Consider the following 142,919-nt stretch of genomic DNA (forward strand, 5'->3'; position numbering starts at 1 on the left):
TCCTGTCTGTGGCCTCGGGACTCCGGCCCCATCTGGCCAGTGTTGCCTCTTGTCCCCCTTTCCTCCTGTAAAAGAAAGAAGCATCCTTCCTCTGCAGAGTGTTGTCCTGAGCCCAGCCCTGGAATGCTGGAAACATTCACTTCATGCTGAGTACACCGAACCACTTTCTGGGTTTAAGAAAATATAGTATTGTTTACCTAACCGTTCCTTGGTGAGAAATGGGTGTCTGTTGCTTTAAACAGAGGCAGGGTGTGCACACAGAAAGACTCCAGACTTGTTTGCAGCCGAGAGGAGGGAGAAAGAGGACATCCTGTTGTCAACCAAGAAGAATGGGCAGACAGACAGACAGACAGATAGGGAACAGGTCAGCAGAGACCTGAACAGAGAAACATAATTCATTCTCCCTCTCCACAGAGAATTATCTTTTTTTCAAAAATAATTCCTTCCTCTTTCTTCTCTGACATGTGTTTTGCCAGTCTCACCCCAAATACTATTAATTTGCTTCAGAAAAAAGCACAATTTCTCCACTTAGGCTCTGAGGGACTGACTGGCATTTCTACCAGACTATATCAGTCCTGAAAATTCAGGCAGCAGTTTTATGAGCGGCTCCTGAACTCAGAACTTGGAGAGCAAGAATGTGAAAAGCCCTCATTATTAGCTGAATGGCCCGATGGCCATGCCTCTCCCACCGTGTCTGCCAGCGCCTGCCTGTTCACAGGTACAGAAGCAGAAAAAGGGGGCTTAGGAGGGCTGAGGGTGGGCCAGGCAGGCAGACAAGACTTCACCACATAGCTTTAGGTCCCTTCTCCCAGCATCCCACACTCATAGACCCAGCAGTAGGTATGAGGGCAGCAAACGGGGGAAATGAGTAATTGGATGAGTTTCCAGCCATGTGGCTTGCCAGCTTCTGCATGCCTCTGGTTGTCTCTGGCAACGCTTCAGGTCTTTAAGGTGCTCCAGCATCAAGATACACGCCCAGGATTGTACTATCCCAAGGGTGCATCTAATTCAACAACTGTCATTCTCGAGGAAGTTACTGAGTGTTTAAGAAGCATCTATCAACTGCCAGTTCAATGCAGTTCTCCCAAACCTCCCTACAGGAGCTGATCTCTCCCTACTCCTCCCATCCATCCATCTCCTCTTTAATCCTGCTGGGCATGTTTAGCCATGCCTTCAAGAGTCTCTCAGCTCCTCTACCTGGGCGCTAACCTATGTGTAAATCTGAGACTCCTGGCAGCTGCTCCAGCATCGCCAGGAAGCTGATGGGCACCTCCAGACTGTCGCCCCACTCCAGAACTGCTAAGTGAGAATCTGCCTGCTACTAAGATCTGGGGGTGCACAGTAAAGTGTGAGAAGCACCGTGACTACACATTCACCCGCTCCTACCTTGGGACCTTTGTACAGGTAGCAACCTTTATCCAGAGCATGCCTCTTTCATCTGAACCAGCCTTCATCCTACTCATCCTTAACTTAATATGTCATTTCCACTGAGAGGGGTCACTTGATCCTCCAACAAAAACGTCCAATTCTTTCTTTTTATAATATAGTTTGCAGTATGTAATTACACACCAGCTCACATCTGTCTCCACAAAAACGCAGGCCATGTTTTACTGGCTTACTGGTAGTATAGTCGGAGCTTCACAAATGCATGTTGACTAAATAAACATATTGCCACCTGGAGAGAGAGGTGCACAGACAAACTGTGTGGGACATTTAGTCTCTCTGGGCATCATCACGCCATCTAAAAATATTTGCTGAGTATTCCTATACATCCCAAGCTGGGTCCTATGTATAAAAGGATCACTTGTTACAAGATGGAGTTCAAAACTTGAATAGTCTACTGTCTTGTTCAATGGACATGGTCAGGGGCTGAATGAAACTACTCAGGTTATTCTTGCTGGTAGCAGCAAGGAACCCTCAGAATGAGGGAAAAGAAATTAATATATCCCACCTCGTGCTTCTGGACTAGGTACCTACATAGCCAGCAAGTATAGAGGAGCGATTTCAAGCACATGAGAGTAGCATACGGATTATTTCTCTAAAAGCCATGTCTTGTGCCTTGTTTTCAAGTAAAAGTAGCAAGGCATACCATTTGGGACTGGAGCGATGGCTCAGCAGTGAAGAGCATGCACTGCTCCTGTAGAGGACCTGAGTTCAGTTCCCAGCAGACACATCAAGCAGTTCACAACCAACTATAACTCCAGCTCCAGGGGATCCGACCGCACTTCAGGTCTCCATGAGCACAGCATGCAGATGCACACACCCACACAAAGACACATGAATATATACATAACTAAAGATAAAACTTAGAGCCAGACAAGGTGATGCACACCTTTAATCCCAGCACTCAAGAAGCAGAGGAAGGCAGATCTCTGTGAGTTTGAGGCCAGCCTGGTCTACAAAGTGAGTTCCAGGACAGCTAGGGCTACACAGAGAAACCCTGTCATGAAAAACTAAAACTAAAACTAAATATAAATAAATAAATAAACCTTAAATCAATGCACATAATTTAAAAATAAAATAGCACAGAAGTTTCTCATCCCTCCCTATCTTTATTTCAATTCTTCAAAATTAACTATATTTTTCACTCATACCCATTTTTTTCCTAGAAAACTATTTCAGTTCTCTAAATATATAATGGCTTCTTGACTTATTAATGTTCTATACTTCTTATTTGATTCTTTCCAAAAATTTTACTACATTTACTTGTATGTATGTGTGCACACATGTGTGTGAGCCTGTGTGACATGTTCGTGTGTGTAGAGGTCAGAGGGCAACTATCCTTTTCTTTTCTCTTTAGTGGAGGAGGGGCCCATTACACAAACATGTGTATGGTGATCAGAAGAGACCATTATGGAGTCATTGGTCTCCTCCCACTTCTACATGGGTTCCAGGAATCCAACACGGGTCATCAGGCTTGTGTCGTTGGCCGCAAGCCCCTTTACCCAGTGAGCCACCATGCCAACCCTAACGCTTTCTTAGGACGTCAAGAAGCAAATTTACTCACTTGTCAGGTCTAGCCTGATGAGTGTCATCTTCATACTTCATCAGGGAAATTTCTTGTTGCCATAGATGGAGACCACTCTGGAAAACCACAAACAATCAATAGGAAGAGCTAAGAGACCAGGCCCGGTGGATAACCCTACAAAACCCTTCCACACCTAAGGCCCAGGCTTGAGGAAGGGAGGATGGGAAGAAAGTAAGAGCCAGAGGATCAAGGACTTTGCTGGGAGACTGTGTCTCCCAGGAGTATCAGAAGCTACACCCAACATGACTGCCTAAGCATGAACCGGGTAAGGATGACTAAGGTGAACATGCCAAACCACGTAAGAAAAAGCCCTCAAGGCCTCAACCCTAAGACTTCAGGCAGCTGAGTGAAGCTGAGAACAGGAGAGGCGGCCTTCCCCAGGGAAGAGCACACCAATTGGTTGTCCAGTGCCAAACAGTCAGCCCTGAAAACACACATACAAGGAAAATTGTATGGACTCAGCCGGTTATGTTTGGGAATATGAATATACATACAAATACGTATATGCATGTAATAACAACTGATGAAAAAAAGAAGCCATGGATTTGAAGGAGGGCGGGGAGGAGTATATGGGAGGACTTGGAGGGAGGAAGGGAAAAGGAGAAATAGTATACCTAAAAGTACAATCTCAAAAATAAACAAAAAAGAGAAGTGAATTTAGCTGTTCTGGACCTTCCTGTCTCCTGTAGCTATTTGACCTGAATAAATTATATAACTGCTAATTATCTTTATAAATTCAAGCAATGCGGTAAAAATGCATTATTCATTCAGCTATCACTGGCCCTTTTATTTTGTTTTTCCCCCAAGACAGAGTTTCTCTGTATAACCCTGGCTGTCCTGAACTCCCTCTGTAGACCAGGCTAGCCTCAAACTCACAGAGATATCCCTGCCTCTCTGCCTCCTAAGTGCTGGGATTAAAGGTGCCACCACCACCCAGCATCACTGGCCCTTCTTAAACTTCTAACTTATAAAAGTTCTAAGTTCCTTTCTTAGCTCACCTCCCCACACCCACCTAGCAACTTCAGACATCTCTGTAGTGCCAATGGTAATAACATTCACATTCTGTTTTTTAGCCAAAATAATTGTCTTCAATTCCCTATCTATCTAAAATCTGAAAATACATAGCATTTGTATTATCGGTCTAATAATACTCAGAAATAATGCATAACAATACCTCCTTTGTCATAAGCGTTATTATTTTCTTTGAGTTTCCAATTGCTTATTTCCTTGTGATATTTACCTGTGTTATAACTCCTTCCCTGTCTACTGTAAACTTTCCATTATACAAAGTGTTCCACCGGGACTCCGTTTTTCTCCGGGTCTTCCTGCTCCTTACCTAACTAATGTCCACAGCATCTTCTAGCATGGTTGCTTTCAAGTGCCCCCAAAACTCTCTTAATGGGTTCTCTTCAGTTAGAGCCACAGTATTTTAAAATGGTGTCTTAGGGGTTAGAGAGATGGCTCAGAGGTTAAGAGCACTGGTTGTTCTTCCAGAGGTCCTGAGTTCAATTCCCAGGAACCACATGATGGTTTACAACCATCTGTAATGAAATCTGGTGCCCTCTTCTGGTCTGCAGGGATGCAGGCAGAACACTGTATGCATAATAAATAAATAAATTTTTTTTTTTTAAAAAGGTGTCTTAGTTAGGGTTTCTATTTGCTGTAATAAATACCATAACCAAGAGCAACTTGGGAAGCAAAGAGTTTATTTCATCTTACAGCTTCTAGTCCACCACACAGGGAAGTCAGGGCAGGAACTCAAGGCAAGAACCTGGAGACAGGAGTTGATGCAGAAGCCATGGAGGAGTGGTGCTTACTGGCTTGCTCCCCATGACTTACTTGCTTAGCTAGGATCACCTGCCCAGGAGTGGCACTATTCACAATGAACCTGGCCTTCTCATATCTATCTTCAATTAAGAATATGCACCACACGACTTGCCAACAGACCAGTCTTGTGGGGGGTGCTTTCTCAACTGAGGCTCTCTCTCCCAAAAAGGCTCTAGCTTGTGTCGAGGTGACATAAAACTGGCCAGCGCAGGCTGTTACTTTTTTTTCTCGGCTTCCTCCCTCATGGTTTCGTGTGTGTGTGTGTGTGTGTGTGTGTGTGTGTGTGTGTGTGTGTGTGTGTACGGGAGTACAGGTATGGATGCATGTGTGTATGCACATGTATATGGTGTCCATAAGTCACCCTCGGGCGTCAGTTCTTAGCCATCCACCTTGTTCTGTGCTTTGGGGGGATTGTTTGTTTGAGACGGGGTCTCTCGGGGACCTGGAGCTTACTGGTAAGGCTAGGCTAGCTGGCCAGTGAGCCCCAGGGAGCTACCTGTCCCACCTCCCCAGTGCTGAGATTACAAAGACAACCACACCCAGTTTTTCCCACGGGTGCTGGGGATTAAACTCAGGTCCACATGCCTGCCTGGCAAGCACTTTGCCGACAGACCTGTCTTCCCGGTTCCTTCTCCAGCATTTTTACTGGAATATAGTCTTAACTTCTTAACTTCCAGACAAATAAACGAAGAGTTTGTGGTACACGCCTTTTATAAATCCTTGTAGTTTTTTAGTACACCTCTCAGTTCTAATTGGTCAATTTTCTAAATGGAGAAGTTGATTGAGAACCATTTTTCCTCAGAACTCTGGAGTCGCCTGCTTTGTTTCCTGTCTTAGCATCCGGTGCCGCCAATACGGACTCTGACTTCCAGTCCATCATCGACGATGACGTTTTCTTTCCCTCTCTTCCTCTCTTTCTGTCTTCCTTTCATCCTAGGCTTCCTTTCTTTGGGATTTTTTTTCACTTAGAAAAAGTTCACAGTAATTCATCTTTCTGGTCACAAATTTAGGTCCTTCAGCTCTGGGACTCTTTAAACATTATTTTGTTTATAAATCCTTGCTTTCTGTTTTCTTTATCACCTCTCTGAAGCTCTGCCTCCTGGGTGACTCCTTTGTGTTTCTTGTTTCCTTTCCTCGTCACTTCTGTCTCTTGGCCTATGTTCTAGGATACTTCCTTGTCCTTATGGTCCAAATAGAAAAAAAAAATATTATTTTTTCATATTATTTTTATTTTTTAAATTAATTCCTTTCTCTCTTTTTAAAAGAAAGATTTGTCTTTATTTTATATGTTTGTGTGTTTGCAGAGTAAGTTCAAAGGCAGCCTGGGCAACTTAATGAGACCTTGTCTCAAAGTCTAAGAAGGCTGTGAGTACAGCTCAGTGGCAAGAACACTTGCCTAGCATGCGAAAGATCTTGGGTTCAATCCCCAGAGGCACAGAAAAGAAAGAAAGAAAGAAAGAAAGAAAGAAAGAAAGAAAGAAAGAAAGAAAGAAAGAAAGAAAGAAAGAAAAGGAGTGGTCTCTTCAGTCTCTAGCACAGGAGATAGGATCTTCCTGGGCCCACACAGGATGATCTTGAACTACATCAAGGCAGGCTGAAGGGGGTGAACAGAGGCTGAAATCAGGCCACCTCTGCTTTCCAGCACATGTGTCCTGGCCCAGGGCTTGTGAAACCCAGCTTGTGCTCTATTTCAGCTTCTGGTTGCCCTCTCACCTGGGCTGCAATGTACAACCTGCACACACATTCACAGAAGCCCGTTTCTCCAGAATAAGACTTGACTATGCTAGACCCCATTGTCATAGAGCAAGATGCGAAGAAGCTGAGCCCTACACCCTCCTTAGATTGAGCACATACTCCAAATCACCACACTCTCTGCCCAGCCTGCTTTATTTATTTATATTACCCATGTGACCCCCCCTCAAAGGAATTTGAGTTTATGCCCGTTATCTTAAACAATAATTTTTTTATGTTGGTTTATCCAAGTATATTAGTTTCACGGTCTATTTCTGAATGGCATTTTCCCTTCCCACCCAACCCCCTTTCCCAGCACTCTTGGTTAATCTATTTATGTTCACTCTACCCTCTTCTAAAAATACATACAATACAACAAGATTTTTTTAAGGTAATCTCTGGAATGTGCGAGAAGTATTCTGACCACCAAGTTATATTGAGGTGTTTAATTATCAGAAAATTGCTGTATAATAAACCTATCAAACAGTAAGTGTGTGCCCTGCATATATGCACTGGGAATTCCTGAGCAACCTCAGTCTGTAAACCTATTCACCTCACCCAAGCACTCAACTGACTCTTTATGCCTTGGCTTTAACCAGCCTGGGAGACTTGGAGGTTCAGTTGCTTCTGAGCAGCTTCAGGATCCACCAGTTCTGGGGAGTCCTCCAAGCAGTTAGAACTTCCCCTAGCTTCCGTAGAGACTACGTTCATTCTCCCCGCCTATTACTACCAGCCCACTCTCAAGGAATCTATTTGCTCATTTTCTACATTTTAGGAAGTCACGGGGGCTCCAGGTCACAGGACTATCATGGGTTGTCTCCGTCAGCTAGTACTATATAACAAGCAAACACAAGCATCACAGTAGCCTGGAACAAGAAACATTGCTGAGGGTCTCATGGGGTGGGTGGGTGCCTTGATTTCAGGATACATGGCTCTGGGTCACCCTGGGCAGCACAGTTCTGCACCGCTCCCATCCCACAGAGCCCATGCCCTGGTTATTTCACAGCAATGACACACGTGTAAGGAGGAAGTTCAACAGCACCAACCACTTCACTTCTGTTCATAAACCTATCCAGCAGTAAGTGTTTACCCTGCATATATGTTAGGTATATTAGCATCAAGTGAAATAGAGGAGCTGGGGGTCAAGGGCAGGAGAATGTGCTTGTCTCTGGAGCTGGGTGGGAAGGGAGAAGAGGAGGAGCTACAGACTTTCCTCATTTGTCTGCCCTTTTGTCGAAAATATCGGCTCCTTTCCCACATGCAAAACACACTCACTAGATCCCTGAGTCACACCACCAAACCCGGCATGGATCCGAAATTCCAGAGTCTTATAATCTACACCCGTGCCAGCTGAGGCTCTTCTTCATTTGATGAGTGAATGAAGATAAGAAATAAAATAAAAAAGGAAAGACATGTCTGCTCCTAGGTATGGTGGAGAGAGGATTTATTGTAAATAAAAAGGAGAGCATAGTCAGAGGCAGGGGCAGCTGGGAGAATCCAGAGAGAACATGACCCTGAGCTGGGATATGTGAGGAGAAGGAGGAGGGAAGAGGGAAGAGAAGCAGCCTGGACCAAGAGGCTGGCAAAGTCAAAATGGCTGAATTATATAGGGGCCAGAAGAGTTGGGGGAAGAGAAGCCCAGCCCACCCAGTACCTGGGATGGAGAGTTCTAGGTAGGGGGCAGGTTATGCCAGCCAGGAGGACCCTGTAACAGGTAGAGACTGAGGGATGCTGGGAGAACCTGATGGCTAGCGTTCATTTTGTATGTTAATGTGCACCTTGGTTAGACATTTGTCCCATGTTTGAGACCTAAAAGTAAAGACCTGAGAATCAACAAGACATATTGTTTTTCCTCAGACACCTAACATACAATGGAGCCACTGCAGAAGCACTCCCATTCAGGGTGGGAAAGAATGGAAGGCATGTAGCCCTCATTCATCCCCACAGTCTCAACATCAAGCTGGGAATGCTCTCACAGCATCTTCCAATGATGGATTAGAGAATGTTCTTTGAAGTAGTCCCTGCTCTTCACTCTCTGTCTACCTGGTCCTTTCTTTCACTGGAGGTCTCAGCTCTTCCTTCTGCAGCGTCTTCCCTGCCTGTCTGGCTCTGCCACTTTGGAAGAGCATGTCTGAGGGCAGGCAGATCACAACCCGCTGTCTGCTTTCCAGCCAGACATATGTTTGCATCTCCAACCACACCGTTTCTCTTTTGAATCATCTGGTAGAAGTTCTTTCTGATATTTTGTTAGCATTCTGTGAGGTTCATTCCACTCGACTCCAAGCACAAAAGCCATGTCCACAATTCTTTTTGAAAACAAACCGTTTTCTTTCCCTGCAGAATCACACCCTTCATTTTGTCCAGGAGGCTTTGTGTCCAGCTGAAAGGGTAACCGTAGTATGGTTGGCCTCCGGGAGCCACCACTTAGTGAAGATCTGAGCCAAAAGACTTAACTAAGGAAAATCAATACAAAAGGTTGCTGTGAGTTTCCTGGTGGCTGATGCAGTGAGCAATGAAAAGATTCGTGCTAGTTTGTTAGACAAAATAATTCCTTTTTCCTAGAGATCTTCAAATACAGTAAGCAGGGTAAAATTCAGATGGGGGAGCTTCTTGCAGTGAAGACAACTTCTCACAGACCTGGAAACTTAATAATGACGTTAGGGTTAAACAGGAGGGTCTGTCAGCTCACGTAAACCTCAAACAAGAAGATGTGCTATTCTAAAGGCAGCTTCCTGTTACCTGGGAGAGAGAGGAAATTGGGGTGAAGAAAAAGAAAAGGTGTAAAGCCACATCCAAGGATAAGAAACTCAAGAGTTAGCCAGCTGTATTTCACTTTGTTTTCCAAGTTGCAAAATGCTGAGGAGAGCATAAGTAAGCCTTGGGGCTCACTTCAGAGGCGAAAAGGAAGGAGCTCTGTTCAGTCCACCACTTGCTAGATTGGCTCTCTATGCTCTGGAGATGCTGGGCTGGCGTTCCTTCTGATCGCTGAGGGCTGGTGTGGTTCTTCTCGTCTGAATGCAGTGGGGAGCTCCCACAGAGGCTTAGGAAGAAGGGTGGTTCACTTCTGAGCAAGAGGCTGACTTGGTCCCTTTGAAAGGGTACTGCGTGTGTGAGGTTAATAATAGATAGTGGGGGCCAGAGAGATGGTTCATCAGGAAAAGGCACCTGCTGCCAAGCCTGATGACCTGAGTTTGATCCCCAGAAGCCATATGATGGAAAGAGAAAACTGGTTCCTGTAAGATGTCCTCTGGCAACCACACATAGGCTGTCCCATGTGCACATATACATACACACACAACATATGATCAATAACTAAAAGACAATGTGTGTCTGTGTCTGTGTGTGTCTGAATGTCTGTGTGTTTGTGTGTGTCCCTCTTCAGGAATTCTAAGAAAGTGGGCTGTCCTCTCCCGTCAGAGATAGGTGACCAAAGCCCTTCTGACTTCTGCCCAGCTCTGCTGGGTTGACATGGAAGTGAGAGTTCAGAGGAAGGAAGATGGAAGGCTGGAGTTGGAAAAGCACCCCTGAGCTGATGTCACGGATACAAGAGGCACTTGTGTCTCCTCACTAGCATCCTGTCTGGTTCATGGCTATGGCCCAGTGCTAAAGCCAAAATTAGGCCAAACTCTTTCCAGATTCCCAGCTGGGTCTCTCTGTCCCCAAGTTGTAAGGGTACACGGCGGAGCTCGTGGCTGGCCGCGGCTACCACATGGAAAGGTCACAGTCACAACAGGACCCAGTGATACCTTTTAGAGCTTTACTAAGAGAAGGAGAGAGACAGACCAGAGACAGAGACAGAGACAGAGAGAGACCGCGTGGAGGAAGAGTGCAGAGAGCGTGGGAGTGTACGTCCGCTTTTAGGCTGGGCCGCAATCGCCTGCTGATGACGTACAGAATGCTTACACAAGTAACTAGCATTTTCCCCACTTACTAGGTGTGCATTGTGATCTCAGTTAGTGGGAGACAGAAAACTCACTGCTAAACCCAAAATGCCAGCGTGGCTGGGCCAGTCCTGGGGGATGCTCTTGCTCTCCAATTCAATCACATGTCTCCCCATTACCTGTCTCCTGCAGCAAAGGGTCTCTCAGGAGGTAATGATCCACTCATAGTGGTGGGCACAGAGGTCAGAATAAGGAAAAGTGCCTTCTGTCTGCCATGACACCATTCCTTAGAAGAAGGCAGGGTCTCTAATTTGAGACTCCTTTCTAGCAGAGGCATGTCGAAGGGTGGCATTAAGAATGTTGCACAGCCAGCCCACCAGTAAAGCAATTTCAGAACAAAATTAGGCTGGTGCTCAGCAGCAGCTTGAAGAGGGTTACGGTTTAGGATATAGCACAACAAGCCTTCCCTCAAAACGTGCCCTAACCTAAGAGCCCATCCCTAGGACTCTGTGGCCCCTCAGGCGGCCTCCCTGCTGTGGACAGAGCATCCTTAGCAAGCAAGGAAATCATCAAAGGCTTGGCAGCAGGGATGCTCAGTCATTAGACAAGGAAGACAGATTCCCTCTAAAACCAGCCTTTAAAGGCAGCTCATTTACCTTCAAGGGCCTCAGGAAAGCCCCAGATAGGTGCCATCCAGGAAACAGGGATACTTTGAGATCAGCAGGGTATAATGCAGCATAAGAGAGGCAGGTCAGACCCAGAAACAACTTCCTGACTCGGAGGGCTTATTGGACCATGAAAGAGGACTCCTAGGGAGACTGCGAAATCACCATCTTTCTGGGCCTTTAGATGCTTGTTTATGTGAGGCAGTGGCTTCCCAGCCAGCCCAGAGGCAGGTTGGGGGATATGAGGACTTCTCAAGTCCCCTCCTGTCACCCCAGGAAGCTATTTCAGCCTAAGAACCCAGGTTTCCCCTTTCTGAATGGAAAATTGAGTCCAGAAAATGGCATTATCTTTACTGTTTTAACACAGCACAGAACTATCCATTTACCTACTCATTCATTCATTCATTTATTCATTCATTTAACATACACAGTAAACATTCATTGCATTAATTGTTCAGTTCTGCCTACTTGAGAGTAATGGGAGTGCTTTGATGTTTTGTGATTTTATTTTATTATTCAAAGAGGGATGGGGTAAGTAGAGAGTGGCAGATCTGCTTCAGAAATAGTCTCAGCCTGGAAACCATTTCAGTGTCTTAACTCTGTGGGGCTTCTCTAACTCTGTGGGGCAGCTGTGGGATATGAAATCGAATCCATAGTTCTAAAGTATCAAGTGGTGACTCTGGGTGGTGGAGACAGGGGCTGGAAGCTGTGGAGGGGAGCAGGTAGATGAGAGTGGATTGAATAGTAGTTTTCTTTATGTTGACTCCCATATCCATACTACACACACACACACACACACACACACACACACGATGTCAGGAATGGAGAGACAGCTCAGCAGTTAAGAGCAGGTACAGGTACAGCTCCATAAAGGGTTGGAGTTCAGTTTCCAGCACCCACATGGAATGGTTCCCAACTGCCTGTAACTCTAGCTACAGGGTATCAGACACCCTCTCCTGGCCTCCTTGGTAACTGCATTCCCATGTACAAACCCACGCTCAAACACACACATATGCACATAATTGAAATTTTTGAATAACTTTAAAAAATAAGTACCAAATTTGAACTCTCAGCGTCCCCCAGGAAATGTAGATTTTTATAGCAGCAGAATGCCTGCAAGATTTGTTTAGACATTCTCCTAAAATTTGAATGCAAACTCCTTGGGTGACCTGGTCCTGTACAGACAGGCTATGACTCCCAGCAGCTGGACATGAACATTCCTTGTGGGGAGGGTGAGTGTGGGGATAGGAATGAGCCTTTCATCTCAGCTCTTTGGAGTGGGTGGTCTTTCTCTAGAATCATTCTTGGGCTCACAAGTACAGAGATTGCCACTCCAGGCCTCTTCCACTGTCTGCAGAGTTAGGAGCTTGTGTATTTGAAGTACATTTATTGGGCATTTACGTTGCTCCTGGAAGTGAGCTGCAAGGTTAGGCTGGGCTCTGACAATGGCCTCTGACTTCTCCTGAGCCTCCCTGTCTTAATGCCACAGAGAAGACAAATTTATTAACTCACTCCTTCTATTCATCCATCTGTTCACTCAATTGTTCATTGAGTTACTTGTTCAACACATTCAGTAAATGCTCTTTTTTATTTTTATTACATTTTTTTATTTAGGGGAAGGGGCACACGGGTACTGTACCATGTGTGAAGATCAGCATGGGTCCTCGGGATCAAACTCAGGTCATCTGACTTGGCAGCAAGCCCCTTTATCCACTGGACCATCTCACCAGCCCAGAAAATAGTCTTAAAACCTTGTCAAGAGCTGAAATTGCAGCAATAAACAAAACAACCTCCATTCCAGTTGTGCTTAGGCCTAATTTCTAGTGAGGAGGAGGCCCATAAACAAGTACAATGAGGTGTAATGGAGACGATAGATAGATGATTAATGGATTGATTGATAGATAAATATAGGATTTTCGTGTTAATTCTATGTATTTTTATACACATGTATACAATTTCAAAACCAGGGCCAAGTAATAGAGAGAGACTAGGTGGGGCACAGCATTGTCTCAGATGAGTGGAAAAGCTCCTTGGTACTGCATCAGCAGGAGCCAGCCCAGTCCCTACCACCATGGGATGGTCCTCCAGACAAGGACCTGGCAAGTGCTAAAACTCTGAAACAGGAAGCATCTTGGTGCAAGAAAGGCAAAAGAGCCAGGACACAGGAAAACAGATCTGTAAAGGGCCGTGCAGCTCAAGATATGACTGAACCCAGCACTAATGCCAGGTGGAAATGTACAGATCCTGGATGTGGTGATTTAAAAGAAAATGGCCCCCAAAAGCAGTGGCACTATTAGGAAGTGTGGCCTTGCTGGAGTAGGTGTGGTCTTGTTGGAGGAAGTATGTCTCTGTGGGGGAGGGCTTTGAGGTCTCTTTTTCTCAAGCTTCCCTCAATGTGATAGTCAGTCAACTTCCTGTTGCCTGCAAGATGTAGCACTCTCAGCTCCAGCATCATGTCTGCCTGCAGGCCGCCATGCTCCCTGCCATGATGATAATGGGCTGGCCCTCTGAAACTTTAAGTGAACCACCTCCATTAAGTGTTTTCTTTATAAGAGTTGCTGTGGTCATGGTGTCTCTTCACAGCCATAAAAAGCCCTAATTAGGACACTAGGGTTCCATTCCCAGCTTGAATCAGAGGCCAACAAAGAATTCCCAGCTTGTTCATGATGACCCAGCAATGGTGAAAAGAGCCGAAACAACCCCGGAGCCTGCTAAGCTTCTTGCCCAGTATTTGAGCCACTGTGTCGCAACCCTACGGCAGGTGCTTGCACCACAGAGCCTCCAGAGGCTGCTGTGGTCTTGAGAGGAAGGATCCAGGTTGGTGAAAGCGGGAGCAACAGGAAGGGAGGAAAGAGCACCATGAAAAGCCCGGACTTTGAACTGACCAGAACTGACTTCAAGCTCAGACGACCTATTCTCAGATCTACGACCTTGGGAGGGCATATCATCTCTCTGAGCTTTCTGTCTTGCCCCATGCAATATAAGACAACACAGACCCACCCCCAGAGAGGTACAGAGATGTACTGTGGGTACATTCACAGGGCTGAGCACAGGGCTGGCACATGTGAGGAGCCCTTCAAATAAGTTTATCGTGACAGCATTATTGACTAGTCCTGAGTCTGAAAAGGCTTTTTCCATCATGCTGGAGAGAATGGCTATACACACCAACAGCCCCAACACCTTATGCTTGCCCATACACTCACCAGATACTATCAGGCACCTGTCCTGTGACAAGCCCCTTCGAGTCACTAGGAATACGATATAAAGTAGACACAAATGTGATCATGCTAAGACAGGAGGGAGGCAACAAGCAGCCACATAAAGACTGGCGAAGTGCTTCAAGAAGTACTAGGCCAGGGTCCTGGAGTGGTGGCGCACGACTTTAATTCCAGCACTTTGGAGGCCAAAGCAGGTGGAGCTCTGTGGGTTCAAGGCTAGCTTGGTCTATAATAATAAGTTCCAGGACAGCCAGAGCTACATAGTAAGACCCTGTCTCAAAAAAAAAGAAAAAAAGGGGGGGGTGCTAGGCTAGGGATGAGGGTGAGCAATTTTTGGGCTCTCCAGTGAGACATCTCCATAGACAATCTAATAAATTCTGGGGAAAGTGCACTTGAGGTTTTTGCTGATCTGAAGACACTGGGGAATGAATAGAAATCCTACCAGGTGCCCATGTTTGTTATTTTGGAGGTCTTGGCTTGCAGTCTGGCAAATGGCCGAGAGGAGTTGTGGAGGGACATTACACTCACCAGATCGCAGAGACTTGCCACAGTAGGGAGTGATGATGAGATCACACTACAGAGGGCCGTGCCAAGGAGAGGGTCCCATAGTGGTAGCGTGAACACTGGGAAGAGTCGGGTAATTGGGGGAAAAAACAACAAAATGATGAGAAGCTGTGGAGCGTAGGACGCCACCTGCACCTCTGTGCTCCAGCACTACAGCGAGATCTCCAACTTCAGCTACCACCCTGGGATGCATCACCTAAAAGCATCACAGATTTCAGAAGGAAACCTGGTCCTGGCTCCTTCCCCCTTGACCCCTTGAGCAGGCTATTTGTAAGAGAACAAGACACCCTCCCCACCCCATCCCCCCCCACACACACACACAGGCAACACCTTGTTTTGAATCGGGAAATTGTATTTTGCCTGAACTTTGTGTTCGGATTCAATATTAATGTCAGAAGCCACAAAATGGGAGTGGTTTCTAAAGTAGGGGAGGGGAGGCATGTTCCCCAATCTCGCCCCTAAAGCATTCCTTCAGCAACTGACTTTGGAGGCAACTGCTCTGCATCATGTGACTTTCCTTTATTTGCTGGAAATGACACACTGAGCCACGCAAACACCAGGGAGTGCTGACTCAGCAAATCAGTACTCTGGACCCTACTCCTCAGCTCCGGGGACTCCCAGCAGTGGGGACCCAGGAGACAGGCAGTTCCTTTCTCCAGAAAACTGGAGACCAGAGTCTTGTTTCCAGGCAACACATCTGCCCTGGCTTAAACTTTGACTCTGTACCAGTATCCCTTCTGAGCTATTTGCTCTGTGAGCGTAGCACCTAAAAAGATTTATTTAAAAAAAAAAATTAAAAAGAAGTGACTGTCATTTTTAGAAAGGCGAGACACCCAACACATCCTCCTCTGAGTAGATTTCTTTGACAGAGTCTGATGTTGCCTGGATGGTAAATATACCCTCAGACTGCAAGTAAACAGTCCATGGCATGGAGCTGGGGTATAAAAGAGGACATTTTACACAACGTGGCCACACACACACCTTATTATTTCCCAGAAATTAGAGGGTCTCCCAGTAACCCCGTAAATTCATCACACAAGTATTATTCCACGGCTTCAACAGCAGACTCATTTTGATAGAGATTTCTAGTCCCCATAGATAAGATGCAAGACTGGGAATGGGGGGTTTCACGGAAAAACAGAAACCAAATTCTTGGCCTCTGGGCTTCTGAAAGAAAAGCTCCGTTAGCAATGAGTATCTGTTGTCTGGGGAATGGGATCAACAAGATGAGGGCTAATTCCTCTCTTGGGGTGGCCTTTTTACTAAAGTGGTAACAGTTTATAGGACTGGCTGAAAGAGAGGCTCACACATACTGCAAGGGCTGAATCAGGCCGGTGACAGGGGGTCCTGGATAGCATCCTTGTACCTACAGAATGGATCAGAGAGGTTTGAAACTAAAGGAAGATTTCACAGCCACACTTAGCAACTCCCCCCCACACCCCAGGACAGCCCCAAGGTTGAACCTAAGCCTTCATGCCAGCTAGAGAAGTGCTCTCCCACTGAGCTGCATACACTCCCCGCTCCTGTTCCAGGCTTTCGCTCAGCAGCAGTGGAGAAATACAAATCACCATCTTCTCAGTAGTTGCCAGTGGTTCCCTTTAAACCAGGTCTTTCTAGCCCTGATGGTGACTGGCAGAGTCCCAGGAGCCCAACCCTGAGCACTTGATGCATTAAAGAAAATACATCACTCACTCTTCACCATCTGGAATGCCAACGGTGGGAAGTGAGGCTCCACATGAAGAGCCCAGAGCCTCACCCCGAGTCTGCTGCTGGGAAGGGCCGAGTGGGGAGCCGCGGCAAGCAGGGGGCTGGTGTGAGTCACTTGAGCTCTGGTCGGTAAACCGGTAAACCGGCAGCCTTGTGGGTTGGTTTGTTTGAGGGCTTGTTGCTTTGTTTTGTTTGGGCCTGGGTCTGCCCGTTTTACAGCAGCATTTCCAACTCCCGTCGTTTATTTACCCATCCACCAAGTGTTACTGAACCTTTGCTGTTTATATCTCTGCTGTGGATGTCTTACATAAGACAAGTTTCTTGTAGCCCAAGATGGCCTTGAACTTCCGACCTTCTTTACGGGCACAATCCACTATCCACCTTTTATGCCATGCTGCAGGTTGAACCCAGGGCCTCATAGGTGGGGGGCAGCACTATACCAACTGGGCAACATTCCAGCCCCATCTAGATATTTTCTATAATAGCGTATTGTATTTCTCTCTCTCTCTCTCTCTCTCTCTCTCTCTCTCTCTCTCTCTGTGTGTGTGTGTGTGTGTGTGTGTGTGTGTGTGTGTGTGTGTGTGTGTGTGTGTACCATGTGCATACAGTGCCCAGAAAGGGGCATAGGATCCTCCCCTGGAACTGGAGTAACTGACAGCTGTAGGCTACTGTGTGAGTACTAGGAATCAAACCCAGACTCTCTGGAAGAGTAGCCAGTGCTCTTAACCACTGAGCCACCTCTCCATCCCCCCTCCCCTGCATCTAGACTTTTAATTAAGACCTTTTCAATGGTCAGCTGTTGTCTTTCCATGGTGGACCTCACACTTCATTTTCGTGCCTTGAGCCAGCCTCCCACCCTGTGTGCTTACAGAAGCTGGTGAGTCTGTCTGGAAGCTGGTGGTCCACAGAGTTCTTGGATACAAACTTATGTGTGGTTGTTATGACACCCCAGCAGAAAAAAGAAAAGCAGTCTCACAAATGCGATATCAATTCTAATGGTGGTGACGATGTGCCCGTGGTCACACCTGTCAGAGGTGAGGCCCGTGCATTTTGAATGGAGGCTGGAGCTGGAATTCAACCTCAGATCCTGAGACGCCTCTCTCTGAACCCTTCCCAGTGTTGCACACGAACCCGGGTGGACAGCACCCTCTGGAGAAGATGCCTCACAGGTAGTGTGGCTAGATGCACTCGGCACACAGAGAGAAGGGCCAGAAGGCTCCTGAGCCAGACAGCTTGGGTTACAAGTCTGACCTGTGACAGTAGACGGATGGCCTTGGGCAAGTGACTTAACTCCTTGATCCCTCAGTTCCGCAAGGATCAAAACCAAATAATGATAGCACCCACTATTATAAAGACCAGAGATTAATACACACAAAGCCCCAGGACCATGTCTTGACTTAATAAATGCTGCTCAACTGTCAGTTGTCCAGGCACTCTAGCATCATTCTGGATACCCTGAAAGCAATGGAGGCTGTGAAAGCAGAACAGAAGAGTACACAGATCCCCAGCTGGGGGTCCAGGGGGGAAGATGAACTCTACCGCTTTCTCCGCACACCCTTGAATAGATCCACAGCCTTCCCGATCGCTGGCTTCCCCGTCAGTCGGGTAAAGGAGTTCAGTCCTATTAGTCACCGCTACTTGGCAGAGACCGCTGACTCCCTCGTACGTCCCAGTGGCCCCTAGAGACTCAGAAGCATACCCAGCTGGACTGCTTGGTCTAAGAACAGCTGGTGAAGACGACCGGTCAGTTTCACTGAGGTCCAGACTGACCAATTCATCCCAGATGCCGGGGCTTTCCCAGTTCTCACTGGAAGCTCTACATTCCAGGAATACAAATGGAGGGAAATCAAGATGGCAGGCTACCCTGGTGGTCAGCTCCTTTTTTAAGATTCTATAATCATTTTTCCAGACTTTGCCATTCATTACCACCTCTGCAGATTTTTGCCATAGTTAGTACAGAACTCTTTACTCAAATACCTGTTTCCAAAGACTTGTCACATCTTCATGTCAGCAGTCAGCATAAGCCAAGTCAGCTGAGGAAATAAATATTCCCATAAAACAAAGCTAGAGAGGCTGGGGAGACGGCTCAGTTAATAAACTGCTTGCTGTGCAAGCATAAAGGCCTGAGTTCCAGACCACCCCCTCCCCCCGTCCCCGCCCCAAGTCTATGTTAAGAAGTTGAGCACAGAGGAGTTTATTGTAATCCCAGCATCAGGAAAGTGGGGACAAGATGATACAAGATGGATGTGGCTGGCCAGCTAGTCTATCACAGCTGACCAGCTCCAAGTTCTGTTGGAGATCCAGTCTCAAAAACATAAGGTGGAGGAGAGAGTGAAGCCCCCCACTGATGCGAAGCTGGGCCAAGCCCACCAGGGAGACTTCTAGGAGCAAGACCGCATGCCTGACTGAAGAGATTTATGGGCAAGAAGTCACTGTAGCGAAATGGTGGCAGAGTGTAAGGAACGCTGCCAGGCTTGGAGCCCTCTACGGACCTTGTGACTGACGAGGGTGTGGGAATAGTAACCAGTGGACAGCCCGGTGACACCGGAATGGTACCAAACAAGGAAACAACTCATCGTTTTAGCAGCCTGGGGACAAGCTTAAACAACGGCAGTTTGGCGAAGCAGCCATAACCCTCCCCAAAGGGCCTTTTTTGCTACGACATAAAATTGGGTCCTACGCACTTTCATATGACACTTTTTGCTAAATAAACTTTTATAATACTCAAGAGAAGAGAGAGAGAGAGAGAGAGAGAGAGAGAGAGAGAGAGAGAGAGAGAGAGAGAGAGAGCCCACTATAGTGGCTTTGCATCTAATCCCAGCACTCAAGAAACAGAAGCAAGCAGGTCTCTTGAGTTACAGACCGGCCTGGTCTACATGGAGAGTTCCGGGTAAGCTAGAGCTACATAGTGAGACCCTGTCTCCCCGCCACCCCACCCCCAAAAAATGGTGGAGAACAGTCAAGACACTTGATACTAACCTCTGGCCTCCATTCACACACGTATGCATACACACCCACACATGTGCTTACACATATTTGCACAAAAAGGAGGGAAACTGTGCTGGACCAAGTAAGGCAAGCCTGGAACAAGCTGCTTCCTCTTTGCCTAGCTAGCTCCTGTCCATCCCTCACCATTCAGCTTAGACAACACTCCTCTGGGATGCTAAGATAGAGCCCTTCGGCCCCATGTGAACCTCACTGCACCCTGAGACCCTGGTGTTCCCCATCCCAACCTTCAGTATAACGAAGCCTCTCTCTCTTCATTAGGTGGGCTCAATCAGGCTGCAACCTCCATGGAGACAAATGCCCACCATCATCCACACACCCACTGCGCTGCCTAAGGGTCTACAGGTGGCTCGTGAATATTGGGAGACCAAGCAATAGCCATGAAAGCCACTCTCAAGCAGTCACCAACCCTGAGATCCCTGTCACCCCCCTCACCCCAAGCATCTCCTTCCCATTCCCAAGCTCAAGGCCTCCTCCCTACCCGCTTTCTCAAGGAAGGCAAAGGCATGCACTCTGGCCACAGAGACCGTGGTATCTGGTGACACTCCTGGGAACGCTGACAAAAATGTGGCTGTAGTGGGTTCACCCTGCTCTCAGGAAGGACTCGGTATCAGTCAAACTGCCTCACACACACAGGAAGAACACGAGCTGGTGCCGCCGCCGCCGGCGCAGGACAGCCCGAGCCTTTGGTCTTGGCTTTCCCCTCCTGGAGTATTTATATCCATCCGGAGAGGCTGGCCTGCCTCGTCAATGTGAATGTATGTGTCCACCCAAAGTAGCTACGCCCCGAATGTGGCCAGTACCAGGCCTTCGATGGGCCTTCTCTGCCCATTTGAAGGTTTTAATAAGACACATGCGGTGAAGGGCTCAGGGGGTGTGTCTGATGCCATCTCTGTCCCCTCAGAGGAGTGAGAGGCTTGGAGTATTGTTTGGGTTTGGTTTCGTTTGCAGTCTTGAGGTTTGAGCTTAGAGCCTCATACACGCTAGGCAAGCGCTGTACCAGTGATCCCCAGCCCTTTTCTTAATTTTTTTATTCTTGAGTCAAGGTCTTGCTAAGTTGCCCAGCCTGGCCTTGAACTTGGGATTCTCGTGCCTCAGCCTCCTGAGTAGCTAGAATTACAGGCCTGCACCAACAGGCCTGGTTTGCATTGTTTGCTTTTATAGAAACAACTACTTTACAAATGAAAAAGAGGGAGGTGTAAGGCCCTCGATTCGTTGTCGGATGAATGTAAAAGGTCAAGCCATTCAAGAATAGAAGCAAAGACTGCAGATTCCACGTCCCATGTCTCTGAAGACTCAGCCCCTGGGGCCATTTTTTCAGGTCAGACCTAGAGCCTGTTTCCTGGAGACCTGGTTCCCTCCTCTGATTTATCCTTTCTCTCCAGAGAGCTACAGAAAAAGCTGCAGCTGCCACCCTGGCCTTAGGAGTTTAATCTTCGTAGGGGAGCAAGGAAGGGCATACATGATTTCCAGGCACAGAAGTCAGCTCGTGGTCTATGCAGTACAAGAAATGCAGGTGCAGCCGAGCTGGTTGTCCCAAAAGGGAGAGACCTGGCGCATGACGAATGACGAATGACCAGAGGCCAGGTCCGAAGCCCTGTCTTGCGCTTGCCAGATCCTAGAACTGGGGGTGCTTCAGTTACTCCCACCCAGGCTCCATTTCCCCATCTATAAAGTGAGCATGATGGTGATGATGGAATCCTTGGCTGGATCTCCTGGTATCAGTATGAAATAAGAGAAAGTGGGGAGAGTCCTTCTGACAAGGAGGAATTCATTCAGTATCCATTGGCCGCTATTTCCAGTACAGGAGTTAAGGCTATTGTCCTTTATTTACTATATAATTATTATTTATTTATATATAAATTTATATATTTATATTATATTATATTATATTATATTATATTATATTATATTATATTATATTATATTATATTATATTATATTATATTATTTAGTACTTACTAACAGTGTATCAGGCACACTGTACCTGAGGTACAAGAAGAATATGGTAGCTGGGTCAGGCTTCAGAGTGCTCACTGTACTGACTCAAGTTCAGAGAAAGACCGGGCAGGTGGAAGTGGGATCCTTGTAGAAGGAACTAGAAAAGGCCGGGTGGAGAAGGTTACGGAGGATGCTAGATAAGATAAGGCAAGGAGACCACTTATGCCTGTCCCACCTGCCCAGTGGTTGGACTTGGGAATGAAAATCAGCACAGATCAGATTTGGTCTAGGTTTCAAGCAGGTAGCTCCGTCCCTGAAGTCTTATTTCCAGAGTTCACTCTCAACAAAGGAATAACTAAACGCTGAAGTGACATCAGATCAAAGTGGATTGTTTTCTTTTTATGGCCAGTCATTTGGCTAGTTAGCCAGACTGGGGATAAAACGGAGTCTGTCATTGTACAGAGGCACCAGAAAGTGAAAGGAGAGAGAAGCGATTATGCAGCACTTCTTATCCGCCCCGCCACCCTTTCCAAGAGTCTCCGGGTGGAATCCTGCAGTCCGTCTCCTGGGAGCGGTTCGCTCTCCAGAAAATATGACACTATTTCCTGCCCTTGTTTGTTAGCACACCCTGCCACCATCCGCCTCGGTTTCAAGTAACTGCCAACCGGCATTAACACCCTCCTCCTCGCCGAGGCAGAAAATAGAAAAGGAAGAATTCAGCAGACCACCCCACCCCGGTGCCATCCTTGGTGGCACCAAGATAACCAAGGCAGAAACCACAATTGGACCCGTGCTCCCTTCGCCAAGGAATGGAAAGACAGGACAATTTGACTACCTTCTGCATTTTCCTGCAAAGAGAAAGCGTGTTATTCAGGCTGCCCAGGACCTCTACACCCCAGTACAAGGCAAGAGGTGTTGAATACAGCCGGGCGGTAACTGTCAGCTGGTGTCTGCAGCGATGAGGAGAGCCGCCCGCCGGCGCCTGCAGCGGAGACACACTGACCCCTAGTGGCCGGCCGAGCCCTTGAAGCCCTGTGCCCATCCTAGCTCTCTAAACTATCCCTTGTCACAGTGCAATCACGGGTGGGTGTGCCTGAGTGGGTGTGGCCCCTGCTGCGCCTCCACCGCCTGCCCCAGCACACTCACGCACGCAGGCACACACATACCTCTCTTCCCTTCCAAACCATAGAAACAATTTCTCCTCCTTTAGTCCGTTCCAGAGAACAATTTCCTAGGAACCTTAAGAAGGGTTGGGTTCCTGGGCTCAGCTAAGGCAGGTTTCTAAATTTGGGGGGAGTTAGTAGGAAAAAGAGATAGTGGCCCCATGTAACATGGGGCTAGGGAGATGGTTCAGTGAGTAGCAGCACTTGCTACTCAGGCATGAGGATTAGCGTTCCAATCTCTTAGCATCCACCTAAAGAGCAGGAGGCTGGGACGGTGCTGGAGAAATGACCCCATGTTTAAAGCACTGGCTGTGCAATCATGAGGACTTGAGTTTTGATGCCTAGAACCGACATAAATGCCAAGTGGGTGCCTGCCTGTGATCTCCAGAGCAGACTGGCTAGGCAGGCTAACCTGTGAGTGAGCGCTGAGTTCAAGTGAGAAACCCTGCCTCAAGTAATATGGTGGAGAGCAACCAAGGAAGTTTCCCAACACCAGCCTCAGGCCTCCACACATGCACCCAACACCCATGTACACACACATATATGCATTTAAAAAGATTTAAAAAAAAAAAAAGAAGAAGAAGAAGATACAGGTGCACCTGTAAACCCAGCATTGGGGAGTGGGATAGGTACAGATGGATACACACACACACACACACACACACACACACACACACACACACACTTTTTAATTCAATTTGTTACATGTGTATTAGTGTTTTGCCTGCATGCATGTACGTATATCATGTGCATGCCTGAAGAGGGCATCAGATCCTCAAGGGTTGGAGTTAAAGACAGTTGTGAGCTGCCATGTGGGTGCTGAGAATTGAACCTGGGTCCTCTGGAAGAGCAGCCAGTGCTCTCAACCACTGAGCCACCTCTCCAGCCCCCCCACACACTTTTTTTAATTATCCATGTGCAATCAATCTGCAGTTAGAACTCTACCACCACTTCACAGACAAACAAACTGAGACCTAGAAAGGCTTAATAGTTAGTTAGGGAGGATGAATCCAACAGGAACCCATGCAGCCTGTCTCTCAGCCACAGCACTGGGCTCTATCATTTGTGGGCACCAGCAAGGAGGGGACCGGGATGATGGCGGAGTGTAGCAGGCTCTAGACCCCAAGCTTTCCTCTGTGTGACACCCTTACTCCTAAGGCTTAAGGGACATTACAATGCAAGACGAAGCCAAAGAAAGTGGTGTGCAGGAGGCAGCGCTGTGAGCTCCTTGCTTCCACAGAACATCACTCATTTTTGGAGCCTCGTGCATGGCATGCAGGGTGTTCAATCAAACCTGAGCTGGACAGTTTGAGGGACGGTTCTAGGACAATGGGAGAGCAGGAGGAGGGGCAAGAACTCTGTGAACCATGATGCTGAGGTGGAAACGTACCTCACGCTCTCTGGGACCACCCCAAGAAGAGGGGTCTTCAGGGACAGCCTCATTGCTCCTTCATTCCGGAACCAGTACGAGGGGATGAGGCAGACCTCAAGTGAGCCCTGTGATTCACATCTTCTGAAAACGGAAGCCCCTCTCCTTAGTTCAGTTCATGTGTGCTTCATAGAAGTCTTACTTACATAGGAGGAAATATAACCATGTTTTTAAATGTTTTCATCACTTACTGTGTGTCCCTGTGGAATAGGGGGAGGCATGTGTGTGCCACGGCCCACATCTGGAGGTCAGAAGACAGCTTACCGGAGTCTGTTCTCCCGTCTACCATGTGGGCCCCAGGGATTGAATTCGGGTCATACGCCTTGCCAAAAAGTACCCTGACCCACTGAGCCAACTCACAAGCCCACCAGCCTGTGTTTGACATGAGAAAATGGAGGTCTCTGCTAAACGGGATCAATCACTATCTCAAGTTTCCTAGGTATTCAAGCAGAGACCCTGCACACCCTGTCCTCCTGAGTCAAAGCAGCTGTCTTCCCACCTTGTGACTGTCCCCAGGACCCTCACGGGCTGAAACCCCACCTGTGCGCTATCTCCCCTCTAGCAGCTCTGTAAGGCTCGTCCCTGTCTGCAGACCTTTACCCCAGCCGTTCCTTCAGCCGGGAGTGCCCTTCCTGTACATGGCTCTTCGTGAGATTGGCTCCTTCCTGTCATTCCGGTATCAGCTCAAGTGTCGCCTCCTCCGAAAAGCCTTCCCTGTGCACCCAACCGAAAATAGCCTTCCAGTTACTCTCGGTTGCATCACCGTGGTATCTGCTTCCCAGCAGTTATTAATCTCTGCAGTGCGGTGTCCAGTCACCCTTGGGAGTTTCAGCTCGTGTGTAATAAGAGCATCTGTTACACAGCAAAAGCCAGCCGTGGGCCACGCAAGGGTCCTAAGGCTTCACCCGCTGGAAGACCATGCCGGTAGGTTCTATCATTACCCCCATTGAAGAGAAAAGGAGATCAAGACAGAGAATATTCTGCAGCTTGTCCAAAATTCTACCCTTAGTAAGCCTTGCTCTTAGCCTGAACATCAGGCTGCCAACAGCAAAAGATAACTGAAATTTTAAACAAGCATCCACTTGGAGATTCCTCCCCTCAAAAGATACAGAATTGGCCAATAAGCAAATGAAAAGATGCTCGGAATTACTATGAGGCATTAGAGAAGTGCAAATCAAAAACCCCCAATGAACTCCCTTTCACACCCATTAGGAGCGTTTAGCTGTTTTAAGTAGAAAGTAGTAAGTTATTGGCACCGACATCGAGAAGTCTTGGTGCTCGTGTGTTTCTGGTGGGAGTGAGAAACAAGGCAGCTGGCTGCTGCAGAGATTAGGAGGGCTGGGAAGATGGCTCAGTCAGTAAGGTGTCTGCCCTGCAAGCCTGGGGACCTGAGTTCGATTCCCAAAACCCATAAAAAGGTTTTGTTATGTCTTAAGTTGGTCGCAGTACAGCGGCACACTCCCTTGTAATCACAGAGGCAGGCAGGTGGAAACAGGTGGGTCCTTGGGGCTCACTAGCCAGCCAGTCTAGCCTAAATGAGAGACCCTGACTCAAAATAAGGTGGGTGGTGTTCCTAAAGAATTACACCCCAAAGAGTCCTATGACCTCTACCCATTGTGAACACACACTCACACAAATGTGCATACTCACAATAATAACAAAACTCAATGGAAATCACATATGGCCCAGCAATTCCCACTCTAGGTAGAGACCAAAAGGAATTGAAAAAAAGTTACCCAAGGGGAAAAAAAAAGCATGTACCTGAATGTTTACACCACTCAGAGGGAAGGGACTCAACTGTCCACAAACTAATAAAAAGGTGATGGAATATATATATATATATATATATATATATATATATATATATATATACACACACACTCAGTGGAATATTAGTTGGCCCTAAAAAATAGGAATGTTGATGCATTCTACAGTGATGATATCCTTGAAATCATATGCTACGTGTAAGAAATCAGAGACAAAAACATTACAGGAGTCAATGCATGTGAAATATCCAGAATAGGCCAGTTCACACATAACAAGCAGATAGGCATGGCTGAAGACTAGAAAGAAGGAAAAACAGAGTGACAGCTTAAGGGACATAGGGTCTCGTTCAGGGTGATGAAATGGGGGGAACCAGACAGTGGTGCTGGCCGTGCAGCATGTGATGGTATGAAACACCACTGGGCTCTGTGTCTAAAGCGGTTCCAAGAGACCGAGACAGACGCCTCAGCAGAGAACAGCTCTCGACCACCTGAGTTCAATCTGTGGAACCCACGTGGTGGAAAGAGAGACCAGCTCCTGCAGGCCGTCCTGACTTCCAGGCTTACAGTGTGGCATGTATGCCAAATAAATAAATAGATCATAAATAATAAATAAATAGATTGGCCTTAGGATGCAGGGAAGACGGCTCAGTGGTCAATCCCTTGTTACAGAAACATGAGGACTGAGTTCAGATCCCCAGCAGCCATGCAAAAATAAGCCAGCCATGGCAGCTTGCACCTGCAATCCCAGCTCTAGAAAGCAGAGATTTACAGACTCGATGGTCCAGCCAGACTAGTCCATCGATGAGCTGCAGGTTCACTGAGAGATCCTACCTCAAAAAAGAGAGTGGAAAACAACTGAAGATGTGACTTCTGATCCCCACATGCACACATGTGTGCACATGCGTACACACACACACACACACACACACACACACACAAGCATAACATCTGCTTTGCATATTTTGTGTCTCACACCCCTGAACCTAAGGCCACTAGTATCAGGTATATGATAAGATCATAAATAATTCCCTGAAGTTGTGAGAGACCGGACAAGCATCCGTGTCTCCCAGCACACTCAGGCCCTTTCACGGCATCATAAAGCTCCAGGAAAGTTGTGGATCCATGAGTCCCAAACTCCAAATGCTCCCGAGAATCCCACCGGTTCAGAGGGCTGGTGAGGCCTGGGACTTTGCATGTGTAACTCAATGCCTGTCTTCCGAGGGTCACACTTTAAGAACATGGCTGCATGACTGCATGCCTTCCATTCATCCACAAAAGAAGAGGTTCTCAGAGGAAGGGCAGGGCCCACATACTGAGAGAAACAGACCCTCAGCAGGGAGGGGGAATACAGTAGGGAGGGGGGATACAGTAGGGAGGGGGGATACAGCAGGGAGGGGGGATACAGGAGGGAGGGGGGATACAGGAGGGAGGGGGGATGGACACTGAACTATACTGAGTCAATTTCATAGTGAGAGATCTCAAGCAGGGTCTCAAATTCTGTGTGTGGAAAGGAGAGTTATAGGCTCAGGGAAGGGCAAGATAACGAGATGCAGACTCCAAGGACCCATCCCCCACTCCCCCCCAAGCCGCCCGCCCCCCCCCCCCCCCCCCCCCCCCCCCCCCCCCCCCCCGTAACCTGCTTCCTCCAGATAGGCACTGCCTCCTAAAATATCCAGAAACTAAAACCGTGGCCACTAGTTAGGAATCAAGCCTAACATGGTAGTGGTGGTGTTCTGGGAGAGGGTCTCATGTGACTCAAGTTAAGCCTCAAGCTTTCTGTGTAGCTGAGGATGTGACCTTGAACGTCTGTCTGGTCGTCCCTCCGTGACCTCCTGAATGCTAGGTGGTATTATGGAATGCTAGTAGTCAAACCCAGGGCTTTGTGCTTACTATCTAGGCAAGCACTAGTCAACTCTACTAGTCTCCTCTGAGTCACTTCTCCAACCCAGTACGGAATTCTTTTGGGAGCATCTCATATCCAATAATAGCAAGCTTCTGTGTTACCAGGGTAAAGGTTTGCAATTTAAGGCTAGCTGGGATGGGACAGGACAGGGAGGAAATTCACAAATTTGAACCAACAGATATTTACTATGTGCCTCCACTCACTGCGCCAGAGATTTGGGGCCCTTTCCAGAAATGCCTGCCAACTCCTAACCTATAGTGCTGCCCTCTGAATACATATGTGTCTCTCCCATTGTGTCTTAAGTCCATCTGAACGGGGACCATATTTATCTATGAGCATCTAAAAGAACTCACTCACTTGCTGGCTAAATGAAATATGAAATGCAATTTCTCACAGAAATCCCAATGCCCATCCATTTTCATTTTTTCTTATATCTTAGTGTGAGCATGCATTGTGTGCGTGCATATGCTTATGCGCACACTGTGAGCATACCACAGTGCATGTGTGGAGGCCAGAGGACAACTTATGGGAGTCAGTTCTCTCCTTCCACCATGGGGGTCCCAGGGATGGAGCTCAAGTTTTCAATTTTGACGTCAAGTTCCTTGACCCTCCGAGACATCTTACAGCCCCATGTGCATTCTTTCTGGCCACAAACCCAAGCCATCTGAGCCAAGAGTCTCTGCCTGTTTCAGGAAGTACATACCATGTTGATCAGCAAGTCAGGGACTGAAACCATTCTCATTCAAGACGCTCAGAGGCTACATGCTCCCTTCCATGGTATATACCCTCAGTGCTACTGATCCTCTCTACCCCACCTACGCCTATAGACCCTTCCTAGGAGGGATGCCTCTCACATAAGAAATACGGAAAAGGTCAATGTTACTCATATAGATGGGGCAAGGGTCTTGCCATATAGTCCAGGCTGGCCTCAAATTCTCTATGTAGATGGGGCTATCCTTGAACTTGCTCTGCTCCTGCTCCAACCTCCCACATACCAGGATTATAAGCATATGTCACTTCATTTGACCTACTTCTGGTTGTAAGAGTCCCATCGGGCATACAGAATTAATGCCCTCCCCTGTGCGGAGACACCTGCCTGACCTTTTTTGAAAGATTTTCCCTGGAACCACTCAGGACATCTCCCTCGCCCTCCCAGTGTCTGCTCCTGTTGGCTTTTTATTTCATCTCTGAAAGTTGGTATGATGGCCATCAATCTGCATACCAAACAGAGATGCCCTAAAATATAGCAATACTTATGTGGAACCAACTTCATAATGGGAATACAGATGCCATCGTAAGCCTTAGGAATACTCAAAGAGGAAGAAACAAACAGAACTTTCAAGACAAAAAGGAGATCACATTTAGACGTATTGAAACAATGGCTCTCGGTTACAATGATCAGTAGCAAGAGGAGCGTCGGCCCCAAGCTAAGCAGAGTGAGGCTGGTGTCCTTACAGTACTTTCTGTGTAAGGCTTCAGCGGCCTTTGTCTGAGGTCTACAGTGATAGCTGTTACCAGGCAATTGTGTGTGTAAGAAACCTGCCTCACAACCAAAAAAAAAAAAAAAAAAGGCCGGGCGGTGGTGGCGCACGCCTTTAATCCCAGCACTCGGGAGGCAGAGGCAGGCAGATCTCTGTGAGTTCGAGGCCAGCCTGGTCTACAGCGCGAGATCCAGGAAAGGCGTAAAGCTACACAGAGAAGCCCTGTCTCGAAAAACCAAAAAAAAAAAGAACCCTGCCTCACAAGCTACAGCTTTATTTACTGTTTTGTCTTTGTAGAGTTGACACAAGGGACTCCATATTTCTCCTGCCAGCTTGCTTTCCCACTGCTATGCAGAGGTTCAGTAACTTTCTCCCTAAAGAAGCCCAGCCCAACCTCCCTACAGGCAGGTCCACCCCTGACACCACTCACAGTGACGCCCCTGCCCTGCTTGACCTTTGACTGTCTAATCTCTAATTCTGGGACTGAGGTACAGGTAAGGGCTAAGGGGTACAGGGAAGCACCCTGTTTTCCATAAGAAATCTCTCCTTAAAAAAAAAAGAGCCGGGCGGTGGTGGCGCACGCCTTTAATCCCAGCACTTGGGAGGCAGAGGCAGGCGGATCTTTGTGAGTTCAAGGCCAGCATGGTCTAGATGAGCGAGATCCAGGAAAGGCGCAAAGCTGCACAGAGAAACCCTGTCTCGAAAAACCTAAAAAAAAAAAAAAAGAAAAGAAAAGAAAAAGAAAGAAATTTCTCCTTTGCTAAAAGACTAGCTATGTATTCGGTGCTGAGTTATGGTCTTGTTGGGCTGATCTTGAGAAAGTATCTTCTTTGGAAAAAAAAAATCAGCCCTTGTGAAAAATTGTTGTGTTCATGTTTCATTCATTTCTAAGTCTGTATAACATTTTTATTTATTTCATGTACATATCCATTCTGTCTATTCATCTGAGTGGGTGTGTGCATGCCACAGCATGCTTGTGGAAGTTAGGGGATAGCTTAGAGGAATCAGTTCTCTTTTTCCCTCGTGTAGGTCCTGGAGACCAAACTCAAGTCGTCAGACTGGGCAGCAGGCACACTTACCCACCCATCCATCTCACCAGGCCCCATTCATATATTTAACGAACAGTATGGGGCGGGAGAGATGGCTCAGTAATTAAGAGCACTTCCTGCTCTTGCAAAGGACCCAGGTTCAGTTCTCAACCCCCCCCCCCCACACACACACACACACAGTGGCTCATAACTCTCTATTAACTCCAGGTCCAGGATTATCAATGTCTTCTTTCTGCTCTCCCCTAGCATGTGGTGTACATACATACATTCCGCCAAACACTCCTACATATAAACTAAAATTAAATAAGTCTTTAAAAAATAAAGAGCAGCACATTATCTGGAACTGGGTTTACAAAGTGAATAAGGGAAGGAAATCCCCAGTACTCTCCCCGTAGGAAAAGAGACACACAGAAAGATTAAACGTCAGCCTTTATAAGTGCAGCAGAGAAATAAAAAAGCAGATGACTCAAAACTCAGCAGCTCCAAGTGATGCACTTCCCCCTTCTGAGCAAGATATCCCCAAGGTCCCCAGTGCAGACACTCCACCCCATGCCTGTTCTGCGGCCCCAGCTCCATCCCTCAAAGGGGGGACTTGGGCTCTGCCTCTTCTCACAAACTGGTAGGAAGGCCTTCAGGAGCCCTGTGACTCAAGCTGTTAGTTTTCATGATGTGGGCATGTTAGTAAAACGGAGCAGAATATATATTTGTCATTTCCCTTGAAGGCAACTTCTGGCCTGCCCACAAGGGACCGCAAGTTCCTGAGATCAGAAGATCTCATTTCTGCAGCTTCAGAGCAAATAGAAGATGAGCTTCTCTCTGTCCCAGCAGTCTCTGGATCACTGCCTGTCAACCTGCTGGAAAAGAAAAAAAAATAATTTTAGAATCGTGGCGGTGGTGGTGGTGGTGCTGGTGCTGGTGCTGGTAGAGGTGGTGGTGGTGGTGGTGGGGTGCTGGTGCTGGTGCTGGTAGAGGTGGTGGTGGTGGTGGTGGTGGTGCTGGTGCTGGTGCTGGTAGAGGTGGTGGTGGTGGTGGTGCTGGTAGAGGTGGTACTGGTGGAGGTGGTGGTGGTGGAGGTGGGGTGCTGGTGGGGGTGATGATGATGGTGGTGGGGATAAGAGGAAAAGGACAGACCTGTCGGCTGTTGTTTCCTGAAAATTCCCTCTATGTGCATCGTTTTGAAAGATTTATTTTATTTATTTAAGTATCTGTGTATCTGTGTGTGCATAGATGTGTATGGATACAGGTATGCCAGGAAGCCAGAAGAGGGTGTCAGATTTCCCTGGAGCTGGATTTACATAGGTGGTTGTGAGCTGCCGGACATGAGGGCTGGGGATTGAATTCAAGCACTCTTTTTTAGTTTTTTGAGACAGGGTTTCACTGTGTAGCCCTGACTGTCCTGGAATGCACGCACGCTGTAGACCAGGCTGGCCTCGAACTCACAGAGATCTGCCTGCTTCCGCCTCTTGAGTGCTGGGGTTAAAGGTGAAGGCCACCACCGCCCCGCACAGCAAGCCCTCTTGACCGCTGAGCCATCTCCAGCTTTTTGGAGCCTCAGGACAATAAAAGAAGAGGCCAGTCAGGCCAGCTTTTTCCATTCAGCCAATGACTAGCAGACTCAGGGCCTGCAAGATGTTTGGACTCCAAATTCCAGGCTGAGCTGCCGCTCCCCTGTCTCCATGTATGTGGGAGCTGTCTGGAATGAGACCTTGGTGGAGTCCCGTGATTCTGCTTAGAAAGCCCTTCATTGAGTACCAGGCCCAGGGACCACATCACCCCAATATACAGATGCAGAAACAGGAACTGAGAAGGGAGGAGTAGCTTGTCACAGAGCTGAGACACAGAGCCCACTCCGGCCATAGTCTGAGCCCCTAACCACTCCACAATTCTGTTTCCTTTCAATTTTAGCGTGTGTGTGTGTGTGTGTGTGTGTGTGTGTGTGTGTGTGTGTGTGTGTCACAGGGTGGGTGCAGAAATCAGAGCACAAGAGTACAACTTGTGGGAATTGGTTCTCTCCTTCCATCATGTGGGTCCCAGGACTCAGACTCCAATCATCAAGCTCAGTGGCAAGAGTTTTTGCCAGCTGAGCCATCTCACCTGCCCCCACCATTCTGTTTTCTAGAAGAAACCAAAGGAGAGCTTTCTGTGATGGAAGACAAGGCCCTTGGTACGGGAGGAGATGGCAGCCTGGAAGTCAGGAGCATGTCCGAATGTAACCATCCTGAGAGAAATAAAGATATTCTCAGGAGACACTCGTGGGGCTGAAGATGCAGCTCAGATGTCAGAGCACTGACGAGCATGCATGAAGGCCTGTATGGCCCCAGCACTGCATAAAACCAACTGTGGCCGCACACTCCCATAGTCCCAATACTTGGGAGCTGTGGGAAGAAGGATCAGAAGTTCAAGGTTGCCCTAGTCTACATAGTTTTTTAAGACTGGGGAGGGCTGTCTTTGGCTATCAGACTATTAACACAAAGCCTTAGAAATCAGAATTTCTCTAGGAGTCTCACACTGGGAGAAGGAAGTCTAACTGTCTGCTAGAAAGAGATTTCACAAGGTTCTGTCAATGTACCCCCCCTGTGGCAGAGACAATGATGATTGGCACGACACACTTTGACCAGGGCCACGTAGTAATGCATGCCTCTGGTCCTCTGCTTAACTCTAAATAAACCTCATGTCAGGACCCTGAAAGTGGACCGAGGGTTCACTGGGCCTCTGTTCCTCTTCCCTGTGTGGCCCCGTGGAATAAATTTGTTCTCTGATTTTCTCCAGTAATCGTGTCTTTGATTGGCCTGTTGAAAACAAGCAGCTGAAACTAGCTTGTGGGGGCGGCCAGACTCTGAACATAACTCAGTAACATCAAGCACACCGAAAGAGCTGACCCAGAACCCGGCTCGGGGGTCAGAAAAAGCAGAAGAGAAAATCAACCCAAGCCTTACTTCTCTTCTACTCCAAGAGCATCCTCTTGCCCTCTGTGAAGCTGCCTCCCAGGGATGGCTTGGACAGGACCAAGCAACAGACTGTGCAATCCTTGCAGGATTGGGAGTTAGCAGAAGATGTCCAGGCCAGCCCTTCTGTGTCTCAGTGAGGAGCTCCATTAACGCCCAATCAGCTCCTCCATAAAATGAGGTCGAAGTGCATGCCATCAGTGACACCAGGGTAATAAGACAGTCAGTGACAGAACTTCTGGGAGAGCACTCTACAACTACCGGGTAACATTCTGAAGGGAGCATCCCTGTGCCGTTACGGTAGCACAAAATACACAAGGGCAAAGAGGAGAAGATTGCTCATGACCACACATAATAAACCATCCAGTTATGCTCTGTCCTGCTTGCTCTGTAAAAACCTCAGAGAGGGCCAGGCATGGTGGCGCATGCCTTTAGTTTAAGCACTCGGGAGACAAAGGCTAGAGGACCTCTTTGAGTTCAGGGTTAGCCTAATCAACACAACAAGCTTCAAGCTCTCCAAGCTAAAAAAAAAAAAAAAAAAAAAAAACCTGCAGAGAGTGATAACTCGGTGGTTAAGAGCTGCTCTTCTAGAGAACTCAGGTTCAATTCCTAGCACCTTCATGGTGGGTCACAACTCCAGTCCCAGAGGATCTGATGCCCTCTTCTGGCCTCTGTAGGAAATGCAAGCATGTGGTATACAGGTCTTTCCTGGATGACAAGGTACCATCCCCTCCCCATGTGGGATCTCTGGGTAACCAGTAGGCTCCCCTGATTTCCTTCTTGCCTGGCTGGCTCCCTTGCCACCCCTTAAACAACAAGCAGGTGACACTCTGGCCCCTGAGCACACTGCCCCAGAAAGTCTCCCCACCATGAACATACTTCACATAGTTACCCGCTCCAACAGAAGAAGGTCTGGGACATACCAAGCCGGCCCAGAGCCCTTTACACGGGGTGAACCAGGTTCCTGTCGCAGTGAGGCTTGCAGTGGGGATTCAGCCAGTGTTCCAGAAACTGCTCCTCAGCACGGTGCTCCAGGGCCAGCAGGTGATGCACATACTCCTGTAAAGACAAAACCAGAGCAATGGGAGGTGCCTAGAACTCCCAGGCTAGCCTTGCGCTCACAGAGGTCAGCCTGCCTCTGCCTTCTGAGGGCTGGGATCAAAGTTGTGTGCCACACACCCGGCGTGTTCCTTCTTCTTAGTCTCAGTCTTTCACACAGCCCAGTGGGAAGCAAGCCAGCAAGGGAGCCAGATGGTACAGCCTGCAGGGTCAGCCTCGCTCCGAAAGAACCCTGGGCTCTCCGTCTATGAGATGGGAATCACTGCAAAGTGTGTGTGAAATGGAACCACATAAATATTTTTATATAACTCTAAAACAGGGGGGCTATTGACCAGAAAAAGTGGCATTTCATCATGAGAGAAAATGGACATATTCAGTCATATAGTATTTGTGACAAGATTAAATTCTTTTGATATGTATCTATATCAAATTATGCACATATATCAAAATTCTTATGTGTTATATATAATAAATATATATAATCACAATATATATAAATATATATATTTTTTAAGACAGGGTTTCTCTGTATAACAGCTCTGGCTGTCCTGATACTCAATTTGTAGACCCAGCTGGCCTCGAACTCACAGAGTTCCACCTGCCTCTGCCTCCTGAGTGCTGAGATTAAAGGCATGCACCACCACCGCCCAGCTGAAAAATATCTTAAAGCACATAAACCTTCCTACAGCATTGAAATGCTTTTAACAGAGGGCCTGGTTTGAACTTTAAGTTTTTATGTTTTGAGAATGTCCTCTAGGAACTCTATAGCCAGGACTAAATACAGTCATTAAAAATAAAAAAGGAAGTGGAGCTGGGAAATAGTTCAGTTAAATAAAGGATTTGTCATACAAGATTAGGACCTGAGTTCGGATCCCCAGCACCCGCATTAAACAAAAATGGGTGTAGTGACGTATGCTGATAATTCCGGCACTCATGAGACAGAGACAGAAGGATCCCAGGGCTCTCTGGGCAGCCTGGGCAGTCTCTCGGAAGAAGTGGAGAGCAACTGAGGACCTCTGGCCTCCACCTGCAAGTACACACAGCTGTAGCTGCATGCCTGCACAGGAAAACATGCATCCACATACACCACACATGTGCACACACACCCACAGCAAAGCCAGACGTGGTGGTTATGTAGCTGTAATCCCGGCACGTGGCAGGCTGAGGCAGGAAGGCAGCCCATACATTCAAGGCCAGCCCAGGCAACATAACAAATTTCAGGCCAGCCTGGGCTTAGCGTGAGACCTTGTCTCCAAAGAAAAGAAGTGTTCTATGGAGAGAGGGAAGGGTTAACATTCCCCTTGACAAGGGCCTTACACACACATACAGGTAACGCACGGCCACCTACTTAGTGGCATCTACTGCTCTTTGGAACTGGAAAAAATTACACTGAGTGAGGTAACTCAGGCTCAGAAAGACAAACACCACATGTTCTCTTTCATATGCAGATCCAAATTCTGGCCTCTAGGGGCACGGCCCTCACATGGTGCACATTCGTCCATGCAAGTCAAACACTCCTACACGTAAAATAAAAATAAGCCTATAAAATAAATTTTTAAGTAGAGAGAGGGCTACATAGAGAGACAGTGTCTCAAAAACAAACAAATCGTGCGCTCAAGAGATTCTCTCTTAGCCACCTAAATAGCTAGGACTATGGTACACGCGACCCAACCCAGGTAAGTTTTATTCATTGGTTTATTTTTTATGGCAACAGCCACAGTCCACTGAGTATGTGACTTAGTGCCTGGTGCAGAGTAGGGCCTCAGGACAGCTCACTGAAGGAACACGTAAATGAATATATGAAAAGGTTGCCTTCTAGCCTACTAAATCCTCCTTGGAAGGTCCCTCGCCATCTCTGTCAACCGTCTTGCTAGAAGCGCCAAATGTACATAAAAGCAAAAGTCAGTATCTATTTCACAGCAGCTGAAGTCATCACTGAAGAGAAGCCATCAAAATAGACACACACTGAGAACAAGGAAGAAGCCAGCACCGGTTTCCATGACACTTCAGTATTTATTTTAAATGTTAGGGAAATGAATATGCCACAAAGGCCTGCAGGCAGTCATTAGTCAAAGACGAAAAGCCAAAGCACAAATCTGCTAAAAACCACAAATTCAACAATTGCATCGGCCGAGTCCGGAATGACCCAGCATTAATGAGCATCTCAAATGTTCCTGGACGGGGAGAGGAGAGGGAGATGGAAAACAGGTTTTCATTTCTTTAGATTTTCTTCTCCAGGGAGGGAAGAAATTAAACAAAAACAAAAACCAGTATTTGTGTTCCGTGTCAAGTGTTCATTGTAATGATTTAAGTGAATCATTTCCTAGTAATTGGAATGGAAACTACACATAGACCCTCACTGGAGGGGTGTGATCATGAATTGAAATGTCCAGCAGAGCCTGACCTGAACCCAAGAGTGACATAGCAAAAGCCTATCAAGGCAGGAACTTCTTCCAACATGTCACCATCCTTTCCGATGACATTCGGGCAGGATTACAGATCCATTGACATTTGGGAGAATTATTTTACTCATTAGTCAAAGCAAGGTGATCACACAGGCTAGAGGCTGGCTCAGAAGTGACATGCCCTGGATCCCCAAAAGCTCTGTGCCCCAGGAAAGCCAATATGCACTGAGCTGGATTCACACCTCAGTAATTCTGAACCGTCTTTGAGACCATGGGAACAAAAGGATAATGGAGTTCCTAGGACATTTGTCGCAGGGCTGACCATGAAAGCATAAAAGCTAGCATGATTTATCTGCACCCACTAAGAACATGCCTGAAAAGAACAGAAGCCAAAATGGCCTCGCTTCCTAGAAAGGCAAATTCCCAGGGTGCGGGAGTGCTTATGAGCACGATCATAAAAGACATCACCGAAGCCTGAATGTCATCTTTCTTCAAGAGTTTGTATCATTCTCCCTGGCAATTGGCAAACGAATTCTTCCCTAAAATTTGGAAAGATGAAGAGAGGCTTAACGAGTTTACATGAGGCAATAGTAGATATTTCCTTGAAATAAGCTCCAGCCTCCACGGCAGAGTTCTCTCCTGCTGGGTCCACACACCCATCCCATCCATCCCAGGAAGCACGGAGACATAACTAGCATTTAGTAAACGCCAATCATTGGTTTGGTGCTGGAGACCCAGGAGTCAAACAAACTGTCCATCTCCTAAAGCCATTTAGAACAGTCTAATGGGAGAGCCATAAAAATATCAAAATTGGGGGCTGGAGAGATGGCTCAAAAAGTAAGAACACACACGGTCCTTGCAAAAGGCCCAAGTTCAGTCCCCCGAGCTCATATTGGGCAGCTCACAACTGCCTGTAACTACTACTCCAAGGAATCCAGAACTCCCTCTTCTGGACTCCATAGGCCCCTGCACACACATGTCTACATACATACCCACACAGAGACAAACACACCGATGCATAATTAAAAGTAAAAAAGAATCTTTTTAAATAAATAAAAAGTTAAGTATTAAACATAGAGGTCACCAAAGCACCACCTTCAATCCTCAGTGAGATGGTAGGGCTGAGAGTCAACCCATTATCTCGGCCTTTTTCTAGAAACCCACATTCAGACGGTGTGTTTACGCAACGCACAACATTGTTTTGTAGATGAGGAGGACAGTCTCTCTATCCACAGGAGATACCTTCTCAGCCCCCCCTAGTGGATGTCTGCAAAAGCAACTGGTGAACTGAACTTCCATGTATTACGGTTTTTCCTACACACATAGACCTATGATGAAGTTTAATTTGCACACTAGGCCAAGTAAGAAACCAATGATAATAATTAATTATAAAACAGAATAATCTAAATGTTATGCTACAGAGCTGGAAGGATAACTCCATCAGTAAAGTGCTTGCCCCCACACACGGCAGGGCCTGCCTCAGGGCAGGCTGGGTGGGTCTGTCTAGGGAGAAAGGTGCTGAGTTTATCCAGAATAATGGAAAGGAAAGGCGACAGACCAGATAGCTCCATTAGTAAAACACTTGCCTTGCAAGCGTGAGATCTTGAGTTCAATCCCCAGAACCCACGTTAAAACCCCCAGGCATAATGGTGTGCACGTGTAATCCCAGTGCCAGGGACACCAAAACAGACAGATCTCTGTGCTCACTGGCCAGCCTGTCTATCCTGCTTGAGGCGTTCCAGGCCCATGAGAGACCCTGTCTCAAAATACAAGGTAGATAGCTCCTGAAAAACGATACTCAAGGTTAACCTCTGGCCTCCACACACATAAGTGCACACGTAAAAGCACAACTGTACACACACACACACACACACACACACACACACACACACAAGGCTCTCAATATAGCTTATTGCACTGCACTTTCCCTTCTTCCTGTGAGGACGTGAGATGATGTAATGCCTATCAGGTAGGATGGAGTGAGAGGGAGGGCAGAGGCTGTGCATGAGACTTGCTGACAGGGAAACACAACAATTCTGCAGTGGACCCAGTGATGGAGACTGTTGTCAATGAGCAAGGAAACCCTTATCAAAGAAAGCACTTAACTGGGGGCCTGCTTACAGTTTCAGAAGGTCAGTCCATGATCATCACAGTGGGAGGCAGACAGACAGAGTGCAGGAGCAGTAGCTGAGAGCTTTATATCCTGATTCACCTCCTCCAACAAGGACACACTTAATCCAACGAGGCCACACCTCCTAATCCTTCCAAGCAGTTCACCCGCTGGGAACTAAGCATGCAAACATATGAGCCTACATGAGGCATTCCCATCCAAACCACCATAGAGACTAAGTGGCGGACAGGTGACTTGCAGAGACTGTGGCCACACTAGACATCCCCACCCCTCATCACCCTCCCCGGAATGCTGCACCATTTTAATTGCATGCGTTGTTCCTTGCCAGAATTTCCCATTTAATATCTGTAGACTCAGGGTGACCACGAACCTCAGAAACTTAAGAAAGAAAATGTGCAAATAAGGAAGGGGGAGGAGCGTCCTGGGAGGGCAGAGAGGAAGGAGAGAAACACTGTGACATTCAGAAAGAAGGGGAGGGTGCTGGGGAGAGTCAAAGGAGAGGGGCCTTGCAGGCAGATGGAGACACTTGCGAGAATGTGCCGAGGCTCCATTTGAAAAGCAATGAGACATTCTGGGTGATTGAATATCAGTTGCCTTGGAAGGATAGCAGGGAACCCAGGGATGGCTTGGGGCTAGCATGTCCCCAGGCCAGAGCACACTGGCTTTTTTCTATAAGCAGAAAGGAGAGAGAAGGCTGTCTTAGTTAGGGTGACTACTGCTGTGATGGAACACAGTGGCCAAAAGCAACTTGGGAGGAAAGGGTTTATTTCACTCACAGTTCCATAGAACAGTTCATCATCGAAAGCAGCCAGGGCAGGAACTCTAGCAGGGCAGGAACCTGCAGGCAGGAGCTGATGCAGAGGCCATGGAGAGGGGCTACTTACTGGTTTGCTTCTCATGGCTTTGCTCAGTCTGCTTACTTAGAGAACCCAGGACCACCAGCCCAGGGATGGCACCACCCACAATAGGCTGGGCCCTCCCCCACCAATCATTAAGATGACTGTTGTTTATGTCAAACTGCATAAAACTAGCCAGCACAAAGGCTCTAAGGATTATTTACTGGGCTGTTTTGTGTATTTTTTTCAATAATCACCCATAGATAACATGCTCTCTCATTTTATCCTCACAATGAGCCTAATAGGCAGTTACCACTTCCTCTTTTTCTAGCTGTGAAAACTGAGACTCGGGGAGTTTAAATGACTTGGCTAAGATATGACAGCTGGTCAGTAGGGAGTGGAGATACAGACAAGCTAACTGCTGCCCAATATGAATTACATGATCTTGTGGAAATCATACATTGGGTCATTCATTTTTTTAATGGTTGTTTAAATAGTATGCCCTCTAAATTCATGTCTACTTATAACACATGAGGGTGAGCCTTTGTTTTGGAAATTGGATCTTTATCAACGTTACCAATTAAAGATGACATCATCCTGGGTTCAGGTGGGTCCTATCTGATGGCTGGTGTCCTTTGAAGAGGGAAATGTGAGAGACTAGGGTGATTGCTCAGTGGCCAGGCACTTTCTTAGCACATATGGAATCACCATGTGATGTACTGTTTCCGGTTCCTGCTACCTTCATGTCTCCATAGTCACAGGCTGCAACCCGGAACTGGGAGCTAAGATAAATCCTTTCTCCCCTAAGCTTCATTTTTCAGGGTATTTCAGCACATCAGCCAGAAACAGAACTAGAACATTCCAACAATGAAAAGGGGGGTAATGCAGACACTATACCACACAAGGAAGGCGGCCATGTGACAGCCGGCAAGTTGGAGTAAGGCAGTCATGGGTTAAGAAGCAGTAAGGACCACCAGCCACCACTAGGAGGCACTGGAGGGACAGGCAACAGTTCTCCAGTGCTTCCAGGAGCAACTAACTCCACCAAGGCTTGACTCAAACTCCAGGCTCCTGAGTTGTAAGATAATAAAGTCCTACTGTTCTAAACACTACAGCCCATTACAGGACCCTAAGAAATGAAAACACATAAACCACATAGAGGACGGAGGGCACAGTAAAATTTTGCCCCAAATCTTATCACTCAGGAACATCATCACTTTGGCGCCTTACACACATGTACACATGGTACCCATGTAAATATGGATAGGCCGAGTTCGCCTTCAAAACTTCCCCTCCATTTTGAAAGTTGTACATGCAAAATCTTATTTAAAGTTTTGTCAAGAGTATAGGAAACTGGACTACCAGGGCGCCTCAGAGGGGAAAGGTGCTTGCTGTATAAGCTTGGTGACCAGAGTCCAATCCCTGGAACCCACAGAAAGGTGGAAGAAGAAAGCCAAATCCACAGAGTTGTCCTCTAACCTACTCATGGATGCTATGGTATGTGCACCTACGGACACTCATCATGCACATGTATAAAAAATAATAATTTTTAAAGGAATATAGGATGCTGGGCATGGTGGTGCACACCTTTAATCCCAGGACTCAGAAGGCAAAGGCATGTGTGTTTCTGAGTTTGAGACCAACCTGATCTACTTAGCAAGTTCCAAGCCAGCCAGAGTTACATAGTGAAACCCTATCAGAGCGAGAGAGAGAGTCAGAAGCAGAGAGAGACAGAGCTAGAGGCAGAGAAGCAGAGAGAGACAGAGGCAAGACAGAAACAGAGAGAAATAAGACCAGATATTCTGGTGGTGGTGGTGGTGGTGGTGGTGGTGGTGGTGGTGGTGGTGGTGGTGTTTGGTGTTTTGTTTTTTTTTTGTTTGTTTGTTTTTCCAGACAGAGTTTCTCTGTGTCAGAGCCCTGGCTATCCTGGAACTCTAACCTCGAACTCACAGAGATCCACCTGCCTCTGCCTCTTGAGTGCTGGAATTAAAAGTGTGCACCACCACTGCCCTGCTATATAATCTTTTTTAAAAAGACCCAGGAAAGATTTGTTTGGGTTCATAATTTTAGAGAGCCGATTTAGTCCATCGTGGTAGGGAAGACATGGCAGGGATCTCAGTTCAAGGTAGCCAGTGTGTGACTGTCCACATCATGGTGAACCAAGGAACAGAGAGAGCAGGGTAAGATCCAGGGGCCAGGCACAACTTTCAAAGGCGTACTCCTACCGACCCACTGCCACCAGCCAGGCCCCAGTGCCAGCTGAGGAACAAATATCAAAACACGAGCCTGTGGGGACATCTCAGCTTCAAACGTCTTTCCATTCTGCCCTCTCTTCCTCCAGGCCCAGCTTCATGCAGTTGTCTCCAAACAAGTTGGGTTATTTGGCTGGTCTTGGCCTCTGCGAGCTTGCTGAGGTTTCATTAGACCTCCAAAATCCTCCGACAACTCAGTAAAATCTACCTGTCTCCACAAGGCATGTCCCTAAATGAATGCCAAACTTTGGGGAGCTCCCATCCCATTTCCATGAAGTCCAGACCCTACTCTCCAAAATCTCTGACCATCTGGGGCCGAGTTAATTATAAATGACAGTCACAGCCCATTTCTCTGCCACAGCAGCTTCTAGATTCTAGGGGTGACTTTCCCCTCCTGACAGCCATGATCACCCCACTGTGTGCCACCTGCCAGCCATTATTCCTTCCAGAAACCCACTAACACAGATGGCAGTGTGTGGCTGGGGGTTGCAGAGGATAAAACAGCATACAGCAAAACCAACTGCACACCCAGTGTCAATTGTTCAGATACGTGTATCAGCCGTTTCCTAGAGCAGGGAATTCCAATGACATGCTTCCTTGGTCATCAGCCAGGCTCCTTTCTCTGGTTCCTCTTTCTATCTCCCACACACATTAGGCCTCACCCACTTGCTTCCTGGCTGCCTCCTACATTTAAAGTCCCTCCCGCTTCTTACCCAGAGTCATCTGTCTCCCTCTTAGTATCTCTTCTTTTTCCCTCCAGGTCCCAACTTCCTCCATCAATAGTCCTGTTTCCCCCTGCTCCCCCAGGACAGGTGCCAGCCTGCTCATCATGAACATGTTGTCAGATGCAGGAAATACACAGGAACTGTTTCAAACAGTCAAGCTCCCCCTCGCGCCCCCGCCCCAAGCATGGGCAGAGCTTGTTTCCAACAAGCCAGTAATTCTGCAGATGCCAGTCTCTGAGCTGGTTAAGCCAAGTGTCAAGATGACAAACACCATAAAACAGATCTTCATGAGGAGAGACTGCAAGTCTCCGTGTGTGTTTTCATTTCGAATTAACACTTCCCCAAAGCACTACCTGTAACCCTCTTCCATGGCTTCTCCATCCTCTGAACCAGTTTTCTTTCCTCCAGTCACTTAGTGAGAAACAAAGCCATCCCACTAGTCAACATCTCAGTTAGTTACGTTGGCAGTAAACACGTGGGTCTCCAGGCTTAGCTCCCAGGGGCACATGCCTTCCCCCAAAGGCTGTCAACTGTCCAAAGTCCACCTGTCCATCTCCCGGGTACCATGAGATAAAGATGGAGAACATGTCCAACAATGTCATCGCCTGTTTCCCATGTACAGCAAGGTCTGAAGGCCAGCGTCTGAGAGACTTTGTACCCTGAACCTCTAAATGGTTCCCGAGGAGCAGGCCTAATTATATCAGTGTCCTGCTTAAAATCCCTAGATGCTTCCACGGTGTACACAGCACAAAACTCAATCATGTTGCAATGATGTCCAAGGGATGTCCTACCTGACCCTGAGACAGCCTTCCAATGGCATCATTCCAAGTAGCCCAGGGGCTCAAGTCAAGGCCCAAAGAGGAATATGGAGGAATAGTCTGACACGTAATATTTTGCAAAGTCTTTTTCAAAACACACACATGTAGGCCAGACATGGTAGCACACACCTTTAATCCCAGCACTCAGGAGACAGAGGTAGGTGGATCTCTGTGAGTTCAAGACCAGCCTGATCTACATAGTAAATTCCAGGATAGCCAAGGCTATATTGAAATACTCTGACTCAAAAAAAAAAGAAAAGAAGGGGGGGAGGAAGGGAAAGGGAGAAGGAAGCATGGCTCTTCAGAAGCCAAGGGCCCTTGGATGATGTCCACCCTCTGTGAAGCTCCTGACCCTGCCTGGCCAAAGGTGGGACCTGACTGACATCCCAAGACAGGCTGGCAAGCACAGGGCCACCATGCTTTGCATTCAGATCCAGCTATGCGTGTTCTCAGGGGTGACAACGGCCCCAAGCCAGGAATAGGCACAATGTCAACAAAGCAGTACACTCAGAAGTTCCTAAGCTGGGAGAGGACCACACAATGCAGAGTTCAGAGCCAAGTGCAGCACAGTCGCAGGAGGCAGGAAATGGAGCTTCAACGGTCCAAACACCTGCAGATGGAGGAGGCCTACAGAGTCTTCAGTAAGGGCCAAGGCCGTTGCCCCACAGAGCTCAAGATGGCCAGGTGCAGGCGCTGTCAGAGGAAACCTCAAAGGCCAGGATGAACTGAATGACAGAATGTTTGCCCTGCATACTCAAGGCCCTAGATTCAACCTCCGTGCCGGGAAGAAAGCCTAGAGCAATGATGTAGAGTAATGTAACGTCCCCCATACACAGTTAGAAAGTAAGTAGAGATTCAGGCGAGCTGGAGGGCTCGGTGGGCAAAGGTGCTTGCTGCCAACCCTGACAACCTGAGTTCAGTCCCTGGGCCCCACAAGATGCAAGGAGAGAACCAACTTCCCCAAGTGGTCCCCTGGCCTCCGCATACATGTGCACACCACTAAATAAGTAACTGGAAAACAAAGAAAGAATGAGAGAAGAAACGAAGTCAACCGGAAGGTTCAACTCTAGTCCGACCTGAGTCAGCAGCACTTACCATCAATTGTTTTTCTCTGTGCTGGGGACCAAATCTAGGGCCTTGTGCATTCCAGGTGAGCACTGTACCACTGAGCCACATTCCCAGACCAATGCAAGTCTTTTAAATATCAAATTATGCACATTGAGAGAGAGAGAGAGAGAGAGAGAGAGAGAGAGAGAGAGAGAGAGAGAGAAGGCAAACGTGGTTCCAGGTCCCTGTGGACCTCACTTAAGAATCTGACAGAGAGGCCGAACTGATATCCAGTTGAGGGGGTTCAGGAAAGAGACCAACCTGGACCAGAGAGATTCCACCAGACAATAATCTCCAGACAGCCCAAGCTTGCTGGTACAATGTGATGAACCTTCACCTGGATGAGGCAGAAATACCATGAATGTCAGAACAGCCAAGCTGGGCCACAAAACAGGAGCTAGACAGCCTGCCAGGGTCTCACAGAATGTACTAAACACCCAAAATAAAGGCAGGAAAAGGACTGTAGAATTACGTTCCTTGTTGTTGTGATAAAAGGTACAACTTGAGCCAGGCAGTGGTGGTGCATGTCTTTAATATTAGCACTTGGGAGGCAGAGGCAGGAGAATATCTGTGCGTTCAAGACCAGCCTGGTCTACAAGGCGAGTTCCAGGACAGCCAGAGTTGTTACATGGAGAAACCCAGTCTCAAAAAAAAAAAAGCAAAGGAAGGAAAGAAGGAAGGAAGGAAGGAGAAATGGCCCAGTCCCAACTCATATCTCTTCAGCACAATTGCTGCACCTAAGGGTCAAGGATCATTACACAAGAGGGACCTGGAAGACTGTAAGAGGCAGAGGAACAGAAAGTGTGCTGTGAAACTGTGTCTCCTCAAAATGTCAGCGAGACTGCATCCATGAAGTCTAGTCAACACGGCTGCCTAAACAAGACTTGAACAGGGGTAACCAATGGACATGCTAACATGAAGGAAGGAACGTGTGTGAGGCTTCAACCCTAGGCAAAGAACTATGGGCCACTGGGGAATTCCGAGAGGGAGAAACACAGTCTTTCCTAGGGAAAAGTCTCCCAGTTAGTCCTCTAATGCCAAGCTGTCAACCCTGAAAACATGTACATGCAGGTAACATTATACAGCCTGGGCAGGTTGTATTCATGTATTTAGGAGTGTGTGTGTGTGTGTGTGTGTGTGTGTGTGTGTGTGTGTGTGTGTGTGTGTGTGTAAATCAATAATTAAAAGGAGGCAATGAATTTGAGAGAAAAGGGGTTACATGAGAGGGGTTGGTGAGAGGAAAAGGAAGTGGGGAATGATGTAATTATAACATCAAGAAAATGATTATTTAAAAAAAAAATGAAAGCTGCCGGGCGGTGGTGGCGCATGCCTTTAATCCCAGCACACAGAAGGCAGAGGCAGGTGGATCTATGAGTTCGAGGCCAGCCTGGTCTACAGAGCGAGTTCCAGGACAGGCACCAAAGCTACACAGAGAAACCCTGTCTGGGGGGGGGGGGGGGGGGGATGAAAGCTAATGCCCAGCTTGCTTTCCCTTTTTGAATGCAGTCTAGGACCCAACCCATAGAACGGCACTGCCTGCATTTAGGCTAGGTCTTCCCTACCTCGATTAGCTCAGTCTTGAAACCCTCAGACATACCCAGAGGCTTGTCTTGGAACTGATTCTAAGTCCTGTCAAGCTGACAATTAATATTAGCTGTTCCAGGTGCCTCAGTTCAGAAAGACTAGGCAAGTGGAAACCATAACCCACAGAGCAGAACTGAGGACCAAGGCCATCATCAGAGGTAGCTGGTACCAAGATTCTACCCAAGGTGGCCGTTGCTGGCTGAGGATGCTGGTGTAGTCTGCAGGGGTCAGAGAGGCAGACACTGGGTTGGCATCAGCCAAAAGGAGCAGCTGCTGAGCAAGCAAAGCAGAGGAGGGAGATGCTGAGCAGCCCCCTCAGGATGCAGGGACACACACACCACACCCCCAGAGACCCTACTATTTCTGCTTTAAGTACCCTGTCCACAGGAGATGAGTAGAGCCGGCATCCCCAGGAGTGAAGACCACTCATTTCTTACTCCTGTGTCTGTAATCGAACCCCCATCTCACAGCCCACCCAGAGACCAGCACTCAGTTAATTTCAGAATAAACAGCCCACTCAGAAGATAGTGTGTGCTATGCAATTGCCAAGGCCAAGCACTCACCCGAATGGGCTCATCCGGGAATCCAGGTTTGCTGGGTCTGTCCTGTCGCCGGGACCTCAGGAGCTGTTTGGCTTGCTTTTCTGTCAGAATTGGGGAGGCTTCTGTAAAGAATCAGGAAAAGCCTTGAGAGGTTCCCAGGCCCGGGAGTCCACACTTCATCTCAGCACTCCAGAGAGGATTTGTAAATTCAATCTTGGTTAAAACACAAAGAGGAATCTGTCCTAAAGGATGTGGCATGTCTGAGGACTTGGGGATTTTAAATTGTTTCTACTATGGTTAACTCAGAGCAAATACTTCAGAATTTAAATCTACTTACTTCTTGCAATGGCCCATTCATTTATAGTGGACATTTATGTAATGTATAGAGGTTATTGTTTGTTTGTTTTTATTTGTTTTGAGACAAGGTCTCTTCGCTGGCTGGCCTTGAACTCCACGTCTAGTTGGGATGACCTTGAACTTCTGATCCTCACGAGTGCTGGAATTACAGTTGTTTGCCGCCATGCCCTGTTAACACGGTCCTGGGACTAAACACAGGGCTTCTTCACACATGCTCAGCAAGCACTCTGCCAACTGAGCTGCAACTCCAGCCCTGAATATGGTTTTTAAAAAATATAATCTTTCCCATTCTATCATCTGTGGCAATTAAGACAGTGTTAAATCCGGTCTTCACACACTCCACTCAGAAAATATGGTCACAAAACTGTTCGTGGTGGCGGGGAGGGTAATCACATTCAAACATTAAAATACATTAGCATAATATCCATGATCACATATGCTCTTTTAAAGATGATGTCACTGAAGGCTCATCAGCATTTTTTGAAAATAGTACTCAAACACATCTTAAGACTTTTCAAAGAAAGTAACCCACCTCCATTTTAAAGAGTAGGAATTCTAGAAGCTCACTCTTACAAGAAGAAAGAGTATCAAAATATCAATATATACTATATATGATCACGTCAATACAAAAATAGGCCATATCCTTAGAGAGAGAACCTACCTGAGGAGAAGACCAGCAGAGTGAGGACAAGGACCAACACAAACAGCTTCTCCATGGTGCCAGGCCCCGAGCCCATGACTGAACTCTCCGGACCCGTCCTACCTACTTGAAAGAGGCCCTGTCAGTCCCAATGCCCTGTAGACTTTCACTAACACGGCTTGCCACGTGATGCTAAGTGTATCTGACTCTGAGTTTGTAATAATGACTGTTAAAATATTCCCCCCGCCCCTGAATTCCTGTGACTTTTCATCCTGAGACGGGAAATGATCCCTCTGTAATGTGACCTCCTGAATGTGGTTTTGAGAATATCCATTTCGTGTAAACAGGTCTATCGAGCACATTCTGTGACGTTTCTGAGTATTTCTCTAAAGCTTTGGCTTATAGTCTGTTTCACTGGGTAGCACTCATATCTCTCTCTCTCTCTCTCTCTCTCTCTCTCTCTCTCTCTCTCTCTCCTCCTTTAGGTGGGTCGGTAAGTCATTTAACTCCTTTCTTCTCTTCTTGGAGGACCCAACAAAACCCACCTTTGGGTGTGGTGAAGCAGTGAGGAGAAGCCTGAACTCACAGTAGCTGTGACCCCTCACCATCAGCCATCTCTTTCTTAAAACAGGAAAGTGAGATCCAGAGATGGGAGGCCGAGCCCATGTTCACACACATACACTGGGGAGAATCGAAACCCGTCTCCACACTTCCACTGTGTGTTCTCACTGCACTCCATGCCATAGCTTAGATGCCGACTGCTTATCCATAAAGGCCCCCGTGTTAAAGGCTTGACCCCCAAAATGCCAGTACTGGGGGGAACAACCTTTAAGATGTGGCGCCTCACCCAGATCTAGTGATGTATATGACTTTAATCCCAGCAGTCTGGAAGTAGAGGCAGGCAGATCTCTGTGAGTTTGAAGCTGGTCTGATCTACATAGAGAGTCTTAAGACAGCCAGGGCCATGCAGATAGACTCTGTCTCAAAAAAAAAAAAAAAAGGTCAGGCAGTAGTGGTGCACGCCTTTAATCCCAGAATGCAGGGACCAGAGGCAGGTGGATCTCTTGAGTTTGAGGCCAGCCTGGTCTACAGAGTGAGTTCCAGGACAGCCAGGGCTACACAGAGAACACAGAGAAAACTTGTCTCAAAGAACAACAGCAAAAAACAAAACTGCGGAGCCCACCTAGGAAGTCCTAAGGTCACTGGGAGCGTGCTCTGATGGGGATTGTGGGCCCTGGCTCCGTACCTCTTTCTCTTTTGCTTCTGAATCACATGATCTACTCTGTTCCATTCTGTGCTCCTGCCATGATATGCTGCCTCACCACAGGCCCAAAGAGGAGCAGTCAGTCACGCGCTAGAACCCCCTAAACCTTTCTAATGTTCTCAACCGTCCTACTGCTGAGACCCCTTAATACAGTCCTCCATGTTGTGGTGACCCCCAACCACAAAACTATTTCATTGCTGCTTCATAACTGTAATTTCACTAGCTGTTCTTCAGAAGGACCCAGATTCAGTTCCTGGTACCCACATTCATAACTCCAGTCAAGCACATACATGGTAACACATGCATGCATTCAAGCAAAACATTCATATATACAATAAAATAAACCTAAAAAAAATTTAAGGAAAAGCAGCCATGAATTGGAAAGAGGAACAAGGTGAGAGGGTACACAGGAGGGTTTGTTGGGAGAAAATAGAAGGGGGAAATATAATTACATTACACTCTCAAAAAAATTGTAAATAATTGTTTAAAGAAACTTTTTGTCTTTAAAAATTGATTCTCTCAGATATTCCATCACGGGGACATAAACCTGACTAACACACGCATAACACACTTCTTCCTGCACAGGGTTTGGAGAAATATCAGGAAGACCATAAGCAGCCTTAGCCAGACTTAAGGTTATTTTCGTAAAGATAAGTAAATCTGCTGGGTGTGGTGGCACACTGCCAGAATGCCCGCTCCTGCGGGGTAGAAGCAGGAGGGCCAGCGGAGTTCAAGGTCCTCTCCACCACACAGGAAGTTCCGTGCAAGCCTGAATCTCAGGACCCTGTCTCAACTGAAGAGGAGGAGAATCCAACATGCTGCTGAAGTTCTCTGAAATTCATCAATAAATATTATATGAAGAAATCATTAGATACATAACAAATTATAGCTGAAAGGGATGTGGCTTTTCTTTGCACAAGGCTCTCCATTCAGAATAATGACCGCTGTCCTGTGGTCACTTTGCCAGCTCCAAAGAAAACAGAACCTGACCCGCAGTTGTCTGAGCTTATGCTAATGCTAGGTAACTGATATTAAACCGAAATGTCCTCAAAAAGAAAAGAAAGAAGAAAAATAAACAAAATTATAAAACTGAAATATCCTGGCCACTGGGCTGGTATTTTGAGCAGACAGCAAACAGGAAAAGAAATCATGTGCTGTCAGTAAAAGTTACCTCACATCTCTCTCTCTCTCTCTCTTTCTCTCTCTTTCTCTCTCTCTCTCTCTGAAACAGGGTCTCATTATATAGTCCTGGCTGTTCTGAAACTCACTCTGTAGCCAAGGCTGGCTTCAAACTCACAGAGATCCACCTGTCTCTGCCTCCTGAGTGCTGGGATTAAAGGCGTGAGACACACATCCAGTTGCCCATTCATTTCTGACAACATGGGGTTTGGTTTTAGGAGCTCTGCTGCAGCTAGCAACCTTCTGTCTTTATAGTTCTCAAGAACCTGGGAGATGGCTCAGTGGTTAAGAGCCCTGCATCAGGCTTTTTCTTTGGGGCCACCAACCAGCTCCCAAATCAGGACATGGAAACATATTCGTTATAAATGCTCGGCCTTAGCTTATGCTCGTTTCCGGCTTTTTTTTCTTTGACTTAATTCAACTTGTTTCTCTTCATCTACATTTTGCCTCAGGGCTTTTTACCTTTCTTTCTATATGTCCTCCTTTCCTGCTTCCTCCAGTGTCTGACTGGCCGGCGGCTGCCTGGCTTCTGGCCCCAGGCATGTCCCCCTCTTTTCCCCTCATTCTTTTCTTCTCTCTCATCCTCTTCTCTTATTCTCTCTGTCCAACAACCTAGCTATTGGCCACTCAGCTCTTTATTAGACCAATCAGGTGCCTTAGGCAGGCAAGGTGAAACAATGCAACACATCTTTACATAATCAAACACACATCCTTACAGGTTAGACAAAAGCAGCATAAACAAATGTAACATATCTTTACATTGTTAACAAAGGCAGCAGAAACAAATGTAGCACATCTTTGTCCAGTTAAAATAACATTCCACAGCAAGCCCTGGCTCCTCTCCTAGAGAACCGAGTTTGACTCCCTGCACCTACATGGTGGCTCACAACCGTACCTGTAACTCCAGTTCTAGAGGAGAGGCTAGTTTTTATGGGCACTGCATGGACATGGTACACAGATATACACACAAGCAATACACCCACACACATAAAATAAAAATAAATAAAAGACAAGTTTCAAAAAAAGAACTAAGGAATTTTAGAGTATTATTTCAGGAATATGTATATTTGTCACATTAAGTATTTTGAGGTGGTTTTTGGTTTTTGGTTTTTCTTTTGGGGAGGTGGGGAGGGGTGGTCAGGCTGGTAAAATGGATACTAAGCCTGATAATCTAAATTCAATCCCCAGGACGCACAGGGTGAAAAAAACTGAAATACTGACCTTCACACAAGTGTCAGGGAATTCTTGTGCCATACACATATGTATCTATAGAAACACACAAGTAAATAGATAAATGTAATAAAATATATAGGGATCTTGTTTTTTGTTTTTTGCACATACTCATAGTTTCATTGACTTAATTTAACCTGTTTCTCTTCATCTATGTTTTGCCTCAGGGCTTTTTACCTTTCTTTCTGCTCTTTGTGGTTGGGTAGAACACTGTTGTTTTGTTATATCAAGTAAACTTCTTCCATCAATTAGAAAAAAAAAATCTATACCTAGCTAGAAATTTCTAAAATGTTCAGTATACATTCACTCTGAAAGCATTTCTCTAATCTAGTGATTTCTGTCCAATAAAAAACATAATGTGGGCCAGGCAGTGGTGGCGCATGCCTTTAATTCCAGCATTTGGGAGGCAAAGACAGGAGGGAATCTCTGAGTTCAAGGCCAGCCTGCTCTAAAGAGGGAGTTCCAAGACAGCCAGGGCTACACAGAGAAACCCTGTGTCGAGGAGAAAAAAAATGCAGAAAACATAATATGAACCAGGCATAGGCACACAGCTGTAATCCCAGCACTCAGGAGACTCGGAAAGGAGAATCATGATTTCCAAGTGGACCTGAGATACTCTGTAAGACCCTCCATTCAAACAAACAAACAAAACAAATAGATACATTAGAAAGAAACTTTTTTGGCTGAGGATGTATCAGACCCTTGCCTAGCGTAGGCATGAAGCCTTGGGTCTGAGCCCCAGCAGCTCATTCATAACTGAGTATGGTGACATAAGTCTGAAATCACAGCACCTGGGAGGGGGAGGCAGGAGGGTCGGAAGCGCAAAGCCATCCTTGGCTACATAGTCACACGCCTTTACCTCCAGGACTCTTGTGGCAGAGGCAAGCAGATCTCTTTAAGTTTGAGTTCCGGGGATATTATAGAGAGACCCTGTCTCCAAAAAAAAACGCACAAAAACAAAACAGAAAAAGAAACATAAAATATAAACCTGGGCTATTTCATACCGTCTAGTGTTACTGAATCAGGCCTTCAGACTCTGACGTGTTTCAAGGGCTCCACAGCTGCATCTGGCTAATGGCTACTGAATTAGACATCAGGGGCCTGCAGTCGTCCATCTTTCTTGCTGCTCTCCCATTCACAGCTCCTGTACTACAGCCACAGCTGGTCTCCCATCATCCCTGCTGCCCACGTCAATCCTTCCTCCGTGCAGCAGCACTGACTGTCTCCACCAGATAAAACCTCGCCCAGGTAAGGGGGCACACAGCTTTGGAAGGCAGGGGCAGATGGATCTCTGTGAGCTCCAGGCCAACCTGGTCTACATAGTGAACCCTGTCTAAAAACATTGGGGGGAAAAAAGATTGAAAAAATGGAATTAGAAACTCCACTACCTTCCCAAACAAAATGGTGTGTGTGGGGGGGGATCTTTAACCGTGTGCTACGTGGGCCCTGAGCTATATGCATATAGCTCTTTCCAACCCGGTTCCCACCAGCCCTCCAATCCTCCCCAATCACTCATTTCTACTAAACAAGTTCTTGCCTACCTCAGGACCTTTGCATGTGACACCTCCTTCTCATCTTTCAGGTGTCAACTTGAAACTTCTCCCATCTACGTAAGTTTCTCCCTGCCCTTCTTAGCCTTCTCAGTAAAACTCCCCTTCCTCCCACACTCATTTCTGTCCCATAATTTATTAATATCATATTCAGTTATTTGCCTTTTTTTTTTTTTTTTTTTTTTTTTTTTTGGTTTTTCGAGACAGGGTTTCTCTGTGTAGCTTTGCGCCTTTTCCTGGAACTCACTCTGTAGACCAGGCTGGCCTCGAACTCACAGAGATCCGCCTGGCTCTGCCTCCCGAGTGCTGGGATTAAAGGCATGCGCCACCACGGCCTGGCCAGTTATTTGCCTTTTAAAGGCCGTCTCCTCCACTGGGCTGTAAACTCTTAGTGTGTATTCTCTAATGGACTGGAGAGGTGACACCGGAGAGTCAGAGCCTGTATCACACCCTGGGATGCTCAGGTGGAAAGAGGACCCCACAGGTGTGGAGCTACAGGAGCTGAAGCTTGGAAGAGCCTGTTCAGTTTTGCCTCTCAGAAGAGGATGCAATTCCCAATATGTCCACAAGGTGGCAGAGTAGAGAGCAGGACCCTACAACTAAAACCACAGGGAAGAAATGAAGCCACTAAACTTTCCTATTCTGGAGGCAGCCAGGCTCCCAGGGAATCACCGGTCCTAGGAAGAGGTTGTGCTCCGGTGCCCAAGACTATTTCTTTACTACTTAGATCGTCTTTATTTTTTTGTGTTCTTCATTCCTAGGGTTCAAACCCAAGGCCTTGAGCGTGATAGGGAAGTGCTCTACCTCTGAGCCCCACCTCAGAAGGTCTTCATCAGGCCAGGAGAGCTCAATTACCCGTTTGACAAGAACACAAGAGCTTGAAGAGGCACACCTGGAATCCCAACACTCCAAGGCTGAGACAGGAGGACTGTGAATTACAGACCAGCTGAAAGCGAGACCCTGCCTCTAAATACACAGACAGACAGACAGACAGAGAGCTGCAGTCCACCACCCATAATCTCATGGCATTCACATATCTAACGTTTTCATTTGGGGTTCCCCATTTTCTTTTGAGTGATTCTAAAAGAACACAGATAGTTAAGGACCTTCGATAAAGACAACACTGTAGAGTTCTCTGCATCCTCTCACTACATGATGTTTTAATAGCAAAAGAGATTTAAAATTCCAGGAACTAAAAAAATTTCTGAGACACAGGAAATCTATTTGGATGTTCGTTTCTGTTTGTTGGTTTCTTTGTTTTAGTACAGAAAGATACTGAAATCTATCCCAACCAAGAGAACTAACATGTGTCCACATATATAGGCCCAGAGTCAGCCTCGTAAATTCTTCGTTTATTTTTGTTTTCTTTGTGTAGCCCTGGCTGTCCTGGAACTCCCTCTGAAGACCAGGCTGGCCTCAAAACCACAGAGATCGCCTGCCTTTGCTTCCTGGGTGCTGGGATTAAAGGCGTGCGCCGCCGCCGCCGCCACCACCACCGCCCGGCTAAGAACAGGTCGTGTACCAAGACAAGAGTGTCGGTGCCTGCTGTGTCTGTCATCCTAGCACTTGGGAGGAGGAAGCAGGAAGACCAAGAGGCCGGGGTCATCCTTGGCTACATAGGAAGTTCAAAGCCATCATGGACAACACCAGACCCTGTCTTTGAAAACAGAAGGGGGGAAAAAAATGAGTCTGTGAAACAGTTTCAGTGGACCAAAGATGCCGAGGCTAGTCACGAGTACCAGGATCCAGACTGATAGTCCACCCTGTTTATTAGGAGAGACGGCGGCCCCTTTTTAACGTCAGATGGCTTGCCCCACTCACACATCCACCTTGGCTTCCCTTCCCGTCCCTCTGGGTCTTGCACAAGCTCACCCTCCCCTTCCTGTTGGGAGCTGCAAAACAATGGTGACATGTTTTGGCCTTGGACAGCGGCCTTCCGGCCTGCTGAGTGCTTCCACAAATGGACTTCAGTTTCTCCTCTGGGTCCAGGGATGTTGGCCTCAATCTGTGTCTGCCCAGCAGGTGAGCACAGCCAAGGCCAGCAACGGTTCTGGTGGCCAGAGCCAGCCCTACTGTCCAACCTAAACAGGAAGGAGAGGCACATGGGCCGAGGGGCAGGAATGCAGGACGCTGACAGGAAAGGACAGCGGCATGTGGGTGCACGGTGAGGACGACAGTCCTATACTGTAGCGTGCAGGAACAGAGCAGGGCCTGGGACTGCAAGACACAGCACTCATTCTGAGGAAAACACTGCTCTTATCTCAGGCTGACCAAACTTCCCAGACCAGGGGCCGCCAGCAGCGCTTCTCCAGTCTCTGAGGAGTTCTGATGCAGAAGACAGAAAAAAAAAGGAAAAGAGGAAGGTAAAAAGAAGAACCTGGGTCAGGCACGCTGACACACCTGTAATCTCAACGGTCAAGAAGCTGAGGCAGTACGATTGAGAGTTCGAGGCCAGCCTGAGCTTCACAGCAATAAACTGTGTTCAAATTGACTAATGAATCCAACAAACCCCCAGGGGCAATCAGCAACTGTAAAAACAGAGAAAATGGACAAGTAATATTAGAATCTTCTGAGAGGTAAGAGGACATTTTTGCTCAAAAGCAGCAGGAACAGGATGCTGGAAAAAAAAGAAAAATTTGGCAAACAAGTCAACAAAGAGACAAAACTCTAAGCATGGTGTGATTAGTACACGCCATAGTCCCAGCGGCTTCAGCAGCTGAGGCAGGGGGATTGCTTGAGACCAACCTGAGCAACATAGTGAGGGACCCTATCTCAAAAAATGGGAGAGAGAAGGAAAAAAGAAAGAAAGGAACATTCTAACATTGAAGAAGAGGACTGGCAAAATAGATCAGCAGGGAAGAGGCTTCGACTTGATTTCAGTCTCTGGACCTACGCTGGAAGAGGAGAGCCAAGTCCTGAGACATCCCAGGACCTACAGGCAGTCAGTGCAGCATGTGTATGTCCACACACACACACACACACACACACACACACACACACACACACTAATAAACTAAAGTTTCTTTTTTAACACAAGAGCAGAAATTGCAAACTTAATAAAAAAAGATTTAAGGGAAAAACTGAAGAAATATTTTTAAAATAAATTAAGAGTGACAGGGAGGCTTAAGAAAACAAGAAAAATATGTTTAAAAGAGGAGGCATTTACCCAAATGAGTTGAAAACCGTGTCCACATGAAAAGCTGCCCAGATGTTCATAGAGGCTTTATTCATCATGGCCAAAACCTGGCGACCATCAAGATGTCCTTCCAGAGGCAAAGGGACAAATGATCCGGAGAGAAAACAAAACAAAACAAAGGGAAAAAAGGAAATTTTAATAGTAAGTGAAAGAAAGCAGCTGAAGCCAGGATACCTCATATGCTGGGTACCACGATCCACCTGGACACCCAGAACTGTGGAGGCCCCTGTTACCTGGGTCACGTGAACATACTCATCACCCCACAGCATCCTATCCACCTTCTTTTGTGAGGCAGCCAACTAGCCGGATAGCCCTAAGAATTTTCTTGTTTCCAACTCCCCAGAGCTGGGATTGCAAGCACAGTCCACTACACTCAGCTTTTCTTTTCTTTTTTCTTTTTTGCATTAAAAACATCTTTTCCCATTATTTTATTTAATGTGCATGGCTGTTTTGCCTGCATACATGTCTGTGCACCATGTGCATGCAGTGCCCTAAGAGGCCAAAAGAGGGCATCAGATTCCTCCGGAACCAGAGTTCCAGACTGTTGTGAGTGGCCATGTGGGTGTCAGGAATTGAACCCTGGTCCTCTGGAAGGGCAATCAGTTTTTAACAGCTGAGCCATCTCTCCAGCCCCAACATTCTGGGATCAAATGCAGGTCCTCACTCTTGCCCAGAGGCCCTTTACCGGCTGAGCTACCTCTCCAGCCCCTCTCCAGCCCCTGGAGCCTGTAGTTTTAAACTCTGACATATGAAAGACTTCAGAATTTAAACAACTTTTTAAAATAAATTAATCAAAGAATAACCTGGAGATCTTATAAGGAAGGGAGATACCTATCTTCACCACAATTTGATTAAGGGGAACTGGGCAGGAACTAGACAACCCGAATTTTTAGATGATATTAGGTGGCCTTCAAAAAACAAAATCTAACTGGGTTAAGAGCGTCATGGCGCCGGGCGGAGGTGGCGCACGCCTTTAATCCCAGCACTCGGGAGGCAGAGCCAGGCGGATCTCTGTGAGTTCGAGGCCAGCCTGGGCTACCAAGTGAGTTCCAGGAGAGGAGCAAAGCTACACAGAGAAACCCTGTTTCGAAAAACCAAAAAAAAAAAAAAAAGAGCGTCATGGCTTTGGTACAAGACAAACGGGGTCAGTTGACTGGGGCTGTGTAAAACCACACGAACTTCCTTCACATATAAACTGAGAAAGGGAGATGCGGCACAGTGTCTACATGGGTCACCACAGTTAGCTATGGCGATAATAACTGGGGTGATAATCACTAGGGTGCAGCTCAGTGGTAGTACATGGGCTTAGCATGCAGGAGGCTCTGGCTTCAATCTCACAGGAACAGAATAAGGTTTCTCAGAGGTGGGAGTTTCTGTGAAACTTCCACTATCCAGGCAAAATTATCAGATAATATTAACTTATCAGAAGGACCACTTTTGTTTGACTGAGACAGAGTTCAAATTGCCCTTAATATCACTATGAAGCCTAGGCCGGCCTCCAACTTGAAGGAAACCTCCTGCCTCAGGCTCCCCCGTGAGGGAACAGATGTGTACCACCACACTCAGGATCCTGGTCTTGAAAACTTTTTCATAAGCATTAATCCCTTCGCAATCTTTATATGCATGTGAGAACCTGAGGAAATCCTGTGAGACAGTGAGTGTTGGTTTTTAGAGGCGCTCTTACCCTGCAAGGAAAAGTCATGAAACATGACAGAATCCACTAACAAGAGTTTTATTAAGATGAGGAGAGGATAGATGTGATCAGGCCTGCTGAAAGGACACATGTGTGAAGGGGGCGAGGGAACACGGGAGCCGGCTTTTAAAGCCAAGCTGCCTGCGCACACAGGCCCAAGTGGCTATTCCACGCATTCGCATAGATCACGTGGCTGTGGGGGACCCCAGGATGACTGTGGCTTATAATAAGTTTGGGTCTTACTCAATCACTGGGCAAGCTTCAGTGAAACATTTCACTATTAGGATAAGAATTTGTACTGTATCAAGCTGATAATAGAAAAAAAATTTAATTTAATTTAAAAAAAATCACGTGGTTGCACCTCGCACTTTAAGCAACCACGAAGCCACGGGGTCATGGGTCATGCAGGATGTATGACCTGGAAATGACTAGGGGGAAATGACTTAAGTGTCCTGCTGGGCATGCGCAACCATGGGGCGTGGTTGGAATTCCTATAAGTGAGTTGTTTGTAATAGCATATACTAGGAACAACTTCACTAATTATGGAAGTGGGGCTACATAAAGTGTGGATGAGATGGAATATTATATTACAGAATAGTACAGAATGGAATATTATAGAGCCACTAAATGTGACCTTCTTTCTTTAATTATGTGTATGTGTGTGTGTGTGTGTGTGTATATATATATATATATATATATATATATATATATACATACATACAGACATGTATAAATACAATCCGCTGAGTCCATGTAGTGTTTTTCATATGTAGGTATTTTTAGGGCTGACCACTTGACATTGGATAATCAAGTAGGAGGCTTCTCCCTGGGCATGACTGGTCCTCCCTCTCAGTAGTCATTAACTGATTGCAGCTTTTCATCGAGGGGTGCAGCCTTGTGAGGCATGCTGGCATGTCATCAGGTGCCATTGTTCAGGTCTTGTTTAGACTGTAAACATGACTTGAAAATACGTAAAAGCTATTTTGTTGCCAAGCATTGTGATGCACACCTGTAACCTGAGCACCGGGGAGAATGAGGCAGGGCAATCACCACGTGTTAGAGGCTTACTTGAGCTACATAGTGTGACTCTGTCACACACACACACACAATCTTGAAATCTAAATTTGAAACACAACGATAGAGACTGTTACCACACTGCCGGGCGGTGGTGGCACACGCCTTTAATCCCAGCACTTGGGAGGCAGAGGCAGGCGGATCTCTGTGAGTTCGAGGCCAGCCTGGGCTACGGAGTGAGTTCCAGGAAAGGTGCAAAGCTACACAGAGAAACCCTGTCTCGAAACACCCCCTCCCCCCGCAAAAAAAAAGACTGTTACCATGTGCCCCAAGTGTGTACAGAAAAAGGTAAGCCACTGTTTCCAAAGAGAACAGAAGAGGGCTGGAGCCCGGTGAGTGGAGGGCTTGCCTTGCCCGCTGTGCAGCCCTGGGTTCCATCCCCAACACCAAGTAAACCAGGCTTGATGCCCATCGCCTGTAGTTCCAGCACTTGGGAGGTGGAGGCAGGAGGGTCAGAAGCTCAAGGTCATCCTTGGCTACATAGTGAGTTCTAGAACAACTCTGGATAAATGAGAGCCTCTTTCAAAAGGAAAAAAAAGGAGACAACAGAAGGAAAACAGGTCAAAATGTTTAAACACCAGTTGTCCCTGGTAAGACACTTGGGCACATTTGTGTGTGTGTGTGTGTGTGTGTGTGTGTGTGTGTGTGTGTGTGTGTGTGTTTTCCAAATATTCGACAATAGAAAAAATGGAGAGAAACATTTTTTTTCTAAGAGTATGTTCTTCTGTTGCCTCTTCAAAAATATAAGGGTTCTGCACCCAGAAGGATTTATAGAAAATGATGACTTGGCACACCCAGTGCCAGTGGACAGAGCAGAAGGAACGCTGTAGAGGTCTTCCCACACTCACTCCTGTTACAGATGAGGATGTAGGACCCAGCGGTGGAATGATGAGCCTGGGAGGCAGGACTTCCACCTGTGCGGGGCAGGGCTCTATTCCCAGCACTCACCGGCCCATTTGATCATCTTCCCATTTACCAGTATCACCTCCATCTTCCAATTCCAGACTGTTAGGTATGCCAGACTCAGACTCACAGTGTGCTGCTGGGCTAGCTCATCAGCTGATAGCTATTGTAAATGCAGACTCCCACAGCCAGGCAAAGTGGTACTTGCCTGTATTCCCAGCACTGGAGAGTCAGAGGCAGGGTGACTTCTTTTTCCATTGGTTTTGCGGCTACACCTGAATCTAGTGATATTTTAACTACTGTCTGCAGCCCTGCAGCCCCACAGTCCGCACTCTGCTGCTGCCAAATGCAGTTTTTAACTAAGTATCATTCTACCAATAAAGACTCAGGAGTCAGATGTTGGGGTGAAAATCTGCTAGCTCAGAGAAGCCAAGAAGCAACCAGATGACCTTCCTTTTTGGTAGTAGACTTAGCAAGAGAGTATCTCTCCAGCTGTCCCAAACAAACAAACAATTGGCAAAACTCTAAGTCTCTCTATTCTTCCTGCCTCCTCCATGCTCTCTATTCCTGTCAACTAGTTGCTGGCTCCGCCTCCTGATCCAAGGTTGATTTTATGAACACAGTCTCGGGTTTCACTGAGAAATCAAATATCCCACAACAGTGACTGACACAAATGCGAGGCGAACCTGGCTTATATAGTGAAACTGTCTCAAAGTGATAAGAATCTCAGGCCTCTTTCCCGAGAAAAGAGGAATCAGGGCAAGGTTCCCACAGCAACAACAAATTACAGAAACTCTTACATGGCTTAGACTGAAGCTGGCCTGGATGACCAAAGTAATTCTTTTTTTTTTAATTTTATTTACTTATTTATCTATGTTTGTGTGTATGTGTGGGGGTCCTCACAGGGCACAGAGAATATCTGGAGGTCAAAGGACAATGTCTTAGTTAGGGTTTCTATTGCTCTGAAGAAACACCATGCCCACAACAACTCTTATAAAGGAAAAACACTGTGGAGGCTGGCTTACAGTTTCAGAGGTTTAGTCCATTATTGTCCTATCGGGAAGCAAGGCAGCATACAGGCAGACATGGTGCTGGAGAAGGAGCCAAGAGCTCTTACATCTTGACTCACAGGCAACAGGAAATGGTCTCTCTCACCAGGTGTAGCTTGAATATATAGGAGACCTCAAAGCCCACCCCCACAGTGACACACTTCCTGCAACAAGACCACACCTACTCCAACAAGGCCACTCCTCCTAACAATGCCACACCCTTTGGGGGCTTTTTTTTTTTTTTTCAGATCCCCACAGACAACTTGGGAGTCAGTTCTCTTCTTCTACCTGTGGGTCCCAAGAATCAAACTGAGGTTGTTAGGTTAAGCAGTAGGCACCTCTGCCTGCTGAACCCTGTCACGGGCACAAAGTGATTTGGGATGTGGTAAGCTGTTATGGATGGGGTTGACCTTGCTATGTAGTTCAGGCTAGCCCTGAACTCACAGAGATCCATCCTCCTCTGCAGGCCACCATGCCCAGCTATTTTATTTTATTTTGTGTCATGTGCATGCAAGTTCCAGAGGAGGCCAGAAGAGGGCGTCTGATCTTCTGGAGCTTGAGCTGTACCACTAACAGACACGGGTGCTGAGAACCAAATTCAGTTCATCTGGAAGAGCTCTTAACTTCCGAACCATCTCTCCAGCCTTTAATAATCGGGTTTTTTTTTTCTCCCTTTCCTGTTCTTTTTCTTTTTTGCTCTTTCTTTCTTTCTTTTTTTCTTTCTTTTTTGGTTCTTCGAGATAGGGTTTCTCAGTGTAGCCCTGGCCATGCTGGAACTCACTCTGTAGAGCAGGCTGGCCTCGAACTCAGAGATATGTCTGCCTCTGCCTGTCCACTACATGGATTAAAGACATGAGCCGCCACCACCCAGGCCCCTTAATAATTCTTGCTAGACAGGTTTCTACAGGCCTGATGCCCTCTGAGAGCTGGGATTTACCACATAGTAATTGGCACCTAGCAATCATCCAGTATGTGTGTAATAATACCAGTAAGAAGTCTAGGGTAGCTCAGTACAATGCTGTCTAGCATGTGATACCTCTGAGTTCGATCCCCAGCACCAATATATAAATAAGTAAATACAGAAAGCAAGAGCACTGGTGACTTTTGTCAATCTTTGACGTTATACTTTCAAAAGAGACAGTTTTCCCCACTCCAACAATCATAACCACGTCAACCCCACCTCCACCGATGAGGAAGTGGGTCAGGCTGAAGATCAAATACTCTAAGTCGTTTATAGTAGAACTTCCTTTAGCCGGTCAACCATCTACATTAACATCCTCAATGTTGCTCCGCCCCTTATTTCCCTAAACCACGCCTCATTCCACACTAAGTCTTCGTTTCTAGGGTGTTCATCCTTTCCTATGCTCCAGATCAGTAAAGTTTTTTCCACATTCCGGACCACCTCCGGCCTCCACCTCGCCCCCAGATCTGGCCCCGCCCTCATACCTGACCCCGCCCACTCAAGGGGAGGGCCGCCTCGGGCCCCGCCCTACATCTCGTCCCGCCTATAAACGGGTTTCGTTTGCGCAGGCCACGCCTCTTTCTAACCCCGCCCCACCAGCGGAATGCGCCATCATAGGCCTGGTCCTATCCGACCCCGCCCATGCTTTGGGCGCGTCAGGCCCCGCCCACCCATCGCCGCGGAGGGCCAGCGTGCGGACTGCGCAGGTGCGCGCCACAAGCGCGGCCTCCTCACCCCACGCAGGTCTCGCCGCGTGCGGGTGGGACGGCGCCCGCCGGCTCGGCTGCAGGTCGAACCCGGGGCCGCGCGAGCGGACTCAGGTCTCCGGAGACCTCGCGAGAGGGGCGCGGGCGAGACCCCGCGGGACGGCCGTTGTGAGCGCGGTGTGGCGGGCCTGGCCTGCGCTGGACCGAGCCCGCGGGGTGCGGGCCCGGGGGCCGAGGCCGCGCGCCGCGAAGGCGAGCCGCAACCCCACGCTGTGAGTCCTGAGGCGAGCCCGCGGGACCCGGCCGCTCCCTAGACCACGCCCCAGCCTGGGAAGATGGAGGGAGACCGGGGGACCAGTCCGCCCACCCGGGGCCTGCTTCCCGATGGCCACTTGGTCCTATGGACGCTGTGCTCTGTGCTGCTGCCCGTGTTGATCACCTTGTGGTGTAGCATTCAGCGGTCGCGCCGGCAGCTGCATCGCAGGGACATCTTCCGCAAGAGCAAGCACGGCTGGCGTGACACCGACCTGTTCAGCCACCCCACCTACTGCTGCGTGTGCGCGCAGCACATCCTGCAGGGAGCCTTCTGCGACTGCTGCGGCCTCCGCGTGGACGAGGGCTGTCTCAAGAAGGCGGACAAGCGCTTCCAGTGCAAGGAGATCATGCTCAAGAACGACAGCCAGGCCGCAGATGCCATGCCTCACCACTGGATCCGCGGCAACGTGCCCCTGTGCTCTTCCTGTGTCGTCTGCAAGCAGCAGTGCGGCAGCCAGCCTAAGCTCTGCGATTACAGGTATGGCCTTTGTGAGGGGATGGGAGGGGGAGTTGTGAGGGGGAGGGACGGGGGCAGGTTTGCAAACACTGGGTCAAGAGACCTAAATTCAACGCAGCAAATGGCCTAAATCGCTCACAAGCATCCCTGGCGTTCATGGGCAGTTCCATTTAGATGTTGCTTTCCCCACCCACCCACCCACTCCCGTTTATGAGACAGGGTCTCCTATAGCCCAGGCTGGCCTCAAAGTCACTGGAGAGCAGAGGATGACCTCGAACTTTTGATCCTTCTGCCTTCACCTCTCCAGTGCTGAGATTACAGGCCATTTCGTGGTGTGCTGGGGTTCCAACTCAAAGGCCCTGAACATGTTACTCAAGCACTCTGCCAACTGGACTCCACCACCAACCCACCCCTACCTTCCCACCCCTGTCAGGGCTCTTAATTTTCATCAGAGACCTCTTCATTGCCGCCTGCCTTGTGGCTACTCAGTAGCACCCCATTTTATATAAGGGAAAAATGAAGGGCACACGAAGTAACTTTCTGCTCATCACAAACCAACTGGTTCTTGGTTTGGGACAGTGAAAACAAGGGTCATCCCAAAGCAGTGCTTTACATTTCTTTTCCTAACACAGCTCTTGGTGTCAGAGTGAAGAATTTGACACAAGGCAAAAAAAAAAAAAAAGTATTTTTACGTCTTCTATTAGTATGCTTATGAGAGAGGTGCACACTGGCAATGGAGTTGCATTATGTGGAGGTCAGAAAACAGTTCTGTGGAGTAAGTTCCCATCCACCACGTGAGTCCTGTGACTCCAACTCAAGTCATCGGGCTATTGGGCCTCACCAGCTCCGAAAGGAATGTTTCTTTTGTCGGGTCTTCCAGGATTAGTGTCTCAGATGAGTCACCTGAGTTAAACTGAGAATATTTTTATGGCTTCAGCATATACAGTGAAGAGTGCATTTTGCGTGTGGAATGCTGTCTTGAACAGGCGTCTGTTTGGAGGCTGGTGGAAAGCAGTGCTGCCCTGCAGATCATTTCCTCTGGCTTGTTTAACAGTTGAGAACAATTGAAGATAAGCTGGGACTGGTTCCCAAGACTTCTGACACCCAGCCCTGTCAGAGCCCTTGTCGGGATTCCACTATGTAACGGGTTTTATTCCCACCCTAAAGTCCCACCCGTACTTTGAGGAGCTGAAGCACAAAGGTAATCCTAGCTGTGGAGCCGCTGTGTGTCTGTGTGTGGAGGTATGTACACATGAGTGTAGACACAGAAACCACAGAGGGTGGCACACGGACACACACACCAGAGCTGAAGTTGTAGGTGGTTGTAAGCGTCCCAACATGTTCCTAGGAACCAAACTCGGGTCCTTTTCCAGAGCAGTACACACTCTTTATTGTTGATCCATCTCTCCATCCTCTCTTGAAAAAAAAATTTTTTTTTTTCCAAGACAGGGTTTCTTTGTGTAGCCCTGGCTGTCCTAGAACTTGCTATATAGACCACATTGGCCTTGAACTCAGAGATCCACCTGCCTCTGCCTTCTGAGTGCTGGCATTAAAGGCATGTGTCATCACTGCCTGGCTAAAATTCTTGTTATCTATGAGTTTATTGTCCACACTAAAACACATTGAGAGCAAAAAGGAGCAATATTAATAATTATGCCAAAAAAATAAGCTTAAATCAAGATATTCACAGCCAAGCATATGGTCACCATATTCCTAAATCTGACTTAATTTTTTTAAAGATTTCTTTAATTGTATGTGTTGTGAGTCTTTTGCCTGTGTGTATGTCTATGCATCAAACTGTGCTTAGTACCCAGGGAGGCCAGAAGAAGGCATCTGATCTCCTGGAACTAGAGTTACAGAGGATTGTGAGCTGCCAGATGGGTGCTGGGAATCAAACTTGGGTCCTCAAGAGCAGCCAGTGCTCTTAACCACTGAGTCATCTCTCTAGTCTCACGTTTAACTTTTCAAAAATGTGTTGGATTAATATACAAAATAGTTTCTCTTTGGTATTTTCATGCATACATGTAACTACTCTTTCATCCTGCTCACTCTCCTCTGGAATCCGCTCTCTGTGAGTTTTCGTAGAGTCCTTTGTCTACCCCAACCACTGTTCCGTCCTTCCCCAGCCTTCTTTTTGCTCTTCTCACTTCTTTTCTCATGGAAGTAAAGAGTTGGATTGCATTTAAAAATTCATTATATTAGCCAGGCGTGGTGGTGTACACCTTCAATCCCAGCACTTGGGAGGCAGAGACCAGAGGCTCTCTATGAGTTCAAGGCCAGCCTAGGCTACATAGTGAGTTGCAGGACAGCCAGTGCTACATAGTGAGACCCTGTCTCAAAAGACAAAGCAAACAAAAAAGAATTCCTTATATTTGGGCTGGAGTGGTGGCTCAGTGATTGCACTGGTTGTTCTTCCAGAGGACCCAGGTTCAGTTCGAAGCTCCCACGTGGGGAGGCTCAGGAGTTCAGGGTCATCCTTGGCTACAGAGTTCAAGGCCAGCCTGGGATACATGGGACTGTCTCGATAAATAAATAAATTAAAGACAGACTGACACATTTTTTTTAACTATGACAAAAAAGATTTCTGGGTCCATAAAAGTGTATGCAGTTATCAGAACCTAACGGAAGGGTCATCAGCTGGCTCAGTGGGTAGACTCTTACCACCAAGTCTTACAACCTGAGTTCAGTCTCCAGGGCCCACATGGAAGAAGGAGAAACACTCCCAGAAGTGTTCCTCTGACCTCCACGTATGCCTCTCTAACACATAAGTGATGCATTAGAGGATAAATAGATAGGAGGGTAGATGAATATGTGGAAGTTTCTAAAAACTAATGAAAGATGGATATGGCCAAGGCTACATGGTAAGACCTTGTCTCAAAAGAAAAGAAAAAATGGATATAGCCCATAACTAAGTTCACAAAAAAGGCAAAACCAGTTGACCTAGTTATCAGAGACCTCTGGATTAAAATGGTAGGGTTTCTTTTTTACCATCAAGGCAAGTTTTTAGGCACTAATGAATAGTACTTAAAATGTGTTTAGGGCCTGGGAATGTAACTTAGTTGGTAGAATGCCTTCCTAGCATATATGAAGCCCCAGCTTTGATAATGTAGTTGCTGGGAATCTAACCCAGGTCCTCTGCAAGAGTAAAAAATTTGCTCACACGCGCGTGTGCGCGCTCTCTCTCTCTCTCTCTCTCTCTCTCTCTCTCTCTCTCTCTCTCTCTCTCTCTCTTTTGTTTGTTTTGTTTTGTCCCCCCACACACAAGATTTCTCTGTGTAACAGTCCTAGGTGTCCTGGAACTCGCTTTGTAGACCAGGCTGGCCTCGAACTCACAGAGATCCGCCTGCCTCTGCCCCCCAAGTGCTGGGATTAAAGGTGTGCGCCACCACCGCCCAGCAACAAATGCTCTTAATTGCTGAGCCATCTCCCCAGCCCCTGCCCTTGTTTTTTTTAGCACTATAGGTTTTTGGGGTGTGTGTGGTTGGTTGGTTGGTTGGTTGTTTTGTCTTATACCAGAACAGCACTTCTGAATGGGAAACTTTACATGTCAGATCTGATAAGCTGTGCAGATGCGAAACCAGGAAGTTAAGTAGTTAAGTAGATCAGTGTCTCAGTCTTACCTAGCTTAAAAAATTGGTAGTGAAATGTGACCCTATTCCCCATAAATAAATGTGATGTTCAAGGAAAAATAAATAGAATATAGTAGGTTAGAGTTAACTGAGCTGGAGATGTAGGTAGGTAATAGAACATTTGAATATCGTGAACAGGTTCTGAGGTCCATCCCCAGCACTGGAGGAAAATAAAAAATTACCCAAGCCAGGCTTGGTGGCACTGGCCTATAATCTCAGCACTCTGGAACCTGAGGCATTAGGATTAAGAGTTCAAGGCCAGAGAGGATTAAATAGCAGCATTTTATCTCAAAACAATAATGCCACATACAATAGTAGTTAGCTGAACGCCACCGTAGATAGGTGTGTTCACATCAACTGTATAACCACCTATTACAGTTCCTGATGTTGAAAGCCGGTATTTATAATGGCATGAGCAAGTTGTGTTGTCATTGTCTCCAACACATGGTACAGGTATCTATTTTTAGCCATCAATAGAACTCTTGAGTAAACAGTAATTACTTGACAAATCTCAACATCCAAAAGGGAAAAAAAAACACCTTTAAAATCAAAGGCCAAGAGTTCACATCTGACAGAAAAGTATTTATTCCCTCCTTTTTAAATGAGTTAATTCTGTCCTTCTCTGGTGGCCTGCTTTTGCTCAGTCAGATCTGTCTTATCTGTGAGTGGATTAAATAGCTTAGCAGATTAATAATAGAAAGCCTGAGTCTTGCCAACACTGTTCCTGCCTGTCGTTGGCACTGGTACCCAACACAGAGGCAAATCTGGATACACGAGTTCTATCTTTGTTTCAGAGGCAGACATGGAACTGTTTGTCAGCTCCTAAAAGAAATAGGATGCTCTACTTTCTACACACAAGGAGAAAATTGCCAAACCACACCTGAGGAACTACAGATGTCATGAACAGGTTTAAACTAAAGCATACACATTTCTAATACATACAGCTGTTGTTCTAGATTGACCTTGTTAGGGGGTTGTACCTGCAGGTGTCTACCATGTTACAAAATTGCCCTGAGAAATTATTTGTGCATTTTTAAAAGTATGATCATAGGAAGTATATTTTTGTGCAATGTTTTTGCTACATTTATTTGTGTGTGGATACACTTTTAACTTTTGACAGAAGTGTGGTGTGTGGATTAGGAACGCTGGTTTAAAATAAATTGACATCTGTTTCTTCTTTCCTCAGGTGTGTTTGGTGCCAGAAAACAGTCCATGATGAGTGCATGAAGAGCAGCTTAAAGAATGAAAAGTGTGATTTTGGAGAATTCAAGAATCTCATCATCCCACCAGGTTATTTAACCTCCATTAACCAGATGCGTAAAGACAAAAAGACCGATTATGAAGCGGTAATTAGTTTATTTTCTTACAAATTTATTCACTTAAAGTTGGTATGTAAGATAGTTAATTCTTTGTATTTGAAGGGAAAAAAGGGAATTAAGTAAATAAGAGGTTAAGGGGTTTAAAATGTCATTATGGTAAGCCATAAAACCTTGCCCACAGTCCCTCATGATTGCAAACAACTTTAATAGCAACACTCAGGAGGTCAAGGCAGCAGGACCAAAAGTTCATGGTCAGCTTAGTCTATATAGCAAGTTCTGGAATGCAGAGCAGAAACTAAGAACCAGGGGCTGGAGAGATGGCTCAGCAGTTAAGAGTACTGGCTGTTCTTTCAGAGGACCAGGGTTATAGAGTGAATTCCAAGACAGCAAAGGCTATACAAAGAAACCCTGTCTCAAAAAACCAAAAAAGAAAAAAAGACTTCTGGTGAGGCATGGTGGCACTTACCTTTAATCCCAGCAGGCAGGTGGATCTTTGAGTTCGAGGCCAGCCTGATCTACAGAGTGAGTTCCAGGATATCCAAGGCCACACAGAAACTGTCTCAGAAAAAAAAGAGAGAGAGAGAGAGACAGACAGACAGACAGACAGACACTTCTGGTTCAAGCATTTCAGATAAGGGATATTCAACCTATGTAATGTTTCAAGTATTTGAACATAGCAATTGTGTTGAAAATTATGTGATGAGTGTGATTGTTTTAGAAGCAAAATTGGAAAAATCAATGAAAATGGTTAAGAACACCATTTTCATCTTAATTTTATACTAATCTGATTTAGCAGTAGCATGGACTGCTTTATTAATGAGTTCTTTTAAAGTTTTTTATTCATTTATTTCGTGTATATTCGTGTACCATAAGCACATGTGTGACTTCATGGATACCTACACTCACACATACACATTACACACATACACACACAACTGAAAATGAAAATAAAATATGTTTTTAAAATGTTTATTACATTTATTTATTTCATCGGGGTGGGGTGTACATGTGCCATAACTTTGGGAATTGGTTTCTTTCTTTCTCCCAGTGAGCCCCAGAGATTGAACTCGGGTGTCAGGCTTGGCGATAAGCTTCTACCTGATAAGCCATCCTGCCAGCCCCCACAGTATTAGTCGGAAGTTATTTGGATATGCTTGGATATTCATATTCAAAAGGACTCCTGCTAGGCTGTTGTGATCCACCTGAAGTGGGTTCTGGGAACCACACTCAAATCTTCTTCAACTCATGAAAATATTGCTTAAAGAATGATAAAGGGGCTGGAGAGATGGCTCAGCAGTAAGAGCACTGGCTGCTTTTCCAGAGGACCCAAGTTCAATTCCCAGCACCCACATAGCAGCTCACACCTGTCTGTAACTCCAGCTCCAGGTTATCTGGCACCCTCTGGCTTCTGAGGATACATGCATACATGGCAGATTGATTAAATTTAATTTCTTCAAAAGGATGATGTGGAAAGAATACTGTGGAGCCCGGGAAAGTGACTCAGTCAGTAAACACTTGCCATGCAAGCCTGAGGACCCGAACTCAGTCCTCAGCATCTCTTTGTAATCCCTGCCTGAGGAACACAATACTCCTAGGACTTGGTGGCTAGCCAGCCTACATAACTGACAATTCCCATGACCCGTGGAGATACCTTATTTCAAGAAAGAAGATAGCCTCTCTTGGTGGGTATGTGGCCAACACCTTTCATCTCAGCACTTGGGAGGCAGGCGTAGGTTGATCTCTGTGAGTTCCAGACCAACCAAGGCTATGTAGTGAGACTGTCTCAAAAGAGAGGAAGGAAAGGAGGGGCTCCTGAGGAAACTATCCGAGGGGGTTGTCTCACCATTACATGGAGACATATGCACACAAGAAGTCTACATTGAGTGAAAGGTCAAGCTATAAGGTCCTCTGCCATTCTTGGGCTTGTTTTTCATTGTGTTGATAGTACTGGTATTCTTATTTCAGCAAATTATAGCACCATTGCTACTAAGGAAAGTTTTCTGTTTGCCATCTCTCTGACACCAACCTCGTTTTGTTCATGTTCATTTTTTAGCTAGCTTCTAAGTTTGGAAAGCAGTGGACCCCATTAATAATCCTGGCCAACTCTCGGAGCGGAACCAACATGGGAGAAGGACTTTGGGGAGAGTTTAGGATCCTGTTAAATCCAGTCCAGGTAACTACAGAGAAAACCTTGCTTCCTGGGTCTCCTTATTTTCAGCTGTTACTTTTCCTGAAATGCAATGGTTATTGATGCCTTAAGTCACTACCTAGTCATAGGAAAGCATAATAATTATAAAAGACTCAAGCCTTTATATATAGTAAATACGTAATAAAACAAAAACCATATCACCTAGCAATCCCATTTCAAGGGAAATGAAACCTTATGTCCCACAGAGATTTGGGTGCAAATGTTAGATGCAGTATTATTCATAATTGCCTAAAAATGGAACAGCTCGACCCCGTCGGCTGGTGAGTGGATAAACAACTTGTGTATTCATAAAGTGGAGTACTTTTCAGTGAATGAGAGAGAGAAACTGTACATGATAGCAAGTGAACTTTAAAAAGGCACTGGTAAATCAATCAAGGCTGAAGGGATCAGTCACATGTGTTATCGCATTCATGTGACCTATCCAACAGGGCAACTCAACAGAGTGGAGGTAAACTTTTCATTGCCTGGGGACAGAAATGGGAAGTGACTGTAAAGAGACCTTGAGACATCTTATTAAAAAAAAAAGTTATAAACTGGATTATTGTAGTAGTTGCACAAACTAAAATCAACTACTTTTTCATTTTTAGAGAGGAATTTTTTTTGATAAGTAAATTATACCTTGATTTTTAAAATGAGGGGAGGCATGCCATGAAAACTGAATATACATAATCCAGGGGTAATGGCATGTTCCTATAATCCCATTACACAGGAGGCAGAAGCAGGTGGATTTCTAATTTCAAGGCCAGTCCAGTCTACACAGTAAGATCCTCTCTCAAAAACATTTATTTATTTATTTATTTATTTGCTTTTTGGTTTTTCGAGACAGGGTTTCTCTGTGTAACAGCCCTGGCTGTCCTGGAACTCACTCTGTAGACCAGGCTGGCATCGAACTCACAGACATCTGCCTACCTCTGCCTCCTGAGTGCTGGGGTTAACAGAGTATGCCACCACCACCTGGCTCAAAAACACATTTTTTTAGAAAAAGATTGTGTGACTATGCTAGCAGGTAACAATCCATTTTGTAGTAATCAGAAATGTAATTGCTTTTCCTTCTGTAAGTAAAGTAAAAAAAATCTGTAAAATGTAAAAAAAATTTTCATATTGAAGTAGTAGCCCAATGATAAAGTAATTGCCTAGCATGCAAGACCCCAGATCCAGTCCCTAGCACCAAAGAGGGAAAGTACCGTTAACAGTAAGATGCACAAATTTGCATTTCCTCCAAGATGTAAATATTTTCTCCCTTTGGAATATAGCCTCATAGTACCAAACCCGGGGACAAAAGTAGCTTAACAGATACATGGCGATTTATCTAGTTGAGAGATTGTCCCTGCATTTGGATTACTCTAAACTATACCACAGAAGTCACCTGTCCAGAGGGCATTAGTCTCTTAAGTATTTTCGTGTGTCAGTAAATATTTATAGATATTCGGAGTCCTTACATTTCAGGTCATAGTGTATTTTCAAAATTATTTAGTTTCTAGAAATTTGCACTAGTTTTGTTTTAAAGCATAAAGTACGGAATGCTAGCTAGAGGTGAGCTTACTGTGCTCTAGTTTGATGTGAATAGAAAGGAGTCAGATGGTATTGTAGACTTAGACTCTCTGCAGAATCACAGGCAGCTGACTTACCCTCCTGGGCCTGTGTCACTGTACTAGTCAGTACAATGAGGCCAGTTCCTCCTTTGTAGGTCAGTGGACTGGATGTGAATAGGAATATTCCTATAGGGGATCTGGCCCTGTCTCGGGGAGCTGTCGGAGGAGAATACCTAATAGCCAGCACTGCTGCTCAGAGGCTGCTCCTCTGTTCATCTGCAGGTGAAGGACAGTGTGGAGTGAACATGGTCTTTCTCTTGTTCTTTTATTCTTAGGTGTTTGATGTAACTAAGACGCCCCCGATCAAAGCCCTACAGCTGTGCACTCTTCTTCCTTATAACTCAGTTCGAGTCCTTGTTTGTGGAGGGGACGGCACTGTGGGCTGGGTCCTCGATGCAGTTGATGAAATGAAGATTAAGGTATCTGTCTTTAAGAACTACTCTAATGGGGGCTGAAGATGCAGTAGAGCACTTGCCTAGCATGTGTAGGTTCAGCTCCTAGCACCACCCCCAAAAAGAATGAAAGGAGCAGGTGACTACTAGAAGATGAAGCCAGTTTGGATAGTTAGGAATGAAACACTGAGATTAAGGAGTTACCACAACCTACAGTTGTTATATTTTTGTCTTTGTTGCTTTAGTCTTTAAATTTTACAAAATACTATTATGCTACAAATAATCTAAAGAGAAAAATCTGCAGTACATCTTCTCTGTTCTAGGGACAAGAAAAGTACATTCCACAGGTTGCAGTCTTACCTCTGGGAACAGGCAACGATCTGTCCAATACTCTGGGCTGGGGTACAGGCTATGCTGGAGAAATCCCGGTTGCACAGGTCTTAAGGAATGTAATGGAAGCAGACGGAGTCAAACTAGATCGGTAAGTTACACTGTGCTGGCAAGTCTGTTACTTGATTTGTAGAAATGAAGACTTGTGTAGCTATAAAATTCACTGATGTTGGTCAGGCATGCTAACTCATACCTGTAATGCCAGCATTTGGGAGATTGAAGCAGGAGAGAATTGCCATGATTTTGAGGCCAACCTGGGCCATCCAGTTAAGAACCTGTCTCAAGGGGCTGGAGAGATGGCTCAGAGGTTAAGAGCACTGGCTGCTCTTCCAGAGGTCCTGAGTTCAATTCCCAGCAACCACATGGTGGTTCACAATCATCTGTAATGAGATCTGGCGCCCTCTTCTGGCCTGCAGGAAGAAGAGTGTATACATAATAAATAAATAAATCTTTAAAAAAAAAAAAAAAAAAAAAGAACCTGTCTCAAGATACCAAAAACATGGGCTGGAGAGATGGCTCAATGGTTAAGAGCACTGGCTGCTCTTCCGGAGGTCCTGAGTTCAATTCCCAGCAACCACATGGTGACATCTATGATGGGATTTGAAGCCCTCCTCTGTCTGCAGGTATTCATGCAGACAGACACTGTGTGCTTAATAAATAAACAAATAAATCTTCTAAAAAAAAAAGAAAGAAACTAAAAACAAGTTAAGTGTAATTTAAGTGGAAAGAACTATAGTAGTTATACTTATAACAGATTTTGATGTCTTGTTCTTGGTATTGTAAATAGTTCAGTTATAAATTTGCACACTTAGATGTGGGTATGTCCTCAGATGCTTTAAAATGGCATTGAAATTTTCATGTCAGCTTATCTAGAATATAGGCTTTTTTGGTTAAAAGTGCTCTTTTTTTTAAACTTCTGTTTTTTAGATGGAAAGTGCAGGTAACAAACAAAGGATACTACAATTTAAGAAAACCCAAGGTACGTTTTTAGTGCTTCGGTTGTGAGCAGTTTAGCAAATGCACACAGTGTCTGTGGCCCACGATTCCAGGCGGGTAGGACGGAGAGACCTGGTATCTAAAGGGAGCTGGGTACAAAGCAGAACCCCCCAGTGCCTGTCTTACTCACTGAACTGTTGGTTCTGGTTGTTTGGTTTTTTGGTTTGGTTTGTTTCTGTTGGCTTGTATTTGGGAGGTGCTAAATAAATACTCTGCCACTGAACCACATCCCCATCCCCCAAGCTGGACTAGAAAATGTGCTGTGGAAAAGAACATTGCCCAGGTGCACTTAGTTCTGCCCTGGCAGATCAGGTTAATTTAGATCAGCAAAGGCACACAGGATTTCTCACAAGTGAGGCATGTCTGCAAAGAGCAAATACAGAGATAATAGAGAAGTATTTATTTACTGAGGATGAAAGTCAGGATCTCACGCATGCTGCCCAAGCATTCTGCTACTGAGGTACCCATAAACCCAATCTGCATTTTAAGAAAATATTCTGAGATGGTGTGACCATAGCTTACAGACACAAGGAGAGACTTGAGGACAGTTCAGAGACTTTATTTTCAGTTTAAAGGCATTTTAAAGTCAGACCAACCAAGACTTGGCAACTGATGGCCACAAGAGGAAGAAAGCAGATACAATAGCTCTAGATTTCTAGTTTTTATGATTAGATATGTGGAAATGATGTTAACCAGTAAAATAAGGAATCTGGGGCTTGGCGTGAAATGAAATGAGTTGTTTGTCATGGTGACTCAAATGACTGTGGGGTATTGAATAAGAGACTGGAGGTTTGTGCTTTTTGCTCAGATGTGAGATCAGAGCTAGACATGTAGACTGAAGAATTTAGGCTGAATTGGGAAAATACACACTAAGGGAATAAACAGTTAAGACCCACCGAATCTGAAAGTTACAAAGGTACAGAACAAGTACTGTGAAAACACGTTATTAAAAAAAAATCCTGCATAGGAAATGCAGAGCAGCTGGGCGATGGTGGCATATGCATTTAATCCCAGCACTCCAGAGGCAGAGGCAGGCAGATCTCTGTGAGTTCAAGGCCAGCCTGGGCTACAGAGCAGTTCCAGGACAGCCAGGGCTGTTATACAGAGAAATCCTGTCTCAAAAAAGAAAATGCAGAGCCATTCCAGATTGGAAGGTCTGAGATACGGCATGCTGAGTAGAAATGGAAGGTGGGAGTCATGTCTGTAGTTATTAGCCCAGGGCTTCACTGGCAGTTCATGGTAGTCTGAAAAGTAACTACAGAAAGTATCCATTTTCAACAAGAGTTGGGACTAAGGTTGACCATGGGTGGCACAGCTGGTAGAGTCACTGTCAGTTCCTCTCTCCCAGGAGTTCACAATGAACAACTACTTCTCTATTGGACCCGATGCCCTCATGGCTCTCAATTTTCACGCTCATCGTGAGAAGGCGCCGTCTCTGTTTTCCAGCAGAATTCTTAACAAGGTGTGTGGGATAAAATAGCATTTCCTGCCTATCACCGAAGGTACAGTAAAAATCAATAGTTCAATTCTATTTAGCACTCTTAGACTCAGATCAGACTGACTCATGGAAACATTTACGTGCTCTGTTTTATATAGGATTTCTACTTAAGATCCATAAATATATTTTGTTAACTGTAACGAGAGTTTTAAAATTAAAAGTTGGGATAGTTTACTTAGATGGAAGTTAATTGGAATATGTTAAAGTATATCTTAAATAACTGAAAGAAATTCTAGGGAAAATAAGTTTTTGGTTAAGTCACTAATAGAGAAATGTATTCTGTTGGCTTAGGAAAGCTCCACGAGGCAAATGAGGTAAGGAAAGGAGCATTTGTTCCCATGGCTCTTAGCGAAAGTCGTCACTCCAGTTCCTAGCATAGCTGATCCCTTTGATAGTAGTAATGTTTGGTTTGGTTTGGTTTGGTTTGGTTTTCTGTTTTGATTTGGTTTGCTTTGGTTTCTGAGCACAGGGTTTCTCTGTATAACAGATCTGACTGTCCTAGAACTCACTCTGTAGACCAGGCTGGCCTCGAACTCACAGAGATCCACCTGCCTCTGCCTCTCAAGTGCTGGGATTAAAGGTGTTGGCCATCCCCGCTTGGCTGTTTTTGTTTTTGTTTGGTTTGTTGTTATTATTGATTCTGGATTTTTTTATTTATTTATTTTACTTTTTTTTTTTTTTTTTTGAGACAGAGTCTCTCTGTGTAGTTCTGGAACTCACTATGTAGTCTAGGCTGGCCTTAAACTTACAGGGACCTACCTGCCTTTGCTGGGATTAAAGGTATGCTCCACCATACCTGGTCACTGTTTTTAAAGTGACTTTTGACAGTTAAAAATAATGCAAATTAGGCCGGGCAGTGGTGGCGCACGCCTTTAATCCCAGCACTCGGGAGGCAGAGGCAGGTGGATCTCTGTGAGTTCGAGGCCAGCCTGGTCTCCAAAGCGAGTCCCAGGAAAGGCGCAAAGCTACACAGAGAAACCCTGTCTCAGAAAAATAAAATAAATAATAATAATAATAATAATAATAATGCAAATTAGTTGTTTCCTTATTTCTGTTTTACAAATAGTTGAAATTTCATACTAGGTTGGGGGGTGGGGGTGTCTTTATGACCTCATGGACAGCAGAGAGATGAGCTTCGGGAGGCAAGAAGGCAGTTCTGCACAGAATGACTCAGTAGCCAGTGTTGGTTCAAACTTCAGGAGTCTGAGCCCAAGTGGTTTATTTTAAACATATTTAAGCACAGGACAATTTGGTGAAAACTATTCTGCTGATGATTAACTCAATCCCTCATGCACAACAAAGCATACATACATCTCCTTGAGGAACAAAGTAAGCTAAACACACACCAGACGTGACTCCATCAAAACTTTTTGTAAAGTCCATCAAAATGGGTTCTGTAGATTGACTGAGAAAAACAAGCTTATAATAGGGTCTGGGGGAGGATCTGGTGCCGGAAAATCTCTGGCCACATGGTAGTGCAGAGGTCACAGGGCTAGAAAGCTTTAGCCTTCTGGGCAAAGAACAGGTTTTGCATTCACTTGTTCCCTGAAGGAACAACCCTGTGTGAATGTCTGTGAGCACAAAGATCTCCATGCCCCTAAAGCTCCTCTCTTTTTATTTTTTAAAGAGAATAAATTGTGGCTGTAATAGAGGCCAAGGCTGAATGCAATGCCTGCATGACTAGTCTAGCTACTATGGACAAGCATAACAGAACTGTAAGATTAGCTAGCAGAGGACCAAGGAAAGGAAAACGCCATCTTAACTATGATGGTCATTCCGAGGTCACTTGAGAGATTCTGTTTCTCTCTCTCTCTCTCTTTGATGTTTGTTTTTCCAAGACAGGGTTTCTCTTGTAGTCTTGACTATCCTGGAACTCACTCTAGACCAGGCTGGCCTCAAATTCTTAGAGATCCGCCTGCCTCTGCCTCCTGAAGGCTGGGATCAAAGGCGTGCACCACCACCCATCATTGTTTATACAGGTCATTAATTCGACCATTGATACTATGAGAGAAATCTGACACATTAAAGCAACATGTGCCTGGAAATTATTGGCACCAAGATTATACTTGAGCAAAAATAATCTATAGCAGCTATATTTTGTAAAACTGGTTCCTGATTTGCCCATCTCTTGATTAACTTCTGCTAATATTTTTGCTGTTGTATTATAGTTTTATAAATCATACAGGCTGTTTTTGAAATCTCTCTTTGTATTCCAGTAATCACTCCTGGGACTGGCGATAAAAAAAAAAGACATTGTAGCAGCAGCCATTACAGGATCCAATAGATGCAAAAAATCATCACAATTTCCAGGAGAGCTCTCTTTCACAGACACTAGTTCCCTTTTAATAATAATAATAATAATAATAAGCTAAGGGGGCAGTAGAGATGGCTCAGTGGTTAAGGGCACTGGGTGCTCTTGCAGAGGACCAGGGTTTGATTCCCAGCACCCACATGACAGCTCACAAGCCTCTCTAACTCTAGTTCCAGGGAATCAGGTATCCTCTTTTGATTTCTACAGGAACTAAGCACACGTGTGGTGCATAGACATAAATTCAGGCAACACACCCATCCACAGAAAACAAAATCTTTTTAAAAGTAGTATTACTACAACAATAAAGGTTGCTCTTTATACAGTTGGCAACTTCAGATCTTCTATCAACCCTTCTATGTTCAAAAATGTTTATACAATATTTGCTAGATTTATATGCATTTTCCTTAAATAATTTGGTGAACTAGGAAAAAAAGAATTTTCTTACTTCAACATAGTCTTATAGAATACACTTTTTGGATAACTCAGGAGGCAATGCTGTTTAAACACAAATCATCCCAGCCATATCCCACATTCCCTCTGAAAACAGATTAGTTAAACAAAAAATAATGGGCTTTATTGTCACCTTCTAAAGAGAAGGGGGATTCTGTAATTCTAACAGAGTGAGAGGCCTGAGGCAGGAGAATCACCACAAGTTGAAGGCCAGTCGACTACATAGCAAGACCCTACCAGAGGGGAGAAAGGAGGGCCTGGGCACGTTGCTCAGTTGGATGCGCCCTTGTGTGGTGCATGCAGCCCTTGTGTGGTGCATGCAGCCCTGGGTGTAACCCAAGCACCTCATGAACCCCGGTGTGGTGACAACCACTCGTCTGCAGTCTCAGCCCCCAAGAGGTAGAGGCAGGCGGATTCAAACTGAGTATCAAATTCTAGGCCAGCCTGGGCTACATGAGACCCTATCTCCAAAGAGAGAGACAATTAACATTGCATGTGTCATGGCCACAGTTCACCTAGAATTCTCCTACCACAGTTGCATGATAAAATGCAATGTTGAATGGGTGTTAAGGGGTGTGATATCGGGTTGCCTGCCAGAGGCATTTCTGTTTTTCTGCCCCTCATTGTCCAGGCCAGAATGGGAAACAGTGGCTTGTGGCATAGCAGGAGCTTTGCTACAGTGTCTTCTCGATGTTTTAATGCCGTATTTTGTCCATTTCCGTAGGCTGTTTATTTATTCTATGGAACTAAAGATTGTTTAGTGCAAGAATGTAAAGATCTGAATAAAAAAATTGAGGTAAGCTACTAATGTCTTTTCTAGAGGCTTGGGTGTTGTCTGGATTGTGAAGTTCTTTAACAAATGATGAGTCTTCTGTAAACATACCTTGTTCATGGATATCGAGTGTTCATGGATGTCAAGTGCCAGACACTTGGCTAAGGTCTTTGTTTGTTTGTTATGTATATGAGTGTTTCACCTGCATATATTTAAGTGTACCACTTGTGTTCCTGGTGGCTTCAGTGGCCCAAAGAGGGCACCAGATCATCTGAGGTAGAGTTCAGGACAGTTGTAAGCTGCCATGTGGGTGCCTGGGAACTGAACCTGGGTCTCCTGTGGGAGTAGCAGGTGCTCTTAACCAATGAGCCATCTCTTGATGGCCTCTACTAGACTACATTCTTTGTATTCATTATTCCTCTAAATTGTCAGTACAACCTATCTGGCAAAAATTACTATGTTCCCAGAGACAGCAAAACTGTTTGAAATGAAATAATTTTCCTAAGTCACAGTTCATGGCCACAGGAACTGGTCATCACACATGGAGCCCGGTTTGTTTCCAGATTCTGTTTAACTGGTAAGCTAACTGATAGCAAATGCAGAGTTCCTCACAAAGTGCTGACACATCTGAATGCTCGTGAAAGTTTAAAACATGAATTCATGTTTTAAATGATACCTCTTACGTATCAGAGCAAGTAAAAATGTATAAACAGTAAAAATAGACATTGTTGATTGTGTAGTGCTACAGACCCCTAATATCACATATAGCAGTCTTGTGTATCTTGCTTGCTTCTAGAAAGAGTCTGTAATAGTTAATAACAACAACAAAGACATTAATTAGAGAAACCCAAAGCTATTGTAAAATAAGGGGAGGAATGATCAACATCTTGGGAAAAGAATGGACCACATGAGCATGCAGTAGGAAGCCTAATACACTAGCCCCAGAAAGCTGCTGCCATCCAGCAAACCCTTAGCTGAAAGCCTCCGAGAAGCTACCCAGCAGGGAAGGAATTGCAAGATTCTCCATGAAAGTTTTATTGAGTATGGTTCTGGGGGTCAAACCCAGAGCCTACAGAGCCCAGATGCTTGTAAGAGCGCTTCAGTGCAGAACGTGGCTTGCAGGGAGGGAGAGAGCAAGAGCCAAGGCTAAAGACAGACCGACAGAGGCCAGCCATGGGCTGTCGTACCAGCCTGTTTGGAACTTGAGTTCTGCCTCGGGTGCCGGGGTAAGCCGGTGAAGGCTTGTGATGAGGGAGTGATGTCTTCTTGCTTTGTGCCAGTTGATGTAATGAGAGGGGAATGAGGCCGGAGTACACAGCCTGCTAGAAACATTTACAGAGGAGATGGTGGCTTCCGCAAATACTGTCAGCAGGGCAAGACAGAGGAGTGTCATCTGGTTTCCTGCTGATTGGCAGTGGAGAACACGTAGATAGTGCCAGGCTCCTGGTTTAGGAATGTAAGGTGCCATACTGCTTTCTCTGTTTTGTACAGAGCAAGGTGCCCAAGTAACTCATCCCAGGGGGATCTGAAGCCCTCTTCTGACCTCCCTCGGCACCAGGCATGCAGGTGGAACACAGACATATATGTAGGTATTCACACTACACATAAAATGTTTAAATATATAAATCTTTTTTTCTTTTTCAAGACAGGGTTTCTCTGTGTAGCTTTTGGAGCCTGTCCTGGAACTCACTTTGTAGATTAGGCTGGCCTCAAACTCAGAGATCCATCTGCCTCTGCCTCCTGAGCGCTGGGATTAAAGGCACATGCCACCACCACCTGGCATAAATCTTTAAAATAATGGCAGGGTAGTAGGGATTGGGAAAAAAAGAACATTGTTGATAACATGGTTAAAAACTGTTCCACTTGGTACTGAGGAGATAGCTTAGTTGGTAAAGGGCTTGTAGTGCAAGTGAGGACCATAATTCAATCCCCAGAACCCAAGTTAAAAAAAATACAAACCAGGCAGTGACACTCTCAGAAACCAACGTGGATAGCACCTGGGGAGTGACACCTGAGATTGACCTCCACACGTGTGTGTGCACACACACCAGGAATAAACTAATTAATTAAGAAGTGATTCCACGGGCTGGAGAGATTGCTGAGAAGTTAAGAGCACTTGACTGCTCTTGCAGAGGTCTTGAGTTCAGTTCCCAGCACCCACATGGTGGCTGACAACAACTATCTATAATGAGATCTGACGCCCTCTTCTGGTATGTATAAAGACAGCACTCAAGTACATAAAATACATGAATAAATAAATCTTTTTTAAAAAGAATTCATTTCATTTCTTGAAGAGAAGGAACAGCCAGGTTGCCTTCAGTTTGAGGGGTTGTCTTACCCTCGGGCATGCCTCACATCTGTGGATATGCATATTAAAGTTCCAGGTGGACAGGTGTGGAAGTAGGGTGCCCTGTAGTAACTAACTACTTACATTTCTTTAAAGCTAGAGCTGGATGGTGAGCGAGTTGAACTGCCTAACTTGGAAGGTATTATTGTCCTGAACATTGGATACTGGGGCGGTGGCTGCAGACTGTGGGAAGGAATGGGAGATGAGACTTACCCTCTTGCCAGGTATGTCCATTTGATTGGTTTGGGAATGTTTGGTTTTGACAAGGTCTCCCTGTGTAAATCATGTTAATCTCGAACTTAGTCTTCCCGAGGCACCCTCCCTAGAGCTGGATTGCAGTTGTTAGGCACCACGGCCAGTTAGAGTCTGGGTTCTTTTCTAGACAGGATCTCACTGTGTAGCTCTGATGTCCTGGCACTCACTATGTAGACCAGGCTGGCCTTGAACTCAGCCTCTACATCCAGCCTTCTGGTTTTTGTTTGGTTGATTTTGGGGGGTTTTTTGTTTTGTTTTGTAAACTTTTACATTTCCCTCAGGCTTTCATTTCTGTATATGTTAATGTAGACATAATAAGTTGATGGAGTGGGTGTGGTGGTGTCGCATGCCTTTAATCAAATAAATAAATAAATAGATAAGTTGATGGCCCACCTTATTAAAAGAGTAACTGCTTTCTATGGATGATTTGATTTGATTGCATTCTGTAATCCCTATTTTCTTATTCCAATGTTAGGCATGATGATGGTTTACTGGAAGTAGTTGGAGTGTATGGGTCTTTCCACTGTGCTCAAATCCAGGTGAAACTGGCCAACCCTTTTCGAATCGGACAAGCACATACAGTGCGGGTAGGTAGCCGCTGTTTCCAAGCCCGGATGTGGAGAAGACAGCAGGCACTGTCACGTCCTCTAACCTCTAGAGACTGTAGCAGGGCGTGCGGGAAGCCGGCCAGCTAAAGAAAGAAAATGCCCGCTGGAAACGAATCCCCAGACAGTATTCTGGGAGATTCAGATGAATTTTGTTTAATGTCAAAGGTTAAGGACCTGTGGGAGATAGTGGGAGACAGGAAAATTTGCATGTAGTTTCTAGAACTGACATTTTTTAATCACTTCCTGATTTCAGCTGATTCTGAAGTGTTCAATGATGCCGATGCAGGTAGATGGGGAGCCATGGGCCCAGGGACCCTGTACTGTCACCATAACACATAAGACACATGCTTTGATGCTCTACTTCTCTGGAGAGCAGTCGGATGATGACATCTCCAGTACTTCCGATCAAGAGGACGGAAAGGAAGCCGAGTAGAAGGATGAGCTGAATCAGCATCTGCTCAAACCAGGAGACACGTGTCGGCTACAGGAAGTACTGTCAGCACTCCAGTCTTCGTTTCCTTCCTAGTATAGTGGGTGTGTAAAGAGCATTTCCACAGCTAGACTTGAGTGTCACAAACACATACTCATCAGCGAGACACTCTGGTCGTTATTACTAACTGAAAAAAACACGGAAAGTTTCACGAAGATGAAATGTTCCGCCTGACTGGATGTTTTAAAACTGGGTCTTGCTCTGCAGGATGCACTGTCAGAGTGACATGTTTGATAGACGGGTGTGGGTGAAAAGATCCTTTCCCCCTTAGTTTCTCATACGCTGACAACACAACATGGTAGAAATGAACTCGCTTTTTGAACTGTCGTGGTTAACACTGGGCTTTCCCTGCAACGTGCTTCCTGAGATTTCCCAACCCCCAAACCAGATGGACCCTACCTTCTGATCTCCTGAGGAGAAAAGGGAAAGAGAGATGATACTTAGAATTTTCACAGTAGTGTATTTTCTATCATCATTTTAGGCCTCTGGGTATTTAATGACCATATTGAGCTGAAATGAAAAAATCTTTTTTTTTTTTTTTAATTGTTTTTGCTTGGACAGTACTAGGGATTGAACCTAGGTCCTCTAGAAGGAAGTCTAGACAAATGCTTTACCATTGAGCTACACTCCTAGCACATGTACATATATTAGGTGGATGAGTCTAAAGTAAGATTTAGAGCACTTTGGATTGGAAGCTCTATAATTCACCAGCTTCTCTATTGAGTAAAAGATAGTGTTGACAGTGGGAAAAAATACACATAAGGGAAGCTTCCGAGTTAGATTCGTTAGTCAAAAAAAAAAAATTCCAGACTGACTGCCTTCACGTTGAGTGAGTGGTCTTGTGTTGTGAAATATTGTAGGGCTTCAACAGCATTGCCCTCGGAGAGGGAAGCTCTGTTGAGATGTTTATATCATATTTATTTCCAAGTGAGAAAGATATATATATATATTTTTAACTTAATTTATTATTAACCTTGCGGCATGATCCTTGTGTTTAGCGTTTACACTGTACTGTACAGCTTTATTTAGTAGTGTGGTCACATAAGTGCTGGTCACAGCCACATAGAACTCTCCCTTGGTCTCCATGGCATATGTACTCGCCATGCTCATTCCTCAGCCTTTAAAAGGGAGGGCACGTGATGAAGAACTTGGGGTGACGAAGCTTTGTTTCATTGCAGCTCCACGGGCCCCCCATTAGAGGGTGCTCTTCTGCTGTTGACAGTGGACTGCGTCTGCAGTTAGCCACACCCAGTGGGCATCTGGTCCCGTGGGTTTCTGACACATGGCCTGTTTGCGCTTGGTGGTCTTGCATGAATTAATTTCTGAAAGACTAGAATCTGTTCCCAAAACTACCATCTATCTCCCTTTTAATGGTTTATTATGGATCTACAGTCAGTGAATTGCCATAAACTTCGATCTGAGTCACCTTAGGCCTAGACCGTGTTTTTAGAAGGACAACTTAGTAATGTCTATTAGTACATTATGTAAAGTAATTTTGCACTACTAAATTAACCTCTTCCACCTGTTCCCAGATGATGCCACATTCTCCCGTTGAAAGATGTTCCACAAGTCTATCCCCGCTTGCTCATGTACCTTCTTCACACTGGTTAACTGCAGCTGAGGGTGTGAACTGAGGGTTTGCAGCTTCCCCTTGAAAACTGATCCTGTTTGGAGTGTAATGAAATTCATCCTTAGATTCATGGTCAGGATTGTTAAGATGTCACTCTCCCTCGGAGGCACACTGTTAAATTTACCTGTAATTTATAGTGCTCATTTGTAGTGGAAACAAATCGTTAATTTGGGGCTCTCAGTCGAAATCATTAGGGTAACTCTAATGCTCTAGTAAGAGCAGCCTTGTGTCCCTTCCCATGACACACCGTGTTGTTTTTCTGAAGCCTTCGTCACCCAGATTTCACTGTGTAGCTTTCCCAATACTGTATCACAACACATACCAGTACTGTTTTACTACAGCTCACACTTTTAGGCACTAGTTCACCCAGCATTCCGACAAATGTATAGGCATGTGCCTTGTTTGAATACAATTTGTAAGACTTGGTGTTTGCAAGTTATATATTAGGTAGTGGTAGCTTACCTTACCAGGGGTCTGTACTTCACACACTGGTTCACCACAAGATCCTCTGTTCCATTTAAAGTTGTCTCAGTAGCAACGTAACTTACATGTTCTCAGGAAAAACTATGAACATCTATTTTCACATCTCTTGTCTTTTTCTCCCCTAATACATTCCTGACGCCTCATGAGTTTAGTGGCTTAAACACCAAATACCCGGCAGCTCCTCTAGGTCCTTAGGTAGTTTCCAGTGCTTTGTTACAGTTCATGGAGTCAGAGGCACTTCTGTCTAGAACAGAAGCTGTCCAGGAGGAAGGTAACTAACTGAATTTCTATGTTTTAGATTTTCTCTAACTCTTAGCTGTGAACCTATTATGTAGCTGGTATTTATAAAAATTTGATAGTGAAACTATTTATTTTATTTTTTTAGGGTATGAAAATCTGTAATAATTGCCTTTTGAACATTTGTGTACCTGGTTGTAACGTAGACTGACTCAGAAAAGTTCTTATTTGTGCTGTAAACTGAGTACTTCCACCAGCATGTCAGAAAGAATAATTTTCATCTGTGATATAAAGTCAAATATTTCTAATGTACACTGTAGGATTTTTAATTTGCACTGACTAGAAAGCTTGAAAGGTTATGTTAATTTGCACATCAGTGTGGACCTAAATATATAATCTGACCAGAAAGGGCAACAGACTAGATGACGGTTTGTGTTACTTTTGTTCAAAATGGTAATACTGATGCAAGAAACCAGAACTTGTATTCAGAAATGCTGTGCTGGGTTCTTTTGTGTGTGTGTCGGGGGTGGGGGGGAGCTAATTTGGTTTTTGTGACTTTCTTTTTTTAACTTCTGTACAGTTTAGGATAGGGAATGTTAAGTAGATTATTATTATTATTATTATTATTATTATTATTATTATTATTTAGAATTTTTTTTCTTGTTTGGGTTAACTTGGTTTTTTTTAGTCAAATTTTAAAAATAGTTTTGTTGCTTCACCCCAATCCTCATGAAGTCACACGCTCAGCAACAGTACAGGCTCTTGCTTTGGCTCACCTTTACAAAGCATGCCCTATATTTCTAGAAGCCTCAGACCTAGCAGCTGTATCTCAGGTATTCTCTCAGAGCTAGGAAGGCCAGGAGTGTGGTTGAGGGGTGAATTCTCTGCCCAGTCATGGTCATGGGACAGAGGAGCCTCTTTTTGTTAACACCACCCTTGTTTGTACTAGGTAGGCAGTGTATGCTGTTATAATCCCAACACATGGAGGTGGGGTTCTAGCCCAGCCTGGCCTCATATGTAGAATCTCAAAAAAAAAATAAATAATGGTTGCATTCTAATCTAGTTGGTGACCTAGCTATTAACATAAAAATTGGTAGTTCCTGGTGTGAATATGGTCTTGAGACTGCTGTGTGGAATCTCGGAGGAGGGAGAGCTGGTGGAGCAGAGTGAGCACCTGCCCTCCACCTCAGTCAGTGCAGCGTAGGAGACTACTGACCTCCCCTGCACTGGCCACCCATGCACTGACCTCCCCTGCACTGATCCCCCTCCTGCACTGACCCTCCCCCTGCACTGGCCACCCCTACACTAGCCCCCCCTGCACTGACCGCCCCTGCACTGACCCCACCCCTGCACTGACTGTGTTGAGTGACTCATAGGACTTCAGTATGGAAAGCATTTACACTGTTTACAAAACAGTTCTCAACTGGGCATGGTAATGATGTCTGTCATCTCAGAGACAGAGGCAGGAAGATCTCTGGGTTCAAGGCCAGCCAGCGAGTTAAGGCTACATAAACCCTGCCTCAAAAAACAAGGTTTTTGTTTTGTTTTGTTTTTAACAACTTGTGTGTATGTGTGTGTGTGTGCATATATATATATATAGATGTTTTGTCTGCATGTATGTCTACACCATGATGGTGCCAGGGAGGCTAGAAGAGAGTGTGGTGTGATGAGCTGCAATGTGAGTACTGGGAGTTGAACCCAGGTCCTCTGGAAGAGCAGCCAGTGCCATCTCTCCAGCTCAAGATTTTTATTTATTTGTTTTTGTTTTGTTTTGTTTTTTAAGGATTTGGAAAGTACTTTCTTTGAAGACTTTGTCACATGGTTGATTTTCTAATTTTTTTATGCACTTACACCCTCATATTTTTCTGAAAATATTCTTTGGGGGACTCAGTTGCCACTTGGAATACAGTCAGTTGGCTGTGTCACAGCTTTCGGTGGCACTTTTGTTGCACATAAAATCCAAACAGCCTCTACTCCTTGTGTTGTGACTGTAGTGTGGAAATTATCTGTGTATTCAGTTACTCTAAGTACACACACACACGTTTACTCTGATGCCCTGAGCTGTATAGTGAGGGTGAGATTTACTGGTCTCAAAAGGGTTTATCCCAAAATTCCAAGGAAAGCATATTAAAAAGTCAAGTTTTAATACAAACAGCAAGATTTAGCACTCTTCGAATATAGTATAGTCTACCCAGAAAGTATGTAATCGTATTAATACTAGACCAAGGGCGTTTCCTCAGTCTCCATAAAGATAACCTGGATGTTAAGGATACTCCCATCAAAGGAAATGCCAGCACAGAACAGATTCAACGAGAAAGGAGCCCTGATCTCTTTGGTGACTGACATAGAATGTTGAAACAGGGAGAGTTGAGACGTTAGATTGTTTTTCTAGTTTTTTCTGGCATTGTCCAAGCAAGATAGCACTCTGATTGGATGGACGGATTTGACAGGCTGAGAAAAATGCAGGGCTAGATACGGCACCTCATCTTGGATGGCAACTGCCTCATAGATCTTTTCTTGTAAATTCAGGGTTCCACTAGTACTCCACAACTTGATCCGCTTGAATGATCCCTGTGAATAGACTGGCGCTCTGCTCTGTGAGTGTGTTCTGTGCCAATTCAGAGCAGCCTAGCTAGGTCCTCAGTGCTCTCTCACAAGAGAACTTCCCTCTAAACCCTCGGCACTGAGGACCGGGTGCTCCACCAGAGCGGCCAGCCGGCTTCTCTCACCCTGTCCCCACTCTGACCACAGTACTGACATCTACCGCCGTTAATTACTCCGTCCATTGGTCGAGTTGGGTCTGCATCCTGTGGTCACTGCCTCCAAACAGAAATACAAATGAGAGCATATAACATGTTGAAAATACGTTTGCTTGTTTTTGAATAAAATTTAAAGTTTAGCACTTAAAAAGTTGATCTTGTGGTGGGTGTGTGATTGTCAGACAATAATATAAAAGAAGCTATGAGTCTTCAGCAAATCATCATTGGTCTTCCACAGGGCAAACATACTTTGTAGCAAGTTCTAAGTCCTGTATCTTGAATGCAAAGAAAAATGGAAAATTAATAATGCCTGTGGTTATGGTGACACACATCTTGTGGTGGTTTGAGTGAGAATGGCCACCATAGACTCATGGGGTTTTGTTTTTGTTTTTGTTTTGTTGTTGTTGTTTGGTGTTTCAAGACAGGGTTCCTCTGTGTAGTTTTAGTGCCTGTCCTGAATCTTGCTCTGTAGCCCAGGCTGGCCTCGAACTCACAGAGATCCGCCTGGTTCTGCCTCCCAAGTGCTGGGATTAAAGGCGCACCAGGTTCATGTTTTAGTACTCAGTCTCATTTGGTAGAACTGTGGGGAAGGACTAGGAGGTGTGGTCTTGAAGGAGGCGTGTCACAGGAGTGGGCTCTGAGCTTTCAAAAGCCTCCCACATCCCCAGTGTGCACTCCGCCTCCCGCTTAGGGTTTGAGATGTGAGCTCTCAGTTATTCCTGCTGCCGTGCCTTAGCCCTCTTCCATTAGAAGTGTAATTAAGCGGCATTGAAGAGATGGCTCTTAAGGGCACTTGCTGCACAACCATGAGAAACTAACTTCGAATCCTGGCACCCACATAACAGCCTGGTGTGGTCTCTCAAATTCCTGTAACCTTAGTCAGTGTTCAGGAGATGGAGACAGAGGGATCCTAGAGTTGACTGACTACCAACCACAGGGCCACATATGGTGGTGCACGCCTTTAATCCTAGCATTTAGGAAGCAGAGGCAGGGGTCTCTGTGTGTTCCGGGCCAGCCAGGGCTACAAAGAGATACCCTATCTCAAAAAACAAATCTGTTATACCCAGGTAAGTAGGGTACTATATGAACTGGTGTATATAAAACACAGCATATGTCCCAGTTAAGTGGCACAATAATATCCACAGAGCATCTGTCGTTCATAAAGCAATTTCAATCAAGTATGTTATTCGTTCCTTTCAAAAAGATTCAATTAAATCAACAGAACAGATACAATTTCTGTTTCCTGAATCATGACCTTTAGAAAGGTTAATGACATGCTGAGTTGTGCTGACTCCATTTTTGAGACTGCTTTAGACATTTCTCGGCCGTCTACTCCCTACCCCCTGCCAGCCAGGTGTCCCTTGGCAGCACATTGGGGATTTCCATGACTCTGACCGTGGTCCAGATGTATTAACCAAAATAAGTAACGATTATACAAACAAAACATAAACTAAAATAACAGAAAAGGGTATAAGTCAAAATTAATTGTCATGTATCTGAAATAATTAGGTTCTATCAAAAAAAAAAAAAGAAAATGTTGCAGGGTTACTCTGACCCTCATCTAAGATTGATGTAATTGATGATGTAATTGTGCTTTCTTGCTTTTAAAAACACTGCCCTGGAGCTTCGACACCAAGAGACACTGAGGTATTGGCCCGCTCTTAGTCACAGGCCAAAAATGTAAAGGACTCAATCTTGAGAGTATTGGCTTGATTGGAGTGGTGGTCCATATCTTTCTCATGTGGCTTTATTTCAATGCCAGTGTTGTATAGATTGAGGACCCCAACCCACAGTTTTATGACTCTGAAATCCAGTGAGTTTGGTTGGGCCTCCCTTTCCCCAACTAAGTTAGGCCATCTTCTGGTCGGTGAGGGGTTTCTCGCTTCCACTGGATCATAGGCAGACTTCCCTGTGCAGCTGGCTCTTGTAGCTGTTAGTTTCATTCTGTTTGTTGCGGCCAGAAGCAAGGACAGAGTTTGTTTCCGCTCACACAATGGAATTCACTGTGGAATTAGGGGCAAGAACTTAAGAGATGGCTCAGTGGTTAAGAGTGCTGGCTGCTGCCCGGCAGTGGTCACTCGGGAGGCAGAGCAAGGTGGATCTCTGTGAGTTCAAGCCCAGCCTGGTCTACAGAGCTAGATCCAGGATAGGCACCAAAACTAGACAGAGAAACCCTGTGTGTGGGGAGGGCGGGGAGTGCTGGCTGCTTTTCTATGGACCCAGGTTCGATTCCCAGCACCCACATGGCAGCTCACAACTGTCTGTAACTCCAGTTCCAGGGGTTCAACACCCTCACACAGACATACATGTACAAACACCAAGGTACATAAAATAAAAACAAATCCTTGGGCTGGAGAGATGGCTCAGAGGTTAAGAGCACTGGCTGTTCTTCCAAAGGTCCTGAGTTCAATTCCCAGCAACCATATGGTGGCTGAAAACCATCTGTAATGAGGTCTGGTTCCCTCTTTGGGCCTGCAGGGATACATGCAGGCAGAATACTGTATACATAATAAATAAAAGAGAGTAAAAAAATTTTAAAAAAAAAAAAAAAAAAAAAAAACAAATCCTTTAAAAAGAGAGAGAGAGAACTTAGCAAGAACTTGGAGGTAGCCTGCTTGCTGTTCTACACAGCATCACATCCAGTCAAGGAACTCACTTCGCAGCCAAACAAGTACAGCAGAGATCATGGAAGAGAGAAGAGGTTCTTGCTAGCTTGCTCACAGGCCATCTTAGATAGCTTTCCTATACTGTTCAGGATCCCCTGTCTGGGGGTGGAACCGCTGGGCCCTCCTACAGCAATTAATAATCAAAATAACACCCCCCTAAGACGTGTGTGTGTGTGTGTGTGTGTGTGTGTGTGTGTGTGTGTAGGCCAAAGGGTAACCTCAGACTCGGGTGTTCTTCCCCAGGCGCAGTCCACTTGTCTTTTGAGACAGGGCCTCTCACTAACCCGGGGACTCACCAGGTAGGCTAGGCTGGGTAACCAGCAAGCCCGAGGGATCTGTTGGCTCCACTTCCCCGATGCTGGGTTGTAACTGTGCCACCACACCCAACTTTTTTATTTAGATGGCTTTTGGGAATGGAATGGAACTCACATCTTCAGGTTCACATGGCAGCCACCTTACCAACTGCGGTTATCTCCCCAGACCAGAAAGCAAAGTTTTGTAGGCACCTCATTGGAACTGGCCTGGCAAGATGAGTCAGCCAGTGAAAGCCACCTGCTGCCAAGCCTGATGGCCTGAGTTTGATCCCCAGGGCCCACAAGATGGAATACGAAAGCAGCTCCCATAAGTTGTCCTGATTTCCACATGTGTACTGTGGTTCACACACACACACACACACACACACACACACACACACACACACACACACACACACACGTTAGTTATTTGCGGCTCTCTTACCCTGCGAGGAAATGTCACGAAACACGACAGAATCCACTAACAAGAGTTTTATTAAGATAGGAAAGAGAGACAGACCTGACAGGCCTGTGAAAACACACGTGAATAAAGAGATGGAGCCAGGAATACGGCGCCGGCTTAAAGGCTGGGCCGCGCCTGTGCACACAGGGCCATGTGGCTATTCCACACATGCGCATAGATCACATGGTTGCACTTTGCGCTTTACACAACCACACAAAGCCATGGGGTCCTGGTCACGCAAGTCATTTTGACCCGGAAATGGCTATTTTGACCCGGAAATGGCTAGGCGGAAGTGTCTAGGTCCGCCGGGCATGCTCAACCATGGAGGCATATTGTGAATCCCTATCAACACACTCCTTTGGAGTCTATCTTCTATTTTTATTTTTTCCTTACAGCTTATATACTCCACCAGAATCTTTCAAGCAGTATAAAAATCACAATGTGGTTACATTCTATTTTTCTTTTTTTTTTTTTTTTTTTTTTTTTTGGTTTTTCGAGACAGGGTTTCTCTGTGTAGCTTTGCGCCTTTCCTGGAACTCGCTTTGGAGACCAGGCTGGCCTCGAACTCACAGAGATCCACCTGGCTCTGCCTCCCGAGTGCTGGGATTAAAGGCGTGCGCCACCACCGCCCGGCCATTCTATTTTTCAAGTTAAATGATTATTGAAAGATTTACAACAAGCCCCCATGGTCAGGCGTGTTTGCATATGCCTGGCGGACACTTCCGCCTAGCCAGGTCCAGATAGCCATTTCCGGGTCAGGGCATCCCGCGTGACCAAGATCCGTGATGTCCCACTAGCCACGTAAGCGCACAACGTGGCCATGTGATCTACGCGCTTGCGTGTAGTAGGGATGCTGATCTGTCCACGCCCAGCCTTTAAAATCTGGCGCCATGTTCCCGGTTCCTTCTTCTCTACACACGTGTTTCCCACAGGTCTGTTCACTCTCTGTCCCTTTACCTTTAATAAAACTCTATTAGCGGATTCTGTCGTGTTTCATGGCATTTCCTTGCAGGGTAAGCACACAACGCAGCCGAAAAACTAACAGTTATAATGAATACAAGTAAAAAACATCATGTTTCTCATTTCTCTTACATGCTTAAACATTTTATATATTACAGGTGAAAAATTATTCTTAAGGACTCACATAAATTCATGGCTAAGCAACTTGTTATAGATTAACAAAGTGTAAGCAAGCAAGATATTTTTCTCAGCCAGTTCTTTTACTGGCAGGCTGCATTTTGTGGTTACAAAGAAAGGATCAATGATTTTATTTATCCCAAAAGGTAATCTTATTTTAAAAAATCTTTCAAAAAAAATCATAGATCAGAGCTGGGCAGTGGTGGCACACATCTTTAATCCCAGCACTGGGGAGGCAGAGCCAGGCAGATCTCTGTGAGTTCGAGGCCAGCCTGGTCTGCAGAGCGAGATCCAGGACAGGCTCCAAAACTACACGGAGAAACCTTGTCTCGAGAAAAAAAAAAAAAAATGCAAATCAGGGGCTGGAGAGGTGGCTCAGAGGTTTAGAGTCCTGACTGCTCTTCCAGAGGTCCTGAGTTCAATTCCCAGCAACCACATGGTGGCTCACAACCATCTGTAATGAGATCTGGTGCCCTCTTCTGACTTGCAAGCAGAACACTGTATACATAATAAATAAGTCTTTTAAAAAAATCACAAATCTAAACTTTTATATATGAAAAACAATCAGTCATTTCTACTTTTAATCCTCGGGGTGCATACCCACTCATCAACAGTTTTTTATTAAATCCTATCAGGAGGTTGAGGGCAGAAATGGGTACAAGGAATTAATTATCGCCTTTGGTCACCAAACCCACCTTTAGCAAGAAAATCATGTCAGCTAGTAATAACCAGGCCGCCTTTGTTCTTGTTCCTTGACCTCAACGAGTCCCTCGCTCAACTAACAAACGTGTGCCTTTCTAGACTTTAAATTGTTCCCCAAGATTTTCTACCTCAAAGTCATTAACAAAAACATCTTAACCTAACTTTACTAACAATCTACATGTCTAAATTCTTTCTAAGGATGGGGGTTGAATCATTAATCTGCTCCAGCAGCAATACTTGGAAAAAGGCAATCTCTATTATTGTAAGTACCAGTAACACTGCCCAGTAAGGGGCTAGACCCCCCTTAGAGTTTTCATACAACCCATAGATTATGAGGGACGTGACCGTGAGGGCGGTAAGCAGAGCTGTGTGCAATAATAGCATGAGGTCCTCAGAACAGGTAGTTGTAGCTGTGTGGTCACCACATGGGTGTATGGGTTCACTCGGATCCGTGGAATGAAGATTCAGAGGCATCTTAAGAATGAATCTAGCCTTTCATGACTGCAGGGGGTTCCAGCCTCGAAGGACTGAAGCATCTTCCCTTGGCCTCAGGCATTTTTATTTCTCTCCATTCCAGTTTAGCCAGTTAATTTCCATATGCTCAAAACACCCTGAAAGGAGCTCCCAACAATACAATGCCAAGTGCAAATTCCTCGATTTGTCAGGTACATGGTTTTCCAGGTTTCCTGAATCAAGTTTTCAATAGGCCTTTGTATCCTTGGGAAACTCTGAGACAAGATTCAGATAGAGGGCAACAAGAAAAACAAAAAGTGTCTGCTAAACAAAAGATGGATTAGGGCTAGGTGCTACCCTCTAGAGCCAGGCCAGGTGCAGCTCAGCAGGAATGCCGCCACAGGTAGTCCTCCGGGCTCTGCCTCTCCAAGGCTCACATGACAAAGCTTTGCTGCCTGCCAGGCCATGTTCCATGAGTTCCAATGCTGCCTCGCATGGCCTCCGACACATTCACTCATTCAGTCACTTATCATTCATCCATTTATTCATTGAGGAGGACATGTGTGCTACAGCGCCTGTAATCTCAGCACTGGGGAAATAGAGGCAAGAAAATCAGAAGTTCAATTTCATCCTCACCTACATAGTAACTTTGAAGACACCTTTGGCTCCAGGAGACCTCATCTCCAAGGGGGAGTCGGTGCGGGGCTTGAGCCTTGGAAGAATGAATCTACGCAATAACTCTTGTGCACACTCTTATATGGGTAGTAGAAACAGAAGCACAGAATGCCAGCTCACGCAAACACAGCCAAGGCCAAGTCCTGGCTGATGGCATCAGTAGGCTTACAAGGAGCCACTTTGAGTTTTAAACCATCACTGACGGGCTGGTGACACAGCTCAGCAAGTAAAGGTGCTTGCCACCAAGCCTAATGACCTGAATTCGATCCCAAGGACCCACATAAACTGAGCAGTGGTGACGCACGCCTTTAATCCCAGCACTTGGGAGGCAGAGGCAGGCGGATCTATTGAGTTTGAGGTGCCAGCCTGCAGATCGAGTTCCAGGATGACTAGGGGTACACACAGAAACCCTGTCTCTAAAAACAGAAGCAAAACAGACAAAGGTGAGAAGCAGCTCCCAGAAGTTGTCCTCTGACTCCCACACGAATGCATAGGCTCATACATACACAATAAATACAGCAATGCAATAAAAAAAATTAATGATAAAAATATACTGCTACTGGGGTGTAGCTTAGTTGATGAGTATGCCAGATGTGGTGCCACACACCTATAATCCAGCAGTGAAAGCTGGAGGCGGGAGAATCAGAAGTTCAAGGTCATCCCCACCTACTTACAGAGTTTGAGGTCAGATTGGGCTTTGTGAGAGATTCTGCCTGCACAAAACTAAACCGGAGGTGGCAGGTTCCCTTGATTTCTGTCACACACACACACCAGAAAGTGCAGCACTGAAAATTCAAGGGGCCTGAAGACCACAGTGAATGTGGTTGAGCAGTGGGTTAAGAAGCTGCATCTGGGCTTTGGATATTCAAAAGCTCTGCTGTGAGGGGGCTGGGCAGGAAACTCCACCACTTCCTCCCACCTCCCCAGCAGCCCTGAGAAATGAGAGCCTGTCTGATAGCTTCTCCGGACAGATTGGACAGCTAGCAGAAGGACTCCTGGCAGTTCCTTGAAGGCCTCCCAGCCTCCCACATCCAGGAAGATCACAGGATGTTCTGCCAAGACGGATAGGCTGCCTTTCAAGTTCACCTGAGTACGTGCAAGGTCACCATGATGCCATGGTGAAGCTCTCCCCGCACATGGCAGCTGGAAATGGCAGATAAACTTGGTTTTAGATAGAGAGACTGACCAGAGATAATGGGGACATTTAAGGGGAAGTGCCTGGGGCTGGGCAGAACTGAAAGTGTAAGTAGGCCTGTGTGTCCTGGGCAGTTGGTGGTGATGACTGCCTGTTTGAGAACCATCTCGAGTCCTGAGGTCTTGCCTCTACAACACCTGTTGTGGTTTCCGTCTGAGATTGTCCCCCAACAAGGCTCCTGCTTTGAATGCTTGTTCTCTAGCTGGTGTCACTATTTTGGGAAGCTGTGACACCATAAGGACAGGGGACCTCGCTGGTTAAAGAAAGTCACCAGAGGTGAGCCTTTGAAGTCCAGCTCACTCTGCCTCCTTCTCCGCCATGATGGGGGGTGCCTCCCCCAGACACCATCCATGATGAATTCCACCGTGCCTTCCTGGCTTTCCTGAACTGAGCCCCTCTGAAACTGGGTATTTGGTCACAGCGACACCAAAGTAACAGATACAACGATTGTGTTACTAACAACCTGAAAATTTAGTAGTTATGTATTTTGGGGGGGAGGGAGGCAAGATGTTTTTCAGATGACACTTTCTCCCCCAGCTCCACCCAAAGGCTGAGGTTCAGGTAGGTGATATGACCTCCTTTGACCTCTCTGCCAGGCCGCTTTAGCTTCCTCCAAGCATGGGATCCCAGTTCCAAGGAAAAAATTTGGAGAAGGCAAGCTGGGGGGCAGGGATCCTATCTCCTGAGGTGACAGCTTCAGAAATGACGGTGGCATCAATACAAAAGGCCAACCCAGACTTTCCAAGGAGGAGGTAGCCTCAGCCTCTTCATGGAGATGTGGAAAGATGAGACGCTCAGCTCATGGGACCAGAGAAAGGCACTGGCCATTTTTTAAAAAATGCATGTGTAACATTATAAACAGTATCTGTCATTTTTGTTGTTGTTGTGACAGAGTATACGTAAGGAAACACGTCATTTTAGTGATATTTTAATAGACTGGTTTTACATTTAGTTAATGCGGTTAGTTCCTGCACGTGCATGCCGGCATGTGTGGAGGTGGGAAGACACCATGCAAGAGTCAGTTCTCAGCCGGGCGGTGGTGGCGCATGCCTTTAATCCCAGCACTCGGGAGGCAGAGCCAGGCGGATCTCTGTGAGTTCGAGGCCAGCCTGGACTACCAAGTGAGTCCCAGGAGAGGCGCAAAGCTACACAGAGAAACCCTGTCTCGAAAAAAAACAAAAAAACAAAAAAACAAAAAAAAACAAAAAAAAAAAGAGTCAGTTCTCTCCTTCTACCTTGTATGTTCTGGGGATCAAACTCAGGTCCTCAGGGTTGGCAGCCAGCGCCTTTACCTCTCACTGGCTGTTTTAATTATTTCAAGATGTGTAAAACATTTGCTTGCAGTAAGTCCACAAAATTGGGCAAATATCATCACCATCCATTTCCAGAACTTGCCCAACATCCCAATCAGGACTCTGTACCCATCCAACAATGGCTCTCCCCTCCCCAGTCCCACTCCTCCCTGAATCTACCATTCTGCTTTCCGGCTGTGTGAAGTTGCTCTTCCAGGTACCTCATCTAAAGGGTTTGAATGTGAAATGTCCCCCCGTAGGCTCGTGTGTTTGACCTGTCTCCCCCACTTCTGGCTGTTCTTGGAGATTATGGCACCTTTGGGGAAGATGGCGTAGCTGGTGGTGGTAGGTCACTGTGGGTCACTGTGGGTCACTGTGGGTAGGGACTTTGTAGAGCATTGTAGCCCAGCCCTGCTTCACACCTGAGCTCCCAGAGTTCTGTCTACAAAGGTATGAGGCGCTACAGTGATACTCTCCTGCCATGTGGGAGCAGCTGCCAAACCTCATCACCATGATGAAGTAAACTTCTAGAATCGTGTGCCTAAATAAGCCCTTTTTCTTGGAAGTTTCGTCTGTCTGCCATTTTGTCACAGCAATTAGAAAAATACTGAAACCAGGCTGCAGCCGTAAGTTTTTTTCAGGTCCCGCCTAGCCCCTCGGTCCCTCAACCACTTATAAGATAATCATTTAGAGGCTTAATATTAGTTATAAACTGTATGGCCTATGGCAGGCCTCTTGCTAGCTAGCTCTTTATAACTTAACTCAACCCATAACTATTAATCTATGTATCGCCACATGTTCCATGATTTTACCTGCGTCCCATTACATGTTGCTCCTTGGATGGCGGTTTGCAGTGTCTGCCCTGACTCCATCTTTCTCCTCCTTGTATCTCCACTCAGATTTCCCGCATCTCTAAGCTGCCTTGCCATAGACCAAAGCAGTTTTGTTTATTAACCAATGGAAACAACATATATTCACAGCGTACAGAAAGACATCCCACAGCACTGGACAGTGGTGACACACACAGTTAATTGCAGCCCTTGGGAGGCAGAGGCAGACAGATCTCTGTGAGTTCTAGGCCAACCTGGTCTACAAAGTAAGTCCCAGGACAGCTATGGCTGTTATACAGAGAAACCTTGTCTCACTAAACTATTGAAAGAAAGAAAGAGAGAGAGAGAGAGAGAGAGAGAGAGAGAGAGAGAGAGAGAGAGGGAGGGAGGGAGGGAGGGAGGGAGGGAGGGAGGAAGGGAAGAAGGAAGGAAGGAAGGAAGGAAGGAAGGAAGGAAGGAAGGAAGGAAGGAAGGAAGAGAGGAAGAAAATAATGAATACAGGGACCATCCAGTGTCTGTCCTTTCACACCTGGCATAATATTTTCAAAAGACCTCTTGAGCCTGTTTCATTATTTACAAAGTGGGGTAACAGAACCTACCTCACACAGTGTTGATACAACTCCCATCAAAAGTGAATCTAATCCCCTCTCTATGAATAGGTATGCTGACTTTTCTTACCTTCTTGGCAGGGTCTCACACAATCCAAGCTGATTTCAAACTAGCCATGTAGCTGAGAATGAACTTGAACTTCCGATCCTCCTGCTTCTACCTCTAAATCACTAGGATTCCAGGTTTGTACTTCCTTGCCCATCTTATGCTGTGCTGGGGATGGAACCCAGGACTTCATGCTTGTTGAGCAAACACTCTACTGACCGAGTCACAGCCCCAGCCCTACTTGGCTACTTCTAATGAGGAGAATGCAGCCAGTGTGTGGCACAGGGTCTCCTGAGGTTCCATCTCAGCTTCTGCCTGGTTCTGCTGAGACAGCTGCCCTTGGATCCCACCCCTTTCTTGAGTCTCACTCAGACAAAATCTCCCTGCTGCAAGGAGAGCAAACAGATGCCTGGGCGAGTCCCAGTTCATGTTAATGGCCAGTGCGAGGGAGCAGGCTCAGCCTCCAGCCTTCAAGCTACCCCAACAGATGTCAAGCGGAACAGAAATGAGCTGTCCCTCCCAAACTGTGCACACATCGAAGATTCAGGAACAGAATGCACCTGTTTTTATTCTCCAAGGTTTGCTGTGTTTGTTACATAGAGTTGATACAGGCTGAGTCAACCCAGAAACGCCCCGCCTCGAGACTGAGAGAGAGTTCTTGAGATGAAACATTTCCTCATTTTTAAAAGTTGATTTTCCAGCAATCAGGAGATTAAGGCAGGAGGGTTGTCTTAAATTACAGTTCAAAACCAGCTAGGACTACTGGGTAAAACACTATCTCAAGGGGAGTGGTGATGAATGCTTTTAATCCCAGCACTGGGAAAGCAGAGGCAGGAAGATCTCTTGAGTTTGAGGCCAGCCTGTTTTACAGAGTGAGTTCCAGGATAGCCAGAACTACACAGAAAACTCTGCCTTGAAAAACAAACAAACAGTTATGCCCAGATCTCGGGGACCCCTCAAAGACCACCCCCCACACACACACAGAGACCGAAACTGTATGCAAAAGCAAAGAGCCTTTATTCAAGCTTCGGCTCTCCATCTGTCTGACGCAGTGGTGAGAGCAGAGAGGGCCTGACTCTGCTATGATTAAAAAAAAAAAACAAAACCCTTCCCCACCCAGGTTCGGGGCTCTCTGCTCTCCAGTCACTTGGAGGGTCCAAGCTCGAGCTTGAATAAAAGCTCTTTGCTTTTACATGGTGGTGGTCTTTTGAGGGGTCCCTGTGATCTGGGCATAACATTATCAGCATCCTGGTACCATGTTTATGCAGAGTGCTAGGTGGTGACCGAGACCACAAAAAAAAAAAAAAAAAAAAAAAAAAAGCAGAAAGAGGAAATGCATTATCAGGTACTGCTATTATACTAGGTGGGAATCACAGTGGTACAGTGTAAACAGCCTTGGAGAAGACTCCCCCTGAACAGTGGAGGTGACAGGTCAGGTCGCCAGAAGGTAAAATGACAGCCAATAAAAGAAAGCAAAACCAGGGCTGGAGAGATGGCTCAGAGGTTAAGAGCACTGGCTGCTGTTCCAGAGGACCTGAGTTCAATTCCCAGCAATCACATGGTGGCTCACAACCATCTGTAATGAGATCTGGTGCCCTCTTCTAGCCTGCAGGCATACATGCTGTATACAGAATAAATACATAAATCTTAAAAAAAAAAAAAAAAAAAAAAAAGCAAAACCACCGGGAGTGGTGGCACACGCCTTCAATCCCAGCACTTGGGAGGCAGAGCCAGACGGATCTCTGTGAGTTCGAGGCCAGCCTGGTCTACAAAGTGAGTTCCAGGAAAGGCACCAAAACTACCCAGAGAAACCCTGTCTCGAAAAACCAAAAAAAAAAAAAGGAAAGCAAAACCAAGTTGGGTGCATGCTAAGGAGTCGTGAACATCAGCTAGCAAGGAGTCATGATCAGGACAAAGGCTGCAGGTACACTCTTCCCTCAAAGAGACCTCAGGGGAGCCATGTGTGACACTACAGAATCTGATGTGCTCGGACACCAATGATGTTCTCAGACACTGTGACATCAGCGGGGGCTGTGGGTGGAGAGGGAGTCACTTCTGCAGCCCCTGTGCTGGTTCAGAAGTCACTAAAACCCTAAGGAGTGGGAGATTTGCTCCCAGGGGCTCTGAGAGGCCTTGGGGAAGGCCTTTATGGTGTGGAGGACAGTGAATCCTCAGCAAGAATGATCCCTGTTGCTAAAGCAGTGCAGACACCTGGAGGGGGAAGAGTTTTCTCCACAAGAAACTGAAGGCAATGCGCTCCCCAGCAGAGCCACTGGAGACAGAGAGCCTGGGCTGTGGGCTGGCGACTCCAGGGAGGACCTTAACTTCTCTTTTTTTCTTAAGACTCTGGGTAGAGTCATATTTAGCATCCAGGGTGTTGTTAGTGTTTGAAACAGGACCTCACCATGTAACTCAGGCTGGCCTTGGCTCAAGACCCCCTGTCTCGTCCTGCAGAGTGCTGTGATTTCAGGTATGGACCATCATCCTCAGCTCAAGTTTTAAAGATGATGATGATGATTTTATGTTTGCACAGGAGTGGAGGGAGATGAGGGCGTATGTGTATGTGAGTGCAGTCATCCTGAAGGCCAGAAGAGAGTGTCAGGAGGATGGATCCCCTGGAGCTTCAGTCACAGGCAGTTGTGAGCTGCATGGCGTGGGCACTGGGAACTAAACATCCAGTCCTCTACAAGTACAGGAAGCACTCTTAACAGATGAACCATCTCTCCAGCCCACAGCTCAAGTTTTAAACACACACACACACACACACACACACACACACACACATACACACACACCCCTTCACTGCCAAGCCTTCGTGTTCTCCCCCGGCTTTGCCTTCTGGGGACAAAAGTGCTCACCCCAGCAAAGGGGTCTTCTCCAGTGCCTTAGCTAGAGCAACACACAATGTCTGTTATGCTACAGTCTTGCCTGTTTTCTTTACAGCCCCCTTTCCCTACATTCCCCTGTAGGATATAGAGAGCCCCAGTCGCACCCCAGGCGTGGATTTGGGGTGCTATTTCACTACTGTATCCCGAGCATGGTTACAATGCCTGGCATATGGCAATCCTCCAGACAGACTTACTGGCTAAGAAAGTCACTCCTCTGAGGCTGTGCCGCAGCAGCAGTGGCATTGTATGAAGAGAGGAGAAAGCAGAGTTCACAGCAGGGGACCCACAAGGACTGGCCAGGCAGACAGGACATGGAGTGTGACATGGAGAAGCAGCTGTTCTAAACAGCAGCAGCTGACAGCTGTGGGAGCTGGGATTTCCTCTGAGCGGTGTTGCTGCTGTAAGAAGGAATAGAGGGGCATTGTCTTTTCTGTCTCTGTTCTCTTGCTGTGAAGAGACAGCATGACCATGGCAAGTCTTATAAAAGAAAGCATTTAATTGGGGGCTTGCTTACAGTTTCACAGGGTCAGTCCATGATCATCACGGCACGGAGCATGGAGGCATGCGTGGTACCAAGCATGGGGCTGGAATAGTAGCTGAGAGCTACATCCTGATCTGAAAACAGAGTAGGGGGCGGAGGGGGGAGGGGGGGGGGGTGGGGGGGGAGGAGGGAGGGAGGGAGAAGGAGAGAGAGAAAGGGAGAGGGAGAGGCAGGGAGCCTAATAGTAGTAGTGTGGGCTTTTTTGAAACCTCAAAGCCCACCCCCAGTGACACACTTCCTCCAACCAGGACACAACTCCTGATCTTTCTAATCCTCTCAAATAGTGCCACTCCCTGAGGACTAAGCATTCAAATATATGAGCCTCTGGGGTCCATTCTTATTCCAAACACCACAGCCATCACTAACAGCAGGGAGAAGGAGTTACCTGATGGGAAGGGAGAAATCAAAGGAAGAATCAGGTCTGATGGCAGAGGCCTGTCTGTCATGCCTGCTATCCTGGAAGCTGAGGCAGGAAGTTCACAAGTCCAAGACCTGCCTGGACTACAGAGTGAGTTCAAGTCCTGCCTAAAAAAAAAATCAGTGAGACTCTGTCTCAAAAATAAAATATCCCTGGGGATGTCATTCAATAGTAGACCATGCTTGCCTGACCTGTTCAAGCCCCTAGTTTCAAACACCAATACAGCCAAGGGGGTAGGGAGCGGAGAACAAACAGCAATGAAATGGAACGCTAGAAGTGACTTCTCACCTACTTTTAGTCTCCAGAGGCTTGGAGCTCCCACTTCTAAAATTCCCTTTTCTTCCCCCGCTGGCTCCTAACAGTGGCATCCAGACCTGCTGATTGGTTGGCTGCCTTCCAGACAGGTGACAGATGAGAGGTCACCACCCTGCGCTGCTAGAGTATGCTGCTAGAGTGTGCCTTAAAGAAGTCTGTCATGAGGTCTATGAAACAGAGCCATTATGAGTCACTAGAAACGAAACAGGAAAGAAACCGGGAACTAGAAACTGGCAGGTTTCCATTGGGTGCATAGGACGAAGTTCAAAGTTACACAGCAGTCACAACCCTCCAAGACCAGGCCAACTTTCTGTTTACATTTCTTGGAGTGTTACTCATTGCAAGACTGCACAGTTGACACTTCCCACTTCTGCACGCGTGTTTATATCCCGAAGGAAAAACACAGCAGAAATTACTGTTAATCTTATGTTTTATTTATTTATTTATTTATTTTATTATTATTTTATTTTTTATTTTTTTGGTTTTTCGAGACAGGGTTTCTCTGTGTAGTTTTGGTGTCTATCCTGGATCTTGCTCTGTAGACTAGGCTGACTTCGAACTCACAGAGATCCTCTTGGCTCTACCTCCCAAGTGCTGGAATTAAAGGCATATACCACCACCGTTCAGCCCCAATCTTATATTAAAAAAAAAATTAGAGGGATTTTATTTTATTTATGTGCAATGCTTGTACATCTGTGTATACAAGCTGTGGGAGGGTCTGTGCAGGTGTCCTAGGAAGCCAGATGAGGGCTTCCTTGGAGCTGGGGTTACAGGCTTTTGTGAGCTGCCCAAAAAGATCATTCTTTTTTCTGTTAAAGAATCATTGATTAATTCTTGTATTTTATGAATTTAGTTTCTGTGCTTTTTTGCTGTTGTTTTGTTTTTCGAGTTAGGGTTTCACTGTGAGCCCTGGCTGTCCTGGGTCTCGCCCTGTAGACCAGGCTGGCCTCAAGCTCAGAGATCTACCTGCCTCTGCCTCCTGACTGCTGGGATGAAAGGCATGTGCCTCCACCATCCAGATGAAAGCCCATCTTAAAAAAAAAGTTATTGTAAAAAATTTATTGTAAAATTAAATATACTTTTCATGGGCTACATGAATGTCACCAATGACTCTTATAGCGGAAGCTTTTCGTTAACCTCTAATATTGTATGTGTGCCTGTGTATTGTGTGTGTGCATGTATGTATGGGGTCTGTCTACATGCTTTGTTCTGATAAGAGAGTTCTGATGTCTAGGTACAAACCAGATTTTTTTAGATTAAGCTTGAGATTAAATACTGTCTTTTTTTTTTTTTTAGACAGGGTTTAAGTTGCCCAGACTGGCCTCTAACTCACTATGTAGCCAAGGATGATATTGTATTGGCTCCACCACCCAAGCCTGGAATACAGGCACCATCATGTTAGTTCTGGTGACTGAATCCTAGTCCCTTACTAGCTGGGCAGGCACCTGCTAAATGAGCTACACACACCCTTGTTTTTCTTGTCTGCCTGCATGTGAACTCTCTCTCCTTCTCTTCCTTTTCCCTTCCTCTCTCTTTTCCTCCCTTCCCCACTCCCACCCCCAACCCCTCACCCATCTTCTTTTTGATAGGTCTTGCTTGGCAGTCAAGGCTGTGTGTGTATACAGATGAGTGCGGGGTTGGGGTGGTGAGGGGAAGTGAAGGGGGTGGATACATGCATGGAAGTCAGAAGACTGGACATTTCTGAACATTTTAGTATGTATTTCTTGCTGATGTCATTCTCGTTGGTTGTATTTCTATTTTGTTCGTGTTATTACCTTTTCTCTCTCCTGGACAATACTTGATAATCGTTCCTATTGTATATAGTTTTGTATTAGGTTAGAACTTTCTTATTTAGACAAAAGGGGGAGATGTAGTGGATGTCTGTTCTACCTATGACCTTGAAGTACAGCCCCTAGAGATGTAACAGGTAACTGTTCTACCTGTAATCTTGAAGTACCAGCACCTAGGGCGTGGCCTCAGGCTACCCTTAAGACCAGAGAGGCACATAGAAAGTTCTCTTCTCTCCATCGTGAGCATGGATGGTAGGACAGACTCGGGTGGCAGAACAGCATGGGACAGTACCTCAGCCTTCCAGGATTCTGCAACAATTCTCCTGTTCTGTTTTAGTGAGTTTTCTTTCCTAATAAATTCCTTTACTCTTTAAGCAGATTCCAGTGGAGTTCTCATTATACCTGGCACCCAACATGGGGCAAGAATTTCCACCTAAAACCTGAGAAAGCTTTTAAAAAGGGTTCTAAAACAGAGCCAAGAGCAGCTTCCTAGTTTGTGTCTCTCATGTGGACCACAGCACAGAGACACTGAGGATTTGAACTTGAGCACAGCATGGTGGATTCCCGCCACTGTACACAAAGGCATCTCCAAGCTGGGCAGTGCTCTGTGGGGGGGGATTTAGCTTTTGCTAGTACAGACACAAAAAGGGTTTCTGGGCTATACTCTGCTTGATGGAGACATAGACCCACTGCTTCCGGGATCTGGCAGTTGAGCATGGCTCCCAGAGCTGGTGGTAAATGTACCTCCGCCATGTTGGGAAACCGAATGGGGCAGAATCAACAGCTAAAGTCACTGTGAAGCTTAGCAGTTTAAAATCTCTCCTGGTCAGAAAAGGATTATAGATACACAATAAGACAGATTCAGATGGAATAAACCTCTAAACAGTTTACAGAGCATGTGTAAAAATGTATGTAGGCTTGGAAGAGAGAGAGAAATGAGAATAGGAAATTATATAAAGATATAAAGTTTTAAAAAATAAAGTCTTTAAAGAGACGATAAAAGTAATATAAATGAAATAGTCACATAAAGATGGAACATACACAGAGAGCCTAGATTATGTATATTGTGTTTTCTTTAAAATTTTTGACTGTTAATGAGCTAACTGCAGAAAGACATTTGATTGTAAAGACTGCTAAGTTAAACCAATATATATATATATATATATATATATATATATATATATATATATTTATATATTAAAGTATCTTGCCTTGGGACTGGAGAGATGGCTCAGCAGTTAAGAGCACTGGCTGCTCTTCCAAAGGTCCTGAGTTCAATTCCCAGCAACCACATGGTGACTCACAACCATCTGTAATGAGATCTGGTGCCCTCTTCTGGCCTGCAGGTATTCATGCTTGCAGAATACTATACATAATAAATAAATAAGTCTTTTAAAAAAAGATATCTTGACTTCAAAATTTGGATCTAAGGATATGTTGCTTTGGAAAGGAGGCTCTGCTTTTGTTTCCACAGAAAGCAAGAGGCTGTGGATTTGTTCTAGGTTAAGATGAATCAGATTTGATCAAGCAAGACGTCCTGAACCTTGACAGATGGTATCTATCAACAAAGGTTATAGCCAGTCTTTCTAGAACTTGACCATTATCTCAAATTTTCTCAAGATCCCCGTAAGATTGCCAATGTCCCTGATCAACAAGAAGTAGTATGAAAAGCTATGCCCAAACTCCCAAAATATTGTTTATAAATGTATTTTTATTTAACGAGGGTGGATTATAAATGCAATCTCTTTCTAAATAAAGAAAGGGAATATAGATATGATAGGATAAAAGGGTAGATTATTGAATCTACTTTTTAAAAGCAAAAACTTGTTTGAAATATTTTACATTGCTATGGATTTCGGTTTACTGATACAAATTTAAAGTTAATTTTGTTATACTATATGTATATTTCTATTGTTTAAGGTATGTTTATATAACTCATTTAAAATTGTAGCCGGGCAGTGGTGGCGCACACCTTTAATCCCAGCACTCAGGAGGCAGAGGCAGGTGGATCTCTGTGAGTTTGAGGCCAGCCTGGGCTACCAAGTGAGTTCCAGGAAAGGCGCAACGCTACACAGAGAAACCCTGTCTCGAAAAACCAAAAAAAAAAAAAAAATTGTAATATATACTTAAGAAATACATATTAATAGTCATCTATGATAATCAAACTTACAGTCATGTTAGTTAAGTTTTTTAGGTATATAAAGATATATTTCAATTAAGTAGGTAATCTTCAAACACTTCAAAAACCTATAGAATATGGCATTTAAAATGTTTTAAAAACTTAAGACTTCTCTGGACAGTGAGACACGTCTGCTCCTGGCAGCATCAATGGGCATTGAAGACACTCTATATGGAGTTTTTCTTCTTCTTGGGAAAACTGGCCATTTGGGCAAGAAACTGCTCTTGCCTGGACTGCTTGACAGTGTGTTTTATAAACTGGACATACATGACCCATAGGAAAGTGACCACTGAACTTTGCCAAAACAAGGAGAGATGGTCCTTCAGTTTCTGCTTCACAGAAGATACTGCCAGACACTCTGCAGGATACAGGGGAAAGCGACTGATGAACTTTGTCAATAGGTGAGACAATCCTTCAAATATCTTGCTTCACTAAAAAGTCTGCTAGAGACTCTAAATCTATAGGTTGAAGACGGATGCCCCAACATTGCAGAGGAACTTTGGGTGACTGTCCAGGCAACCAGTTGTCTCTGTCATTTCTAGAATTTTGGAAGTTGCTTACAATGCACTTCCTGTTTGCTTAGGTAATATATTCTTCTGGTGTCTTTGATGGAGTTGAAGACTAGATAGCTATAATTTAAGTTTACCAAATACAAATAGACTAGATATTGTAACTGTAATTCTTGCTTGATAACTGTTTTGTTACATATAATTTTACTATGTTAAAGTTAAAAATCTTCTGTTTTGATTAGACAGAAAAGTGCTGTGTGATGTCTTTCTGTACGCTGTGAATATGTGTTGCTCTCATTGGTTGATAAATAAAGCTGTTTGGCCAATGGTGAGGCAAAACAAGGTTAGTCAGTATATTCAAACTGAAGACAGAGATGAGGAAGGGTGGAATCAGGCAGCTGCTGAGAGCCTCCAAGAAGAGCAGCAAGATGTAAGAGAACATGATGCCATGAAGCCATATGGCAAAACATAGATTAATAGGAATGGGTTGAGTTAAGTTGTAAGAGCTAGCTAGCAAGAAGCCTGAGCCATAGGCCATACGGTTTGTAATTAATATAAACCTCTGTATTTACTTGGAACTGAGTGGTTGTGGGACCAGACAGAACACAGAAAAACTTCCAAACTACAGAAGTCAGTTTCCAGCCATGTGGGTCCCAGGGACATAAATGAGGTCGGCAATCTTGCAGCAAGCACCTTTACCCACTGGTCCATCTCACTGGCCCTCCCAACACATTTTTTTTCCTTTTTAATGGTTTTTTGAGACAGGGTTTCTCTGTGTAGCCCTGGTTGTTCTGGAATCTGCTCTTTAAACCAGGCTGGCATTGAACTCATAGAGATCTGCCTTCCTTGGCCTCCCAAGTGTTAGGATTAAAGGCAAGCGGCCGCCATCACTTGACCCCAGCATGTTTTGATCTAAAAAGTTGCCCTGTAACTTCCTTAGATTCTCATAAACAAGATTATAAGCTTCATTTACAATCCCTTGTGACACCCATAGTAAGGATTCTTTTCTTGCTGTGACTTACTGTTTTGTCTTATCTCTGTTGTAATCCTGCCCAGCACACTTCAGGATTACCCCATGCTCTAACAAATAATAGGTTCCTTAGAAACACTTTGAACAATCTAGCTCTGAAGCCACCAAAAACATGCACTTGACTATTGTTGACACGTAAGCCCAGAGCTCTTCTGAGAAGCTCACACCCATGTCTTGGGTGTGTCCTGTTCTTTTCAAGGCACCCTTCTCCCTACTAATGCCTGTGCTTAAAAGCTTTTTTTCTTCTTCTTAAGACTTATTTATTTGTTTTTAAAAAGATTTATTTATTCGAGTGTGTGTATTTGTGTGTGTGGGGGGGGTTCGCCTGAGTGTATGTATGTGCACCATGTGTTTATACAGGCCCATGGGGACCAGGACACCCTTGGATCCCTGAAACTGGAGATATTGGTGTTTGTGAGCCCCTGTTAGTGCTGGAATTGAACTCTGGTTTTCTGCAAACTCTTTCAATCTGTGAACTGAACAAAGCTAAGCTAAGTGAATACTTTAAGGACAGACTGGAGTGAGCTGCCCAAAGACAGAGAAGCAGCTTAGTCTGCTTAGTGTTGAGGATTTTAAAGACATCAGTGACATTTATTTATTCAGTTTGTATGTGCTTGCACATGTAAAAGGTCAGAGGGCAAATGTGCAGGAAGCAGTCCTCTCCTTCTGCCTCATGGGTTCCAGGGATTGGACTCAGGCCATTTAGGCTTGAAAGCACACCCTTACCCTCTAAGCCATTCTGCCAGCCCTTTAAAGAAGTTGTTTTTGAATATTCATGGAGTGGGTGGCCCTTTTTTCTGTATGAAATTATGGTGAACCAGGTCTCCCTTTCAAGGGTATTTCTTCCCATGATCTTTACAGAAGGGAATGGGTATCAAAACCACAAACGTAAATGAGCTAACAAAGCTGAGTCCCTAGCATAGCAGGAACAACCTATCTGTGGCTGCAAGGATGCTTAACTACCATGGGCCATTCTGACCACCAGGGGACATAGGTCCCAAGAGGTAGCTGTAGTTTTCCTTAGTTTTCTCTAATCTCTCTTCTCTCTGGAATGGTCTTCCTGGAAGAGGTGGAGGCTTTCCTCGAAGGTGTTCTTATGCACGGTTCTGTCTGTTGCAATTCCATCTCTCAGGAGAATACATGAAAGGTCAAAGTGCCTTGTGCATGTTGTGGGGCTTCCCCAGGCAGCTGGAGCCTGCCAAGACCGCCCTTGTTGTTTTTCCCCCAAATCCTGTCCTTCCTCTTTATCAGTTCAGCTTGGCTGTCTCATACCCAGCTGCAAGCCTTCTCATTCACCTTCTTCTGTGTTCCCAGGTGGAGTAAAGCTGACTTCAACCTTCATTTTAACATACATTTATTTCCACCGTAACACAATCGCAGCCAGAGGTTACTCCACTGGACCATAGACAACTTTAAAATTGTTCCCCGCATTTGGGAGGGGGAAGCAGGGGGATCAGGAACTTAAGGTCACTCACTCTCAGCTTCCCGAGAATTAAGCCTGGGTTCAATGAAATTCTGTTGCAAACAGAGCCTCAACTTTGGGGCTGGAGAGCTAGCTCAGCACTTAAGCTTCCTCCTCCTCTTCCCAGCATCTGGGTAGTGGGGCTCATAATCACCCCAGCTCTCTTCTGGACTTTAAGGGGCACCTGCACTCACAAGGCACATTCCCACACTCACACACATGGCTTGCTTCGACTGAATTGCCATTCTGACTTTTATCTGAATGTCAGTGTTCTGGGACAGACAAAGTGGCATCTCCAAGGACCTCTGACAGGGTAAGTGGGTAGTCCCAGGGTAAGTGATGAAACAAACCTAAGATGAGGTAGTAGTTTGTAGTTTTTTTTGTGGCAGGCTGCCCAGTGAGACTTACTCAAAGTTTGCTGGTCCCATGACCTCTGTTGCAGTAGCTACTGCTGCACTACACACAGGGGCCATGCCAGCCACCAAGAGGTAGATATGGCACCCCAAGTTAAGGGACACAGTTCCCCAGTGCCCCCTTGCATGGCCTCAGACACCACCATCACTTTGGTGGCCTCAGGCTCCACACACTGTTGACTAGCTGTAAATCCTGGGAGTGGCTGCAACCTGCCTATAGTTTGGTCACTTGCTAGAATGCACAGATGGCAGGATAGTACTGTATTTATGATTTGAACTTTATTGAAATGAAAAGAATCAGAAACAGTCACATAGGAACACAAACAGGGCAAGGTCTGGAAGGGTCTGAAGCACAGAGCTTCCTTGTCCTTCCTTGTCCAGGACAAGAATACATCAGCCTGAAGCACAGGCACGTATGTGTTCATCTGTAGAGAAGTTGCATCAGGTCTCCACCAGAGCTGGAACTGAACCATTGTTTACCGGCAGGATTCCCAGAGGTCTCCGACTGACCTCAAACCCCAGTTCTCTCTTCTTCTTTAAAGGGGTCCTTGGAGCTCAATGCCCCAACCCTCCGATCAATCATCAAGCTGGGCTTTAGAGTGGCCAGCTGCCATCCTGGGTCATCTCCTCTCTTGACAAAAATTCCACTGTGACCCACAAGGCAGACAAATAACAATGACACTCCATCCTCTCAGGAAATTCCAAGGACTTAACACCCCCCCACACCCCCAAACCAGGAACAAAGGCCAGCCAAATCCTTCAATAGCAAACAAAGTATCTACGTGTCCTGAGACACCTATTCCTTTGTAGAAAACATCATGAACAGGGTCCATCTCTGGTCTGGGCCATTTTTCCATTTCACTATTCAACTTTTCATGATAGAAATGTTCAAGCCTATGCAATGGCAGGGAGAATAAGAAAATGAGCCCCAGGTTCCTACCTCTGCTTGCTGGTTACTCAATACTCAAGTGGGGCTTACTTTTCATCAATGTTCCACCCTGGCACTATCTTGAAGCTAAGCCCACACACCCGCTCTCTGAGCATTTTTTACCCAAAGTTCCCTGAAATCATCACTACACTATGGTAGACTTCAAGGGATCGTAAGTCTGGAGTGGAACCTGAGCACCCAGAGGCCCTGAGCAGTAGCTTTCAAGGGGTGGGTACCTCATCAGTGGATTTCAGCTTGAGTGACAACATCTTCCACCCACACCTCAATCCAGAGGGGATACCGATTTCTGCTTCCTGCATTCAAAGTAAGGTACAACAGCCAGCCTTGCCCTGTTTATGATGATTATCTTGATAATGAATCACCTCTAAAACACTAAGTCCAAGAAGTCATTAACTAAAACATTACTAATCGATTAAAATCAAGAGAGGGAAGTAAATGGTGTAAAAGGTAACATATCGATATTAGTAATAGATTGAAAATCAATCTCCAAGTAATTAAAAAGATTAGCCAGCCAGTCTTGAATAATACAAAGACTTTGACCTTCAGCTTATCACGCCAGAGTGACTGAGACAGTACCCAGCACCTGGGTCTAGGATAGGATTTTACATCAACGTTTCTGGCAATCTCTGTATGTCCACAGGGCCCCAGGGTTTTCCTGTCACCCGTGTTAGGCATCTCTTCCACCCTGGAATGACAAGAGGGGTGAAGAGTGCCATCCTCCATCTTCCTACCTTCCTGATGGTGCAAAAGAAGAAGTGAGATGGATACACAGGTTCTGTCCATTCTAGGACCCTCTGGTACCGGATTCCAGAAACGCTTGTGGTTAAGGTAAGGTCTTACCATTGCAAACAGAAAGGTATCAGAGAGCAAGGGTACACTCCTCCACTTACAACTCCAAACACCTCTGGGCTTTGGTCGCCTGCTTGGCTCTTTCATAAACAGAGAGACACATGCCTTCCCAGCCTGAGCTGCCCAGGAAGTCTTGGCTATCGGTCTCATTTCTGCAGAACAGCCCAAGTGGGACCCTTCAGTTAACCCTTGGCATTCTACTTCTCTAGACCTAGATGTTTCCCAAGTCTAACTTGGTTCCAAACAAGGCTTTGTTTCAGAATTTCAGTGAAGATGCTTTTGGACATCTTCAAATTCGGAGAAGCATCACCAAGAATTTGTGCAGCAAAGGAAAAAAACCTTTCAAAGCCCACATATCATCCACAGAGACATATTCCCTGCAAAGATGCTCCCAGAGAACAGAACATTCTTCTGGGAGAGGACACAGATCACGCATCTGTCAGGAATGCCAATGCTAAGAGTCCTGGAATTCCATTACAAGATCTGAGATGAGTTATGCTCTCAAATATCCATCCATGTGAAAGGTCTAGGGGCCCTACCTTCCCTATGGTGACCTCTCTTCTTCATAGGAAGGCACAGGAGGGAGCGCCCCACTTAGGAAAGAGAGCTGGACTCCTGTCATTCTGAGGCCAAATCCTCATATCTTCTGGATTTGACATCAGTACAGAAGGAGGGTGGGGGGATCCCAGTCATCCATCCCCACCCTTTAGTGGTCTGGGCTATTTTCACTGCATGAAAGACTCCAGAAAAAACAGCCACTGGCTGGACCTTCCTTGTTTTGTTTTTCTTATCTTTAAAAGTCCTCCTAACCTACAGTTGGGTCTACATGAGCATCAGCAATTGGCTCAAATGAGGAAGACAGCAGAAAGGACCAGGTTAGGAGATGGGTCTCGGACTCATCACTGGGCCTGCAGTCTGTGGCTAGGGAAAACCAGGAATACGGCTGTCTCCCACAGGTCCCTCAGGCAACAGGTAGTCACCTCAGTGGGTGATCTAGCATGGCTCCTGCGGCAACCACACACAGCCCATCTGCATGACGGTAGGGAATGGGAATGTGGTGTGGCTGGCCACTTAACTGTAGTAGCCACGGAAGGCAAATGGTGGCCTTTATAGCCACAGCCCAGTATCTACAATCCAGAGGAGAGGGAACATTACTGCCGACTTACTAATGTCAAGGCAAGACATTAAGTAAGAGCAGAGCCATCAGGCTCCCATTAAGCCAGCCAAGGTTCTGCTTCCCTACCCCCACTCCCAGCACAGGCTATGGGAAGAAAGGCCTCCAGCTCCATGGCCACGGTCAACATGTCCCTGCTGAGATGCCCCTTGGAGAGGGAGAGGCTCCATCTCACCTGGATGGGGGTTACCTTGACAAAAATCGACACAGGCAGATTCAGATCAGAGTTTGAAGCCTTATCTACAAAAGGTTCCTGGGAGGAAGGGTTATGTGGAAATTCAGAGTAGAGATGAAGCTCGGCAGTAGAGCATAGAAAGGCCGTAGGATTCAATACCTAGCGCCAGAGACAGAATATATACACTGAACTCAAAAACTGGATTTTTTTGTTGTTATTGTTTTTTGAGACAGGGTCACACTATGTAGCTTTGGCTGTCCTGAAACTCACTATGTAGACCAGGTTGGCCTTGAATTCATAAAGATCTGCCTGCCTCTGTCTCCCAAGTGCTGGGATTAAAGGCGTGTACTACTGCACCTGGCTTTTTTTTTTTTAATCTAGAGCATAATCAAAACCCGAAGGTCTGAAGGCTACCCCAGACAGTAGCCATCCATCACCGGAGAAAAAACATGGCTACAGATTTTCTGTAAGACAACAGAGGCACTAATGATTTTACTCTCTGAAGCTTGGCCCCAGTGGCTAGCAGCCTGAGATTCCCCAGAACACTGGGAGGAGCTCATCCTGCCCTCAGGGCACCAGGAGGTAGATAGGCTTCCCCACCCACAAGACAGTCACCCCACCCCTTTCTGAGCCAAATCTCCCCTATTTATTCTCTCTGCCTCTTCCCCAGCTCCCCTCCCAATCTCATATCTGTTGGGGACTCAGAAGTTCTCCAAGTAGAAGCCCCCGCCCTTACAGCGTTTTTTACCAGTCTTGGATGTTCCCCAGCAAGTCCAAGTGTCTGAGGCTGGCCTAGTGGCCTGCCTACTTGGAGGAGCAGATGGAAAGCGTGGTACCCGCAGAGAACACCCAGAAGGCTGGGTACAGGGCTTCAGTAAAGTCCACCTTGAACTTGTACATCAGATAGACCTTTTCTGTGACAGCAAAGAAAATGACGAAGCCGTGGTCACAGTTGAGAAGTACACCGACTCGCGTGGTCTTGGTGGGGGGCAGAGTTTTCTCCACGTTGTTGTGCCAGGCAGAGATCTTGTTGTTAAACCATTCCACACACCATGAGTTGGCGTTCCGGCCCAGCCGACTCTCGGGGCCCTGCCGCTCCATGCTGCCATAGCAGATGCCTACGCCACAGAAGTTGTTCTTCTGCAGCTCCACCTCCCAGTAGTGAATGCCTTTTTTATAGCAGTGCAGCCCCAGAACCTGAGAGCAGTAGGTGAACCTCTGGGGATGTGACCGGTAGTGCTGGAGCCCATCAGCCACAGAAGCGGTGGTGTAGTTGTCTGAAAGGATCACTTTGTTGTGAGCAGTATTGTAGTCGAAGACAACTTTAACGAAATCTGAGAAAACATCCCCCAGGGAATCAATGACAAGAGGCCTAAGGTACTTTCAATTTTAAAACTTTCCCTATCTATATATTTATTTTATCCATCCACCTACTCAACTACCCATCCACACATCCACATACCCATCCATCTATCTATTCACACATCATCCATTCATCCATCCATTCACTCGCCCACCCATTCACCCACTCATCTAACCATCCATCTATCCATCTACCCACTCATACACACACCTATCCATCTATCCATCTACTCATTCACATACACCTATCCATCTACCCACCCACCCATCCATCCATCCATCCATCCAACTAACCATTCATCTCTCCAAACACCCACTCAAATACACACATCATCTATCAACTCATGCAACTACCCACTCACTGGTCCATTGACCACCCATTCATCTGTCTACTCATCCACCCACCTAACCATCTACCTGGCCACCCATTCACCTACCCATTTATGCATGTATCCACCCACCCACTCTTCCATCCACATAGCCAAGCTACTCACACTCCAGAAGCTCAGCTCTGGACTTGGCTAAGAAGTTTTCTAGGACCTTATTTTTGAGTGCAGCAGAGTTTGGCTGTGGGGTGTTGGGTTTGGGTGTGGCTAGAAGAGAAACAGAGAGTGGTATTCACGACAAACTCAGGACAAATGGTAGATACTTCCCTTGGCCACAATAACTCACCCTCAGGGACAGTTGTTTTAAAGTCCATTGACTCTCCAGGAGCTCCAAAGGTGGGAAACTTGTTGGATGGGGAAGAGCTTTGGCTGGGGCCAGTAGGAGCAGCTGAGAGGTGAGGAAAGGACAACATGAAACAGCGGTAGGCTACAGAGGACTAGATGACCTCTCTTCCCTTCTATGACGATGACTTCCACAAACACATCTGACCAGCCAAGGCCACACAGGGAGTCCAGATAAGGCTCTTTATCGGTCACACTCATTTACCATGGGCCCCCTCTCCCTGCTCAGACCGGGCTGCCTTCACAGCACACATGTGTAAGAATGGGTCCATGGTAGAGAGCCCTTGTTAAAGCAGGTCCACTGGTGCTCTTAACCTTAGCTCTGGACTCAAACAAGTCATGGAAACAAAAAGATACACAAATGCACAACTTACAGGCTTTCTTGGTCTTCTTTTCCTCTAAAAAAGAAAAGATTTGAGGATTAAGAAAGTTGAAAGCACATTGCTATACACAAGAGATCACAGGAACATTCATCAGAATGCATTTGACTCATGTAAACTAAGGAAGGCTGGCTTCATTTGAAATATAAGGGGGGAGCTGGCAACACACATCGACAAGGACAGGAACCCCCACCAGGGTCATGGGGGTATAGACTATTAGGAAATAGGAAGGAATTTTCTAGGAAGTGTTTACATTGATTTGGATAATGGTAAGATGGGACCCATTTGTCAAAAATGTATTTAACTGTTCATTTAGGGTCTGTGCATTTTACTACAGGTAGATTAGAATGCTACAAAAGAAAAAAAAAACAAACAAGAAAGAGGAAGACAGGAAAAAAAAAGTCTTGGTTAAGTATTACAATCCTGCTTTAAAAACATCCTGCCTTCCCAAGGACTCTTCCAAGTGCACACTCTGTCGCCAGGTGTTCTAGGCCACAGAGAGACCGATGCCCATGAGTGGTTTGCTGAAGACAACTCCTCACACACTAGAAACCAGCAACAAACAGTAAAACGCGCCCAGAGTCCTCTCTCTCACACACACCCACACACACACCACTAACAGCGGAGCGCCTCAATGCCTTTTCATACTGACCTCCGGGAAAGAGTCACAGCTTGCTCGTTTAAGGGCTATAAAGAGTTCTCACAACCAGTGTGTCCCATGGGAACCTTACTTGTCTTCATCCCATGGGCTCAACTGTCATTATTTTCCAAATGTGAGGGGCAAGGAGATTCATCCTATTCTTCCCCAGCCCCATGTCCACAGTCCCAATGACAGTGACATCCTCCCTGATGGGGGAGGGAAAGGGGGTCAAATCTAATGCTTGAGGTGTGGGGTGTAAAAAGTGTTCTTTTTCCAGGCGGTGGTGGCGCACGCCTTTAATCCCAGCACTTGGGAGGCAGAGGCAGGTGGATCTTTGTGAGTTTGAGGCCAGTCTGATCTACAGAGTTGCTGCGGGCCGCAGGAATATATCATAAGAACTCAGCTGGTTATGGCAAAGTCACTACCTGGAGGGATCTGGGAATTCCTCCAGAGGAAGCCAAATCCCAAGGAGTTTTTGGTGTTACTTGGCTTGTTATATATCAGCTGTCTTCTGTTATGAAAATCACGTGTGCCTTCATCGTTTTCCCAATTGACTTTTCCCTAAGAAGGGCTAACACTGAGGACTGATCACTCTCTGGACATACACATTCCAGGTATTTGGAGAACAGCCTCAGGAAAGGCTTTCTCTGGAATCAGATATCTCCCTTAGCCACTTTCAAGGACTAGCAGTAATAACAGTACACATGAAAGTCTCCTGATGTAAGGCAAATTCCACAAGGAGACACCACCTAGGTCATGTGGATGTTAAGTAATAGCTTTACACAATTTAGCTCGGACCCTCCTTTCTTACATCCTTACTAACTTTATAGACCTTCAACTCCTTACCTAACCACTTCTAGGAATATTTAGATAACCTTCTGCGCTGACAGCTATGCTCAGCCAGAACCCCAGTTCAAGCCTCCTTGTAATTATCATCATTGGCAGCATCCGGCCAGGTCCATCCCCAGTTGAAGGAAAGTACCTTAGCAGAGATACCTCTGTACTCTCTAAGAACAGACTTAAGCATCCAGGCTACCTGTTTGAGAAGGCCTGGCAGATGTGCCAATTAAACTTTACTTCCTCCTTTCCCAAACCTTACCTCTAATTCCAGATCTCCCTTTAACTATCACCAGAGGCATCTAGCTGTACACAGGTTGTCTAGTGACTGATCACACTTTCCCCCAACCTGCATAAAAAACAGCAGATAGCTTGGACAGATAGGAGCCACAGGAAAAAAGAAGACAGTTTTATTTTCTCCCATTGCCCTAGCAACTTAAAGATTCTTAACATTTTCTACTAATCACGTTTGAAACTATAGTTGAGCACATAAGATCCCTCTTCTTAGATATTACCCAAATTTAGCCTTTAGTTAATTCATTTTCCCATTGGTCACTTCCCTTTGGGGTTGCAAATGATAATTAACGGTTATTGCCTCTCAATGTGATTCTTATCACCCCTCCCGTTTGTCCCTGGAAGCCTGGCTTTATATACCAGGACTTCCAGGGCATGAAGACGGAGAAGAGAAAAGAGAACAGAAGAACTAGACGGGCAAGAACATGAGAGGAACAAACTGAGATGGGGAAGAACTAGATTGAAGGGCTAGAAGAGAGGATTAGAGGAATGAGCTGGAAGATGAGGAAGAGCCAGATGGGGAAGTACTAGCTGGCTAAGAACAAGCTGAAAAGGACCTAGATGAGGCAGAATTAAGACGAGAGAATTAAGATAGAACTTAGATAAGTATAGAGAGAAATCAGGCAAGAAAGGAGCTAGGCATGAGAACAGAACTGAAGCTGGGTATAAAGGATGTTATGCCAGAGGAATTAAAGCAAGTGGACTATAGAGCTCGGTGTGCTGAGATTCATTTTTCCTGAAAATAGTCCTCGCTGTTAGTAGTTCTCTCTCCTGAGCCCCTGGGATGTATAATATTAAGGCTGGTCCTGCTAATATTATACAAGACAGAGTGAGTTCCAGGACAGGCAAAGCTACACAAAAAGACTCTGTCTCAAAAAAACAAAACAAAAACAAACAAACAAATTGTTCTCTTTCCTTTTTTTTTTCCCCCCCTTTTTAGATACAGGGTCTCTCTACATAGCCCGGCTGTCCTAGAACTCACTATGTAGACCAGGCTGGCCTCGAACTCACAGATGCTGGGATTAAAGGCATGTACCACCATGCCCTGCTTACTGTTTACTCTTCTTTTTAAATAAACCAATACACTGTACACAGGTAGAATCAAATTTTCACTGGTGGGAACAATTACGAAAACACTTTCTATGGCTCAGTGGGAGAGGTCAACAGGGGAAAATAGTGAGAAATATGAGGCTGGGGAGACGGCTCCGTGGGCAGAGAACACTGGTCATGCAAGCATGGGGGACCTGAGTTCAGATCTTCAGACCCCAGATAATGCCAGATGGGGCAGCATGCATCCGAAGTCCCAGAACTCTTACGGCAAGATGGCACATGGACACAGGAGACTCCCGGAAGCTCTCAGAGCAGTGAGCCTGGCTTATGCCATGGCAAACAAGAGACCCTGTCTCAAACAAGGTGGAAGGTAATGACTGGCATCCAAGGTTGAATTCTGACTTCCACACATGCACCACATGTCCACACTCCTCCACACAAACATAAACACACAGACATGCACACTAAAGACAGGAAAGTTTAAAGAGAGAGAGAGAGAGGGAGAGAGAGAGAGAGAGAGAGAAAGAAATACTGTAACAGCGGTGTGCATTAAAGCCAGCTGGGTAGAGAGCACACTTATTGGCAGGGTCTGGAGTATCAAATATCCCTCCAACACATGACAGCTTTGGTGACTATGCTATCCCACATAGCCAGTGTTGGTGGAGAAGTCACCTCTCCTGCCCCAGCAGAGTGCCTGTCCGGCCCCATATCACTTGTCATATGGGGCCTGTTGCAGAATGTTTCTCCAGTTGACTCCCCAGTAAAACACTTGGGATGGCCTCAACTAAGCACCTGTCAGCCACAGCCACACCAGAGAGATAAGAGGAGACTACTCACGTGGGGTCTTCTTCGCAGGGCGCGTGGCCTTGGGTGTGGACTCTGTACCCTGATCTCCCAGGTCACCTGTGCCAGAGAAAAGGGATTGACTGGCTGTAGGTAGCTCCTCCCCACCCACTCCAAGAGCTAGGTTTGTCAAGGTTGTGGGCAGAACACCACACAGACGGCCCTCCCACTGACCATCCACTCATTTACAAGAGGCAGAAATAAAATGTCAGGAGGACCAATTTGTTTGCTCCTTCTCTTCTCTGCTTAAAAGGCAGCTGGGGTGAAGTCTCGTCCTTAGCACCCAGCTCTGGGACTTCTCTGAGAATTGGTTTCTTTTGCCATCCATGAAGGAGAACACCAACTTGATGATGGCTGATGGAACCCCCGAAGGAGGTCAAGGTGACTAGGGTGGAGACTAGGCCAGTTTCTTGTCCACTGGTTCTTTCTTCCCTCACTCGGCAGGCTAGTCACTCACAGATTTACTCCATGGGAGTACTTCCAGAACCTTCCATGAGGTACCTCATCTTCACCTGTTTCAAAAGCCCTTCTGCAAGGGCACTGGGTCGGCCACACTGAGGTTTAAGGCCATCACCTGCATTACTAAACAGGGATTTTACAAACGGGTCAGGCTCTATCCCTCAGTACTGTGGGACAGCTTTTCACAACAGACCACCACGGTCCTAGCCTTCACAGAAGTCACCGCCTCATGAGGGAGATGGATGGGAATCTCAAGGAACAATAACATGGTACCTTTGTAAAGGATCCCAAAGGAAAAGGATCCTAGTCTAAGGAGTGGAAATGGGGCTGGCAAGATGGCTCTGTGGGTAAAGGAGCATGCCACCAAACCTGAGTTCAATCCTCAGGACCCACACAGTGGAAAGAGAAAACTGCACGTTGTCCTCGGACCTCAAGACCTGTGCCATAGTGCACATGTTCACATACATACACATATAAAATATACATATGTATACACACAAAATAAATAAACATGTTTTCTTTTTAAAGGAGAATGTTGGTATGGGAACCTGGCAGATAAAATGTAAAGGTTCAATGATTTTCACACAGCGAGAAGGAAGCCCAACGTGACAGTCCATGTTAAATTGTCAGCTTGACAGAGTCTAGAATCACCTGGGAGATGGCCCTCTGAGCACGCCTGTGGAGGATTATCAAGATTACATTAACTCAGATGGGAAGACCCACCCAGTCGGGTGTACTACTCCCTGACTGGGACGCTGGACTGTATAAAATGGAGAAATCAAGGTGAGCACCAATGTGCATACATTCATTGCTCTTCTGACTGAAGATGTCACATGACCAGTTGCTGCAAGCTCTGTGACCCTGACTTCCTGCTGTGGTGGTATTCTGTGTATGCTCTAACAAATAAAGCTTGCCCAAAGATCAGAGGGCAAAGCCAGCCACTAGTTAGCCTAGAGGCTAGAAAAGAAACTCACTAAAGAGATAGGAAGTGTATAAGTTAGAGACATCAAAAGATAGTTTTCAGTTGGTAATACAAGTTAGGATAGAAAGTGAATTACGTACAACACTTTGGATTCACCAAAACAGAATAAATAATAGAGTATTTTCTCTGAATTTGTCAAGTGTTAATTATTGATGTAACTATTGCCTATATATATTGTATATAGTTTTTCTTAAATTAGTTATAATCTTTTTTATTTTAGACAAAAAGGGGAAATGTGGTGATATTTTGTATATGCTCTAACACAAATAAAGCTTGTCTGAAGATCAGAGGGCAAAGCCAGCCACTAGGTAGCCATAGAGGCCAGGCAGTGGTGGCACACACCTTTAATCCCAGCACTTGGGAGGTTGAGACAGGAAGTGATATGGCTGGGCGGAGTGAGGAATATAAGGCACGAGGAGAAAGGAGCTCAGTCCTTTTCAGCTGAGGAGTTGGTGAGGTGAGACCCGGCTGCGGCTTGTTCCTTTGTCTCCCTGATCTTTCAACATTTACCCCGATACGTGGCTCCAGGTTTTTTATTAAGAACAATTAGGATTCGTGCTACATCCTGCCATGATACTGTGACTTGAGCTGTTCACTCAAGTTTCAAAAAATGATCCTGCCTCAAAATAAAAATATTCAAAAGGGTCATGTGGTAGAGCACTTGCCTAGTATATGAGGGCAGGTTCAGCTGGCAGGACAGCCAAACCCAATTGTACAATAAAACAGTGGAAAAGAATTAGCTGGTGAAGAATGGTGATGCTCCAAGCCACGTGTGTTGGGAGGATATGTACAAAGGTCCTGTGGCAGGAAGCACGGCCCTGAGAGATTGACGGTAGAGACATGCGTGAGGGGTTGGGGGACAGTATCTAATCTGGCTTGTCGGCCAAAGTCAAGGATCTGGTCTATCACCTTAGGACAATGGAAAGCCCCCAGAAAGGGTTAGGACGAAAACAAGATCATATCCACGTCTTGAAAAATCCTTCCTGGATACAGCAGCAGCTGCAGCCGGACCTTGGAGGAAGCTAGCATGGTCATGCAGCACAAGTGATGGAGTCAGAAGCAGGCAGGTGGTGTCTGCACTGGGCTCAGTGGGCAGAGGCAGAAGAGAAAGAAAATTGGATGGCTAGGTGTGGTAGTACACACCTGTCATCCCCGTACTTGGGAGGTGGTGGATGGCCTGGGCTACACAGAGAGACCTCGCTTCAAAATACCAAGGGTTGGGTATACAGGTCTGTGGTGGAGTGCTTGCCCGGCATACACTGGGATCAGTCCCCAGAATTGAGTGGTGGCAGCAGGGTGTGTGTACGTAAAGCAGTGAAGCATGATGGTGGCTGAGATGTGGAGGAAAGAAAGAAAGGAGAGGTGTGGAAGCAGCCATTGGTCCACCAAACACACTGGCAATCCAGAGTCGCCCCGAATCCGTCTAAGCCGGCCTCCAGAGGCCATCAGAACACTGAGCCTCAAACCCCTTTTTGGAAGGACAGCTGTTACGTCCCGACAAAGCGGAGCCACAGCCAGTGGAGAACGCGATTTCCAAACCCCTGAAATTCAAGTCCCAGTGTTCCGGATCACACCCTAAGGCACCAAAGGAACCATCAGCGTGGGGTCACTGCTGTTACCTGAGCCAGGGGACTCCTCAACCTTCTTCTGTAGCTGCTTGAGGGAGCGCCTCAGCTCACCCTTGAGGTCCAGTGCGCTCTGGTAGACCCCCTTTATCAACTCATGGTCTGCGTCTACCTTGGGGATGTAGACTGGTTTCGTTGACGTCCCTTGCAATTTTGCAGCTTTCTGGAAGAAAGCCAAGATGTTAAGTATAGGCAATTTGAGGGAAGCCAGGGCCTGGGCTCTGTCCTCATCAACCCCACAAGATGTTTCCTCTATCACCCATGAAGATGCCTGCTTCAATCACAAGCCCAAGGTCACCAGTGATTGAAGCGCTTCTTTAAGAACTGGAGTTGGGGGTTGGAAGATGGCTCAGTCTGTGAAGAGCACTGGCTGATCTTCCAGAAGTCCTGAGTTCAATTCCCAACAACCACATGGTGGCTCACAACCATCTATAATGGGATCTGATGCCCTCTTGCTGGCGCGCAGGCATACATGTAGACAGAGCACTCATACATTATAAATTAAATTAAATTAAAATAGCCGGGCGGAGGTGGCGCTCGCCTTTAATCCCAGCACTTGGGAGGCAGAGGCAGGTGGATCTCTGTGAGTTCGAGGCCAGCTTGGTCTACAGAATGAGTTCCAGGATAGACTCCAAAAGCTATAGAGAAACCCTGCTACACAGAGAAACCCTGTCTCAAAAAAACAAAAACAAAAAAATTAAATTAAAAAAACCCAAAAAACTGGAGCTGGAAGGACCTCAGAGGTCACTTGTCTTACGAATTGGGAAAGAGGTCTAGACATAGCAAGTGACTTGGCAGAAACTGTGCCAATGATAGGCACAGACTCGATGGCCCATCTCTGGAGCTCCCCTCCTCCTCCCAAGAGATACAAGACCTTCCACCCCAATGAAGCCCTAACCGAAGGTCTGATAATAAGCAGGAATGTCTCATGGCATTCAAGGACATCTTCTATGGGATGGGGGTCAGGATGGGGGTGTCACTGAAGTTGGAAAGCTACTTCACTAACTTGAGTCCTCCAGACTGAAAGGGACTCAGACAAGGACTTCGAATTCTTTCCTAGAGAACTCAGCAGTTCTTGGGCACAGGAATGAGCTTGCAGGGGCAGCATCAAACCTCCACGAGGGTACCAGTAGGCATCACACACAGAGGAAGCTCCATCGCTCCTGTACTGAGCAGGGAATCTGGGTCCTTGGGGGACCACACTAGGTAGATCACAGAGATCTGGGCCCTGCACCAGACAGGTGAGGGAGAAGGGGGAATGACATGTGGCTGACAGCCAAAGGATGCACAAAGAGAAACACATCTGAAAATGGCATCATTAGTGCTGGGGTGGCGGTGGAGTGTGACACAGAGGAGCAGCAGGTGGCAACTGAAATTCAAGGGGCCTCAGGCCACCAGGGGGAAACTCTCTGATGTGTGAATCATTTAGGCCCCGGAATATCTTTTGCTTCTGCTGTGCCTTCACATGTTTGCTGCTGCCGTCTTTCTCTGGGATCCAGCATGGTGTGCGTGGGTGTGGGGAGATCCCCACGGCCTGTGATGTAATGTGTTCATCTCGTGGAAATTTACTGGGCATTTTTATCTGTGGATTGTCATGAAGATGATTCCTCCCTTGATTGTGCTGTCTAATTGATAATAATAGTGATGATAGCTCATACAGAGTTTTGATGAATAAAAATAAATACAAGGACTACACAGAGAAACCCTGTCTCGAAAAACCAAAATAAATAAATAAATAAATAAATAAATAAATAAATAAATAAATAAATACAAGGAAGTGTTTCACAGCTAAGGCCAATGAGCCACCTAAGAAGCTGCTATAGGTCATAGCTCAGTGAGTAAGGAAAACAATCAAGTCTCCCAGGAGCCAGTCTGGCTCTAACTCTCTTAACGCTGAAAAGACCCAGTTACAGGTTTCAGTGTTCATCATTAGCTGAAACAAAGCTTCAAAATAACTTCAGATTAGACCAGATGCTTCGCTAAGAGTTTTAAGATAAATAACCCCAGAAAACAATACAAAGTTCACAAGGACACGTAACTGAGCTGTCTGATTCATTAGGCTAGAGATGAAAATACAAAGAAGCCCGACTGTTGCTAGGTCTGGTTGATGATCAAAGGTGATGATTGATTCCTTGTATCCATGCCTGACCTCAATTTTCTTTCTTTCTTTTCTTTTTTTTTTTTAAAGATTTATTTATTTATTATGTATACAGTGTTCTGTTTGCATGTATCCCTTCAGGCCAGAAAAGGGAGCCAGATCTCATTACAGATGGTTGTGAGCCACCATATGGGTGCTGGGAATTGAACTCAGGACCTCTGGAAGAACAGTCAATGTTCTTAACCTCTGAGCCATCTCTCCAGCCCCCTGACCTCAATTTTCTGATATAAGAAACTACTGATGAATGGATACGTACCCTGAAGATTCAAAGTTCAGCTAACTGACTTTTTTATGTATAAAAGTTTAGGTTTATGACTCCTTTAAAATTCCTTATAAGATTACCTTTCAAGATAGATAATTAAGTGATTGATTCTTTCTTTGTCACTACAAGTTGCAGCCTGTCAACAAAAGAGTTGGCTGAGAAAAAAATGTTCCTTGCTTACTCATGATCTATTAATCTGTGTGTGACAAGTCACTTATACACTTAGATGTATAGTATGTGGGTTATTGAGATGACCCTGTTTTTAATCATAAGGGAAATGAAAAACATGTTTCTACTTATAATCATTCACTTGAAAAATGGAATGTAACCCCTTTGTGACTCCTGTATTGCCTGAAAGATTTTGTTGGGGTGTGTAAGCTGTAGAAAAACATGAGAACAGAAAAATGAAGAAAATCATCAAGGCAGCGTGAGTGTCTTTTTCCCTGAGCCCCTCGGATAGAAAAGTCTTAGCTTACACTAACGCTGTGGATTCCTTTCCAGCCCTGAGCTGCCTGGAGGCTGGTCCCCCAGGTGGTAATACTGCACCACTAATAATATGTAACAGCGGGACCCAAGGGGTGGCCCTGGAAAAAGGACATAATCCACGGGGCAGAGGAGGTCAACATCATGTGCTCACTCAGTGGAAATGAAGAGTGTGGCGCCTGCTGTGTGGTCAGAACACAGGCACGGACAAAGGGTGCAGGCAGCAGACGAGCCTGACTGCAAAGACCAAGTCTGGACAGCGTGGACCTCACTCACGGACCCTGCTAAGAAGCACCATGCCTGAGGGAGCAGGAAGATAGTGCTTCAGAAAGAGATTTTCGGGGACCACCTGAGGGAGGACAGGAAGAGAAGGGAGACACCTGTACAGTGAGTGACATACTAAGATGGTCCCAAGAGTCTCCTCTTATACACACCCTCCATAACCATCTCCTCGAGTACAGGGCAGATGGGGGAAGGATGTTCCTGCCCAACAGACTTACACGGTATAACAGAGGAGATACACCACAGGGACAATGAGACATCAAACCAGTCGAAACAAGTAATCAAAAGGGCGGTTAGCCTGGGTGGGCCAGGATACTTAACGAGGTAAAAGACCTTAATAGAGGAACGCAGGCCTTCTTAGAAGGAGGAATGTTTCTGCTGGCTTGAGGATGCACATGCTGCCAAGTTGAAAAAAAAAAAGCCTCAGCCGAGAGCCAGCAAGAAAGTGTACACTTGGTCTATCGCCCCAGGAACTAAAATTCTGCCAGTAGCCAGGTGCACTTGGAAAACAACCCTGCGGTCCAAAATCACTACAGCCCAGCCGGCAGCTGGGCTGCTGACGCCACGTCAACAACCAGGAAGCCACGCCCAGATGCCGAGCCAAGGGAACAACGAGATAATAATCAGATGTTCTCCAAAGCCCCTAAATTCAGGTGAGCTATTGCAGAGCACAGAAATAGAGCGTGTCTCCGGGACATCCAGCCCCAACTCCGTGAGGTCCAGGCTACTACCAACCCTGGGATGCTAACACGCCGCACAGCAGCAGCCTCATCATGACTCACCTCCAGAAACTCAAATTCGTCTGCTTTGGCCAAGGTGAGTTCCACCTCCGCCTTCAGTTTCTGCATCTCATTCCTCTTCTTGACAAGAACCTGGTAGATGGTCTCCAGCTTTCCGAAGACCCTCTTCTCCTCCTCCTTCAGCTTGCGTGTGGAGCTGGTCTCCGCCGAATCAATGACAGCTTTCATTTCCATATACTCTAGTCTCAGCTGTTCCATCTTCCTGTTCATAGCGTCCTACGAGGCCAAGATGAAGAGGCTCCTGTCAGAGTGGTAAAATGCTAAGGCTGCGCTCCTGTGTGTCGGTGAGAGGGGAGCACCAGGAACTGTATGACACTTCATGGCACCACTCTGGGGAGCCACTCGGCAATGTCCCGTCCATCTGGAGGTGATCACATCCCCAAGACCCAGCAACCCCAATTCCTAGGAAAATACTTTAAGCACCTGCCCCAGAAGCACATAAAAGAATGTTCACCCCTGTCTCAAAAAACCAAAAAAAAATAATAATAATAATGTTCACAAGTGCCGGGTGGTAATAGTGCACACCTTTAGTCCCAGCACTCCGGAGGCAGAGGCAGGAGATCTCTGAGTTCGAGGCCAGCCTTGTCTACATAGTGAGTTCCAGGATGGCCAGAGCTACACCAAGAAACCCAGTCTCAGAAAACAAAAAACAAAACAAAAAGAACATGAACAAGCAAAGCCAGGTATGGTGACTCACAACTGTAATCCCAGCCCTTGGGAGGCTGAGACAGGAGGACCAGGAGTTCAAGGTCATCCTTGACCACATAGCATACTTGAGGCCAGCTTGGGCTGCGTGTGACCCTTGTCTCCAAACTGGAGTAGGGGGAGACAACTGTTCACAGGCAACGTAAATGAGCTGCTCACACGGGCACATGTTTATTATTCCAGTTCCTCTGGAGACCGAGGCAGGAGGGTCGCTTAAGCCCAAGTGTTTCTGGCTAGCCTGGGCAATACAGTAAGATTATCTGCCTCCCAAGTGCTGGGATCAAAGGCATGCACCAACCACTACTGCCAGGCTGAGATATTAATTAGGGGGAGGAGGGTTGTTTGCTTGTTTTGTTGTTGTTTTTCGAGACACGGTTTTTCTTGTAGCTTTGGAGCCTGTCCTGGAACTCCCTCTGTAGACCAGGCTGGCCTCAAACTCACAGAGATCCACCTGCTTCTGACTCCCAAATGCTGGGATTAAAGGCCTGTGCCACCACCACCTGACTTTGGATATTAATTTTTTTTTTTTTTTTTTTTTTTTTTTTGGTTTTTCGAGACAGGGTTTCTCTGTGTAGCTTTGCGCCTTTACCTGGGACTCACTTGGTAGCCCAGGCTGGCCTCGAACTCACAGAGATCCGCCTGGCTCTGCCTCCCGAGTGCTGGGATTAAAGGCGTGCGCCACCACCGCCCGGCTGGATATTAATTTCTTAAGGCAGAGGCAGCTCCTAGTAAATTTGTAAAAGAAAGCATGAAACAATTTCAAAAAATTCCTAAAGAAGTTCATTTTCTAGAACTCTCCTTTTGACTGTTACATGTGGCTTCTGAGCATTTGAAATGTGCTGAGTCCAAGAAGAGATGTGTCATAACTTGTGAATAGACACTGGATGTCAAAGACTTGATACAACTGGGTGGTGGCGGTGGCACATGCCTTTAATCCCAGCATTTGGGAGGCAGAAGCAGATGGATCTCTGTGAGTTTGAAGCCAACATGGTCTACAGAGTGAGTTCCAGGATAGCCAGGGCTACACAGAGAAACCCTGTCTTGAAAAAAACCCAAAACAAAAAAAATCAGAGTTGCCTGGGACGTTTTTGGTAGACAGTGTTGCTTCAACAGTCGTATTTTTGAACAAATTTCTTGGGTAACCGCAATAGTTTAGAACCAAACACGACAAACAAAAATTTACACTGTGCACCAAAAGAGTGGAATTCAACTTTTTAAAAACAGTTACATTTATTATTATTAATTAGTATTATTGTTGTGTGCACAGGTCCCCAGGAGGTCAAAGGACAACTTTCAGGGGCTGGTTCTCCTCTTCCTCTGGTCTTGGGGATCACACTCAGGTTGTCAGGCTTGGCAGCAAGCACCTTTGCTCACTGAGCCCTCTCGCTGACCCTCAACTCTCTCCAACCCTTCACTCTACCTCCTCTTGTGAACACCAACACCTTTCTGTGTTCATTTCCTCCTTCGCTCTTTAGGAAGAGAACGCCCCAGGGGTGTCAAGTGGGTATACAGCTTCTCAGACTACATTTCCCAGAATACCCTGCAGCTAGGCCTGGCCAGGGTGGCTAGGTGACTAAATTCCTTCCAGTAAGGCAAGGCTAGAAGTGGTATGTGCAACACCACATTGATTGCTTAAATGGAAATTGCTTGTTGCTGGTATCTTCCATCTTGTTCCCCTTTTCAAAGGCTAGGGCAAGCAGGTAAAGGTGACCCAGTGGAAGGACCCAGCTTGGCGTGCATTTTGCCATCTTGGTCATAAGTGCCAGATGACCCCAACACAAATCCCAAACCCTACAGGACATGTTAATAGTTGTTAGCTTGGCACATTCCAGTTGGCCATGGTCCACCTTTGCCTATCTTAGCACATAAACCCCTTCCTCCCATCTTGGGGTGCAGAGACTCTTAATATCCTTAACATACTACAGCCTGTGCCACCCTAGAGCTGCCAGCCTCTTTGTTCTTCAGGACCTTCTGCCCTCGACAGCCAGTTTCTATAATACTCTTCGGCTCGTCCCCAAAACTCCAGCTTCAATCAAAGACAGGAGAGCATCACACTGTGGAGTAGAACAGTAGGGCTGTGCACAGGGAGCAAAGCCATGCTACGGGGCAGGAGTCACTCTTGTGTGGGCCTAGGCTGTTAAACCGAACAAAACGAAGTCTCTGCATTTGGACGTATCTTCTTCATCCTAGGAGGTCAACCCTCTCTCCAACCAATACTCACAATTCAGTCTTCACCCTGTAGGTATCCCTGTCTCCTCCGAGGAGTTGCAGCTCCCCTGTGCGGTTGGGAAATTGAGAGCTGCATCTCCACCAGCACACCTGAAGCCACACAGGCCAACCCGTGATAGAGCCGGTATCAGAACCCGGACCTCAATAAAGGCATTTTCTAGCTGCTGCAGCTCAGCAATGGTATTCTTTAAAATCCAGCTCCTTTCTTTCAATATAAAGGTAATTTGGCACTGGAGAGATGGCTCAGTGGTTAAGAACACTGCCTGATCTTCCAGAGGACACAGTTTGATTCTTAGCACCTGTATGGTAACTCATTAACTGTCTGTAACTCCAGTCCCAGGGGACCTGACACACTCTTCTGGTCTCCACAGGCACCAGGCATGCATGTGGTACATACATGTAAATAGGCAAAACACCAATACACATAAAATACATTTTTTTTAATTAAAGGTAATTTTTTTTGTTGTTGTTGTTTGTTTTTTTTGTTTTTCAAGACAGGGTTTCTCTGTGTAGCAGCCCTGGCTGTCCAGCAACTTGCTTTGTGGACCATGCTGACCTTGAATTCACAGAGATCTATCTGCCTCTGCTTCCCCAGCACTGGGATGAAAGGCGTGCACCACCACAACCAGCTAATTTATTATTTTTTAAAATGGAAAATGGATAATAAATCTGTCATTGATTTAACATGGTAACATGTCCACTGCTAGCCTAGGATACTTCCTTCTTAGTGTTTTTTCCTGTATATCCTATAAGTTAATGTCACACAGCCAAAAACTCCACCCACATCCTCCTAGAGCCTGTGAAAATGGCCTCGTTAGAACAAGGGTCTTTGCAAATGTACTTAAATTAAGAATGGGGTTGTCCTGAGTCAAGGACAAGGATCTTATTATAACTGGAAGAAAATGTACAGGAGGGAAAGATGGAAGCAGCCACAGGACAAGGAAGACCTGAGCTTCTGGAAGCTGGAAGAGGCAGGAAGGATTCTCCCCGGGACACATTTCTTTCTTTCTCTTCCTCTTCCTCTTCTTCTTTTTCTTCTTCTTCCTTCTGCTTCTTCTTCCTCCTCCTCTTCTTCTGTTTTGTTTCTTTTTTTGTTTTTTTTCAAGACAGGGTTTCTCCGTGTAGCTTTGGTGCCTGTCCTGATCTCGCTCTGTAGCCCAGGCTGGCCTTGAACTCACAGAGATCCACCTGGCTCTGCCTCCCGAATGCTGGGATTGAAGTTATGTGCCACCACCGCCTGGCCCTTCTCTTCTTCTAAGATCAGGCCTTACTACGTAGTCCTGGCTAGCCTAGAACTCACAGAGATCCAACTGTCTCCAGTTCCTGAGCTCCTGGAATTAAAGGTGTGTACCACCGTGCCTGGCCGATTTATTTATTCTTCATTTTTTGTTTACTATTGGGGTGGAGGCGTGTACCACGGGATGGGCTTGGAGGTCAGAGGTCAACTCTGGAGTCAGCTCTCTCCTTCCACCTTTGCTTGGGTTCCAGGGATTGAACTTGGGGTGTCAGGCTTACACTCCAATCACCTTTACGAACTAAGCCATCGTTCTAGGCCCCTTACCCTTGATTTTTAATGATTCTCTCAAGGCTGGGCTTACAGATAGTTTTCAATTTGTGTTTAAAAGGCTATTCTTGGACATGTTGGCTTTTCAGAGACAGGGTTTCTCTGTGTAGCCCTGGCTGTCCTGGAACTCACTCTGTAGACCAGGTTGTCCTCGAACTCATAGAGATCCGCTGGCCTCTGCCTCCCGAGTGCTGGGATTGCTGGCATTTAAAGGCATGCATCACCACCACTCGGGGCTTCCTTTTTTTTTTTTTTTTTAAGACAGAGTTTCATGCTGGGCATGGGGGTGCACGCCTCTAATCTCAGCACTCAGGAGGCAGAGGCAGGCAGATCTCTGTGAATTCGAGGCCAGACTAGTCCACATAGTGAGTTCCAGGACAGCCAGGACTGCATAGTGAGACCCTATCTCAAATACAAAAACAAAACAAAAGACAGGGTCTCATGGACCCAGGCTGGTCAGGAACTCACTATGTAACCAAAGATGACCTTGAACTTCTGATCCCACTGCACCAGTTTCTACGGTACTAGGATGAAACCCAAGGCTACAAGGGAGCTTCACAAGCCCTCTCTCTACCGACAGAGCTACACTCCCAGTCACGTCCGGGTCCTAACTATGCCCGTCCTCCCTGAGGGATGATGGTGTTTCAGGGTCTCCAGGCTGGAGTGGGGGAGTCACTCACCTGCACACTCTGCTGCTTGGCTCTCACATCCTCCAGCGCTTTGGATGCTCCGCTGATGTGACTGTACATGATGGTGAGCTTATGCCTCAGTTTGCTCTGTAGAGGACACGCACAGGGTGAGAGATCCCCTCTTTACCTAGCCTCCCAGCCCCCGCCCCACTGGGGGCAGTCTCACCATCCATCCCACTGGTACTTCTGCCTACCCTGGGATTCTTGTATTTGATGCCCCTCCCTTTATCCCTTAGGCAGACAAAACAGAAACGTTTAAGACTTGGAACCAAAATGACCTTTCGAAAACCTGTTCCCAACTATGTGTCTTCCGCCTATTTCCTTGGCCATGAACAGATACCACGGTATCCGCCTACAGGGGCTCTCAGGAAGATTAACCAATGCAAGGTCCGTGCTCTGAGCACGGCCTGGATCTGCCTAAGGCCATACTAAATGTCAGCTTCTATTGTAACACATTTCTCTCCTACTACTCATTTTATAACGCATGAAATCCAAGCAAGGGGAACTGTGAGCGGCCACAGAGACATAACGATCTGGAACAGCTGCTTCTGTAACGGCCGGTGAGGTCACTCGCCCTACCACAGCAAACACCCACGAAAGCAGACAAAACATCAAAGGAAAGATATGCTACAAGTCGCTGGAGAGCTAACAAAGCAGTGGAGTTTCCAGGAGAAGGGGGCCGGCGAAGGAGGCTGACACTCAAGGCTACCATCCCCAGAGGAGCCTTCGAACCGTGGAAGGAAGCTAGGCTTCGTCAGCTGCAGCAAGGCAGGCACAAATATCAAACTGTACTTGGCCACCCCAGGCTGGGGCCACCAAAGGCTGGGAATCAGGATAAGCTGGTCACCGGGACTTGAAACAGCTAAGCTGATTCCAAACCATCTGGCTCTTAGCCACCTCCAGAAGCAACAGTCTCCATCTGCCTGCTAAGATGACTGGTGGCGTACAGCGTTGAGAAGGAACATTCCACCGCCATCATGAGGGCACTCTCCTAGCACCTGACACCTATTAACTTTTTAAAGCGAAGAACAATGCCTAGAAGGGACATCGAGGCACAGAGGACTCGGGTGACTCGCCCAAGACCACATTGTTAGTAATCGGCACAGCTAAGGTTCTGGTACTAAACTTACATAGACAAGTGACCAAACTGTGTATGCTAGGAATTTCTAGGGGGGGGCCAAAAAACCATTTTCTTCCCCTAACCAACTAGCTCAACACACTGTCGCCCTCTCTCCTACTTTCCTGCTTCCTCTACTCCATCAGAAACCCTTGGAGCTGGACCTGACCTGGAGGCTGGATTTCAATCATCCACTGTCACATGTAAAGGCCGGATACAGAGATCAAGGGTGCACAAACTCTAGCCAGAAGGCCCAGGTCAGCGATGTTTGACTCAAACTCGGTGACACAGCCCTTCCCCCAGTGACAGAGACAGATTTGGGTTAAAGGGCAAACCCAGGCAGATCCTGCCTCCCGGAGCTAGGAGAGACTTGAGAACACATGGGAGCTAGCAACTGGCTCACTTCTTCCGGAACCGCACTGTGAGCCCTCCATGCTGAAAGGTTTATCCACTATTAATCAAGCCAGATATCAGTCTCCTCATTGTGGATGGGGGTCCACTCCTCCCCACTCCAAACCAAAGAGAAGCAGCTCAAGGACTTCGGTGGCGATAATGGTCCACTGACCAAGGGTAAAGAAACTTTCGAAGTTTGGGGGAGCTTGTTGCAGACCAAGGACCTGGATCCTCCACATGGGAGAGAATGGAGTCCTGAGTCTGCACCCCCAAAACAAGCAGCCAAGATACCCAAGACTGAGCAGTGTTTGGGGTTGGCGTTGAAGCAGCAAAAGCAGCAGCCAGGTTGAAAAAGACACGGGCACAAGGTTGGCAGGGGAATCCTGCTATCAGAGGCTCGGGCCAGGCAGGCCCCTCCTGCCTCAGAGAGTTCCTGGAAGCCAGGTTACTGCAGGAATCAGTGGGAAGTCCTCTTGCCTGAGACAGAGACTGTAAGGATAGTGTGACCTGTTTGAGGCTGCCCCAAAGCACGGGGTGCCTCATTTACTTGGGCCCAATAACAAAAATCGTAGTAACCTATTTGGAGATTTTGCAGGAAGTTGCTTTTTATAGGCTGCCTCATCTACTTTCTCTCTTGGTTTTATTGGTTTTTTTTATTAATTTTTATTACATTTATTTATTTGTGTGTATCCACATGCATGCATGATCACGTGCATATGGATGGCAAGTCAAAGGACAACTTGCTGGAGCTGGTTCTCCTTCTACCATATAGGTCCCAGGGACCAAACTCAGGTCACAGCCTTGGCGGCAAGTGCCTTTCTTTACTAGCAGAGCCAACTCAATGGCCATTTCTTGTTGTTTTGAGACAGTCTCAACCCGGAACTAACCTGCAACTATGTAGTCCCAGGCTGGCCTCAAACTCGTGTCTGTCTCGACCCGGAACTAACCTGCAACTATGTAGTCCCAGGCTGGCCTCAAACTGGTGATGCTCTCCTTGCCTAAGCCTCCCAAGTGCTGGAATTATAGGCATGAGCCACCACACCGTGAGCTTCACCCCCTGTTCACTATAACCCGAGACCAGCACCACCGTGCCCCCCATTTTATCATTGTGCATTTGGAAACTACCAGAGGGGTCGGGATTTCAGCCCAGACCTTGGCACCGGATCTGGTAGGAACCTCCTAAAGACCAGGCCTTCTGACACTGGATCCTGCCTCCGAAGCGCTCCCCAGGAGGCCCAACCTACCCAGAGATCTGGAGGGACTTGCCTGAAGCCAAACAGCTAGCTCTGTGGGACACAGCAGACACCCCAGGCTCCGAAGACGGGGCAGACTTTCTTCTAGAACAGGTAGGCTCAGAGGTGCCCATACCCGCATGGGGTAAACTCAAAAGATGTACCTCTAGGTCCAACTGCCAAGATTCAGGGGGAAAGCGTCCTGAGGAACCTGGCTAAGACCCAGAGAGCCAGGCAAGGCCAGGAATCCATTTCCTGGCAACCTCACCCAGGCTTACGCTTCCTTTCACAACCTTGGGACGGGCCTCAACTTCCCAGACATTTGGCAGTGAAATGAGATCAGATCACACTTTGACAAATGTGGGGAAGAGGGGCAGCTTCTTCGGAGTCCACAGGGGGAAGATAGGAACCGATAAAACTAAAGGCCCCCAAATCATCGCAACCCTGGAAGGCCCTCAAGACTACTCCCCCTCCCTCCCCCTCCCTCCACTCTCCCCACTCCCCTACCCCCCCCCCTCCGTCTTTATCAAGGTGGATCCAGGTCCAGAGGCTAAATCCCTGCTCTATTTCACACAGCAAGATGGACTAACTCGCCAGGCATGGTGGAACATGCCTTTAGTCACGGCATTTGGGAACCAGGGGCAGGCGGGATTTCTGTGAGTTCGAAGCCAGCCTGGTCTACATAGTGAATTCCAGGGCACCCAGGACTAACTACATAATGAGACCCTGTCTCAAAAAAAAAAAAAGGAGAGATGAACCACACCCTGTCGCAACAGTACTGGCTTTCCCTGAAGGTCACATGCAGAGATTCCTTGGGGCTCTGCCCACCCTCCCTGTCTATTAGAACTCTCCGGATCAACACAGGCTTCTGCTTACAAGCCTCCAAAAACGCTCCACGCTCTGGACTCCACAGATGTGGACACCAGTCTGGTCTACAGGAGTAGAACAAGAAACTCCTCGCACTGTGAGTCAAAGCAGCTTGGCTCCCAGCTGCTGGGAACAATTACTGCATTAGCGTTGCTAAGCTAACTTCTCTGGGCCTGTTTTCCCGAACTGCGGAGGGAACTAAAGGCACACAGTTCTTACATGCAGCCAGGATCCGGAGGGAGAGGCGAGGTAACACCCCAGGGTACACAAACAATATTCAAAACCACTAAACACCGCTGGGCGAACGCCGCAGGCTTGGGGGCAGGCACCCTTACCTGTGCCTTCATTTGTCTGCTACGTAAAATAGACTTGAGAGGATTGGGGAAAGCAGGCAATGGGTAAGGGGGAGGCTATTTAGTACCCCCGTCCCCCACCCCCACCCTCGCTTGGTCAGTGGGGATGGACCCCTACTGCCCAACTCACAGACGGTGGCCTATGGAGCCTAGGGCCATGGGTCGTGTGAAGAGGTGGCTCTGTGGCCCAGTAAACCTATCTCCTCCGGCAACTCACTGTACTGGATACCCAGGGCGGGCCCTCTCCACAATACAACTGGCCCGGGTTGCCCTCTACACCGTCACGGGCCATTCCCTACCTCCAGGTCGACGCTGGCCTGGCTTAGGGGTGTAGGGGAGCAGGTCTTGTGCTCTACCAGGCATACATGGCAGATGCACTCGCCGTGCTCGGGGCAAAACAATTCCCGAAGACGGTTGTGCTGGGGGCATTTGCGGCGCAGCAGGTCGCGGACCGGTGGCTGCAGGGAGTGGTCCTGAAAGGCGGGACTGTCGAAGTGCGGTCTCAGGTGCTCCTGGCAGAAAGAGGCCATGCACACGAGGCACGTCTTCACCGCGACTTCCTTCAGGCAGTGGTCACAGGCTACCTGGGTGGCTGAGCTGGAAGTGGCGGAGCGGGCAGGGGGGATCCAGTCGTCCACCGGCGTCCGTGCCTGCTCGGCTTGCAGGAACTGCTCCACCACTGCGCACAGCACCGTGTTCTTGTGCAGCTGCGGGCGCACCTGGTACACCGTGCGGCACTGCGGGCACCGGTACGGCGGGCCCTGGACGACCCACGTCTCATCCAGGCACGACCTGCAGAAGTTGTGGCCGCACGGGGTGGTGACGGGTTCCTTGAAGGGCTCCAGGCAGATGGAGCACGACAGCTCTTCGGCCAGAGGAAAGAGCTCGGCCATCGCGCTCCTGGGGGCACCCGACGGGACGCGCGGGGACAGCAGCCGACACCACCGCGCTTGGTGCTCGGGTAGCAGCGAAGGAAATGAAACTGGACAGGAGGGGCGGCGCCCTGGGCTTTCAGGAAGTCACGTGGGTCCCGGGAGGGGCGCGGGCGAGAGGCCTCTGGGCTGGTGTTGGGAGCTGAAGGTGGGGCCACATGCAGAGTCCTGATGATCCCTCCACCACAGGTTCGAGCGAGCTCAGCAAGACCACCCTGTGCTGTTTCAGGGCCACTCTGCAGATGAACTGTCTCAGCAGTTGGGGCATCCCTACCCCCTCTAGTCCGGGCCTATGTGCTACTGGAGTGCAGCACCTCTTTGGAGAACACTCATCCGTTCTCTAGGCGTCCCAACCGTCCCTCCAGAACAAGATGGGTCTTCTTATCCTCATTAAAACCAAAGCAAAACAGAACAAAATACTGTGGACGCAGAGCACAATGGCTCATGCCTGTAATTCCGTCACTTGGAAGGCTGAGGCAGGAGAATTGCCGTGAGTTCGATGCCAGCCTAGGCTACAGAGTGAGTGACTGTCTCAACATCTCAAACAGGGTTGAGGAGATGTTTGGGCGGGAGAATTTGTAATACGAGGCCGCAGGGCCTAAATTCAGCTACTGAAACCCGGGTTAAGATTCCGCAAAATTGTCCACCAACCTCCCCGCCACACGCACACCTTACACATAATAAATAATTTAAGGAAAAGAAAAACAAGAAAACACAATTATATGGACAGTAAGGACTGCCCTTTCCTTCCTTCCCTCTTTCCTTTCTCCTTCCCTCCAGCCCCCCACCCACACCCCGCTCCCCTCCCTTCCTTTCAGTTCCCACTTCTTCCCTGGCCTGAGCTCTGAAATGTCACCATGCAAAGCTCTAAAGGCAGGGTCCGCAGTCACACACTCAGATTCGGCAATTTCACTCCTTCGATGGTACATGATCTTTTTTAAAAATAAGATTATCACAGAAGTTGGGTGTCACAACCTGTGCCTCAGTCAGCTCCAGCCACCGGTCCTCAAGACAATCAAAAGAAACAAAAGAGGAAAGCAGAAAAGGATTTATACACTGTGGCCACAAAAAGACCCAGCAAACTCCTCAAGTCCATCTCCCAGGTTCTGAAGTGAGATCGATGTTAAAAGACAAGGCAAAACCAAGCACATCCAAACGGTCACAGTCCACATCTGGTTCAGCACGCCACTGACCATCACTTGTCTGGGATTCAGTCTCTGTAAACTGCCTGGCAAGCTGTTTGAATCTTCTGTGGGAAATCTCTTTCCAGGAGACAAGTGTTCCCCCGGGGTTTCTCCCAACACGAGATTCCGGGGAAATTCCCATTTCTTTGGGGTCCATTGTTTCAATAATTTGATAGATTGAGAGACACAATTGTCTCTTTAAATCTCTTCTCTTATGCTAGATTGGTTACAGTATTTCTAAACTGGGTGAGGTGGGGCACACCTATGATCCCACTCTCTCTGGGGAGACTGAAGCAGGAGGATCTCAAGTTCAAGACCAGCCTGGGCTACATAGCAACCCCCCCTTTTTTCTAAGTAATAAGGGGATATGCGTAGTGGTAGAGTCCCTTGCCTAGCATGTGTGAGGCTCCAAGTTCAATTTCCAGTACTGGAAAAAATAGCAATTTTTACTTACCTGGGACTCCCAAATTTAGCAAATGTTTTTGCTCTTATGTGCGCACACACAATATTGGAGTTTCAGACTTTTTTTTTTTCTCAAAATCATTCATTAGGTTTACTTTGTTTTCAGTTCTGTGGGTCCCACCTTCCAGGCCGAGTGCAGAACACATGGGTGGACAGTAGACTACAAGTGTTCATTGGGAAATTTGATGGTGGCAAAGAAAAGTTTTTGGAGGAATTATGGGAGTTTACCTTAGTTGATAAGGTTAGGCAGCCATGAGGACAAGGTAAATATCCCATGGTATCTAACAGCCGCTGTTTATGACGAACCTAGTGTGTGCCAGACAAGTCGAGTATATTATCGGAAAAATCTTACGAAGCCCTAGGAGTCAGTGTCCTACATCCATTTTTAGTGGTGAAGGTCGAGACACTGTCACAAACAGCTGGGATTCGAGCTTGGGACTGCTGAACTCAACGTCCTAAGTGCTGCTTGCTCTCATTTTCTTCCATGGGCCTCTATTTCCCTGGGGCCCATCATCTCATCTATTCTCATTCATATTTTGGTAGTAGTTGACTGCACGGAAAAGGAAGACAAAAGGATTCTGGGGTGAGACACTGAGACTCTCCTTACAGTAACCTTTGAAGGAGACAAAATCATCCCATGTTACAGAGGAAAAGCAGGCTTAGAGAAACTGAGCAATCCAGCTAAGACAATGGACAATGGCACAGGGCCTATCTGGTTCCAGAAGGCAAATACTTCCTACTACAAATCGCTGCCTCCCAAGGGAGAAGCAAAGCAGTTTCCAGGAAATAAACACTCTAAAATCCACCTCTAACCTAATTATCATGGGTGGAGGAGCTTGCTGCCTCACGGCAGAAGGTGGAATTCTCTCTCTAGGCTGAGTGGTTGAGAAAGGCTGATTGGACAATGAAGATCACCGGGAGAGCCATTACTCCATGTTTATCAGATTCCAAGGGGGAGAGAGTCACGAAGCCCTTCTACACAACAGGCATGCCACAGAGCAAGAGCTGAAGGGGTATGAGCCAAACAGTTCTGCCTTCCGATACAGGTAGCAGTGAAGGGGAGTGTCCTTGAGAGGCCAGCTCCTCTTGAGGGCATGGATTTCTCATCTGTGAAGCTGGGAGACCCGATGTGTAAACACATCAGACGTAGGCGGTAATGACCACTGTGAATCATCGTTAACTTTTACAATGGGCTGACGTGAGGCCAGGGACTGCTCCTGGCTGACAGGGTGTGTTTGTTTATCACTGGAACTGGTATCTTCAGTCCTGCAATGTTCCAAAGTCAAATGGGACCCAGCTGGTCAAAAGGGAACTATATGGCTCCATCCGGGTAATGCCTAGCAACCATGATAGGATCCCTGTTCTGTATCTGGAGGTTGGGAAAAATAGGTGAAGAAGCTTCATTCACCTGCAAATACGATATCATTATTCCCACCAGTGCGGTCCTTACGAAACTTCGGCTGTGATTTGAACATGCACCTTTGAATCCTCAAACTCTTGTAAAGGACATTGATTCTCATTTAAAAGACAGCCAGAGAGGCTGGGGTGTAACGTAGTGCTAGAATATATAGTTAACGTGATCAAAGGTTAAGGGGGGAAAAAGCCAGAGATGTCTAAATGACAAAGACCCTTTGTGAAATAGGCATGTAACAGAATGGGTGAGAGGGAGGTCCCACAATCTTAGGTCTCTTAGCTTAGTTTTTGTTGTTTTTATGTGCTGTCATGTCTATGCCCCCAAAACATTTAAAAACAAACTCCCACCCTCCCCAGATTTTGAAAAAGAAATTCTCACTGTGTAGCCCAGGCTGACCTCAAATTCCTCCTGCTTCCGCCAAAATTATTCCCAACCATAAATTAAGTGTAAAGAGTTCTAACGAAGTTCGTGTTTTATTCCCAAACTGTGATCATGCTTTGATAGAGGAACTCTCATTTGTTTAGACAACACCTATCGGTTGGCTTTTCTACCTTATTTGGTGAGTGGTATGAGCTGCACAAGTAGCATGTGAACACACACTCCTGGAACAACCAAAAGGCATGAAGTACTATCATTTTATATATTGCTGGATTTGATTTGCTGATTTTTATCTTTAAAATTTTAAAGTGTGTGTGTGTGTGTGTGTGGTGTGTGTGTGCGGTGTGTGTGTGTGTGGTGTGTGTGTGCTCTCAGGGGTGTGTGCTTGTTATGACATGAGCATGCCTCAGCATGCATGCAAAGGTCAGAGGACAACCTGAGAGAGATGGTTCTCTTCGTTCACCAAGTGGATTCCAGGGATAGAACTCAAGTTGTTAGGCTTGGCTGCAATCGCCTTTACCTGATGAACCATTTTGCAGGCCCCTTCTTTCTTTCTTTCCTTCTTTCTTTTTTTCTTTCTTTCTTTCTTTCTTTCTCTTTCTTTCTTTCTTTCCTTTCTCCTCCTCTTCTTCCTTCTCTTCTTTTTCCTTCCTCCTCCTCCTTCTTCCTCCCCCCCAACATCTGATCCTCCTGTCTCCACCTCCAAAGTACTAATTATAGACATGTGCGAACACATTCAGTTTATGTGGGTTGGGGATGTAACCTAGGGCTTTGCATGTTTTAGGCAAGCACTAGATTGAACTACAACCACAGTCAGGGGTTGCTAATAGTTTTTACAGACCTTGTGAGTCAGCATCTTATCATGGTGATGAAACCAGAGATGACGGAGTAACAGGAAAGGGTGAACCTCAGCTCCGTTTTTGGGGGTTCTACTTTATGATCAGTTGGTCCCTTTGCTTTGAATCTGTGGTGCAGAAAGAAGCACGTAGTGGCAGGAATGCCTGTCAGATAGAGCACCCTCCCTCAGTGACACCAGGCCTCCAGAGGTCCCGCCTCTCAACAGCACCACCTTGTGGACACAAGCCTTTAACACACGGGTGCTGGATGCTAAGCCCCCAGAGGACACAAAGCTACTGTGAATCTGAGGGATGGTGGTCTCTAAACCCATTAAAACACCTGTCATGTGGAGCCGTCTGGGCCATGTCACCTTCATAAAGGAGGACCGAGAATGCCTTTTATTCTGAAAGAGCTTGTGCTTCTTCAATGTTTGATGGAAGGGATCTTGGTCTCAATTTCCTCCAAGATAAAGCTTTGAATTGTGAATTCAATTACTTTTTAAATTTTTTTAAGGTTTATTTTATGCATATGATTGTTTTGCCTGCGTGTATGTGTATCACATGTATACCTAGTGCTCGTGGAGGTCAGAAGAGGACATCAGATCCCCTGGAACTGGGGTTACAGATGCTCTTAACAGCTGAGCCATCCATCTCTCCAGCTCAGTGAATTAAACTCTCCAGCCGCTGAAGCGGTATTCAGAACTTGGAGCTGGAGAATTAGCTCAGAGGTTAAGAGGGCTTGTTGCTCTTGCAGAGAACCTGGAGTTCAATTCTCAGCACCAAATGGCAGCTCACAGCTGCTTGTTACTCCAGTCCCAAAAGATACAGCACCTTCTTCTGGCCTCTGTGGGCACAACACATGCACACAATGCACAGACATACATGCAAACAAAACATCCAGACACATTAAAAAAAAATCCAGAGACTGGTGATATGGCTCAGTGGTTAGGAGCACTGACTGCTCTTCCAGAGGATCCAGGTTCAATTCCCAGAATCCACATGGCAGCTTACAATTGTCTGTAATTCCAGTCCCAGGGGCTCCTCACAGACATGAAAGTAGGCAAAAACACCATTGCATATAAAATAAAAGTAAATAAAGTATTTATTAAAAAATTCAGATTTTTAATTTGTTCTTGTGTCCCTTTTAAGTGTTTTCTGAGGAATTTGCTCACTTCCTTTATATTAATGCAATATCGCTATGCAGCTGCAACCTTGCCTTTTTTTTAACTGAGAAATAATTTATCATAAAAGTGATTCTGTGTGTGTGCGCGCACGCACATGAGTGCATAAAGAGGTCAGAGGTCACCACTCTCCTATTCCTCTCCACCATACTTTGATTTTTAAACACTTGATTTTCAGCCAGACATGATGGCTCACATCTTTTGTTTTGTTTTGTTTTGGTTGTTCGAGACAGGGTTTCTCTGTGTAGCTTTGCGCCTTTCCTGGAACTCACTTGGTAGCCCAGGCTGGCCTCGAAGTCACAGAGATCCGCCTGGCTCTGCCTCCCGAGTGCTGGGATTAAAGGCGTGCGCCACCACCGCCTGGCATCACATCTTAATCCCAGTGTTTAGGAGGCAGAGGCAAGCAGATCTCAGTGAACTTGAGGCCAGTTTGGTTTACAAAGCAAGAGTTCTAGGCCATCTGGGGCTACATAGCTAGAGTCTGTGTCAAAAATTATTTTTTATTTTATTATTATTATTTTGTTGTTGTTGGTTTTGTTTTTGTTTTTTGAGACAGGGTTTCTTTGTGTAGCTTTGTGCCTTTCCTAGAACTCACTCTGTAGACCAGGCTGGCCTCGAACTCACAAAGATCCGCCTGCCTCTGCCTCCCAAGTGCTGGGATTAAAGGCGTGGTTTTTCAAGACAGGGTTTCTCTGTGTAATTTTGGTGCCTGTCCTGGATCTTGCTCTGTAGACCAGGCTGGCCTCGAACTCACAGAGTTCTGCTTGGCCCTGCCTCCTGAGTGCTGGGATTAAAGGTGTGCGCCATCATTGCCTGGCTATTTTTTATTTTTTAAAGATTTACTTTAAATTGTGTGTATGTGGGGGGGGGGATGTACTCATGAACGGGTGCTCAAGGCATCAGACAGATGCTGGGAATTAACTCAGGTCCTCCATAAAAGCAGTATGTGTTCTTAACCACTGAGCCATCTTTCCAGCCCTTTATGAAGAAACACACAAATACTTTACAGGGGACCGAGTCCTCACATGGCTGTGTATATACAAATAAAGCAAAGGTTTCATAAAACAAATTTTAATTCATTGGACATGATATACTTATTTTTCTAAACTCTTGTGTTTTTCAGAAAACAGCTTATGAACCCTAAACTGACTTCATCTTTCTGTGCACTCTACTTATCAGCATAGAGAGAAGGGCAACTCATACATTGATTACATCTGAAAACAAACCCTGAGGTCAACACTTCTGAGCCCAGTCAATACTGACTACTTTTCTCAATCTGTTTTCCAAGCCGTGTAAAAACAGCATGCCATACAGAGCCTCACTGCCGAAGTCCCACCACTTAGGGCTGAGCTGCCCTCCCAGAGTAAAACTCCTCACTACAAATCGGCAAATACACACTTTGACATACTTTCCCATTATACAGATTAATTAAACAGCATCT

General features: G+C 46.3%; 3 protein-coding genes and 1 pseudogene across 4 annotated transcripts; 2 read left to right on the forward strand and 2 right to left on the reverse strand.

The window, feature by feature from the left end:
- Positions 1-30,771: 30,771 nt before the first annotated feature.
- Positions 30,772-48,764, reverse strand: CUNH17orf67 (chromosome unknown C17orf67 homolog). 2 transcript variants are annotated; one of them, XM_052756511.1, is made up of 4 exons: positions 47,782-48,764; positions 46,785-46,885; positions 34,228-34,363; positions 30,772-31,210 (listed from the first exon to the last, which is right to left on the reverse strand). In XM_052756511.1, the coding sequence occupies exons 1-3, from the start codon at positions 47,855-47,857 to the stop codon at positions 34,247-34,249; spliced, it is 294 nt and encodes a 97-aa protein (XP_052612471.1). In that variant the 5' UTR covers positions 47,858-48,764; the 3' UTR covers positions 30,772-31,210; positions 34,228-34,246. The 2 variants fall into 2 exon arrangements, with proteins under 2 accessions (XP_052612471.1, XP_052612470.1); XM_052756510.1 differs by having other exon boundaries at positions 30,772-31,213; positions 47,782-48,750.
- On the forward strand, positions 35,629-35,733 carry LOC128123585 (uncharacterized; annotated as a pseudogene).
- A 13,845-nt stretch (positions 48,765-62,609) lies between the features above and the next one.
- On the forward strand, positions 62,610-85,369 carry Dgke (diacylglycerol kinase epsilon). Its single transcript, XM_052756509.1, has 11 exons — positions 62,610-63,359; positions 68,154-68,313; positions 70,340-70,459; positions 72,363-72,506; positions 72,803-72,960; positions 73,797-73,848; positions 75,214-75,327; positions 78,849-78,920; positions 81,340-81,467; positions 81,974-82,085; positions 82,360-85,369. Exons 1-11 carry the CDS (start codon positions 62,902-62,904, stop codon positions 82,537-82,539), a joined length of 1,698 nt encoding a protein of 565 aa, XP_052612469.1. The 5' UTR covers positions 62,610-62,901; the 3' UTR covers positions 82,540-85,369.
- Positions 85,370-109,867: 24,498 nt separating this feature from the next.
- Positions 109,868-136,448, reverse strand: Trim25 (tripartite motif containing 25). Its single transcript, XM_052757567.1, has 9 exons — positions 135,391-136,448; positions 131,121-131,216; positions 125,925-126,158; positions 121,952-122,120; positions 118,886-118,951; positions 115,222-115,245; positions 114,792-114,893; positions 114,614-114,712; positions 109,868-114,091 (listed from the first exon to the last, which is right to left on the reverse strand). Exons 1-9 carry the CDS (start codon positions 135,982-135,984, stop codon positions 113,562-113,564), a joined length of 1,914 nt encoding a protein of 637 aa, XP_052613527.1. The 5' UTR covers positions 135,985-136,448; the 3' UTR covers positions 109,868-113,561.
- Positions 136,449-142,919: the final 6,471 nt, after the last annotated feature.

Source organism: Peromyscus californicus, unplaced genomic scaffold (assembly GCF_007827085.1).
Source record: "Peromyscus californicus insignis strain IS unplaced genomic scaffold, ASM782708v3 Scaffold_3__1_contigs__length_106647218, whole genome shotgun sequence".
Lineage (NCBI taxonomy): Eukaryota > Metazoa > Chordata > Mammalia > Rodentia > Cricetidae > Peromyscus > Peromyscus californicus.

What these genes read in the sequence shown, in the direction of transcription:
- CUNH17orf67 (XM_052756511.1), bottom strand. Translation starts at nt 47,857, where the DNA reads ATGGGCTCGGGGCCTGGCACCATGGAGAAGCTGTTTGTGTTGGTCCTT. An exon ending in TCTGCTGGTCTTCTCCTCAG is followed by an intron (nt 46,886 to 47,781) that starts GTAGGTTCTCTC and finishes GATTCTTTACAG; the next exon opens with AAGCCTCCCCAATTCTGACA. An exon ending in TCCCGGATGAGCCCATTCGG is followed by an intron (nt 34,364 to 46,784) that starts GTGAGTGCTTGG and finishes TTGTCTTTACAG; the next exon opens with GAGTATGTGCATCACCTGCT.
- Dgke (XM_052756509.1), top strand. Translation starts at nt 62,902, where the DNA reads ATGGAGGGAGACCGGGGGACCAGTCCGCCCACCCGGGGCCTGCTTCCC. An exon ending in ACAATTTAAGAAAACCCAAG is followed by an intron (nt 73,849 to 75,213) that starts GTACGTTTTTAG and finishes CCTCTCTCCCAG; the next exon opens with GAGTTCACAATGAACAACTA. An exon ending in GACAAGCACATACAGTGCGG is followed by an intron (nt 82,086 to 82,359) that starts GTAGGTAGCCGC and finishes TCCTGATTTCAG; the next exon opens with CTGATTCTGAAGTGTTCAAT.
- Trim25 (XM_052757567.1), bottom strand. Translation starts at nt 135,984, where the DNA reads ATGGCCGAGCTCTTTCCTCTGGCCGAAGAGCTGTCGTGCTCCATCTGC. An exon ending in AGGCCAGCGTCGACCTGGAG is followed by an intron (nt 131,217 to 135,390) that starts GTAGGGAATGGC and finishes TGTCCTCTACAG; the next exon opens with AGCAAACTGAGGCATAAGCT. An exon ending in CCAAGCAGCAGAGTGTGCAG is followed by an intron (nt 126,159 to 131,120) that starts GTGAGTGACTCC and finishes TTGGCCTCGTAG; the next exon opens with GACGCTATGAACAGGAAGAT.